The sequence below is a fragment of the Cherax quadricarinatus genome, chromosome 85, assembly GCF_038502225.1.
Source record: "Cherax quadricarinatus isolate ZL_2023a chromosome 85, ASM3850222v1, whole genome shotgun sequence".
In the NCBI taxonomy this organism is placed as follows: domain Eukaryota; kingdom Metazoa; phylum Arthropoda; class Malacostraca; order Decapoda; family Parastacidae; genus Cherax; species Cherax quadricarinatus.
Window position 1 is genome coordinate 11760927 of NC_091376.1, and position 129492 is coordinate 11890418.

Consider the following 129492-nt stretch of genomic DNA (forward strand, 5'->3'; position numbering starts at 1 on the left):
ATATCAAGCTTCCATTGTAATATCAAGTTTCCACTGTAATATCAAGCTTCTACTGTAATATCAAGCTTCCACTATAATATCAAGCTTCCATTGTAATATCAAGTTTCCACTGTAATATCAAGCTTCTGCTGTAATATCAAGCTTCTGCTGTAATATCAGTTATGAATATACCAAGTGTATACACTCCATCATTTCCATTAAATGTATGGTTTGCTCGTACATAAGCATATATGAATCTATAATGTTGCTTTCAATCAATGGTTTATCGGAAATCAGGTTGAAACACAATATATGTCTAGCGTGGAACCCATTCGCTACGTATAAGTGAACCAAGCACTGTTTGGTTCGTATGTGTGAACCAAGAACTGTTTGGTTCGTATGTGTGAACCAAGCACTGTCTGGTTCGAATGTGTGAACCAAGAACTGTTTGGTTCGTATATGTGAACCAAGAACTGTTTGGTTCGTATGTGTGAACCAAGCAGTCTGGTTCGTATGTGTGAACCAAGAACTGTTTGGTTCGTATGTGTAAGCCAAGAACTGTTTGGTTCTTACTGTCTTTATTGTGGTTTAAATTATAAAAAACTCTTCATGGTGAAGCGCTAAACTTATCGGGGTCATACAACACCTGGGAAATGGGAGGTATACATGTTCGATCCAAAGAGTCTTGAATTCCTAGGATCAACAACTCGTCTGCTTTACACACACACACACATAGGAAGTATTTCTTCAGTCATAGAGTAGTTAGGAAGTGGAATAGTCTGGCAAGCGATGTAGTGGAGGCAGGACCCATACATAGTTTTAAGACGAGGTATGACGAAGCTCATGGAGCAGGGAGAGAGAGGACCTAGTAGCGGTCAGTGAAGAGGCGGGGCCAGGAGCTGAGTCTCGACCCCTTTAACCACAATTAGGTGAGTACATATACAGGTGCTGGAAAATATATGAACACCTTGTTATGTAACATTTTTTTTTTCATTTTAGAGTTGGTCCTGGTCCTCCATTTGCACCTAAAATTACAGCACCAACTCGTCGAGGATTTGATTCATATGAACAGTACCCAGGGGAATTTTGAGCCATTCCTCAAGCAAAACACTGCTCTAACTCTTCCAAAGACAACGGTGGAGGAAACTGGTGCTTGACTTATTGTTCTGACCCCACAGATGCTCCATAATACAGTTCGACACTTCAATAAGCAGATTTTCATAATATTTAATCCAACCCCAGCATGTACAAGTATATATACACTCACGAGGCATGCTTTCGTAGCTTTATTTGTACCCTATTAACCCCAGTGTAGAGAATTAACCAGTCCAATTGCGACAATTTTATCAGTTTATTGCGTAAATGTTATTTATCTTGGCGACGGGTATGTAGCAAGTGTATAATACATTGTTGGTGAGAGAACAACAACTGTGGCAGATAACACTGCAAAGACTGGTCATTTCTGACAGCGGCAAACTGAAATTTTCTGGCAAACAGAATTAAGCAATAATAAACAATCATAGAGTGTGATACATTTCTAATTACATAATTTTACCAGGATCTTCATTTATATTCACCCTCGTCAAAAAAAAAAAAAAGCCAGCTGAAGCCCACCTGAGCCAGCTGTAGTCCAGCTTGTAAGTGTTGAATGCACCAATTTTCTAACACTGCTGGTGGGACACACGTGTTTTATCACACGTGTTTGCTGGAAAAGGCTGTTATTGAAAAAGAAACAACTAAAATTAAAGCAAAGATCAGTGCAATCGACCAAGTATAAAATAGCCTCACGATACATAAGTGCGTCTTTTATACATTGACAAAGTAGTTAGGAGGAACAGGTTGAATGACGTCGTATTGAACTTTGCGTAGGAGACAGTTGATGGCCCGCGTATTGGGATGACTTTTGTAAATAACGAGGTGACGTCCAGACTGCTGAGTTTCTTATACCTGGCAGGACGGTCGTTAATGTAATTTTTTAAAGTTGTTGGAAGTCTTCCTTATGTAGAAGTCCTCACAGCCAGGCATGATGTAAACGCCTAACAATGGCGTCCGCTGACATTTTTCTCGTTGGTGGTAGAGGCTGTGTTTGCAACTATGGTGTTAGTTTTGGTTGATGTGTTGGCAAGGTTATTAGTGGTTTTGTTAACCGGGAGGACTATATGTCTGTTAATGGTGGAATCTAATCTGGTGTTACATAGATTTTTCTGCGTTTTCCTTTCACAGCAGGCGATGAAGTGTCTCAGGCGGTGTTGTTCCATAAGACAGTGTAGACTACAGTAGTCGCAGTTTTCTTTATGGAACATGTTGAGGAAGAGGTCCTGTAGTCGCTCAAGAAAAGCCATTTGGTCCTATTGCCATGATGGGGCAGCAAGGCTGTTGTAATTAATAGGTTTTTGGCCAACCCTAAAATCATGTTTATTAGAGTTTAATCTATAGGTCAAGACATCCAGAATAAACTTTTATTGGGGCAATTTTTCGATCTTTATCAAATCATAACAAAGATGTTGATCTTAACTTCATATAGATCTTAACAGCGAAACGTTGTGCTAACAAATGTTTGCTCAATGACGTGTCTTTTCTTCACTATCCATGGCAGTACTTCATTTAGTTACATATTTTTTTAATCATGTAACAAATGGTGCTTATTATCTCGGTGGGAAGCAGCACCTGGCCTGATAAACATCAGTAAGCAAGGTCTGTAGCGAGAGTAAGCTGAAATGAAATTAATCAACAGAAATTCAGTGCCATATATGCATACTTAATTGTTTTTCAACTATAATTATTATAATTTTATTCAAGTGGAACAACTGAGCCAGTAGAGGTCACACGGTGCTTGAGAAATAGGAAATAATCAGGAGTCAGGAAACAGGAAAGTTGTAATTCCTTGCTTCAAGACTTCCTTAATGGGAATTCACTAACTACGTCGTACATATGTTTCCCCAGAAGAAAAAAAACCCGCTACATTTATCTTAACGCATGTCTTTATCTTGTATATTAACGTGTGTGGGAGCACGTAAGAGACCAGTTTAATTTCACACTGAGAGATGGCATTACTAGTCTCCTGCCTCCTCCTGTTCCTGGTCAGTATAAATTCTCAATTTTATCTTGTACAACAGATAGAACGAGTCAATTATCGCTCATTCGAGCCAGCTATTAAGGGGGCTCTCGGGCAATTTCCGCGCGCGCTCAACCAAAAATCGAAAAATTATGGAAGTTGAGTTATATATACCGAAAAATAGCTTAACTCTTTAGCAACACAATGGTACCAGAATGAATGTTCTACGACGTTTCTACAAGAAATTATAGTCATTTATATGAGGTAAGGTGACGGTGATATTGGTAGCGAGTCTGCTCACATTATTATAATCAAGGGGGAAGAGCTAAACCCGGAGGATTATACAGCGCCTGGGGATGGGGATGTGGAAGGCATTCAGGCTTAATTTGAGGAACTGGAGCACAGATCCAATTCCCTAAATCAAGAGCCCCTCACCAACATCAAGGAACCTTCCTTGAGGGGGAGTCTGCTCACAGCCCATATATATTTTGGAAATTTTTCCTTGTTTTTTATCGCTTTTTCTTGCATTATTCTTTCTAATATAATAACTGACTATTTGGCATCATAAAACAGAAGGCGGAGATTATCCCTAGACTATTTTTTTTTACCAATAGGAATATTTTATTACATAATATGGCACAGAAGATTTAAAGCAATTATTTCTTCTGATGGTAGAATCCTTCATGTGGTAGAGACGTTATCCTAGGTAATTTACACCATGTACAATACTTGTACTTATGTGTATCTGTGCCTAAATAAACCTGCTAGGGGGCCCAGGTTTGTAAAGATCAGCTGAACATGGTTGTTGCTATGCGTTAACAGTAAATGGAGACCTGTAACCCTTCTGGAAATGAGTCTGTCCCTAAAGCTGTGGCCTGTCGATTTCCAACACGCTTATTTGGTGGGCAAAAATAGATAAAACGGGATTAATGCCTACACAATCGGTGGTCAAGCATCGTTCATTCGTGGTATGATGGTGGGTTGCTTTCTAAGATCTCTTTGATAATTATTTGTTGTCCAAACTCGCGGATCACGGTAAGTAATGTGAACTCTAAGATAGTTATTGTGGAAAATTGCATTTATCTGAATGTAACTCATTATGTAAATAACAGTAAATGATAACAAAGATTATTATTTATCAGAGTTACATAGACAAGTAGGAATTTGGGACACCTAGGTCGCAAAAATGTCCCCCTTCGATACCTACCACTGTCATATCCACAAGTTGCTCTGGACCTATTAATTATCAAATGAAAAATACATCACCAGGATTACTGGTAAATATATAAATTTGTGGACTGTATATTAAAAATAATAAATGGTTATATATATATACACAATTACATAACAGAAGGAAAATATATCTTAATATCACTCACCAATTTGACTGGAGATTAATGTGTATTATACCCAGAAAACCTGTCTAAATTTATGAAATTACTGGCCAGAATTAAACATAAACAGACTTATCTGAGGTTCCTGGAGCTGTGTTGTCCAGTCGCCTGATACTCAAATTATGCAGGAATGCATGCACATCCAACAATTTCGCCTCCTATTTGAGAGGCGTCAGCCCAATTTTAACCTCTAGAGCACGAAAAATTCTTCCCATTCACTCTAACGTTCTGTTCAATTCAAAATCAAGACAGAGAGTCCCCCCTTTCTGCGCAGGCGCAGCTTCCAGTTTCCCATTTTCGATAACATACTTCTTTTAAAAATACAATATAGGGCATCTATTTACATATAAATTACCGTATTTCCGGAAAATATACAGTATTTTCCACACTGCGGCCAGGCGGAGGTCGTTGCAAAACGACTCAAATTGCTGATTTGGCAACGGTGGAGGACCTGGGTACATATAGGATCTGGCATCCACAAGGCGACATATTACACAAGATTTAATCACCCTTTTCACACTTTGCCGTCCTTGTGGAATCCAGAAAGTTTCCCTAATACAATTTAAGGTATCTTGTACCCCACCATGCATTACATTTTTATGGGCATTTAGAACAATCAAATTTGTTAGATGATGGGTTTTGGGCAGTAAGATAGGGTGTTTAGCATAATCACCCAATTCAGCATTTTGTAACCTACCTCTGCACCTAATTACACTGTTCTCTAAATACAGCCCCAATTTCTCTATTATGGAACCTTTCACAATTTTTCTTTCCACCATCAATTTAATCTCATTTCCATAGATTTCTTCCTGCGCCCTCTTTATCCAATATTCAAGAGGATGTGAAAACTTATATGATATATTCATCTTGTTTAGAAATTTAAACACCAACTTAGTTACATTAATTAGTTTGGGTAAAGAAGAATACCTATTTATATCAATGGCTAAGGGAGGACAAACTATTGGAGCGGTGGTCACAGTAATTTCAACAGGAGCAATATACGCCTTTTGTACAGGCCAATTAGCTTTATTTACCAACCAACTCGGTCTTTTAAACCATGATACAGCATTTACAAATTTAGCATAAGGTAAACCTCGAGACAAGAAATCAGCTGGATTCTCCTCACCAGGTATATGATTAAATGTTAACATATGCTGACCCAAACTATTATACTTCTCTTGCATCTGATTAATTTCAGTGATTCTGTTTTGTACGTACACAATTTTACTGTTTCCATTACGAATCCATTGTAAGAATACCTCATTATCAGACCAAATTACAGTGTCGCTAATATTTATCTCCTGCAACTTATTTCTTATATAATTAGCTAATTTGACACCTACATAAATGGCTGTTAATTCCAACTGAGGTAAGGTATGTGATTTAATTGGAGACACTTTAGCCTTAGACATAACAAGAGAAATAACACTATTACATTGAAGGTAAGCAACTGCTCCATATGCCAATTTTGAAGCATCACAAAAAATGTGGAGCACATTTTTCCCATTTGGATTGATCACCTGGCGTAGGAACTCCAACATTGGAATTTTCTCATAATCACCAATTAATTCATCCCACCTGTTAATGAATTCCTCAGGTAGAATTTCATCTCAAGCATATTTAAGTTTCCATGCTTCCTGTATTAATAATTTCCCTCTTATAGTAAGGGGTGACACTAAACCTAGTGGATCAAAACATTTGGAAACTTCAGCAAGCAAAACTCTCTTAGTTAATTTATTGGGCATACTGTAATTATTAGGTTTTAACATTAACAAATCTCTCTAAGTATCCCAAGTTAAACCCAATACATTACTACATTTTGGCACTTCATCTCCAGGGTAATCTTTACTTATTTTGTCCTTTAATTTGGACAAATTACTACTCCATTCCCTCAGAGGCATATTTGCACTTTGCATTATTTTATTAGCCTCTCCATAAGTCATTAACAGTTCCTCTTCAGTTGACGTCACACCCAGGAAACTGTCCACATAAAATTGTTTACTCATTACTTTACTCAATGGACTTTCCATACGTTTAAGGTGTGCATTTATCGTCGCTTGAAGTAGGAACGGACTGGATGTAGCACCAAATAATACGCTCCTAAAGCGAAAGGTTTTCAGAGGGCTAAGTGGGTCACTAGGATTCTCAGGCCATAAGAAGCGGGTACAATCCCGGTCAGCCTCTTGTAAACCCACTCTTAGGAAAGCTTTACTTATGTCAGCCGTAAAGGCATAATTTTTCATCCTGAAATTTAATAAGATATCTCCTAATTTTTCCGTCAACGACGGACCTGTCATCAAACAGTCATTTAAACTAGGTACATTTTTGTTACTCCTGGCACTACAATTAAACACAATCCTCAAAGGAGTGGTCTTAGAATCCTTCTTCACTCCGTGATGTGGCAAATAGTGACCATAAATTTTGGCTTGCTCAGGAGGTACCTCTTCTATAAATTTATTAATTAACTGGTCAGCAATTATATCATTATAGGCAGTTAACAATTCTGGTGTCTTACTCAGTTCGCGGAGCTGAGCCTTTAATTGTCCATATGCCATTCTGTAATTAGTGGGCAATTCTGGATGGTTCAGTCTCCACGGAAGTCGTACCCAGTATTGTCCAGATTCAAATTTTACATCTCTCAGGTATTGCTCCTGAGTAAAAGAATCATCCGGACTTTCTTCATTTACATTTATTCCAATGCTGTCTAATTCCCACAATTTATGCACTGGCTCAACACCATCCTCTATGGAAGAATTATACTGGGGTACGATTTCATGAGTAAAACACACAGTTATGATATTTGTAGTGTCCTCTAGTCATGAATTATTATTACGAGGAATCCTACCATACATTACATGGCCTCCTGCAGTCTTCAAAAGGGTGACACCACATTTCTTTACCATACCCTTTACAAAGGAGGCATAATAGTCACTACCTATCAAAATATTTATTGGGCCTACAGAATCATCACTTACACCAGAAGGTGCTAAATTCACATTATGTGAGAGTCTTTCTGTAGCTTTACTAAGTCCTACTGTAGATATTTCCTCTGGAAGTCTATCTACAATTACTGCATTAACACCTTTTTTCTCATTGCCTAACCTGACAGTTACATAAACAGTGTCATACAAATGAGCCCTTTTATCCGAGAGAAAACCAGATAATTTTAAAGTTGTGGGATCTCCCATCTGTACTTTCATACCATCAAGACATTTACGTTTTATGAAAGTACGCTGGGATCCCTGGTCCAATAATGCAGTAACATTTTTTGATTTATGCCTTTTATCATCAATTTTTACCTGTAACACAGGTAAGGCTACTTCAGTAAAACCATCATTATTAACATTAGCAGCAATTTTTACATTAGCTACTGTTGTGTCAGGATTGTCAACATTATCAATATTATCAACATTATCATATAGACCCTTACACATGACTATATGGTGTCTTCCTTTGTGACATTGATAACAGAAGTTTAATTTGGCATAACAATCCTTTACATTGTGATTACCCAAACACCTGATACATCTGTCAAGTTCCTCCAATCTTTCAACTATCATTCCATGAATTATATGCATTGCAATTCTTAGAAAAATGAGTACCCTTGCAGAACAGGCAATCTCCCTTTTCTTTGACTGGTTTCCTATTAACTGTGCTACAATTAGGAGGGTACTTATTCTTCTTACCTTGTGGAGAATCATTATTTCTGATTCCTGCTACTTGATATGCACCTATGCAACTCTTTTTAGGAAATGAATTTTGATTATTACTATTGGGATAATTTTTCCCTTTGTGAAACTTGACAGATACCTCAGAGTTATTATGTGTTGCATCTTTAAAATGAGTTAGTTGGCTGGTCTGCAACTGCACAATTAATTCTTGTAGACCTAGTCTTATTTCCTCCAGACCAAAATAACTCTTGTGATATTTGTTCGAGATCCAGTCAAGTATTTTACAGCTGAATTTATTCTGTACTATGGCACTCAATAACCAGTCTGATTCCTTCAGATTATATTTATTACTTAAAGTTTTGAGAGTGCTCTCCAGTTTAACTCTAAACTGCTGTAAACCTTTGTAAGTGTTATCTGGAGATTTTAAATTAATAATGATATTCACTAGATCCAACCTACTTTGTTCTATATTACCATAAGTGACCTTCAACAAGTCAACTGCTTCCTTGTAAGAGTCATCTACATTGGGAAAGGCTTGTATGAGTATGTGAGCATCTCCTCTTACCTGTCCTTTGAGGTAAAATAATTTAGTTACACAGGCTAGGTCACTCCTGTCATGCACAGCTGCTTTAAAAATTGACCAAAATTCCTCCCAATTTTCACCAGGATTAAATACAGGTAAACATAGTTCTGGGAGTTTTGGCAAAGACATATTATTTGTTGGAGAGGACTGATTAACTGCCTGGTTTACACATTTGAATTTATTCAAGGCCTGACTTTTACAAGAAAGAATCTTTTCCTCTAATTCATAATACTGATTAATCATAAGATCTACTTCAGTCTCATCTACACAGTTTACTAACAAATCTCCTTCATATTTGTTGTAATATAATTTGTATGAATCATATCTATTACTTAAAGCATCTAAATACAATTTTAAATCATCAGTATTCACAGTTTCTTGATTCATTAATTCCAAACATTTATTGTATGTTTTTGTTACATGCCTTTTTTTTGAGCTTGCGGTGCTTTCTTTACTCTATATTCCATATGTTTGTCTTCTACATTAATTTCCTCATTTTCAGCCATGATGCAATGTATTAAATTCAACTTTATTAATAACACTGATTACAACTTACAACACTGATACAACTTACCTTTGAATAAATCCTAGCTACTTGAGCTTAGCAATTAAATGTATAATATAAATTTTAAATGTACATTAATACAAACTTGGCTCATCAAAATTAATATTATACAAATTAATAAATCCTTGCCAGAATTTCGCATAGCAAAATTAATATTATATACATTAATATTAGTTACACTTGGCTTATCAATTACACATACACTGATATAAATCTTGGCCAGAATTATCTTATCAAATTAATATTATACAAATACATTAATATAAATCCTAGCCGCTTTGGCTTTGCAAAATTATTATACACATTAATATAATTAGCTACACTTGGCTTATCAATTACACATACACTTATACACATTAATATAATCTTTAGCCACCCTTGAGTTTAGCTTATCCAAATTAATATTGTAATAATTATAATCCACTATAAATTAAGTAAATTTGTGAACTTAACATCCACCTCCTTCTGTTATTTCACATATAATTATTAAGTAATTAACTAATTAATGACTTCACTAATTAGCTCCGGTTCAAGAAGGACCAACGGGTAAATTAAATGTGGAAAATTGCATTTATCTGAATGTAACTAATTATGTACATAACAGTAAATGATAACAAAGATAATTATTATTTATCAATGTTACATAGACAAGTAGGAATTTGGGACACCTAGGTCGCAAAAAATGTCCCCCCTCGATACCTACCACTTTCATAACCACAAGTTGCTCTTGACCTATTAATTAAATGAAATATACATGCACCAGGAGTACTGGTAAATATATAAATTTGTGGACTGTATATTAAAAATAATAAATGGTTATATATATATATATATATATATATATATATATATATATATATATATATATATATATATATATATATATATATATATATATATATACACACAATTACATAACAGAAGGAAAATATATCTTAATATCACTCACCAATTTGACTGGAGATTAATGTGTATCATACTCAGAAAACCTCACTCTAACTAAATCTATGAAAATAATGCTGGCCAGAATTACACACAAATCTAGAGAGCTTATCTGAGGTTCCTGATGCTGTCTTGTCCAGTCTTCTGATATCTCAAGTTATGCAGGAATGCACATCCACCAATTTCGCCTCCTATTTGAGAGGTGTCAGCACAATTTTAACCTCTAGAGCACGAAAAATTCTTCCCATTACTCCAACGTTTGAACAAAATTTAAAATCAAGATGGCGAGTCTCGTTTGCGCAGACGCAGGCTTTCCGTTTTCTATGACATAAATATTATTAAATACAGTATGGCCATCTATTTACATATAAATTACCGTATTTCCGGAAAATATATACAGTATTTTCCACATGAGAGGTCGCTATAACGCTTTTGAAAAATTCATGCGATATTTTCCACAAGTACTGTCAATTCTGTGGCTTATACACTGTCAAAATGGCTGAATATCTGTCTCTTACCGTTGGTCGCATTTTTAAATCTCATGTCAGTCAGAACTTCTTTGAATTTTTTAATATTTTAAATTTGCCCAGCGGGATACTTGTCAGTTTTATGTCACTGCTGTAATTTTATCTTGGCTTATTTAAAAAGTACATCTCTATGTGGTATGTTACAACCCCCTAAGATGCTACCCACAACAGTCAACACCCAGATATGTATTTAGTAATAAGTAAACATGAGCAGATGTAAGGAAACCTGCCCGTATGTCTCACCCTTCCTGGAAATCGAACTCTGGTACCTGCTGTTGTGAGCCAAGCGCTTTTATCACTGAGATACAGGTTACTTTACTTCATTTATACTACTTTTCCTAGCAGTAAATTTGTGTTTTCTTTCAGGCTGTAGTGGTAAGAGTGGAGGCTCCTCTGACCAGCTGTACACCAACCTGTGACAGTTCCTTGATAGGCGAGAACATCACTAATCCAACAAACTGTCGAAATTATTATATTTGTTTAGCAGATGGGGAAGTGTCTGATTTTACAGTAGAATGTCCTAAAGATGAATTGTTTGATGATAATTTAAAGACTTGCGTAACTGAAGCTCAAGCTGTATGTGCTTTATGTGATCCTCCATGCAAATTTTCTTGTCCGGCTACTACTGATGTAGTAGTAACAGTGGCAGACCGCTATAACTGTAGCTCCTACTATATATGTGCACCAAATCATGAACCAGTATTAGTCTCGTGTTCGGAAGATACTCCCTATTTCAACGGGATTGAATGCACTGCTAATGCGTCTGAGTGTTGTGACTCGTGTTTAACATATTGCCCAGATGCCAACATAGAGATCCCTGACCCAACCAACTGCACCAACTTTTATTTTTGTGATGTTAAGGGTTACCCAGACGAGTCAAACTTATATCACTGTGATGTGGGTAATTTTGATGAAATTGAGGGTGTTTGTTCAACAGACGCTCCATGTGGACCATCTTGCACAGATGGAGGAGCTAACAGGACAACTACTACCCCTCCCATAACTACCAAAACAACTACCAGCACCACAACAACTACCAGCACCACAACTTCTACCATAACTACAATCGAACCTCCCAACTGCAGAGAATCCTTCACTTGTTATGAAGTGGGCTACTTCCCCAAATGTACAAACAGGTGTGATTCTCACTACTACGTTTGTACATCTGCTGATATAGGTAATGAAGTGCCAACTACTATGTGTATTAACAATAAAGTGATTGATCCAGACCGTATATTATGTGTCATCCTCTCTCAGTGCCCATACCCACTTCATGAATAAATTGTTATGTGTCCCCCTTGATCAGTGCCCATATCCACCTCATGAGTAAACTGTTATGTGTCCCCTTGATCAGTGCCCAGTCCCACTTCATGAATAAACTGTTATGTATCCCCTTGATCAGTGTCCATACCCACCTTATGAGTAAACTGTTATGTGTCCCCTTGATCAGTGCCCATACCCACTTCATGAGTAAACTGCTATGTGTCCCCCTTGATCATTGCCCATACCCACTTCATGAATAAACTGTTATGTGTCCCCTTGATCAGTGCCCATACCCACCACTTCATGAATAAATTGTTATGTGTCCCCTTGATCAGTGCCCATACCCACAACTTCATGAGTAAACTGTTGTGTCCCCCTTGATCAATGCCCATACCCAACTGAGTAAACTAACATTTTGCGCTAAATCACCTAAAATAAAACCTACCCTTATTACCAATTAAGTTTTAATAAGTTAACCTGTTACTTGCAAAGTGTTTGAAGCAAAAGTTCTCATATCTGAAAATGAACATTTAAACCTTATGTGAAAATACTTTAGACTAAACGTTAGTAATAATCTACAGTATGAATGTATACACTGAAGGCTTGTATTAAGAATTTTATTAGTAAGTTGGTTATTATAATGATGGAAAACTTGTGTGTTTTTTATTCTCCCGTGATATCAAAGCCTGTGTACGCCGAAAAGTGTTTTTTTCTGTATATGTACACTGAGGTGTGTATCTGTGTATGTACACTGAGGTGTGTATCTGTATATGTACACTGAGGTGTGTATCTGTGTATGTACACTGAGGTGTGTATCTGTGTATGTACACTGAGGTGTGTATCTGTGTATGTACACTGAGGTGTGTATCTGTGTATGTACACTGAGGTGTGTATCTGTGTATGTACACTGAGGTGTGTATCTGTGTATGTACACTGAGGTGTGTATCTGTGTATGTACACTGAGGTGTGTATCTGTGTATATACACTGAGGTGTGTATCTGTGTATGTACACTGTGTGTATCTGTGTATGTACACTGAGGTGTGTATCTGTGTATGTACACTGAGGTGTGTATCTGTGTATATACACTGAGGTGTGTATCTGTGTATGTACACTGAGGTGTGTATCTGTGTATGTACACTGAGGTGTGTATCTGTGTATATACACTGAGGTGTGTATCTGTGTATATACACTGAGGTGTGTATCTGTGTATGTACACTGACGTGTGTATCTGTGTATGTACACTGAGGTGTGTATCTGTGTATGTACACTGAGGTGTGTATCTGTGTATGTACAGAAGTGTGTATCTGTGTATGTACAAAGGTGTGTAACTCTCGGTGTGTGTACACTGAGAGGCATGTATCCCCATGGGAGGTTCATGGTTGCAGATACAGCCATTTCAAATCGGGTCCATCTTTTTGAAACACCCTGTATATACATAGAGAGGTGTGTATCAGTGCACATACATCGAGAGATGTCTATCAGTGTATATACACCTTGTTGCTGATAAGATACACACCTACTACATCAAATAGTAATTCAATCACATGAGATCAGCCATTACTTGTGATATCAACAAACACTTGTGATGTCAACAAACACTTGTGAAGTCAACCATCACTTGTGATATCAATCTCCCTGCTGCTGATAACGAGGCATTGGAGGCACGTATATTCCTCTTCACAGCTGTTCACTGCAGGATGATAGTTTAATAGGGTTAAAGCCTATCTACTACACGCGGGTCAATAAGGCTAGGATATATCCTAGACCATGTCACTGTAAAAAAAATATTTATATTAGCTCTATAAAAAATATATAATTCTACGGACATCTACATTCTCATCACAGTACAAAATAGTCTTTGAGTTGGCTGATTATTGCAATCAAAACTAAGCGCTAAACCCACAAGGGTCATACAGCGCTGCATTGATTGAGTTGAGCTTAAACATTGGTTATCATATATATATATATATATATCTATATATATATATATATATATATATATATATATATATATATATATATATATATATATATATATATATATATGTGTGTGTGTGTGTGTGTGTGTGTATAGATGGATACATAATAACAGACACATTCATTGAAGCTTATGGGATACGGGGGATACCTCTCTTGGATCGCTTAGCAACTAAAATTAATCTGGTTATGAAAATTACATGCGCTAGTGTGTGGCTGTCAATGATTCTCCATTTTACAATGTTACAGCAAGAACTATGTTTACTAACATATCTTTCACGTTGCGTAGTACCAGTACCTATCTTCCTCCCTACTACTTGCTGTATATTGCTCCAGTCACAATATTGTGCCTTTTTTGTTCTTATGGACCCCGCAGGTACTGGCTCCCTCACTATTTTCTATTAGTGTGACTTTATAAATGGCTCAAACCGGACCGAAACGTCGTCGTAAGTTCCTCTGGAGTTTACCTGGAGAGAGTTCCGGGGGTCAACGCCCCCGCGGCCCGGTCTGTGACCAGGCCTCCTGGTGGATCAGCGCCTGATCAACCAGGCTGTTGCTGCTGGCTGCACGCAAACCAACGTACGAGCCACAGCCCGGCTGATCAGGAACTGACTTTAGGTGCTTGTCCAGTGCCAGCTTGAAGACTGCCAGGGGTCTGTCTCCTATGTACGGGTTATTGTGTATCTCTCTTTCCTTCTCGCTTCTTATCTCCCATTTTCCCTTTTTGTAAATCTATCCCTTTCTACACTTGTTTCCCCCATTTATTTTCTATGGCCACTTGCATAATTTTCTTCTTTTGCTGCTGCTGTCTTTATCTCTCCACTTTTCTCTCTCATCATGCTGCTACTACCTTCTTTTTCTTCCCTCTCATCCATTTAGTATCTCTTTTCCATAATCATATCTGTTGGATTCTCTGCTGCAATGTCTTATTTAATTATCCCAGGTTTTTCCAGATAACTGGAATCAGTACTGTGTTTCCACTCGCCAGGATATCAATAATTATCTGGAACCATAGGAATACCACAGCCCCCAGAGTTAGAGCTGTGGACACTACAGCCCCAGAACTAGAGCTGTGGACACTATAGCCCCAGAGCTAGAGATGCGGACACTACAGCCCCAAAGCTAGAGCTGTGGACACTACAGCCCTAGAGCTAGAGCTGTGGACACTACAGCCCTAAAGCTAGAGCTGTGGACACTACAGCCCCTGAGCTAGAGTTGTGGACACTATAGCCCCAAGGTAGAGCTGTGGACACTACAGCCCCAGAGCTAGAGCTGTGAACACCACAGCCCCAGTTTCTACAATCGGAATCAAGCGCTCAACCCATAAGGGTCATAGAGCACTAAAACCACAGGGGTCATAGAGCACTAAACCCACAAGGGTCATAGAGCACTAAACCCACAAGGGTCATAGAGTATTAAACCCACAAGGGTCATAGAGCACTAAACCCACAAGGGTCATCGAGCACTAAACCCACAAGGGTCATAGAGCACTAAACCCAGATGGGACAGGGCACTAAACCCACAAGGGTTAGAGCACTAAACCCACAAGGGTTAGAGCACTAAACCCACAAGGGTCATACAGCTCTAAACCCACAAGGGTCATAGAGCTCTAAACCCACAATGGTCAGAGCGCTAAACAGTGTCATACAGCTCTGCATCATCATAGTGAACACCAGAGCTAATTTGAGGGCGCTTGGTGTAAGAGCAATACCCGGATGCCTCATTAACCTTTAAATTCATCAGATTATTTAGGCTATAAAAACGATCAATGAATTTTTTTGTGATTTTATTAGTGTTCTCTTAACTGGAGGATCGCATGTTAGCCTTGAAGTATCATTTATCTGGTAACTATGCATAAGGATATTCAAGACATGCTCATACATACTACCAGATAAATGCTGCATCAAGTTACACCGGCTCACCACGATGAGGTCTGCGATCTTCGAGCCGGGCCAGGGTTAATCGTCCAAAGGTTCTCAGAACCTTTGTTACATGGAACCCTAAACCATGCATCGAAGGTTACTTTGGTTGATTACCAGTGGCAGCTAGGTTACCACCAGAAATCGCTCACCAACAGCCAGGACAAGAGGCCGAAGGTGATATGCTGCCGGCCAGCTCCCGGAGGGAGCGGCACGAGAGTTTAGGGTGAGGGAAACAAGGTTGAAGGGAAACCCCAGCAAACACTACATAACTTACGCTATAACAACCTTGTGTTGACATCAAAATTTGGAAATTACCAATTATGATGTTTAAACAAAGTCGATACAACGAAATACTATGAAGTGTGTATGCTAGGAAGGATGAATCGATATATAGGACACAATGCAATATTACTGGACAAGTCCAGTAATAATGCAGACAGTCCGATATATGAATTGAAGTATATATAGGACAATGCAATAACAGTGGACAAAGTCCAATAAATAATATTGCAAATAGTCCGATATATGAAATCAGGTATATAGGGGACACAATGTAATATTATTGGACACAATCCAATAACATTGCAAACAGTCCGATATATGAATTGGAGTATATATGGAACACAAAGCAATAATACTGGACAAAGTCCAATAATATTACTGACAGTTCGATATATAGTTTATGGACCAAGTCCATAGCATTCAGCTGCTCAACTGAATGCTTTGAGTGAGTACCACTCAGGTAGTGTCCACTCTAAAGCAGTGAACCAAGGTTCATAGGAACAGTGGACGAAGATCCACACTAACAGGGGACTAAGATCCACATGAACAGTGGAGTAAGGTCCACACGAACACAATGGACTAAGATCCACATGAACAGTGGAGTAAGGTCCATACGAACACAGTGGATTAAGATCCACAGTTCAACACAGTGGACTAAGATCCACACTTCAACACAGTGGACTATGGTCTACACCCTAACGCAGTGGACAAAAGTCCACACCCTGAAAGCGGAATAAAATCCACACCCAAACACAGTGGACTAAAGTCCACACCCCTAATACAGTGGACTAAAGTCCAAACCCTAACGCCGTGGACTAAGATCCATACCCATACACAGCGGAATAAAATCCACACCCGAACACAGTGGACTGAAATCCACACCCTAACGCAGTGGACTAAGGTCCACAACCAAACACAGTGGTCTAAGGTCCACACCCAAAGATAGTGGACTAGGGTCCACAGCCAAAGACAGTGGACTAAGGTCCACACCCTAATGCAGTGGACTAAGGTCCACACCCAAACACAGTGGACTATGTTCCACACCCAAACACAGTGGACTAAGGTCCACACCCAAACACAGTGGACTAAGGTCCACACCCACAATGGACTAAGGTTCACACCCAATCGCAGTGGATTAAGGTCCACACCCTAAAGCAGGGGACTAAGTTCCACACCCAGACAGCAGAATAAGGTCCACTCTAATGCAGTGGAATAAGGTCCACTCTAATGCAGTGGATTAAGGTCCACACCCAATCGCAGTGGATTAAGGTCCACACCCAATCGCAGTGGATTAAGGTCCACACCCTAAAGCAGGGGACTAAGTTCCACACCCAGACAGCGGAATAAGGTCCACTAATGCAGTGGAATAAGGTCCACTCTAATGCAGTGGATTAAGGTCCACACCCAATCGCAGCGGACTAAGGTTCACACCCTATCGCAGTGGACTAAGGTTCACACCCAAACAGTGGACTAAGGCCCACACCCAAACACAGTGGACTAAGGTCCACACCTTAACGCAGTGAACTAAGGTGCACACCCAATCGCAGTGGGCTAAGGTCCACACCCTAACGCAGTGGACTAAGGTCCACACCTTAATGCAGTGGACCAAGGTCCACACTCAAATACAGTGGACTAAGGTCCACACCCTAACACCGTGGATTACGGTCCACACCCTAACACAGTAGACTAAAATCCACATTAACGCAGTGGACTAAGGACTACACCCTAACGCAGTGGACTAAGGTCCAGACTAACCCAGTGGACTAAGGTCCACACCCTAACGCAGTGGACTAAGGTCCACACCCAAACAGTGGACTAAGGTCCACACCCTAATGCGGTGGACTGAAATCCACACCCTAACGCAGTGGACTAAAGTCCACAACCAAACAGCGGAATAAGGTTCCATACTAATGCAGTGGACTAAGGTCCACACCCAAAGACAGTGGTCTAAGGTCCACAGCCAAAGACAGTGGAATAAGGTCCACACTAATTCACTGGACTAAGGTCCATACCCTAACGCAGTGGACTAAGGTCCACACCCTAACACAGTGGACTAAGGTCCACACCCTAACACAGTGGACTAAGGTCCACACCCTAACACAGTGGACTAAGGTCCACACCCTAAAGCAGTGGACTAAGGTCCACATCCAAAGACAGTGGACTATGGTCCACACCCAAACACAGTGGACTGTCCACAGTAATGCATTGGACTAAGGTCCATACCCTAACGCAGTGGACTAAGGTCCACACCCAAACACGGTGAAATATGGTCCACACCCAAACACAGTGGACTAAGGTCCACACCCTAACGCAGTGGACTAAGGTCCACACCCAAATGCAGTGGACTAAGGCCCACACCCAAACACAGTGGGCTAAGGTCCACACCCTATCCCAGTGGACTAAGGTCCACACCCTAATGCAGTGGACTAAGGCCCACACCCAAACAGTGGGCTAAGGTCCACACCTTAACGCAGTGGACTAAGGTCCACACCCTAACGCAGTGGACTAAGGTCCACACCCAAACAGTGGACTAAGGCCCATATCCTAACACAGTAGTCTAAGGTCCACACCCTAACGCAGTGGAATAAGGTCCACACCCAAACAGTGGATTAAGGTCGACACCCTATCGCAGTGGCTTAAGGTCCACACCCAAACACAGTGAACTAACGTCGACACCCTAACGCAGTGGACTAAGGTCCACACCCGAAGTGGAGTAAGGTCCACACCCGAACAGTGTTCTAAGGTCCACACTCGAACGCCGTGGACTAAGGTACACACCCAAACAGAGTGGACTAAGATCCACACCTTATCACAGTGGACTAAGGTCCACACCCAAACAGTGGACTAAAGTCCACACCCAAACACAGTGGTCTAAGTTCCACACAGAACACTGGATTAAGTCCACGCCTGCACAGAGAGGACTAAGGCCCGCATTCAAACACACTGGACTATTGTTCACACTTAAGTGTGATCCCAGAAAGTGGGCAATCTAATTCTAATTTCTTGGACCAAAAGCCTCTCACCAATGTCTAGAAATCTGAGACTTAATGACTTAGACTAGGCTCTTTTCCTAGTTTCAAAACCTACAAACTAGGTTCATTCCTAGTGTCACAAATTTGTCTAGGCTCATATAGTTTCACAAATTATCTAGGTACATTCTTAGTTGCATAACTTAGATTAGCTTCATTTCTAGTCTCACAACTTACAGACTAGTTTCATCTCTAACTTTACAATTTGTACTAGCTTTGTCGTTAGTTTCACAGCTGACTAGGTTTAATTCCTAGTTTCACAAATTTCCTTAGATTCATAGCTCACACATTACTCTAGGTCCATTTTCGGCTTTACAAAGACTAGGTCCATTCCTAGGGTCACAACTTAAAGACTATGTTCATAATTTTCAAACTAGATTCATTCCTAGTTTCACAATTTAGATTAACCTTATTCCTAGTTTCACAACAAAATTGGCCCATTAACATTTTTGCAACACTAGACTAGGTTCTTTTCTAATTTCACAGCTGAGACGGTTAATTCAGTTTCACAAATTTGTCTAGGTTCATATAATTCACAAATTAATTTAGCTTCACAACTTAAGACTAGGTTCATTCCTAGTTACACAACTTACACTCAGTTCATTACTAGTTACACAACTTACTAGGTTCACTCCTAGTTAAAGAACAGGTTCACTTAATTTTTACAACTTAAAACTAGATTCTTTCCTAGTTTCATAACTTACACCAGGTTCACAATTTACAGGCCAGGTTCATTAAGTTTCACAATGTACAAGCTAGGCTCATTTCTAGTTTCACAATTTAACTAGGTACATTCCTAGTTTTATAACTTAAAATAAGATCATTTCTAGTTGCACAAGAGTGCATTCCAGTTTCCCAACTTAAACCTCCTCTTTTAATAACTTCAACTAGGTTCATTCCTAGTTTCACTAGTTTGAATACTTGATGAATGCCTTGGACGTAGGTCAATTAGTTCTTGACAATAAATGACAAAAACACAAGGAAACTGATAAAACAATAAAATTACAAACATGAATTAAATAATGCAAATAAATGTAGTCATACCAAATTAACCATCATTTTAAAATCCTTTTATCAGTCAAAAAATTTCTAAAAAAAATTCCAAGAACCCCAGTTAGTGTATACGCCATAATTATTATTATTATAATCAAGGGGAAGCGCTAAACCCGGAGGATTATACAACGCGTGGGGGGGATGTGGAAGGCATTCAGGCTTAATTCGGGGAACTGGAGCACAGATCCAATTTCCTAAATCAAGAGCCCCTCACCAACATCAAGGAACCTTCCTTGAGGGGCCTATATATACGACATAAAAAATTAGAAATTAGAATGTACAAGGTTTTAGCATCAATGACACTACTCGGGAGTTTGTTCCACTCATCCACAAATCTATTAAAAAGCAGTACTTTCCTATATAGTTTCTAAATCTATTTTTTTCCACTTGAATCCACTGCTGTGTCCTGTCTTGGACAGATGTTTTTAGCACATTATTTACATTCTCTTCCTTTATTTACTCATCTAACATATTCAGATGTCACTCCAAACACCAAATATCCATATAAAATGTTTACAATTGTTAAAAATTCTTCCACTGCAGGAATTTCAAGTAAAAAAAGAATTTTAATCAGTTACAAGCTATTGTAAAAATTACAAATATTTCGCATTTTTAATGGAATATAAAAAGTTTATCAAAAGACAATTCTGAGTTCTTTTTAAAATATGCTAAACGATATCTTCTTTCAACAAACTGTCCCTATCCCACCAAGGCAGTTAAAACATCATGCAATATAAAACGTTAAACAGTTTAAAGCATTAGACAATATAAACATTAGATAATATAAAGCATTAGGCGGAATAAAGCATTACGCAGTTAAAACATTAGAAAGTTTAAAAACATTAGGCACTATAAAACATTATACAATTTAAAACAATACACAGCATAAAAATTTGTCAATTTAAAATATTAGGCAGCAAAAAAACATTAGAAGTTTGATACATTAGGCAGTTTAAAACATTAAGCATTATAAAGAACGAAGCATTTTAAAATAATAGGCAATTTAAAAGATTTGGCAGTAATAAACATTAGGAAATATAAAAAAGAAAAAATAAAGCATTAGGAAATATTAAACATTAGGAAATATAAAACATTAGGAAATGTAAAACTTTAGGGAATATGAAATATAAAATATTAAACATTAAAAAACAAAACATTAGGAAATATACACCATTAAGAAATATAAAACATTATGAGATATTAAACATTAGGAAACAAAACATTAGAAAATATAAAACATTAGGAAATATACACCATTAAGAAATATAAAACATTATGAGATATTAAACATTAGGAAACAAAACATTAGAAAATATAAAACATTAGGAAATATAAAACATTAGGAAATATAAAACATTAGGAACCATAAAACATTAGGAAACATACACTTGGAAATATAAAACATTAGGTATTAAACATGAAATATAAACATTAGGAATCATAAAACACTAGGAAATATAAAACATCAGGAAAATAAAGAATTAGAAAATATTAAACATTTGTGAATAAAAAACATTAGGAAATATAAAACTTTAACAAATATTAAACATTAGGGAATGAAAAACATAAGGATATATAAAACTTTAGGGAATATTAAATATAAAATAATAAACTTTAGGAAACATAAAACATTAGGAAATATTAAACATTAGGAAATGTTAAACATTAGGAAATATTACACATTAGGAATAAAAAACACAAGGAAACTGATAAAATAATAAAATTAGAAACATTAGGAAATATAAAACTTTAAGGAATATTAAATATAAATAATAAACATTAGAAAATATAATATAGAGAATATAAAACATTAGAAAAAATAAAACATTAGGAAATATAAAACATTAGGAAATATAAAACACTTGGAAATATTAAACACTACGAAATATAAAACATTAGGTATTAGACATAAAATATAAAAAATTGGGAAATATTAAACATTAATAAGTATTAAATATTTAGAAATATAAATCATTAACAAATATATATTAGGAAATAAAAAACTTTAGGGATATGAAACATTAACAAAAATTTAACATTTGGAAATGTAAAACATTACGAAATATATAAAAGATTATGAAGTATTAAACATTAGGGAATATTAAACATTCTGAAATATAAAACATTCTGAAATATAAAGCATTCTGAAATATAAAGCATTCTGAAATATAAAGCATTCTGAAATATAAAGCATTCTGAAATATTAAGCATTTTGAAATATAAAACATTAGGAAATATTAAACATTCTGAAATATAAAACATTATGAAATATTAAACATTCTGAAATATAAAACATTATGAAATATTAAACATTCTGAAATATAAAACATGAAATATTAAACATTCTGAAATATAAAACATTAAACATTCTGAAATATAAAACATTAGGAAATATTAAACATTCTAAAATATAAAACATTAGGAAATATTAAACATTCTGAAATATAAAACATGAAATATTAAACATTCTGAAATATAAAACATTAGGAAATATTAAACATTCTGAAATATAAAACATTACGAAATATTAAACATTCTGAAATATAAAACATGAAATATTAAACATTCTGAAATATAAAACATTAGGAAATATTAAACATTCTGAAATATAAAACATTACGAAATATTAAACATTCTGAAATATAAAACATTACGAAATATTAAACATTCTGAAATATAAAACATGAAATATTAAACATTCTGAAATATAAAACATTAGGAAATATTAAACATTCTGAAATATAAAACATTACGAAATATTAAACATTCTGAAATATAAAACATGAAATATTAAACATTCTGAAATATAAAACATTAGGAAATATTAAGCATTCTAAAATATAAAACATTAGGAAATATTAAACATTCTGAAATATAAAACATTACGAAATATTAAACATTCTGAAATATAAAACATGAAATATTAAACATTCTGAAATATAAAACATTAGGAAATATTAAACATTCTAAAATATAAAACATTAGGAAATATTAAACATTCTGAAATATAAAACATTAGGAAATATTAAACATTCTGAAATATAAAACATTAGGAAATATTAAACATTCTGAAATATAAAACATTAGGAAATATTAAACATTCTGAAATATAAAACATTAGGAAATATTAAACATTCTAAAATATAAAACATTACGAAATATTAAACATTCTGAAATATAAAACATGAAATATTAAACATTCTGAAATATAAAACATTAGGAAATATTAAACATTCTAAAATATAAAACATTACGAAATATTAAACATTCTGAAATATAAAACATGAAATATTAAACATTCTGAAATATAAAACATTAGGAAATATTAAACATTCTGAAATATAAAACATTAGGAAATATTAAACATTCTGAAATATAAAACATTAGGAAATATTAAACATTCTGAAATATAAAACATTAGAAAATATTGAACATTAGTAAATGTAAAACATAAGTTGAAAGGGAAAATATCTGGCCGATAGTAGCACAAGAACTACCCAGGGTGATAGTAACACTAAGACTACCAGGGTAATAGTAGCCAACCTGAAAACCCTAAGACTGCCTTGGGTGACAGCAGCTCTAGGACTACCTAGTGTTAGTAGCTGAAAGGTGATAGTAATCCAAGGACTACCCAGGGTGATAACCCAGACTACCCAGGAGGTTAGCTCAGACTACCCAGGGTGACAGCCCAAAGACTACTCAGGGTGATAGTCCAAGTACTACCCAGGGTGATACCCCAAGGACTACCCAGGGTGATAGCAGCCCAAGGGCTACTTAGGGTGATAGCAGCCCTAGGCTAATAGCCCAAGGACCACCCAGCTTGATAGCCCAAGGACTACCCAGGCTAATAGCCCAAGGACTACCCAGGCTAATAACCCAAGGACTACCCAGGTTGATAGCTCAAGGACTATCCAGGGTGATAGTCCAGACTGATAGTAGCCCAAGGACTACCCAGGCTAATAACCCAAGGACTACCCAGGTTGATAGCTCAAGGACTACCCAGGGTGATAGTCCAGACTGATAGTAGCCTAAGGACTACCCAGGGTGATAGTCACAGGCTGATAGTAGCCCAAGGACTACCCATGAGTGAAAAGTGAAACAAAAAGCATATTCAACAAAAATTCATTACCAAAAGCATTATAAATCATGTAGAGCAGAAACATTAACAATTTTCATAGAATAAATTGCAGTAGAAATAAGGCTCCATTTCTCTCACCTTGTCATTGCTATGAGTGATGACAGCGCATGACATGATACATAATTAAAAATCCTATATAATAATACAAATCTTGTTAAAAACACATGTTTAATATTCAACAGATAAATCAATGGGAGTGAAGGTTCCCAACACAGCAAGGAACATGTTAAGAAATATTAACTTACTTTATGACAGATTATTGTTGAGCATTGATTACCTTCTGTGTTAATGTTGCTATGAAGTTCCTAATTCAAACTAGGCTTTCTTACAACTAACAGGCTTTACCCAAAGTGAAGTCAATTTTGCTATGAATTTTCTGCTGACATCTCGCTGGGGTTGAGTAGTTCTGGCAAGCTTTTCTGGAGAAAAAAAAAAGTATGGGTAAAAGTGCCCATCTGTTTTACTTATAATTTCAAGACTGTCAGATGATAAAAGCTGTTTTTTTTATATCTGAAAAAGTAGCAATAAGAGTCCTCATGGGTCAATGTCATCAGTAGGCTTGGTTTATTAGGTCTCAAGAATATAGGGCAGCTTGCGTTAATAATAATACTAATACTAGTAATAATAATCATTATTATTATCATCAAATTAAGCGCTAGCGTTAAATAATGGAATTTGATGTTGATAATGCAACAATGTAGTATTGAGAAAAGGATTACTGTAGTTTTGAAAGCCTGTCAACTACACTAATGTTAAGACTGTATGTGACCTGTACACCGTCAGTTTATAATATATTTTAATGCCTAATTCAGTAATACAGTCACAGCTGTTATTACACATACAGGTATACTAATACAGTAATAATAAATTACTGTAACTTCACGTCCTCGACCATTTATGTCAAATAAAAAATAATAACAGCTCGAATATAATTTAAAAAAAATAATTATAAAAAGATTTTACACTACTGCACAAAAAATCGTTTCATGGATAAAGAGGCTGTGGAAAATAAAGCAACAATTATATTTATCAAGAGGCGTTTTTCAACATGTTAAAATTAGTAACTACAGAGTAACATTCACTTTGAAATCTGAAGTATTACTAGGATAATTATAATATATTAACATTATAATATATAGTAATATAATAATGATTATATATAAATATAATAAATACATATAATAATAATTATATAGTAAGACGTAGTTTTGAGGTTATGTCAGTCCCTCAGCTTAGTGTTCTGCTTCACTGCAGCAGTAAGCTTCTTCGACTGTAGAAGCTTACTGTGTAAGCGCAAGGTTTCAGAATAAAGATACCTGTTACACATGTCTTACTTATCAATAATAATAATAATTCAACATTACGGCACTTCATGGTCGTTCATCCACGATAACCAATATTTATAATAAACATTGTGGATAATATGATTCGTTTGAAAAAAAAAATCAATTCAAAATTTTGAGCATATTGATGGAGACAAATCCACTAGACATTAATTCCTGATACTTCCCAACAGCTCATCCTCCAACTTAGTATGCATGTGTATACCAAGAGTATGGTTGGGGGATAACATCAGTATGGGTGGGGGATATCAGTATGGGCGGAGGATACCATTAGTATGCGCGGGGGATACCATCAGTATGGGTGGGGGATACCATTAGTATGGGTGGGGGATACCATTAGTATGGGTGGGGGATACCATTAGTATGCGCTGGGATACCATCAGTATGGGTGGGGGATACCATTAGTATGCGCTGGGATACCATCAGTATGCGCGGGGGATATCAGTACGCCCGGGGGATACCATCACTATAGGTAAGGGATACCATCAGTATGCGCGGGGTATACCATCAGTATGCGCGGGGTATACCATCAGTATGCGCGGGGTATACCATCAGTATGCGCGGGGTATACCATCAGTATGCGCGGGGATGCCATCAGTATGCGCGGGGATACCATCAGTATGCGCGGGGGATACCATCATTATGCGCGAGGGATATCAGTATGGGTGGGGGATACCATCAGTATGGGTGGGGGATACCATCAGTATGGGTGGGGGATACCATCAGTGAGAGCGGGGGATACCATCAGTATGGGTGGGTGATACCATTAGTATGCGCGGGGATACCATCAGTGAGTGGGGAATACCATCAGTACGGGTGGGGGATACCGTTAGTATGCGCGGGGATACCATCAGTGTGCGCGGGGGATATCAGTACGCGCGGGGGATACCATCACTATGGGTGGGGGATACCAGTGAGAGTGGGGGATACCATCAGTATGAGCAGGGATGCTATCAGTATGCACGGGGATGCCATCAGTATGCGTGGGGATACCATCTGTATGCGCGGGATACCATCAGTATGCGCGGGGGATACCATCAGTATGCGCGGGGGATACCATCAGTATGCGCGAGGGATATCATCAGTACGCGCGGGGGATACCATCAGTATGGGTGGGGATACCATCAGTATGCGCGAGGGATACTATCAGTATGCGCGGGGGATACCATCAGTATGCGCAGGGGATGCCATCAGTATGCGCGGGGGATACCATCAGTATGCGCGGGGTATACCATCAGTATGCGTGGGGGATACCGTCAGTATGCGCGGGGGATGCCATCAGTATGGGTGGGGGATACCATCAGTATGGGTGGGGGATACCATCAGTATGGGTGGGGGATACCATCAGTATGGGTGAGGGATACCAACAGTATACGTGAGGATAACAGTACTTGTTAATGGTAAAGTGAGGATCAGTCCAGTTCCTTCTATCACAAATCCCTGACCTTAAGGTTGATGGGGTTTGAATCCTATCCACACGATCATTGCGCAGCGTGCACATGATACACATAAGACACCTACTGTCCCTCTTCACCCATCAGTAACATGTGTACCTGGGTGTGGGTCGCATCCTGGGACAACTGACCTAATTTACCGGTAATACTCTACATAACAAGAGACGTTATATATAGTAATATGACATTAATGTCAGCTGGGCCAGTATACATTGTACTGGAATACTAATTATTATTTTGGTGCCAAATTTTATGCCGCGAGCACATGGCACACTACTTGCCGCCAAATTTTCCCTGGTTGCGAGTGCGCATTACAAGCAATTTGGCGCCATATTCTTATTACACATATTTGGCGCCAAATTTCCGTTTCAAGCGTGCATCACATTTCGCGCCAAATTTCCCTTTGCGTCAAGGGAGCATAACACATTTTGGCGCCAAAATTTCCTGTTCCAAGCGCCCATTACACACTGGCGCCAAATTTGTCAAACGCACCTTACACATTTTGGCGCCAAATCTCCCTAGTCATGTTTTTGCGCCAAATATTCCTTCCTGCCAGGGGGACATTTTGGCGCCAAATTTCCCGTCATGTTTTTGCGCCAAATTTTCCTTCCTTCCAGACGGACATTTTGGCGCCAAATGATGAGGGCCGCACCTTACACAATTGGCGCCGAATTTTTACTTGCGCCAAGTGAACACTACACTTATTGCGCATAAATCCGGCAGATTAACGCATTGCATTCAAAAGGGGGAAGCGCTAAACCCGTTGTCATACTGCACCTGGGGAATGGTAACTGAGAAATGGTGGCTCAGATTCCTTGGATCAAAAGCCTTCCACCGTGGTCAAGGCAGTTCCCGGTGAAGGGGTGACAGTATTGAAGACCACCTCAAAGAAATTCTTTATAAACCACTTAAGTGGTAAAGTGACAAGTAAAACCTGTCGTAAACCACTTACAAGTGGTAGACATAACTTACCATAAACCACCACTTATAAGTGGCAGTTATACAAGTTACACTTACCATAAACCACTTGTAAGTGGAAGTGACAATAAGTTACAAACTTACCATAAACCACTTATAAGTGGTAAGTGACAAGTTACAAACCATAAACGACCACTTATAAATGGTAAAGTCGTTAAAACTTGATATAAACGACCACTTAAGCGAAAGTGGCATGGCACCACAATAAACCACTTACAAGTGGCAAAGTGACATAATAAGTTACAACTTACCATTATGGTTGACACAGCACTTGAACTCTCCAACAGCCGACTGGAAAAAAAAATAAAAATTTGGATAAAATTCACTTATTTGGCATGAGTATTGCTTCAGATATATAAATATACATGCAGGTTATCGTTCAAGAATATTAGCTAGTGTAACTGAGCAGTAAAATGCAAGAAATTGTGATAAAATGCTTACCCTAGGAGCGTACGTCCTCACTCCATCTTGCCTTGTGGTCGAGTGTTGGGTCAGTTTCCGCGGGTTCCTGCACCACCACCAACCTGTGACGTAGGAGGCCTTGAGTGTTCTGATTAGCTGATTAGCAATGACGTAGTAATTAGAAATAGTGACGTAATCATTGCTGATTGGCTGATTGGGTCTGAGCCATCGAGGTCCTGACGTCATAATTGAAAATCAGCGTTTAATTGGCTGATTTTTCCCGCTTCTGCACCAAATCGCATCCTCATTAGTTGTTTCCAGAGCGGGAAAACATTCTCACCTCTCTAGTAAAAAGCTCTTGATCCAAGAAATTAGAGCTGCCTTCCCCTACCTCGAATCAAACCCCATCACCTCCCATTCTCCAGGATCTGTATGATCTCCCCTACAGGTCTAGAGCTTCCCCATGAATGAAGAAATAAATTTTCATTATTTTTTATCTTTGAGGTCCCTTCATTATCATACATAGTGTATATACGATGTATACCTCACCATGTATACCACACAGTGTACATATATTACATAATATACATATTACAACCGTCGTGAGCCTCGCATAGTGGCTAGGCTTTAAACTTAAGAAACTGACAGGCTTATTTAATGATTTACATTATTATTATTATTATTAATATTATTATTATTATTATTATTATTATTATTATTATTATTATTATTATTATTATTATTACTATTATTGTCATTATTAACGACAGTTAATTTCAAAGCCTAGTTCCCTTATAGGTGTTCAACCCTCCCCCAGGATGCCACCCACAACAGTTGAGTAAAACGCAGGTACCTATTTACTGCGAGGTGAACAAGGGAAGCAGGTGGAAGGAGACGGACAATAAAGAGAGGAAATATAACAGAAGAGACAGAAAATAAACGAAGTGAATAAATACATAATACATTGAATGAATTTCCTGGTTTAAGGGCGACCAAAACTTATGACCATCAACTAATGTACTGTACAGCCTCTATACAAATTTATTACTAGTAAAATATTATCAGCAGTCATAATGTACTACTACTACTACTACTACTAACTATAAAATACTACTACAGTAGTAGTAGTTTACAACTAATTGGACGTAGTCTTTGTACTACTGACAGAGTCATTGATGCTGTATGTTAGCTGTTCTTCACTTGTCAAGAACACTTTAATACTTAAAAAACGATATTAATACAAACCCTCAGTGTATATACACTGACATACATACACTGCTCAGTGTATATGCACTGACACATATACTGCTAAGTGTATATGCACTGACACATACACTGCTCAGTGTATATACACTGGCAGACATACACTGTTCAGTGTATATACACTGGCAGACATACACTGCTCAGTGTACATGCACTGACATACACTGCTCAGTGTGTATATAGTCAACTAATACATTTCCTACAGTATAGTGTAAGTTAAATTTGGTGTGTAAATACCGTAGAATTATTATTGCCTGAATTTTTAATAAGAATAGTATAACAAAAAGTAAGCGCTAAACCCGAAAAAAGCAATATACGGAGGTCAGGGACTAGTGTTGGATAGGAGTGTGCTAGATATAAGGTCAGCGAGGGTAGTGTTGAGTGACCTTATTAGTTGTTAATAGGGACTGATTCCGCTAGCTTGTTCGCTCGAAGGAATCATTGGATTACCTGGGCTGGTTGTACTAGTTGGGGACTATTTTGGAGCATATTTCTAGAACTGTCTATCGTTGTCATGGATAATCGGCCCTTGGAACCCATTAAACCTAATTAAATCCTTTTGAGGAACTTGTTAGCCACAACGACCGATCCCCGACCTGCCCAGAGTGCCGAGACACGTTCTCGGAATATAAGGGCCGGTGGCAACTCTATCAACGCCGACCCAGTCTCCTTCCATCGTAAGGCGACGGAAATGGCCGTTGGACCTAAGTCTAGATCAGAGGAGCGACTCAGAAATACCGCTGAGACCTCCCTGAAACCACAATAGAGAGTAGCCATCCTCCACCACTATCTGATACCGAAACTCAATCACCGTTTTGTCTTCGGACGCGTCTTGCAGACAGAACGGGGGAGACTAGATAGACAAATGCGCCAGAGCATTTGCCAATGGTTTCATTTGCCGCACCACACTCCAGTTTCATACTTTTACGCCTCCGTCACAGATGGTTGGTTGGGCTTATCTGGCTTTAAAGAGTTAAAAAAAAAGCACAATACCGTGACTGGAATAATACACAAATATTGGTAGAATTACCGACAATATGTTAGGTAAAAGGGCACAAGTGCAACTAATGTGACATTTTATTGTGGCAACGTTTAGCTCTCAAGGAGCTTTGTTAACAGCTTGACAAAACTTCTGGAGAGCGAAACGTTGTCACAATAAAATGTCACATTAGTTACACTTGCGTCTTTTTATCTAACAATTCACAAATAACCCGCACATAGGAGAGACTTATAATGACGTTTCGGTCTGACTTCGGTCCGAGTCGAACCGAAACGTCATCATAAGTTTCTTTCTCCTATGTACGGGTTACTTGCGTATTTACCTGACTTCGTCACAACAATCAGTATACAAAAGAGCAAGCGTTCCGAAGTATTACTTACCTCCAGTGATGACGCTGTGAAGGCGGCAGCTAGAGAACCTGTGGACCTTCTAATATTGCGAACGCTGAGGTAAATAAATGTCCGTGAGTTCTCCCAGGTACGGCGTTAAAGTCTACTGAACACCAGGGATGGTATGGATCTTCGATGAGCCATCTGTTCGCTGTTGGACGCTATGGAGCAGTGATCATGTAGAGAGAGAGAGGTGCGGGTTCCCTTTGGAGGCGCCCTTCATAAACCTGATGTCGTAGCTTAGTTTTCCCATGCACATGCGCAGAAATGCTGTATATGATAAACCGGACACAGCAACTTGGGTCTGGAATTTGGCTGACGGTAACACTATCATCATCTCTTCAGTGATCTTGATCAGTAGAGGTTCCTGAGCCAAACAGAGCGTGCGTACCCTTAAGAGCCTTTCCATTGGAGATCTGGAGATCTGCTCCATGAAAGCTCTAATCTGGACTAACTCCCTCTACCATATGTGGTCCATGGGTACCGGGAGACATGCGTGTTTGTATCTGATATGTGTTTTGAGAGCTGCTAGCGTGTGTTGTCCTCTCAAGGGAGGTTTCTTGACGCTGGTGAGGGGCTTTTGATCTAGGGAATTGGATCTGTGCTCGGTTCCCTGAATCGAGCCTGAATACCTTCCATCCCCCCTCCCCACATGCGCTGTATAATCCTATGGGTTTAGCGCTCCCCTATGATTATAATAATAATAGAGTGTGATGGGTGAGAAAAGGAGAAACCAAAGCAATATTAACCGCTTTGTGGAGTATCACTATCTCAGAAGATTGCTAGGCGAGTTCCTGAGGCCGACCTTGATATATGAGGTACGTGCTTGATCTTCGTGTCTCGAGGCGACCACTACCACAGATAGTGCCACACTACCACAGATAGTGCCACATTACCGCAGATAGTGTCACACTACCGCAGATAGTGCCACACTACCGCAGATAGTGCCACGCTACCGCAGATAGTGCCACACTACCACAGATAGTGCCACACTACCACAGATAGTGCCACACTACCGCAGATAGTGCCATACTACCACAGATAGTGCCACACTACCACAGATAGTGCCACACTACCGCAGATAGTGCCACACAACCGCAGATTGTGCCACACTACCACAGATGGTATCACACTGCCACAGATAGTGCCACACTACCACAAATGGTATTACACTAGCACAGATAGTGTCACACTACCACAGATAGTGCCACACTACCATAGATGGTATCACACTAGCACAGATAGTGCCACACTACCACAGATAGTGCCACACTACCGCAGATAGTGTCACACTACCGCAGATAGTGCCACACTACCGCAGATTGTGCCACACTACCGCAGATTGTGCCACACTACCACAGATAGCGCCACACTGCCACAGATAGTGCCACACTACCGCAGATAGTGCCATACTACCACAGATAGTGCCACAATACCACAGATAGTGCCACACTACCGCAGATAGTGCCACACTACCGCAGATTGTGCCACACTACCACAGATGGTACCACACTACCACAGATAGTGCCACACTACCACAAATGGTATCACACTAGCACAGATAGTGTCACACTACCACAGATAGTGCCATACTACCATAGATGGTATCACACTAGCACAGATAGTGCCACACTTCCACAGATAGTGCCACACTACCGCAGATTGTGCCACACTACCACAGATGGCATCACACTAGCACAGATAGTGCCACACTAGCACAGATAGTGCCACACTACCGCAGATTGTGCCACACTACCACAGAGAGTGCCACATTACCATAGATGGTATCACACTAGCACAGATAGTGCCACACTACCACAGATAATTCCATACTATCGCAGGTTGTGCCACACTACTACAGATGGCATCACACTAGCACAGATAGTGCCACACGAGCGAAACACCAACGTCAAAGACCTGGGAGTGATTATGTCGGAGGATCTCACCTTCAAGGACCATAACATTGTATCAATCGCATCTGCTAGAAAAATGACAGGATGGATAATGAGAACCTTCAAAACTAGGGAGGCCAAGCCCATGATGACACTCTTCAGGTCACTTGTTCTATCTAGGCTGGAATATTGCTGCACTCTAACAGCACCTTTCAAGGCAGGTGAAATTGCCGACCTAGAAAATGTACAGAGAACTTTCACGGCGCGCATAACGGAGATAAAACACCTCAATTACTGGGAGCGCTTGAGGTTTCTAAACCTGTATTCCCTGGAACGCAGGAGGGAGAGATACATGATTATATACACCTGGAAAATCCTAGAGGGACTAGTACCGAACTTGCACACGAAAATCACTCACTACGAAAGCAAAAGACTTGGCAGACGATGCACCATCCCCCCAATGAAAAGCAGGGGTGTCACTAGCACGTTAAGAGACCATACAATAAGTGTCAGGGGCCCGAGACTGTTCAACTGCCTCCCAGCACACATAAGGGGGATTACCAACAGACCCCTGGCAGTCTTCAAGCTGGCACTGGACAAGCACCTAAAGTCAGTTCCTGATCAGCCGGGCTGTGGCTCGTACGTTGGTTTGCGTGCAACCAGCAGCAACAGCCTGGTTGATCAGGCGCTGATCCACCAGGAGGCCTGGTCACAGACCGGGCCGCGGGGGCGTTGACCCCCGAAACTCTCTCCAGGTAAACTCCAGGTAAACACTACCACATATGGTACCACACTACCACAGATAGTGCCACACTACCACAGATAGTGCCACACTACCACAGATAGTGCCACACTACCGCAGATAGTGCCACACTACCGCAGATTGTGCAAAACTAGGGAGGCCAAGCCCATGATGACACTCTTCAGGTCACTTGTTCTATCTAGGCTGGAATATTGCTGCACACTAACAGCACCTTTCAAGGCAGGTGAAATTGCCGACCTAGAAAATGTACAGAGAACTTTCACGGCGCGCATAACGGAGATAAAACACCTCAATTATTGGGAGCGCTTGAGGTTCCTAAACCTGTATTCCCTGGAACGCAGGAGGGAGAGATACATGATTATATACACCTGGAAAATCCTAGAGGGACTAGTACCGAACTTGCACACGAAAATCACTCACTACGAAAGCAAAAGACTTGGCAGACGATGCACCATCCCCCCAATGAAAAGCAGGGGTGTCACTAGCACGTTAAGAGACCATACAATAAGTGTCAGGGGCCCGAGACTGTTCAACTGCCTCCCAGCACACATAAGGGGGATTACCAACAGACCCCTGGCAGTCTTCAAGCTGGCACTGGACAAGCACCTAAAGTCAGTTCCGGATCAGCCGGGCTGTGGCTCGTACGTTGGTTTGCGTGCAGCCAGCAGCAACAGCCTGGTTGATCAGGCTCTGATCCACCAGGAGGCCTGGTCACAGACTGGGCCGCGGGGGCGTTGACCCCCGGAACTCTCTCCAGGTAAACTCCAGGTAAACACTACCACAGATAATGCCGCACTACAGCAGATTGTGCCACACTACCACAGATAGTGCCACACTACCACAGATAGTACCACACTACCACAGATAGTGCCACACTACCACAGATAGTGCCACACTACCACAGATAGTGCCACACTACCACAGATAGTGCCACACTACCACATATAGTGCCACACTACCACAGATAGTGCCACACTACCACAGATAGTGCCACACTACCACAGATAGTGCCACACTACCACAGATAGTACCACACTACCACAGATAGAACCACACTACCACAGATAGTACCACACTACCACAGATAGAACCACACTACCACAGATAGTACCACACTACCACAGATAGTACCACACTACCACAGATAGAGCCACACTACCACAGATAGTGCCACACTACCACAGATAGTACCACACTACCACAGATAGTGCCACACTACCACATATAGTACCACACTACCACAGATAGTGCCACACTACCACAGATAGTACCACACTACCACAGATAGTGCCACACTACCACAGATAGTACCACACCACCACAGATAGTACCACACTACCACATAATATTATCACAACAGGTATTTCCGTAAGTTAAGCGGCTGTGCGTTAGTCATAATTTAACAATTGGAATCTGTAATATAAAGTACATAAGTATCAATCAATGGACCAGCAGCCATATATTTGTATATTAATCTTATACCAGCAGCTTATACGAGAGAATATTAGTGGTGAAATATAATATGAGTTATTCTTGTATTTTTTTAAAGCTTATCTATTTAGTGCGATTTTTATAATAATGTCGTTGAAAAGATACATAAAAAATGAATAGCACATGAAAATGAATTTATAGTACGTGTTGTTGAATTTGGAATGTGCTTTTTATTTGAAATTGTACAAAATTATTGTAGGTAGAATATATTTGTGAGAAAGATGAGTGTGTGTGTAATTCCTGAGAAATGTTGGGTGCCATTCTTGTCTTGGAAGACACAATTATAATGCAGAATATTTCGGAAATAAAGGAGATTTGAAGTGTTACTTAAATGGTTTATGTAATTTAGATATATATAGGTTAAGATGGTATAGAAATGAGGGGATATGGCTAAAATAATATTATGTAGGGAAGTGTGAGCGTGGATGTGTGTGTTGGTTGTGTTAGTGGCCGGTAGAGGGCAGTAGTGTGGCTGATGAACTACGCCCAGCTGGTGAGACTAAATTATCCTTATTTACCCGTTTTTCTCTCTGGTTTGTGTGTATCAGCGGGGATATTAACCATGTGTGAGTGTTAGGAGTGTATGGAGCGCAGTGTTGGTGGAGATGGCAGGTAATGCGGCCCTGGGGGAGCTGATAATGTGAAGGCGGGGCTCACTAAGATGGCTGAAAAAACTATTTCCAACTTGACGTTAGGAAATTAAATGTCAAGGTGCGAGTTTATGTCGATGTTGTTTGTGTTGCATGTGCACCTGTGTCTTGTGTTGCATGGTAAGTTGGTTATTATACTATAATAAAGTTAAGGGAAGGCAGGAAGAAAGGTAGTAGCTTACTATTCCTGCCCTTCAGACCTCTGGTAGTCACGGGTGAAGGGATTAACACCCACAAGTCTATTTCTCTCCCAGTATATATATCCTGAGCCTCATTTAATCTCTGTTTTAGGAATTACATGTATTCTTATTTGGTGGTGAAGAGGTTAGGTGTATCCTTAATAACCCTAGTGTAGTCGATAGTCTTTAAACCTCCATTAGCCAGCAACTATCCTTGTACTATTGCAGTTATCATCTAAGTGGCATTATCTCTCTAAATTGTTGTTCCTTCGGTTTTGAAGAAATTATCATAGAAATGATAGAGGAAATGGGGGCAGGGTATGTGATTCATGGAACTTCCTGTGTATTACTTAATATCCTTTATTCTGGGTAATATTTCCTGCAGACTATAATATAAAAATTAAAGAATAAAAAGATACAATGCTGTGACCAGAACAATACACAAATAACCCGCACAGGAGAAAGAGACTTGTGACATTTCGGTCCTACTAGGACCATTAACTAGTCACATACTCCTCAAGGAAGGTTCCTTGATGCTGGTGAGGGGCTCTTGATCTAGGGAAATGGATCTGTGCGTCAGTTCCCTGAATTGAGTCTGAATACCTTCTCTCCCCCTCCCCAGAGGCACTGTATAATCCTATGAGTTTAATGCTCCCCCGTGATTATAATTATAATTAGTCACACTGGCTCCCTTACCTTCGTGTGTTAGTGTGTGATTAGCTAATGGTACAGGATGGAATGAAATTTCATCACAAGGTTTTCTCCTGTGTGGGTTGTATCTAAAAATTAAAATTATGAAAATGCGTTGAAAGGCAGTGAGCTGAGTGCTGCACACACAGCTCACACACTGAGGTCCCAGGGTCAGTTCCAAGTACGGCTGGAAAACATTAGGACATGATTCCTTAAGGCACCTGTTTTCCATGTTTCCCTATCAGTAAAATAGGTACCTGGGTGTTAGTCGACTAGTGTGGGTTGCATACTGGGACAAAATTGGCCTACTTTGCCTGAAATGCTGTGCATAACCAGGGGGCTTTCTGTATTGAAGTATGTCATTGATGTCAGCTAGGCCTGTATACCTTGTACATATAAAAATAAAAATTATTATTATGTGGTGATAATGAGACCTGCCTAACATAGGCCAGTAGACCTACTGCACTATGTATTAAGAACTTTTTGGAGAGAGAGAGAGATGATAGTCCCTAGAATGTGTTCATTGGAAATGTTTGTGCTGTGACCTTAATCAATTTAAATGAACTTCTGGAAGATTTGGGCCAGTGGGCTTCCAACAGCACCAGCCTGGTTGAACAGTTAATCAGAAAAGCTTTTTCCTAGACTTGGCTGTAAGAGTAGGAAAATCTGTAAATTGTTCATGGGAATATCCTGACTGCAGCAACATTGTCTGCTGCTTCCCCGCCTTCCATGGCCACAAATAGTCCTGTGTATTGGAAGAGTGAGTTGGTGATTTAGTCAGTTTGTTTCTGTAGTGCCTGTGTCATAAAAGTGGAATATTGCAAGTCGGGGACTACTGTGCTGTACTTGCCTAATTCTACTCTCCTATATGGGGTTTCAGGTGTCTAATCTTAGCTGCTGGTCTTGCCTTTCAGCTTGCTTGCTACAAACACTCTCACTAGCCTTGTGGGCCCAGTTGTACCTATTCTTAAAACTGTATTGAGTCTGCCTCTACCACTTCATTGAAGTTATTCTACTTCCCAACCACCTTGAGACTGACATCCTAACATCCCTGTGACTCTTCTGTTTTTAGCTTCCAGCTGTGCCCCCTGAGTACCTGTTTCCCCCTCTCTAACAGCCTTTCTGTCTGCCCTATCAGTTCCTCTTGAGTATTTTGTATATCTCCCATGGACCTTCTGCACTCCTGGGTCTTTAGATTAAATTCCTTTAGCCTTTCCATATAGCTCATACCCCTTAGCTCTGCAACTAGTCTCGTTGCATACTTCTGCACTTTCTTCAGTTTCTTAACATGGTGCTGCATACTCCAAGATGAGCCTGACATATGTTGCATAAAGCACCCTAAATGACAGATTTCTGAAGGATGCTGATTTGTCAGGCAAGCATTGGCTACAAAGGTTATCCTGTTGAGCCTCTGGTGATATGGTAGGCACGATGCTTACTCGTAGGTCCTCTTTGAATGAGGTCTGCAGAATCTGTCCCCCAAGTCTATACTCTGTCCAGTATTTTGACCCCTTCTCCAGTCTCCAAAACCTTGCATTTGCTTATTCTAAAGCATACTGATGTATATATGAAAGGAGGGGTAAGTTTATTGGTACCACACTTTTATGTGGTTTGAGGCATGGGTTTTGAATGTTACAGCTAGGAAGTGGCTAGAGGCAGTGGTGATGTCATGTAGTGTGAATATCATGCAGAGAATTTGTAGTGTAGAAATTAAAAGGCAGTGAGTCATTAAGGGTACAAGTCAAATGGCTGAGGAGGAGTTGTTGAAGTGGGTTGGGCATGTAGAGTGGAAGGAGAAGGATAGGCTAATGAAAGGGATGTATACGATTTGTTTGGATTTCTAACCTGGAGGGTTAGCTATCTAGGATAACCCAGTAAAGCCAGTGCATCATTGGGGACTGTCTTATTTCCATTGGGGTCCTTCAATATTGTCCCCCAGGATACTACTCACAACAGTCAATTAACACATTTACCAGCTTACTGCTAGGTGAACAGGAACAGTAGGTGTAAGGAAACATGCCCAGTGTCTCCATCTGTGTTGGAGATCAAACCACAGACAGTGTTTGTGAGTGGAGTGTGTTGCCAACCGAGCCATGGGGTGGAAGGTAGGAGGGAAAGAGGTTGCCCCAAGAATGGTTAGTGATGCAGTAAAAGATGCTTGAGTATCCAGCATACTTGTGAGAGTATGTTAAGTAGAAGTGAATGGGAAAGTTTTTTAATGGACATACTGTTGGCAGCCTTTACAAAGGTATTTAGTGAAACTGATTAGCCAAACTGGAGTCCTGGAGGTGGGAAGGGCAGTGCTTATACGAAAGAAGTGGTGATGTTGGACTTGGAGGGTAATCTGAATTGTAATGTCAGTACACTTATGGAAAGACCACAGTTAATGAATGGTGATGAATGAGTTTCTTTTGGTCACTCTTCCTTGACAGGAGACTGCTATTGAGGAGGTAACTCCCTTAACTACTCAGTTGTAGCTTGTATCTTTTCTATATGTACAGTAAGTTCTTACTTAATGTTGTTTCATTAAAATGTTGATGTGAAGAAAAATCGATTCCAGGCCTGGGCCACTGTTTGCATGGAGTTTGAAAGTTCTCTCCATGTCTGCGTGGGTTTTCTCAGAATACTTCAGTTTCTTCCCACATACCAAAGATCTGCATGTTAAGTTAGTTGGTGTCTAGATTGTTCCGGTATGAGTGAGTATGGGTGTGTGTTTGGGAGTGTGCCTTGCGATGGAATGGCATCCTTCCAGGGTTGGTTTTCACCTGGCACCCTGAGCTGCTGGGATAGGCTCTGGCCACCCGTGACCCTGAACTGGAATAAGCAGGTTGAAAGTGTTAAAAATTCATAAAGTATACAATAATCATACAAATACACAACAAATGATGAGGTCTGAAAGCACTCAGAGAGCCCGCCATAATTGTTTGTTTGTATTTGAACTGCATGGTGGTAGGAGGTGCTCCTTATAATTTTCACTTTGCAAACCTTTATTCAACCTTGTTGCAATGAGTGCTAAAGGTGCATTTTGCACCCTTGATGTTATCAGTTAGCCTGTGGTAAGATTGGTTTTGTTATATGTCGTTTCGCTTAGTTGCAGTTCCCAAGAACCTACTGAAATTTTTTTTTTTTCTTTTTGTGGGGGGGGACTACAATTCTCAGATTTCGACCCATGCTATCATGATGCAATTTAACATATTACATTTTCATCAGCCTGCTGGGGAACGTGAGAGATGCAGACGATAAAGTGTGTGGTGGTGGGAGATGGAGCAGTGGGTAAAACCTGTCTGCTCATCTCCTACACGACAAATAAATTTCCTTCTGAGTATGTCCCCACGGTATGTAAGGTTCCTTTAGTTTTTTGTATTGGCTGTATCTTATGATAAATTAAAATGGATAATAATGCTGAAAGGTATTGATACCTAATAGAGCAATGTTGATTTAATGCTTTGCTCTTCACTTTATATGAAGGTGACATATACTATACTGTTAAAAATGCCCCAGACTTAAGAGTGTCTATATTGATATCTTCACATACTGTTTTACTGAACCTAGAATATATCTTCATTCTAGGTATTTGATAACTATGCAGTTACAGTAATGATTGGAGGTGAACCATATACATTAGGCCTTTTTGATACTGCTGGTAAGTATTTTGACTTGAAATCTTATTGTACACTATATGCTGTATGAACCAGTTGAATTCTGTATCTGTTCCATCCTCTAATCTCTGTAGATTCTCTTGCTCTCTCTGTTGCTGTCTTGCTTTGGAATTGCAATACTAATGAAGGGAGAGTAATCATGTACCCTTAGTGTATGGGAAAGGGGGGCAGGATTTGTTTTATAATGTGCACACTTGCCCCACACACCCATTCTCTCAGATCTAGGCCAAAATTTACTGCTCGTGGCTTATCTGAGTGAGCCGAGTTCATGACACAGAACTATGTGAGTGACCCAGGCCTCAGTGACATAGTTCTGCTTGACAGCTACTGAAAAGGTTAATATATATATATAGCTGCATAAATATGGCTTGCATAAAATATTTTATAGTTCACAAATGACACACATTAGGAACGTGCAGTATCCATGACCAGTTGTCTTAAGTTACAGTGAAGACAGATAGGGAATGAATTTCTTTGTAGATACTGCAAGCTAATGCATTAACATGCATAACATGTAAATACTTCTTTTTCTTTTTCATTCTCCCCACCTCTTCTCTCTGCCCCTCTTCTTGCTTACTGCTTTTTCATCTTGGGATGCATTGAAAACATAAGTAATATCAAAATTATGCTTTTATATTTGGAATTTGGTAAAAAAATAATTTGTCACCCTACGTTGGTAGGACATGGCTGGGGCCCAAAAAAAAATTAAAACAATGATACAAAAGCCCCAAATCTACTCATTAAAAAGCATAGAATAAAGGGGGATGGGAGGTGATATAGTTATACAGGTGGAAGACAGAGATTATGAATTGGTTGATATATCTAACGAAGAATGAAGTTGAAACAGTGGCTTTGTTAAATGCAGATTTAGTAATGATACACAATAGTAAGAGTCTTGTAGATGAATGGTTCAGAGAACCGACATGTTGATAAATTAGACACATGTGCAACTCTTGGGTATCTTTATTGAGGAAACGTTTCGCCACAGTGGCTTCATCAGTCCATACAAAGGAGAATCTTGAAGAACAGGAAGAGTCTTGTTTGGCAGTAGTTGGGAGTTGAGGGAAACAAGTTGTCGAGTAACTACATTGAAACTAATGTCTTGGATAGCATTAAAAGTTTGTTTAGCTGTATATGGGAATGGTTAGGTAAGAGTAAATAACCTATCTAGCATGGGCTAGTATGCCTTCAGCAATGTTCCTGATTTATGTTCTTAAGTCTTACACTGTCCTATTTTTGTTTTTCCTATCCCTGTGTCATATTCTGACTGGGATATGGAATTTTTGCAGCCATGGTACTCTTAAGCAGCTAAGCACTTGCTAGGAGCTTAATGCCTAAGACTAATGAGTATTATGGGTTAAAAGGCTAAGGAAGTTTGCAAATTAATTCCAGTGATTTGCATTTTAACATTTATTTTTTAAAGAAGATGGAAAAAACTTGCATTTCTGTTTTTCAGTGGTCTTGTTTTTGCATTTCAGGGCAAGAGGATTATGATAGACTGCGACCCCTTAGTTATCCTCAGACAGACGTGTTTCTAGTCTGTTTTTCAGTGGTGTCTCCATCATCGTTTGAGAATGTCAAGGAAAAGGTTAGTTATAATCTTTGGTGAAAAAAAATTGTTGCTAGCATTGCAGAAGAATTTTATTTTATGGCTGGGTTAAAAATTTTGATATAATATTTCAGTACATTTTTTAAATTGCTAACACATGTGGGCCCAACATGATAAAATAATCATAATTTGCTTCAAAATGCCATACAGTATTTTAACTTGCATGCCATATCCATTTATAAATGTAATAGGTAAAAGAACATGTGTAGCTAATGTGACATTTTATTGTGGCAGTGTTTGTTTCACTCTCCAGGAGCTTGGCAAAGCTCCTGGAAAGCAAAACATTATCAATAAAATGTCACATTAGTTGCATGCGTGTCCTTTTAAGTCGGTAATTCTACCAACATTATTACACCACCATATAGATGTAACATAGCCAGTAACCTACTGCTTTTTTACTGTGTTAGGTTACATTTACATTATATAGGTTTGTCTCGTTTTATGCAGGTTAGCCTCGTATAAATTTGCTATTATATGATGCCTTATTTCTACGAGTAATTTATTTATACAGTGGACCCCCAGTTAACGATATTTTTTCACTCCATAAGTATGTTCAGGTGCCAGTACTGACCGAATTTGTTCCCATAAGGAATATTGTGAAGTAGATTAGTCCATTTCAGACCCCCAAACACACGTACAAACGCACTTACATAAATACACTTACATAATTGGTCGCATTCGGAGGTAATCGTTATGCGGGGGTCCACTGTATATGCAATTTACATTCATCGTGTGCATTCTGTGCAGTTTGCAAAATTTGCTTAGGGTTCATAAGCATTTTTTTTTTTATTATTATTATTATTATTTTTTTTTATTATTGAGGAAAGTACAGTTGCCTTGAGCATGGAGCACATTTATAACATAAATTGAGGGATACCTATTTTTCATGGCTTATGTTCCTCTTTTTCTGGAAAGGCTTTTTATTAACATCCACCTCAGCTGTTGTTGATGTTTTGTAACACAGACTTGATGCTCTAATACTTTCAACTTCCTTATCTAACAAATTGCTTTGTATGGAATGACTTAAATATCTAAAATGTTCCACAATTTCATAATGGCTAATAATAATAATATCCAGGTTATTAGATCTAGTCTCACTAAATACCATACATTTCTTATTACTTTTGTTAAATTCTAAATTTAAATAAATTATTTTTAAAAATTTTACTTGAATTAGCCATGTTCCTCCTTAACACCCTTGCCTATCTCCTTCGGATCCTGAATGTTAAGTTGTTCCAAGGCTCATAACTCTCCTAGTAGTCACATAATTGTAAATTTCACATTTTATAGAATCATTTACATCAGTACAGTAGGGCCCCACTTATATGGCAGGTTAGGTTCCAGGCTACCGCTGTAAAGCGGAAATCGCCGTTAAGTGGAACACCCTTTTTTTCCACTTATAAATGCATACAAATACAGTGGACCCCCGGTTAACGATATTTTTTCACTCAAGAAGTATGTTCAGGTGCCAGTACTGACCGAATTTGTTCCCATAAGGAATATTGTGAAGTACATTAGTCCATTTCAGACCCGCAAACATACACGTACAAACGCACTTACATAAATACACTTACATAATTGGTTGCATTCGGAGGTGATCGTTACGCAGGGTTCCACTGTACTAGATAACAAGTTTACACTAACATATATTAAGTTAGCATTAGAACTAGGCATCAAAAAACAATAAAAAAGTACAATACACACACAGTGCACTCATTACTTACCTTAAAATATTTAGTCTTAATCTAGGGTGAGACAAGTAGTATTTATTGTAAGAAATCAAGTGTGGTATGTAATGCTATGCATACAAGTGGCTTTGGCATGCTGCTCTTACCTGTATTTTTTTGTAACTATGTATGTACAAATTATTAAATAAATAAATAAAAAAAATAGATATGGTAGTCAGCCGGGATACCATACCAGGCCACCCCACCTACACATAATATTCTATTACATTTAAGCATCCCAGAGCGATAAAATGCATATACAGTTTACTCATTACTTACCTTAAAATATTTGTAGTCTTAATCTAGGGTGAGATGAGTAGCATTTATTGTAAAAAATCAAGTGTGGTATGTATGGTAGTCAGCCAAGCTACCATACGAGGCCAACCCACCCACACACATTCTATGATATTTAAGCATCCCAGAGTGATAAAATGTATATACAGTTCACTCATTACTTACCTTAAAATATTTGTAGTTTTAATGTAGGGTCAGGAGTAAGTAAATGAGATAAAACGAATAAATGAGAGAGAGAAAGAATGAGTGCATGAGGGAGGACAGACACAGAGTTATGTAAACAAACCAGGTGAATGTAAGTTTTGTAAACAGTGTACACGTCTGGTTTGTGTACAAGTTACATTGTGTACAGGTTGTCTCTACATTGATACGGTAGAATAAATAAAGAAGAACACTCCCATTCTCATGTAACACCATTTTGAGAAGAAATGACACTCTGAGTGAAGGCAATGGAAATAGGTTACTGTCTTACTTTTTTGGGTTATCCTGGGTTCTCTACACATATGCTGTTATGTATGATAATCTATGTAACTGTATTTGGGTATACCTGAATAAACTTACATACATATAAAAGGAATAATTTTCTACAGTTACCCCCAGTAACACATTTTCTCTTACGTTAGATTAGAGAAAATGTTATTCTTGGTGTCACTTGTACAAGTTATCTGGCTACCACATCTCATATTTATGTTTATTTATTCTATTGTGGGGTGTATTTATCATCTTTATATGTTATGCATAGTGTTTATTATATAATTTTGAAAAAATATCAAAGATGGATTAATGAAAAATGCATATCATCGTAATATACGACATTTAATGAGACTCGATGATTATTATTATCATTACTAATATGACGTCTGGAGACATAAGACGCTCTTACTGATTTTAATGTGTACCTGCATGCCAGCACAGTATGTAAGTTTATTTAAGTACAGGTATACATAAGTATAATTATCAGAGTATATATAAAATATGGTTATAGGAGGGTGGGGGCAGGAGGAAAGAGGAGTGATTGGTGGAATGATGAAGTAAAGGGTGTGATAAAAGAGAAAAAGGTAGCTTATGAGAGGTTTTTACAAAGCAGAAGTGTTATAAGAAGAGCAGAGGATATGGAGAGTAAAAGAAAGGTAAAGAGAGTGGTGAGAGAGTGCAAAAGGAGAGCAGATGATAGAGTGGGAGAGGCACTGTCAAGAAATTTTAATGAAAATAAGAAAAAATTTTGGAGTGAGTTAAACAAGTTAAGAAAGCCTAGGGAAAGTATGGATTTGTCAGTTAAAAACAGAGTAGGGGAGTTAGTAGATGGGGAGATGGAGGTATTAGGTAGATGGCGAGAATATTTTGAGGAACTTTTAAATGTTAAGGAAGAAACAGAGGCAGTAATTTCATGCACTGGTCAGGGAGGTATACCATCTTTTAGGAGTGAAGAAGAGCAGAATGTAAGTGTGGGGGAGGTACGTGAGGCATTATGTAAAATGAAAGGGGGTAAAGCAGCTGGAACTGATGGGATCATGACAGAAATGTTAAAAGCAGGGGGGGATATAGTGTTGGAGGGGTTGGTACTTTTGTTTAATAAATGTATGAAAGAGGGGAAGATACCTAGGGATTGGTGGAGAGCATGTATAGTCCCTTTATATAAAGGGAAAGGGGACAAAAGAGACTGTAAAAATTATAGAGGAATAAGTTTACTGAGTATACCAGGAAAAGTGTACGGTAGGGTTATAATTGAAAGAATTAGAGGCAAGACAGAATGTAGGATTGCGGATGAGCAAGGAAGTTTCAGAGTGGGTAGGGGATATGTAGATCAAGTGTTTACATTGAAGCATATATGTGAACAGTATTTAGATAAAGGTAGGGAAGTTTTTATTGCATTTATGGATTTAGAAAAGGCATATGATAGTGGATAGAGGAGCAATGTGGCAGATGTTGCAAGTATATGGAATAGGTGGTAAGTTATTAAATGCTGTAAAGAGTTTTTATGAGGATAGTGAGGCTCAGGTTAGGGTGTGTAGAAGAGAGGGAGACTACTTCCCGGTAAAAGTAGGTCTTAGACAGGGATGTGTAATGTCACCATGGTTGTTTATTATATTTATAGATGGGGTTGTAAAGGAAGTAAATGCTAGGGTGTTCGGGAGAGGGGTGGGATTAAATTTTGGGGAATCAAATTCAAAATGAGAATTGACAGTTACTTTTTGCTGATGATACTGTGCTTATGGGAGATTCTAAAGAAAAATTGCAAAGGTTAGTGGATGAGTTTGGGAATGTGTGTAAAGGTAGAAAGTTGAAAGTGAACATAGAAAAGAGTAAGGTGATGAGGGTGTCAAATGATTTAGATAAAGAAAAATTGGATATCAAATTGGGGAGGAGTATGGAAGAAGTGAATGTTTTCAGATACTTGGGAGTTGACGTGTCGGCAGATGGATTTATGAAGGATGAGGTTAATCATAGAATTGATGAGGGAAAAAAGGTGAGTGGTGCGTTGAGGTATATGTGGAGTCAAAAAACGTTATCTATGGAGGCAAAGAAGGGAATGTATGAAAGTATAGTAGTACCAACACTCTTATATGAGTGTGAAGCTTGGGTGGTAAATGCAGCACCGAGGAGACGGTTGGAGGCAGTGGAGATGTCCTGTCTAAGGGCAATGTGTGGTGTAAATATTATGCAGAAAATTCGGAGTGTGGAAATGAGAAAAGGTGTGGAGTTAATAAAAGTATTAGTCAGAGGGCAGAAGAGGGGTTGTTGAGGTGGTTTGGTCATTTAGAGAGAATGGATCAAAGTAGAATGACATGGAAAGCATATAAATCTATAGGGGAAGGAAGGCGAGGTAGGGGTCGTCCTCGAAAGGGTTGGAGAGAGGGGGTAAAGGAGGTTTTGTGGGCAAGGGGCTTGGACTTCCAGTAAGCGTGCGTGAGCGTGTTAGATAGGAGTGAATGGAGACGAATGGTACTTGGGACCTGACGATCTGTTGGACTGTGAGCAGGGTAATATTTAGTGAAGGGATTCAGGGAAACCGGTTATTTTCATATAGTCGGACTTGAGTCCTGGAAATGGGAAGTACAGTGCCTGCACTTTAAAGGAGGGGTTTGGGATATTGGCAGTTTGGAGGGATATGTTGTGTATCTTTATACGTGTATGCTTCTAAACTGTTGTATTCTGAGCACCTCTGCAAAAACAGTGATAATGTGCGAGTGTGGTGAAAGTGTTGAATGATGATGAAAGTATTTTCTTTTTGGGGATTTTTTCTTTTTTGGGTCACCCTGCCTCGGTGGGAGACGGCCGACTTGTTGAAAAAAAAAAAATATATAAAATATGAAATAACTTTTAAAAACACTTAAAATTTTGGAGTTTCCAGACATAATGTTGAGACTTAGTGCTTACGGATCTCACAGAGAATGTAAACAAACCGGGTGGGGCGCTGTGACCGTATTAGAAAGTCAGGTGGGGGGAGCCGTATAGCGTGTTTTGGTCATAATTTGAAATGACCGTATTAGCGGAACGCTGTAAAGCGAAACGCCGTAAAGCGGGGCCCTACTGTAATTATATTTTTTATTATGGGTAGGTGATCCAAGCCTGTCAAATCATAATACAGACTTTTCAGTACAAATATGAGTTGAGTTTCTCCCAGTTATATGATTGAGCCATTTGCACTCTTAAACATGAACAAAGTTTTTTTCTAATGTATGTGTACCTTTTTTTTTTTACATATTTTTTTTATTTTTTATTATCACACTGGCCGATTCCCACCAAGGCAGGATGGCCCGAAAAAGAAAAACTTTCACCATCATTCAATCCATCACTGTCTTGCCAGAAGGGTGCTTTACACTACAGTTTTTAAACTGCAACATTAACACCCCTCCTTCAGAGTGCAGGCACTGTACTTCCCATCTCCAGGACTCAAGTCCGGCCTGCCGGTTTCCCTGAACCCCTTCATAAATGTTACTTTGCTCACACTCCAACAGCACGTCAAGTATTAAAAACCATTTGTCTCCATTCACTCCTATCAAACACGCTCACGCATGCCTGCTGGAAGTCCAAGCCCCTCGCACACAAAACCTCCTTTACCCCCCTCTCTCCAACCTTTCGTAGGCCGACCCCTACCCCGCCTTCCTTCCACTACAGACTGATACACTCTTGAAGTCATTCTGTTTCGCTCCATTCTCTCTACATGTCTGAACCACCTCAACAACCCTTCCTCAGCCCTCTGGACAACAGTTTTGGTAATCCCGCACCTCCTCCTAACTTCCAAACTACGAATTCTCTGCATTATATTCACACCACACATTGCCCTCAGACATGACATCTCCACTGCCTCCAGCCTTCTCCTCGCTGCAACATTCATCACCCATGCTTCACACCCATATAAGAGCGTTGGTAAAACTATACTCTCATACATTCCCCTCTTTGCCTCCAAGGACAAAGTTCTTTGTCTCCACAGACTCCTAAGTGCACCACTCACTCTTTTCCCCTCATCAATTCTATGATTCACCTCATCTTTCATAGACCCATCCGCTGACACGTCCACTCCCAAATATCTGAATACATTCACCTCCTCCATACTCTCTCCCTCCATAGTCCCTTCAAAATGGATGCCTTGATAATGGTGAAGAGTACTTCATCCAAGGAATTGGAGGGACCATCTTCCTTGGATCAAGCCTGATTATCTCCCCATTCCCCAGTCCTGTATGACCCAGTGAATATAATAGTGCCTGCACTCTCGAAGAGGGGTGGGAATGTCAGGTTTGGAGGGTCATCTGAACTGTGATGTTGGCACCCTTCTGGCAAGATAGTGATTGAGTGAGAGTGAAATGTTTTCTTATTTGCCGGGTCACCTTGCCTCTGTGGGAGATGGCTGGAGTGTTAAAAGAAAAAAGTGTACGATAATTTTGAACATGTTCTTTTCATTTACTTTACCTGCATCCATAATATTCTGATCAACTCTGATTTAGACATTAATGTTACTATAAGCAGGAATAATTTATGCCTTAATTATTGGCTACCATAGCTTCAAAAAGAACTTTATAATCTGTGAGACTATGCTAAGGAATCTGCTTTATGAATAGAACAAGTGAAGGAATATAAATTATTGTACCAAGAAAAGTAAATTCATAATAAATAAATCAGTGATAATTAACTAATGCATAAATATTTTTTTCAGTGGGTGCCTGAGATCACTCATCACTGCCAGAAAACTCCATTCCTTTTAGTGGGCACACAGATTGACTTGAGAGATGATGCTGCTACAGTTGAAAAGCTGGCCAAGAATAAACAGAAGCCCATCACCTATGAGCAAGGTGACAAGCTGAGCCGTGAGCTTAAGGCTGTAAAGTATGTAGAATGTTCAGCACTTACACAGAAAGGACTCAAGAATGTATTTGATGAAGCAATTCTTGCAGCCTTAGAGCCTCCAGAACCCCAGAAAGGAAGGAGATGTATTGTTCTGTAGGGTAGGACACATCCACAGTAAACCTTGGAGGAGCCCCAGGCATAACATGTGCAAGATTGCCTTTATTGGTCAGTAGAATTTTGTGGAGTTAATTGCCTCTGAAGCTATTTGGATGAGAATTTGCCATTGTTCAAACTACAGGAATGTGTGTGTTTATTATTACAGTACATGGTATGTTCCAGTAGTGAATGAGGGAAGATGCCAAAGTTTGTATTTCTTGGTGAATGAATGAAGCTTCATGCAGCTTTGGGGCTGAACTCCTTGGGGGAACTTAAGCAACCTAAGCACAAGAAATGGCTGCCAGGTAGCATGGGTGGAGAAGTAGCATTGTGCGGCAGAATACATTACTCGCACAACCTCCTTTTCCATCACCACTACAAACCTATTCAATCAATCAATTTGGGTTTAAAGGCATAGACTGTTGGTCATTATGTGCCTGTACCACAAAACTGTTGTGTTCCCACTTGCCCTATCCGTTTTTCTGAATCGGCATCCTACCTGCACCACTTCAGAACCTCGTGGTTCCACCTCCCCCCCCCCCCCATTTAGGTAGTGTGTCCTTTCATTTTTCACAAACTTTTCATGTTAATTTCTATGAAGACCATGAACACAAATATCATCTGATTCCAGTCATCCCTGAATTCTTATTCATTATTCATAAAAAAAATGATCAACAACTTGGTATTAAAGTTCTCTTAGGATTCACTCTTTTTATCTCTTTGCCTTTCTCAAGCTTAATGCATCTCATCCTATTTACTAGTAATGGATTTGTAAGTGTTGATGAATTAAAAAAAAAATAACCAATATTTGTATGAGCTTAACTTCTGATAAATAACTGCCTCAGACTATCATAAGTTTCCTATTCTTACATAAATGCTCATAACTGATATGTATTTAGTAACTATATACTTTATTATAAAATTAGTGCAAACTTTAGGAAAGTGTCACTGGGTTATAGAATATCTTGGTTTTGTGGGTTAAAAAACTAAGATTATCCCCATGACAAGGCCATTGAATAATATTATTATTATTATTATTATTATTATTATATTAATACTACTACTACTATGACTACTACAATACTACTACTACGAAGTGGTGTGCCTGAGTAAGAAAACTAGGTTTGAAGTAGGTAGCATTTATGCAAAGGGTTATCAATTGTTCACATTAAAGCATGTTCTTCCTATTGTTTTGTATTCAACTACAACAGAAGTTGCTTGTAATGAGTCACTCACCTACTCAGTCAAGTGCTGATTATTGTATGGGTGCTACAAGGCAATTGAGAATGTCTGATGTAGTAGAAATAAATATATATTGACTAAGTAGTTGGCTCAATGGTATGAATCATTATTTTTGTACAAAATCTGTAAATCTGAAAGTAGTATTCCCTGATTTTCTAAATTTCTGCTGCTTCAGACAGTTTGGTGATAACCAAATGGTTGGTAGCTACCTTGCTTCATGTGTTAACTAACCCACCACTGGTCTTGGTAGGGAGCTCTTGTTTAAAATAACTGTAGTTGCCATGTTGACCATCGCAAACATAAGACATTGTCTATTAAAGTGTGATAAAATCTGATAATTTTGAGAGGAAGTTTGGTATTTATGGAGGGAGTTACAAATAAACCATTTGGATTGGATTTTTATTTTTATTTCCAAGTGTTAAAACCTTTTATATTTTAAATGGCAGTAATACATTCTTATTCCAGGTTTATCTCTGCACGTCTTCATGGCCGTTGGCAACAACGGTGGTCAGACATCCACCATAACAAATTGCATGCTATTAAACCGCTTTTAGGTTTGTGGCAATCTTCTTACCACCATTGCCGTACTCGGGAGACTGCGCTCTCCCGTCTCTGCATTGGCTATACCCGCCTTACCCATGGGTATCTCATGGAACAACACACTATTCCTCTCAGTGAGGTTTGTCAGGTCCCTATTTCAGTTTTTCTCTTTCTTGTGGATTGCCTGGTTTACCAGCAAGCTCGTAGGATTTACCTCCATCGACGCTACCGCCCTACCACTCTTGTCTTATCTTCCATTCTTGCAGATGGCCCTACCTTTGATTTACGATCACTTTTTGACTTTTGGTCAGAAACTGCTTTATTGTATGAACTTCGACACACTGCCCTTTTCTCCCCTCACCACTGATCCCCTCTCAACCTAGCTGTTCATAGCCCCAGCTCTATTTTCTACCCCCACAGCGCTGCATGACCCCTGTTGGTTTGGCGCTTTCTTTGATTATAGTAGTAATTTCAGGTTTAGTACTTAGTGTGATTATATTATTATTTCAGGGTTAATAATGCATGATATTAGGGTTCCTTATCATATTAATTTGAATATAGGGCTCTGTCAAGTTTAACATGTTAAGAAACAGTTCTGTCAGTAGTTAACCAGGATATTTCACATGGACCACTGTCAATGGAGGTTCCTTAATGCTGATGGACTCTTGATTCAAAGCATTGATCTTTCTCTCCTTCCTTGGATCAAACCTGATTGCTTCCCATCCTCCAGGCACTGTATGACCCCTATGGGTTTACTGCATCTTCCTATAAATTCACATTGAGGTGCCTGTGAAACTTAGTCAGGTGTTCCTGATTGTCAAACATCTTTAACAATCACAAGACTTGAATTTATTTCTGGTCATTTTTCAATGCTTGGGCCCTGTGCTCCTCAAGATCAAGAGAGTGTAGGTAAGACCCTTGTGGAGTGAGCGGGGAAGTGGGGATAGTGGAAGAGCAGGTTGACGAGTGGAAGGGATAGTACCAGGGCTTAGTCCAGTAGCTAAAGCGATCATGGTGTGGTGAGGAGGACTGATAAGGCACATGGGCAGGGTGGACACCAAAATGAGCATATACAAGGGATCTGCGAGAGAATCCAAAAGTGATATAAGGAGGGGTTGAAAAAGTACATCTTTGAAGGTCCTTTTGGAAAGCTCTACTTTCAATGTCAACACTGACTTTTATGACTGAAATGATTTGTAATGCTCACAATGACTGCTAGCTCATAGGTGTATCCTTTCAACTGCTATACTTCTCTTTGCTGATAACTTCCTCAGCCTTGCAGTGCTTTAACCCATATGGTTGGGACATTTTGAATTATTATTATTATCAAAAAAGCGCTAAGCCACAAGGGCTATATAGCGGGACATTTTGAAGAGGAGAGGTGGGTGGTTTGACCATGTAGAGGGTGGAACTGAATAGGATGGTAGTGTGTGTAAATCAAAAGTACATAGAAGGATTAAGGGATAATGGTAGTCCCAGGAAGGGTTAGAAAGGCGCAAAAGTGGTTTTTGAGTACTGGGTACTTAGCATCTAGCAGACTTGTGTGAGAATGTTAGATTCAAGTGATTGGAGATGATTTTTATGGCTTTACGTTCTGTTGGAGTGAAAGTAACGTTAATGAGGGGATTCAAGGGAAACCCAGTTAGCATGTACTGGAGGTGGGGAAATAGTGTCTTGTCATGGGGGGGGGGACATCTGAATTGTTTCCACACTTCTAGCAAGAAAAGTACATGTATTTGAAAGTTTTTTTTTTTTTTTTTTTCAGGAAAGTGGTGTAGCTCTACCTCAGTGAGACAGTGCATTAAAAATATGTAGTAACCAGAATAATACCAGTTACTTCCTAAAGATAGTATTTTTGTGGTGGTGGGGGGAATTAACTTGACGATGGAGATAGTCCTCACTAGGTTGGCTGGTTCCTGCAAGGGACCACTCTACCCAGTCTGAGTTTACTGTACATGAAGATGCATGTACAGGAATACTTGTTGCTGCTTGCCTGAAAGTTGTCTGTTCTTGGAGCTGCAGCCCTTTAGTGGGCAACAGACAGCTTTGGTAGGTGTAAAACTAGGGCCAGTGTTGATCATTTTGGTTTTAGTGCTTAATGATTATATTATGATGGCTGAATAGTACACAAATAACCCACACAGGAGATAGAGAGGAGCTTACGATGACGTTTCGGTCCGACTTGGATCATTTACAAAGTCACTTAACAGAATAGTGGTCTGCTCTTGTCTTTGCTCTACGTTTCCCTTAATTATTCCTGGAGATAGCATATTAGGTCATCCTCGTGCCTCAGTTGCTTCACGTGGATTGAGACTATGGAGCTAGAAACTTAATAAATCTGAGGGATTGGCCATCTCTAAATTACTTATTCAAGGCATCGAGACTGAGCACCACCTATTTACCACTCCATTGCTGTTTCCAGTATTTATCACCACTATATCGATTGAATAAATGTGCAGAGCAGGCAAATGTTTCAATGAGAGAGAGAGAGAGAGAGCTTTTGTAGCCATCTTACTCAAAGCCTTGACTATATCTTATTACTGACATTTGAGTGAACCCATTAGCGCATTATTCTTGCTTAAAATTAATAAACACATTAGCAGATGGATGGCATATAGAAAAAAAAAAGCCAAATTCTTAGACTTTATTGAACATTTAAACAAAATATAACCTACGGTTTTACTAAAAATAATGATACCAGTGTAAATAGTAAATCTTAGCCTAGTGACTTGACCAGTTATGCATTACAACACTAAATATTTCTAACAAGGTGCATCTTAATAGTAATTATCAAATGTAGAGACATACAAATTTTTTTTGTTGCTATTATGGCATGGTTGCTTTAGAGGAATACATTATTGTGAATACTATTCATAAGATACAAAAATTCGAGATTTATTATAAAATATTTTCTTAAATGTAGGAAAAAAAAATTATATGCTATGGCAGTGGTTACAGCTGACATTGTGCCTGTCTCATCACTTGTTAGATGATTACAGCTTTTTAATGGAACTCGCTTTTTCATCTGAAATTAGAAACAATACACTAAAATAACACAGGTAGGATTACTAATAAAACCATGTTAAATGATAGTGGAAAAGAAATATCTGTTCTCATAAAATGCAAAACCTAAGCTAACTAGTGTGATATAAATTCAATCTTCCTGAAGGAAGATTTAATTTATATCAGTTTTGTCCCAGGATGTGACGCACACCAGTCGACTAACACCCAGGTACCTATGTATTTGACTTACGGGTGAACATGGATAAAAGGTGTCTAATGGAAAAGTGTAGCCACGAGGCCCCATGGCCTGGTGGCTAAAGCTCTTACTTCACACAGTGAGGGTCCGGGTTTGATTCCCGGCGATGGTAGAAACATTGGGCGTGTTTCCTTACACTGGTTGTCTGTTCCCCATCAGTAAAATGGGTACCTGAGTGTTAGTCAACTGGTGTGGGTTACATCCTGGGACAAAACTGACCTAATTTGCCTGAAATGCTCTGCATAACAATTTTTTATTATAATAATCTGCATAACAAGTGGCTTTCTGTATAGTAGTATGTCATTGATGTCAACTAGACCTGTTTACCTTGTACTTGTAGCAATAAAGATATCATTAACTGTACCAGGGATTCGACCACTGGACTTCATTATGTGAGCTGAGTGTGCTAGCAATTGAGCTAGCAGAATCTTCATGACTACAGTGGTCTTCAACTCTGAGGCTGAGGGACTGATCACCTCATCTTTTGTATATGCATGGTCCTACTTTCTTCAATTATGTCCATCAATTTGTATTGATAGTGCCACTGGATGGTGAAATGTCTACAATAAAGATACCCAGATGTTGCAAGTGTCTAATTTTTATCTTGTCAGTATTGTATACCATTCATGTACGATTCATATTTCAAAAAAAGATTTTTCTTTTTTATGGTTTATCACCCCACCTAAAAGAGAATTTGGATGCATCACAACAGAGATCCAGTTTTTCAGGTCCCTGTAATGCATGTGAACTTACCAAGTTTCTCTGTAGCGAGAGAAACAGAAGCACGAGCCTCTCCCTCAGAATTGGTAGCCACACAATTGTAGATACCGAGATTTTCATTTGTAACACGCATGATCTGAACCCACCCAGTAATCATGTAAGGTTCAGGACCACCACGAACTTGAACAGCAAATGAAGAGTCATCACCTGGAAGTACATAAACTGTAAGTAGGGCATAAAACAGTTTATTATTATTGCTATGTTTATATTCTTGGCTGTATAGTCCTTGGCTTAGCGCTTCTTTTTGATTATAATAATAATTATATTCTTGGCAAGCACCAGCTCACATGGAGGTCATTCAACACCTAAAGCAGTGAGAACTTATATTCCTTATATTTTGCATTCAATGATACAGCCTTACACTACAGGCAATTGTAGATTCAAAACATGCAGCCTAGTTTCATACTGCCATTCAAATTAGAACTGATTACTATTTACAAGAAATATTGCAAACATTGTGTATGCAATTTGTGCAATATTTCTTGTAAATAATCATCCATACTGAATTACTGAGAGAAATGGGACATTACAAAGCAAAGCCCGTAACTGAGGGGAAATCTGTACCTTGTTATTTAGAAGAAATCTGTACCTCGTTATTTAGAAATAATTGTACCTCGTTGTTTAGAAGAAATCTGTACCTCATTATTTAGAAATAATCTGTACCTTGTTATTTAGAATGCTGATCCCTAGAGCAAGATATAAAACGTTCAAGCTCTGGCTTCCTCTCCACTTAGCAGTATTTACAGAAATGTACAGGCATCATAGTTCAATTATCATCTATCAAATTATTTTACATCCCAACCAGCTGTTCAAATTACAGTATGTACTTCCCTGGAAAACTGATGTCTACCAACCTCCTACTAAAGATATGTAGCTCTACAGTTTCAGTCCCCTCCAGGGAGGTAGGTATCTTGATCCAACTAATTGGACCTATCCTCTACTTGGATCAACCCTGGTTGCTGCCCATTCGCCCATGTGCTCCTTGATACCAATGGGTTGTGCACTTATACATGAATTTAATAATAATTTACAATTTGCATGTACTACAGGAGATTATATATGCACTAATTTGCATTACACTTATTCCCTAAATGTAAAGCTAATTAACTTATCAATATCAAGTGTTTGAGTAGATACCAGGCAATTTGAACGATGATCCGTCTGGGCGGTTCAGTTCCCATGTAATGTCAGGCACAGGGTAACCGACAGCCTCACAATCCAACACCAGAATGCTTCCAAGTGGTCTTATCTTATCTTCTGGCTTGGATTTAATCACAGGGGCTGCATATAAGTTTAGAGCATTACTATTTGTAAAAGTTAATGAAACATCGCCATTCCTAAGAAAAAACTACAAATGCAAATATGCAACAATTCTTGGAAGTCATAACTACATATGCTAAGGATTGATAAAAGTGAGAGTATTTAAGAACTGTACTGCAGATCAATTATAAAAAAAAAGTGCACAGCATGTCTTGGATAGTTTGGGCTGCAACAACAAAGTTGAAATTTCTATAATAGAGTAATGTAACAATGATACAAATGCTTTCTATGCAATGTACTGGATATACAATGAGTATTTAATGCCTGTAAATTAATACACTGTTATTCTTCTAACAGACTCATTATTTTGCTTCTACCTAGGTATTTTATTTTGCTTACCTGTTTTGCAAGGCCCTCTGACAGCAACGCTGAGATCAGGCCTCTCTGCAGTTTCCATTAGCAAGTGACACAGGGTGGTATAAGTGACTCCATCACTGCCACATACTGCCCCAGAGTCCTCACACTCGCATGTGGCTTCACCTGTACCCTATATAATGATAAATATCTTGTGAAGCATATTCACTTACATTTTTTTTTATTTTTTCAACAAGTCGGCCGTCTCCCACCGAGGCAGGGTGACCCAAAAAAGAAAGAAAATCCCCAAAAAGAAAATGCTTTCATCATCATTCAACACTTTCACCACACTCACACATAATCACTGTTTTTGCAGAGGTGCTCAGAATACAACGGTTTAGAAGCATATACGTATAAAGATACACAACATATCCCTCCAAACTGCCAATATCCCAAACCCCTCCTTTAAAGTGCAGGCATTGTACTTCCCATTTCCAGGACTCAAGTCCGACTATATGAAAATAACCGGTTTCCCTGAATCCCTTCTAAATATTACCCTGCTCACACTCCAACAGATCGTCAGGTCCCAAGTACCATTCGTCTCCATTCACTCCTGTCTAACACGCTCACACACACTTGCTGGAAGTCCAAGCCCCTTGCCCACAAAACCTCCTTTACCCCCTCTCTCCAACCCTTTCGAGGACGACCCCTACCTCGCCTTCCTTCCCCTATAGATTTATATGCTTTCCATGTCATTCTACTTTGATCCATTCTCTCTAAATGACCAAACCACCTCAACAACCCCTCTTCTGCCCTCTGACTAATACTTTTATTAACTACACACCTTTTCCTAATTTCCACACTCCGAATTTTCTGCATAATATTTACACCACACATTGCCCTTAGACAGGACATCTCCACTGCCTCCAACCGTCTCCTCGGTGCTGCATTTACCACCCAAGCTTCACACCCATATAAGAGTGTTGGTACTACTATACTTTCATACATTCCCTTCTTTGCCTCCATAGATAACGTTTTTTGACTCCACATATACCTCAATGCACCACTCACCTTTTTTCCCTCATCAATTCTATGATTAACCTCATCCTTCATAAATCCATCCGCCGACACGTCAACTCCCAAGTATCTGAAGACATTCACTTCTTCCATACTCCTCCTCCCCAATTTGATATCCAATTTTTGTTTATCTAAATCATTTGATACCCTCATCACCTTACTCTTTTCTATGTTCACTTTCAACTTTCTACCTTTACACACATTCCCAAACTCATCCACTAACCTTTGCAATTTTTCTTTAGAATCTCCCATAAGCACAGTATCATCAGCAAAAAGTAACTGTGTTAATTCCCATTTTTAATTTGATTCCCCATAATTTAATCCCACCCCTCTCCCGAACACCCTAGCATTTACTTCTTTTACAACCCCATCTATAAATATATTAAACAACCATGGTGACATTACACATCTCTGTCTAAGACCTACTTTTACCGGGAAGTAGTCTCCCTCTCTTCTACACACCTTAACCTGAGCCTCACTATCCTCATAAAAACTCTTTACAGCATTTAGTAATTTACCACCTATTCCATATACACTTGCAACATCTGCCACATTGCTCCCCTATCCACTCTGTCATATGCCTTTTCTAAATCCATAGATGCAATAAAAACTTCCCCCTACCTTTATCTAAATACTGTTCACATATATGCTTCAATGTAAACACTTGATCTACACATCCCCTACCCACTCTGAAACCTCCTTGCTCATCCGCAATCCTACATTCTGTCTTGCCTCTAATTCTTTCAATTATAACCCTACCGTACACTTTTCGTGGTATACTCAATAAACTTATTCCTCTATAATTTTTACAACCTCTTTTGTCCCCTTTCCCTTTATATAAAGGGACTATACATGCTCTCCGCCAATCCCTAGGTACCTTCCCCTCTTTCATACATTTATTAAACAAAAGTATCAACCACTCTAACACTATATCCCCCCCTGCTTTTAACATTTCTGTCATGATCCCATCAGTTCCAGCTGCTTTACCCCCTTTCATTCTACGTAATGCCTTGCGTACCGCCCCCACACTTACATTCTGCTCTTCTTCACTCCTAAAAGATGGTATACCTCCCTGACCAGTGCATGAAATTACCGTCTCTCTTTCTTCCTCAACATTTAAAAGTTCCTCAAAATATTCTCGCCATCTACCTAATACCTCCCTCTCCCCATCTACTAACTCCCCTACTCTGTTTTTAACTGACAAATCCATACTTTCCCTAGGCTTTCTTAACTTGTTTAACTCACTCCAAATTTTTTTCTTATTTTCATTAAAATTTCGTGACAGTGCCTCTCCCACTGTATCATCTGCTCTCCTTTTACACTCTCTCACCACTCTCTTCACCTTTCTTTTACTCTCCATATACTCTGCTCTTCTTATAACACTTCTGCTTTGTAAAAACCTCTCATAAGCTAACTTTTTCTCTTTTATCACACCCTTTACTTCATCATTCCACCAATCACTCCTCTTTCCACCTGCCCCCACCCTCCTATAACCACAAACTTCTGCCCCACATTCTAATACTGCATTTTTAAAACTATTCCAACCCTCTTCACCCCCCCCCCCACTAATCTTTGCACTAGCCCACCTTTCTGCCAACAGTCGCTTATATCTCCCCCGAACTTCCTCCTCCCTAGTTTATACACTTTCACCTCCCTCTTACTTGTTGCCACCTTCCTCTTTTCCCATCTACCTCTTACTCTAACTGTAGCTACAACTAAATAATGATCCGATATATCAGTTGCCCCTCTATAAACATGTACATCCTGGAGCCTACCCATCAACCTTTTATCCACCAATATTTGCTGTATTGTCCTTGTGGCTTAGCGCTTCTTTTTGATTATAATAATAATAATTATCCACCAATACATAATCTAACAAACTTACATATCTAAATAAAATATTTTATAACAAATCTTTACTATACTCCATATACAGGGCACAATATGATCACACAGGGTCATTAAGGCAGTAATAATGAAAACTTGTGTATCTATAACACGTGCCAAATAATTTAGTTATGGCCCTTTTACACTTTTACTAAATTTCATACTTTGAATTCCATTTCTCTTGTACCTGATTTTAATACAGTACCATCACTATGGAATACTGGTAAATTCACTTGTACTAAATATTCCTTCAAAGAGAATGGCTGGGGTGCCTTGATACTAAATGCCTCTTGATCCAAGATATTCACACTACCCCTACCATTTCCCAGGTGCTGTATGACCTGGAGTTTACCTGGAGAGAGTTCCGGGGGTCAACGCCCCCGCGGCCCGGTCTGTGACCAGGCCGCCTGGTGGATCAGAGCCTGATCAACCAGGCTGTTGCTGCTGGCTGCACGCAAACCAACGTACGAGCCACAGCCCGGCTGATCCGGAACTGACTTTAGGTGCTTGTCCAGTGCCAGCTTGAAGACTGCCAGGGGTCTGTTGGTAATCCCCCTTATGTGTGCTGGGAGGCAGTTGAACAGTCTCGGGCCCCTGACACTTATTGTATGGTCTCTTAACGTGCTAGTGACACCCCTGCTTTTCATTGGGGGGATGGTGCATCATCTGCCAAGTCTTTTGCTTTCGTAGTGAGTGATTTTCGTGTGCAAGTTCGGTACTAGTCCCTCTAGGATTTTCCAGGTGTATATAATCATGTATCTCTCCCTCCTGCGTTCCAGGGAATACAGGTTTAGGAACCTCAAGCGCTCCCAATAATTGAGGTGTTTTATCTCCGTTATGCGCGCCGTGAAAGTTCTCTGTACATTTTCTAGGTCGGCAATTTCACCTGCCTTGAAAGGTGCTGTTAGTGTGCAGCAATATTCCAGCCTAGATAGAACAAGTGACCTGAAGAGTGTCATCATGGGCTTGGCCTCCCTAAGGATTTAGCACTTCCCCACTGTTATGGTAGTAATTGCTTATTAAAGCAAACTTGTGTTGATTAGTTTTCATTCTGAAAAAAAATATAACCCTATTCTTCCATCAATATCATAAATAAGACCTTTGTGTGAGGTCAAAATACATTCTGTACTAATTTTTTTTTGTATTGTTTCTTTGGAGGTTAAAACCATACCACGGGCTGGGATAGAACCTGCGATCAGTCTCAAAACTCCAGACCGTCGCATTAGCCACTGAGCCAGCTAGCCACAATAAGATTCATCCAACTAGGTATATTTATACACCATGTAATCCATTTCAGCAGTGAACATGACTTTAAATGGTGTATTTTATCAGCAGTCATCAGCCTTTCTCTCTTCTACCACTACTTACTTCCAAAGATCATAACTCAGCAACTTGTACACTCTATATACTTTTATAACACATTCTCCATAAGCACACCCCTCATGGAAGGTTCCTTGATGTTGGTGAGGGGCTCTTGATTTAGGGAACTGGATCTGTGCTCCAGTTCCCCGAATTAAGCCTGAATGCCTTCCACATCCCCCCTCCCCTGGGCGCTGTATAATCCTACGGGTTTAGCGCTTCCCCCTTGATTATAATAATAATAAATCCATAAGCACTCCTCTGGAAGTGTTCAAGTATAGTATCTAATGTGTCGAAAATGTGCTTCAGATTATTAACACCAGAGTATTAGCCAGCCAGTGTGGATTATTTCTGTAAGGATTCTATGGTTCTTTTTTCGAGAATGTAACTTATGGTTGCTGATTAAAACCTAGGTACCTATTTACTGCTAGGTGAACAAGACAGCAGATGTAGACTTGCCTATATTTTTAAAGTTTGTTGTGAACTGAACTTGATGCCATTATAACCATAACTTTTAAAGGGGTGGATCAGTAAACCAGTGGAAGGCCTCGGTCTGATGACCAAAAGCTCCAGCTGCGGGACATCATATGGTTAAAACCAGCATCAGGAAACACTTGTCCTGTTTCCTGACAAACCTTACCTAACCTAACCTGTGATGCCATTAAATCAAATAACCCATCAAATCTTCACTACCCACTTCTAATCCCTCCCATCAACTTCCTCAATCCCTCGCCCACCTCTCCCCCTACTCACAACCAGTGTGGTGTGTAAGGGTGGGAGGATACAAGACTTCACTGTTCCACGTGAGGAAGGAAAAGAGCACAGCAGCTGGGGCTATCTTACCACAGCTCAACCTCACGCTCCTAACTGGCATGTCTTTTGCCATTTGTTAGCAGGCAAACATAGTAGGTAAGATTAGTGATGAAGAAAACACTGTAACTGTGGTACCAATGACTTCATATGAGGTTGAGAGAACAAGAAATGATGGAGTAAAGTGCTAGCAGTTTAGAAAATAACATTGCAACTGTGAAATACATTACGGTACCGTACCTTGATACACATGCACTAAGGAAGTTCAAGCATAAGTTGCAAAACTATATACTTCAAAGCGCTGTATAGCCCTTGTGGCTTAGCGCTTCTTTTTGATTATAATAATAATATATACTTAGAGTATAAGTTGTAAAACGCTTGTAGAACGCTTAGGTCACTAGGCCTTCTGCAGTTCATTTATTCTTATGGAAATCAAGTGGATGCTGACAGAGGCAGAGGATAAGGATGAAGAATTTTTTTGGATTATTAACCTGGAGGATTAGTAACCCAAGAAAGCCACTACATCTGGCTTATTTCCATTGGAGTCCTTTGGGTCTCTTTCCCAAGACGAGACTCAACTGTCAGCTAACACCCAGGTACGTACCTACTGCTGGATGAACATTAGCAACAGACATCAGGGAACATGCTCAACATTACATGTGCCAAGACTGAACCCAGGTCCTTCGGATGAGAGCCAAAGGCACTATCACTTGTAGAGGAAAAGGGGAAGGATGCTGACTGAGAAAAGGTAAAGGATGCTGACAGAGAATAGATGTTGGCAGAGAAAGAGGGGAAAGATGCTGGCAGAGTGAAAGACTCCAGAAATGTGAAGCGAGTTAACAGTTTACATTAACATCAACAAACAGTGGGAGTCTGTTGGCTTATTAGGTCACATGCTCTGCTCCTTCCCTCCACACACACACACACACACACACACACACACACACACACACACACACACACACACACACACACACACACACACACACACACACACACACTATATCAAGTATCAATATGAGTCCTGAATTAAGGTTGATACTGGCTACATCTCAGTTATTTAACAGTCATCCATTTAAAAGTTAGGTTTTACATAATAGAGATGAAGCACTTAAATGTAAAAAAAAAAAAAGACGTTATACCAAAATAGCAGTTATCAAAGAAAGCAATGTGTGAACATAATGAGCTGACGTCACCACTGGGATGAGAACAACAGTCACGCTAGCTTAGTCACCCCCCATCCCCCCACCCCGTCAACCACCACCCTTCACACCCACTCACTCCCACACCTTAAACCTTCATCCTTCACACTCACACCCTCAGCCATCATACTTCACACCCAATCTTTAACACACCCTCAATCATCAACCTTCACATTCACTCCCACACCCTCAACTATCCCACACCCTTAATTACCATCCTTCAAACCCATCTACTCCCACACCCTCAACTATAATCCCTCACACCCACTCCCACACCCTATCCATCATCTTTCACACCCTCTCAACAACCAGCCGACACACCACTTAATTCACACACCCTCTCCTCTTTCCCTGCTCACCCTCTTTTTCCTTATACAAAAGTTCTAAACTACCCTAATTTAGCCAACTGAACATATCTCATAACAATCATGTGTGATTTCGTCAAGCCAACATGTGTATTCAGTGCCTGAGAACTGTGTGCCTCTCTCATACTGTATGTAGAATACAGGTTAGATTAGATAAAGTTTGTCAGGAAACAGGACAAGTGTTTCCTGACGCGAGTGTTAGTCATATGATGACCCGCAGCTGGAGCTTTTGGTCATCTGACCGAGGTCTTCCGCTGGCTTACCAGTCCACCCCTTTAAAAATTATAGTTGTAATTACAACCATTAATGTGTGTTGAGTACACTTCGTCGTAATGTTAATATGATTAAATTCACTAATAATGTAATCAACTTATAATTCATATATTTTGTAAGCAGTTTATTACTACTTTAACTTGCTTACCTAAAATGTTAGGTGCAGTTCCTGGACCCATCATATCCCTTATCATTTAAATACCCACATAATGCGAATAGGGCGCCTACTTATACAAGGACCGGCAGTCTCCCACCGAGATAAGGTGACCCCAATAAAGAAGAAAAATTTTCACCTACACAATAAGTGTCCGGGGCCCAAGACTGTTCAACAGCCTCCCACCAGCCATAAGGGGTATTACCAATCGACCCTTGGTTGTCTTCAAGAGGGAGCTGAACAGATACTTAAAGTAAGTGCCGGATCAGCCGGGCTGTGGCTCGTACGTTGGACTACGTGCGGCCAGCAGTAACAGCCTCGTTGATCAGGCCCTGATCCACCGGGAGGCCTGGTCGTGGACCGGGCTGCGGGGGCGTTGATCCCCGGAATGCCCTCCAGGTAGACTCCAGATTACTCACTATCACTGTCTTACCAGAGGCGCGCCGGTACTAGTTCAGATGCCCCTCCAAAATGTAAATTTCCCCACCCGTCCTTCAAAGTGCAGGCACTAACACAAGATCAAGATGGCTAGACCGGGATGTTTCTAATAAGACGACTAAATCATGATGCATATAACTAGAAGAAAGCAACTAGAGTTGGTTGTAGGCTGACATCATTCTGGCTTATATATGCAGTTAGGAAATGTGACGCTCATAATGTATTATATTCATAAAATGCGCTTAACCAGACTTCTAAAACAGTAAAGCCCACATACTGCCACAAGTGAACACGTACGTTTGCGCGCGTGCGTGGTTGGTTGCAGGGTTCGAGTCTTAGCTCCACCTCTCAGCTTGCCTCTTTCATCCTCACGGACACTAGCGTACCTGCTCTTAAAGCTAAGTACAGAGTCTGTCTCCACTTCCTCGTTGAAGTCATTCCAATTCTCAACCACTCCGAGACTGAGGACAATAATATCCTGTCACTGTTCACCCTATAAATTCCCCGAGTATTTCGTATGTTACTCTCATATCTCCCCTGGTTCTTCTGTCCCTCCAATGTCGTTAATTTAAATTCCATTAACTCCTCTTACCTCAGGAAAAAGCCTCGTTGCATACTGCACTTACTCTCTTTTTTTTCAAATGTGGGTTCCATACTGGTGCTGAGTAGTCCAAGATGGGCCCGACATTGGCCACACTGTTCAGTTGATGTGAGCCTCAGGAGACATGATATAGTAGGCACTACCTACACTGTGGTCACCTTTGATCTTTCTCAGAGTGAAGTCTAAACTCTTGCTATTTTTGCCCTGTCCACAATCTTTATAACCTTGCATGTATTTGCTGGGGGGTTGAATTCAAGCAACCACATATCCGACCAATCTTGCAGTTTATCTCCACCGAATGTTTACTCTCATTTCCTTGGTCGTGTAAAAGCCAGCTTGCGTCCCCCTTACTCAGTGGTTCCCAAACTGGGGGTAATTTAACCATTTTTGGGGGTAATGGAGGGGTGACAGAAAAAAAGTTATGAATTCTGAAAATCAAGAAAACAATGCGGTACCCGGTATGAGGATTATTGTTAACTTTGTCTTAGTATATAAAGTTGTAAAGTAAACCTATTATAAGTAAGTAATAAAGTTAAACCAAATAACAATAAACATCAAAAACAAATATACAGTATTAGAAAAGAAGAAATATATAGCTAAGTGTGTGGAAACCCAAAAGTATTTTGACAAGTATGCTTCAGGACAAAAGTCACTCAGTAGCCCAGATCGACCTGTCCAGTACGCGTCACTCACTTCCTGAGGCTGCCTCTATTTCACACTGTCAGTTTATCTGTGAGCATCAGCCGAGGTAGACATAAGCTGGTATGTATGTGTACTGCCCTGTGCAGTATATAGTTAGTATTTACCCACTGTTACTGTGAATTTGTAGCTATTATTAATTTTATATATAATGTATGTGTGGTTCTTACGTTTTCAATGGGTTTGCTAGGATTAGCAGAGTATGCGAGGCTGTATACGTTCACGTTTAGCCATATATATCAATAATAACAACATTTTGTGAAAGGGGTAACATGCTTTATGTGGCATGTTAAATTGGGTAACAAGCTGAAAAAGTTTGGGAACCACTGCCCTTACTTCTGGTTCTCATGAGACCTGTATACCATCATACACCAGGATGTGGTGATTAACACTCCTGGACACCTTTCACAAACAAGAAATTAAGCTGTCTCCAGATCTCACAGGGGATAGGTACTTAGTTCCTAATTTCTATGGTCGTGCTGAGAGTACGAGGCTATTTACAAGTTTTTGGAAGCTCTGGCTGTCCACGAGTCAAAGGTTAAAATGAGTTCCTTCCCACTCAAGACAAGTAAAAATAAGACAGCCATTTAAAACAAAATGGTAAGCAGATGTAAGGAGTTATCAGAGGACAAGGCTTTCATAGTCTGTCACTTACGTCGGTGTCAATGAGGATGTTAATGGATGTAATAACTTATCAAGGACAAGATCATAAAGATATGTCACTTACACCAGTATCAGTGCGGGTGCGACACACCAGGTACTGGCCACAGACACCATAATGTGTGGTTGTGGGAGTGTCCTCAGTGGTGGTGTTCTCACAGAGCTGACCCAGGCCCCGAGCACAAACCTCGCAGCATCCGCAAGTATCCAGCACTACACCACCCGGGCACGAGGCTGTAACAGCACATTTCGACCTGCAATCAGTCGTAAGACGAGTTAGTAAATTAGAAATCATTAAAGAATATCATTAATAATTTGGCCTCAAATTGGATGAGAGTTTTAGCTACGATCTCGCACCACAGGGAAGCGCTCAGCGCAAAGAACGTAGAGTCGAGGAATTGGAAGACAGTGAAACCTGATCCAGCGAAGAGGAATGTAGCTCTAATCCCTTGGATCGCCAGCATCAAGGCACTCCCCATCCCCTCCCTTGAAGAATACCCTGTATGCATATTATGTTTAAGGAAAGTGCTGACCATGTCTGGAAAATGGGTAATCTGGCTCGACTAAGGAAGGATTATTATAAACAAAAAGAAGCACTAAACCACAAGGGCTATACAGCGACTAAGGAAGGAGAGGACAAATTTAATACCAAGGGATAGGAGCCCCTCACTAGCATCAAGAGACTTCCCTTGAGGGGCCAAGAACTTAAGCGAAGGGCAAGTCTTCTTACACCTGCTGTTCCTGTTCACCTAGCAGTAAATGGGTAATTGGTACGATATTTACAGATAAATTTATCCATGTTGGTCACTCAGCGATCGATCTTATAAAAACCATATAAACCAATGAAAAAGACAAACGACGGAAGCTCTGAACCCCAGTAAAATGATCTACACAAATATTATTATACCAAGCTCAGTAACAAGCATCAGTCCCCTCAAGGGAGGTTCCTCGACGTTGGTGAGGGGCTCGATCTAGGAAATTAGGTGTACTCCAGTTCCCTGACTTGAGCCTGAATGCCTTCCATATCCCCCCACACAGGCCCTGTATAATCCTACGGGTTTAGCGCTCCATGATTCTAATAATCACGAGGGAGCGCTAAACCCGTAGGTTTATACAGAGTATGTGGTGGGATTACCTGGGGAGGGTTTCGGGGGTCAACGCCCCCGCGGCTCGGTCTAAGACCAGGCCTCGTGGTGGATCAAGGTCTGATCAACCAGGCTGTTGCTGCTGGCCGTGCACTGACGTACGAACCACAGCCCGGCTAGTCAGGTACTGACTTTAGGTGCCTGTCCAGTGCCTTCTTGAAAGACAGCCAGGGGATGGAAGGTATTCAGGCTCAATTCAGGGAATCAGAGCACAGATCCAATTCCCTAGATCATGAGCCCCTCACCAGCGTTAAGGAACCTCCCTTGTGGGGCCAAGCATCGGTTAAATTTATGTCGAACAACTTCCCTAAAAGTTCCCCCGAAATCCCTACAGCACCCCATAAATTATAAAAATTATGATAAACGGAAAGGTCTAGGAGGTGGATAACGTTCTAATCAACTGCACTCCACAAGCTACTCTGGAGGGGGGCGGGGCAAAAAGCACCCACAAATAGGTGGCTATGGATATGTGCATCCTAGCCTTTATAGATTAGTCTCAAAGTGACGATTTTCGTAGAAGAGCAGTTAATAAGACCCTAAGTGCTTGATCACTTCTGGGTGGCACCCTGGGGATGGGCTAATTAAATTCTGTTTCTTCATATTATTTTAAGTTTTACACAGTAATTTTCAAATGTAAATTTTGCATTAGGGCTGAATGTAACCTGTTCAACAGTCAAGAACATTTCTTTTCCTTAAGCTAGATTATTATTATTATAATCAAGGGGGAAGAGCTAAACCCGGAGGATTATACAGCGCCTGGGAGGGGGGATGTGGAAGGTATTCAGGCTTAATTCGGGGAACTGGAGCACAGATCCAATTCCCTAAATCCAGATTATTATTATAATCAAAAAGAAGCGCTAAGCCACAAGGGCTATACAACGCTGCAGGGTAGGGAAGGAAGCAAGGGTATTGGATGGCAGAAGGGAGGAGGGATGATCAGTAGGTTACAGAAAACAGCGGGGCAGGGGATAGTACGGGGGTAGAGGGTAGCAAGAGATTGAAGTAGAAAGGGCTGAAGGTATCAGAATTTGTGAAGTAAGTCAGTTGTTGTCAAAAAGTCAATGAAAGAATCTGGATGAAAGGTGGGTCCATCAGCGAGAAGGGAAGGTAAAGAGAGAGCAGCAGAGCGAAGACGACGACAGAGGTAAATTCTGCGTGCTCGTTGATAAAGTGGGCAGTCCAACAGAATGTGGCTGACTGATAATGGAACTTGGCAATTCTCACAGAGAGGAGCAGGGCGCCTCTCCATGAGATATCCATGAGTAAGACGAGTATGGCCAATGCGAAGACGGGAGAGAGTAGTCTCCCAACCTCGACACTGGTGATAAGAAGATGGCCAGTAACCTATACTCGGTTTAATAGATTGAAGTTTGTTGCCGAGCATAGTAGACCAATGTTGTTGCCAACGGGTGTGAAGTTGGGAAGATATTGCAGCAAAATAGTCCGTAAGTGGAATACCTCTACATGAAACTGGTAGGTCATGTACTGCTGACCGCGCAGCAGTGTCTGCCTGTTCATTGCCCTGTACGTCAACATGACCAGGGACCCAACAAAAAACAATATCTTTATGCTTGGTAAAGATGCAGCGTAGCCAAAGTTGGATACGGAGGACTAAGGGGTGAGGTGTATCAAATTTCTGTATAGCCTGTAAAGCACTAAGGGAGTCTGAGACAACCACAAATGATGACACAGGCATAGATGCAATACGGATAAGTGCTGCAAGGATGGCATACAATTCAGCAGTAAAAATACTAGCCGAAGACAGTAAATGCCCATTTACGATGCTGTCTGGAAACACTGCTGCGAATTCTACGCCGTCAGAAGACTTAGAGCCATCTGTGTACACAGCAATGGCATGAGAATGAGAGTGAAAGTGGTCAAGAAAAAGAGAGCGGGAAGCGACCGTAGACAGTTGGGCTTTCGAGCAAGGGAGAGAGAAAGAACAGACTCGAACAGCTGGAACTTCCCAGGGGGGTAGGGAAAAGTGAGATGCTACATGTACATAGAAAGGTGGTAATTGAAGAGAAGACGAGCGAATGAAGGCAAAGAGAGAAGGGACGGAGTAAACAGGGGCGGCGAACAAATAAAGAATGTCTACTAATATCAGTGACCATTCTATAAATGGAAGGATTGCGGAGATCATGAGAGCGTACATAGTAGTGAAGGCAATGGGCATCACGGCGATCGGATAAGGATGGAACGTTCGCTTCTGCATAGAGGCTTTCGACAGGGGAAGAGCGAAAAGCACCAAGGCATAAACGTAAACCTTGGTGATGAATGGGGTTAAGGCTAGAGAGAGTAGCAGGAGATGCCGCTGAATAGATCTGGTCACCATAATCAAGTTTCGATAAAATAAGGGTGGAATGTAGGCGAAGGAGGGTTCGGCGATCAGCTCCCCATGAAAGATGAGCAAGGGTTTTAAGAAGGTTCAGCCGACTGTGACAAGTTGCCTTCAGAGAGGTAATGTGAGGTTTCCAGGATAACCTACGATCAAAGAGGAGGCCCAGAAACTTGACTGTATCACGTTCAGGGATACGGGAGCCATAGAGGAACAAAGGATGGTGGGAGATTACAGAGCGTCTAGTGAAAGTAATTTGGTGGGTTTTATTGCTGGAAAATTTAAACCCACGTGTGGTGGCCCAATTGAAAACAGGGTCGACTGCATGCTGGAGAGAAACTGTAATAAGGTGACAGTCAGCGCCTGCACAGGCAATAGCGAAGCCATCAACATAGAGTGATGACCAAATATTTGATGGAAGACTAGAGGCCAAATCATCAATAGCAAGGAGAAAAAGTGTTGTGCTCAGAACACATCCCTGGCAGACACATTCAGCTTGGATAAAGTCCGGGGAGAGCACATTATTAACCCGAACACGGAAATGCCTGTCAGTTAAAAAGTTCTTAAGGAAGGATGGTAGATTGCCTCGAAGGCCTAAGGAGTGGGCTTGGGCTAAAATATTATACCTCCAAGTAGTGTCATATGCCTTCTCAAGGTCAAAAAATATGGCAATAACTGAGTGGTTATTCGCAAAGGCATTACAAACATACGTATCCAAGTGTAGTAAGGGGTCTATGGTAGAACGTCCCTTACGAAAGCCATATTGACGAGTGGAGAGACTGTTGTGTGTCTCTAAATACCACACTAAACGTCTATTTACTAGGCGTTCCATCACTTTGCAAACTGCACTGGTAAGAGCAATGGGACGATAGTGGGAAGTTTCATGTCCCGTAGTGCCTGGTTTGCAGAAAGGGAGAAAAATGGCAGATTTCCACAGCTGTGGAAGAACTCCTTGTGACCAAATAAGATTGTAAAGGCGTAATAGGACTGCAAGGGCTGACTGATGTATATGTTGTAGCATACGAATATGTCGTCGGGCCCAGCTGCCGATGATTGGCAAGCTGAGAGTGTTGCCTCCAGTTCTTGAAGTGTAAAAGGCACATTATACTGTTCTTCCCTGAGAGAAGAAAAGTCCAAGGGTGCTAACTCTCTGGCAGACTTTGAGGAAAGAAATGAGGGGCATAGATGGAGTCCCTGAGAAATACGGACCAGATGATTGCCAATTTCATTGGCAACATCTAGTGGGTTTGCTATATCAACACCGGCAACCCGCAGAACAGGAGCTGGGTCAGGAGAATATTTACCACTCAATTTTCGTACTTTTTTCCAGACTGCACTCATAGAGGAAGCAGAGGTGATGGTGGAGACATAATCTCGCCAGCAAGTGCATTTAGCGTCACGGATGACACGGCGAGTGATCGCACGCTTCTGCTTAAAATCAAGAAGTCTCTCTGTTGTTCTATTGTACCGGTACCTGCCCCATGCAGCGCGTTTCTAACGTACTGCATGAGCACAAGCAGGAGACCACCAAGGCACGCATTTCTGAGAATGCCTGCCCGAAGTTTGGGGTATAGAATGAGAAGCTGCGGTTAAAACGGAGGACGAGAAGAGGTGTAAAAGCTCATCGATGGAGGACGAAGAAGGAACCTCTCTAAAAACAGTTAGGTGTGAGTAAAGGTTCCAATTTGCCTGATCAAATTGCCAGCGTGGGATGCGAAGAGGTGGTGAATATGAAGGGGAAGTAAGAATGATTGGGAAATGATCGCTGTCATGTAAGTCCGGAAGAACAGACCAAGTGAAGTCTAATGCGGCGGAGGAAGAGCAGACTGAGAGATCGATGCAAGAGAGAGTGTGAGTCCGAGGATCAAAATGGGTGTGAGTGCCTGTATTTAAAACATGGAGGGGGTGGGTGACAAGAAAAGCCTCTAACTGAATGCCACGGGAATCACAGTGAGATCCCCCCCCAGAGGAAATGGTGGGCATTAAAATCACCAAGTAACAGAATCGGTGGCAGTAATGACGAAACAAGAAAGGCAATATCCGGAATAGATAATGCCCGTGAAGGAGAGAGATATAAAGAGCAGAGCGTATACCACCTATGCAAGTGGATACGGGCTGCTGTGTAATGCAGCGAAGTACGAACAAATAGCTGATGGTACGGAATATCAGTGCGTAGAAGAAGGGCACTTTCATTAAAGGTCCCATCAGGAAAAGGATCTGAAGAATACAATAAATTATAGCCTGAGCTGGGAGAGATAACAGCAGAGTGTAATTTTGGTTCCTGTAAGCAAACACCAACAGGGGAAAACTGGGAGAGTAACATCTGAAGCTCACCCCGATTACCCCTGAGGCCGCGTATATTCCACTGTAAATAGGCCATGATTGGCAATGATAAAGATACCTGAAATCCGCAGGTAAGGGTTCCTACGGACTAGAGGGGTTAGAAAAGTCCACATGCGGAGGCAGTGGAAAATGTTCAAGCAGCGAAGGAACGGTGCGCTGTGAAGAAAGGAGTTGCGCAGATGGAGTAGAGGAGAGAGAAGGAGCGGAGGGTGGATCAGTGTCCATTGATGGTTTGGTCTCTGCAATATATTCAGAGATTGCTTCAAGTGTTTCAGAATTCAGAGACGTCGTATGGGAGACAATATTGGAAATGGTAGGGGGAGGATGAGTAAAGATTGGAACTGTAATGGACTGTACCAAGGTAGGGGGGGGGCAAAAGGGTGGAGGGAACTGGAGAAGCGTGGAAGGGGACAGAAGAGGCAGAAACCTGGGAGGTGGCAGAAGAGGAAGAAACTTGGGAGGGAACAGGGGAGGAAGGTACAGTACGAGGAGGAGGGTGAACCTTTACACTTGTAACAGAGCCAGTGAGAGGGAGGAACCAGGTACAGAGACAGGGAAGGGAAAATGAGGAGGTGGAAGATGGGTAGGAGGTGTCATACGAGATCTCGTCGCTACTGAGGCTTGTGAGAGAGAACACGAAGAAGCGAGATCAGACAGACGAAGTAGGGACGTCTGAGCCGAGGACAGCAAAAGAATTAGCTACAGGAGTGACTATGGGAGAGGTAACCACAGAGGTGGGTGCAGAAGATGGGATACCAGAAGTGGGGGGACGTTTTGAAACACGGAAATAAGAAACACAAGGTAGTCTCCCTTGGAGGCGGAGATGAGAAACTGCCATGGCATAAGGGAGACCTTCTGCCTCTGAGGTAACGGATTTCCCGCTCGTTTAAGTAGACTTGACAACGGCGAGAGTACGAAGGGTGAGCCTCATGACAATTAAGGCAAGAGGGAGGTCGATTGCAAGACATATTAGAATGGTCATCGGTACCACAGACTGGGCATTCGGCGATAGATCTGCAATATTTCGCTGGATGGCCAAATCGCCAGCAATTTCTACACTGTTGCGGTGTAGGCATCACCTTTCGAACTTGTAGCCGATGTCCTGCTACATAAACTGAGGATGGGAGTTCACGGCTGTCAAAAGTTAAACGAGCCACATTGCTAGGGTATCGTCTCTGCCCGCGGGCAGGAAGAACGTAAGTGTCTACCTTGAGGATTGGGAGATCTTGGAGTTCCAGTTGTTCAAGAATGTCAGTGCCACATGTCTGGAAATTTTGTTGAACTATGGTATGGGGCAGATTATTATTATAATCAAAAAGAAGCGCTAAGCCACGGTATGGGGCAGAATGACGGTACCACTACAAGAATTGAGGGAATGATGCTTTTCAATAGTTACAGGAACAGTATCGATATGGGAAAGACGAGAAAGCTCATAAGCCTGGGTAGCATTCTGTACGGTGACGATGCGCGTACCGCTCTTAAGAGCATGAAAAGAAATATCTTTACCAACATGGCGTAGGAGTGCCTTGCCAATACTGTGGTCAGAAAGATAGGCAGTAGAGGAAGTCGGTCGTAAAGTGAAGAATTTAGCCATCGCCCACAGGATGGGTATGGGGTGCATAATAAAGATATTAAACTAATGTGTGTGTATGTGTGTGTGTGTGTGCGCGCATGCACACGCATGTGTATGTGTGGTGTGTGTGTGTGTGTGTGTGTGTGTGTGTGTGTGTGTGTGCGTGCGTGCGTGCGTGCGTGCGTGCGTGCGTGCGTGCGTGCGTGCGTGCGTGCGCGCGCGCGCGAGTGCGCGTGCGACTCGACAATCAATATTTGCACCAATAACTCATTACAGTTGTGACCGGGTGTGGAAGTGTGAATTGTTCATTACTCTATAATTTGTTCATGATTGTAGCCATGTATAAACGTAAGTAACCATTCTACAGAATTCAGTACCTTTGTAACTTGTGAGCTCATTACCTTTGTACCTAGTTCAGCTATCAAAACTTTGGGGGCCCAGTCCCTGGACCCATTACGTACCTCTGTAATCTGTAAATACCTTTGTAACTTGTCATGATTGTGACCAGACCTACCTGGAGTTCATTACCTTTGTAAATTGTGAGTTCATTACCTCTGTAACTTGCTCAGCTATCAAAACTTTGGAGTCCAGTCCCTGGACCAATTATGTACCTCTAATCTTTTGACTACCGCCCACAGGATGGGTATGGGGTGCATAATAAACATATTAAACTAAACTTGTGCAGTCTGAAACTGAGCGTGGAAAGGTAGTGAAGGACGTGTCGATCTTTTCTGAGAAGAACGAGAAGGTGGAGAAGTATCATCAGCAGGTAATTGTCGTTGGCATTTAGGCGTGGGACCAGAGTTGGTCTGACGTGGAACAGGCCGGCGATTCGAAAATTGCCGCACCGTAGAGGGAGAGGCCGGAAGCATAGTCAGAGGAGAGCGAAGGTCAGATAAATCGAAGGAGTCAGTCGAGGCCTCAGTACCTGAAGCGGGTGAGGAAACAGCACCAGCAAGAGGTACAGAGGCATGAGGAGTGTCCGAAGAGTGGTCCAAAGACGAGGCGGGGTCAGAACGGGGTGCGGTATCAAGAAGGGGCCCGGGGGTAGCAGGTTCATGGACTAGGGCTGCCATGGTTAGGTTACTTCTTTCTTTTTGTTTTTAAGAAAAAAAAAAGAAAATAGAAATAAAAAAAAGAATAAAAAAGGGGGGACCGGGGAGGGATAGTTCCTAGGAGGAATGAAAGGGCCAGAAATCTCCCTCCGCGCCCAAAAGGACCTCAGCACCGCAAGTAGCGCAGATGCAGCATGGAACCCGTGCCATACCCTACCCATCATGCCAGTAAACTGGCAATCCGGGATAGCAACCTCACATCTGCCGAGCTACCTCGGTGGACAAAAGAGAGGGCGGCTGGAAATCCGCCACAAAGCATACCTCCTTCGGCCACCACCCCCGGAATCCAAAAGGTGGCTTCCAGAGATACACCAGTCGCCCGAGAGACACCCAAAGCCACCCTCCGGGATACCGGAGAGGGATCAGGACATCCCCAGGCAATCCAGATTCCACGGCAAACTACGCCACCGCCAAGAACCTCAACGGAATGGGATGGACCCCGGTACCCTCTCCCCTACCTAGGAACTAGCGTGCCTGTGGGGAAAAAAAAAACCAAAGGCCAAAAAGGAAGGGCAAAAGGGAGGGGGGGGGGAGGAGGAGGAGGAAAGGAAAAAGGGAAGGATGGGGAGGATGGGATAGGGAATGGGGGATTGGGGGGTAATTAGGTTCGGTCTGAGGAAGTAGACCGACAGGTCTAATTCCTCAGACCAAGAGCCTCTTCACCACGCCAAGGAGCCCCCCTTGAAGAGGCCTAAATCCAGAGCCCCTCACCAACATCAAGGAACCTTCCCTGAGGGGCCTTAAGCTACTAGAGCAGTGGTTCCCAAACTGGGGGTAAATTACCCCCTGGGGGTAATTTGACCATTTTTGGGGGGTAATGGAGGGGTGACAGAAAAAAGTTATGAATTCTGAAAATCAAGAAAACGATGCGGTACCCGGTATGAGGATTATTGTTAACTTTGTCTTAGTATATAAAGTTGTAAAGTAAACCTATTATAAGTAATAAAGTTAAACCAAATAACAATAAACATCAAAAACTAATATACAGTATTAGAAAAGAAGAAATATATAGCTAAGTGTGTGGAAACCCAAAAGTATTTTGACAAGTATGCTTCAGGACAAAAGTCACTCAGTAGCCCAGATCGACCTGTCCAGTACTCGTCACTCACTTCCTGAGGCTGCCTCTATTTCACACTGTCAGTTTATCTGTGAGCATCAGCCGAGGTAGACATAAGCTGGTATGTATGTGTAAGATAAGATAAGATAAGATTTCGTTCGGATTTTTAACCCCGGAGGGTTAGCCACCCAGGATAACCCAAGAAAGTCAGTGCGTCATCGAGGACTAACTTATTTCCATTGGGGTCCTTAATCTTGTCCCCCAGGATGCGACCCACACCAGTCGACTAACACCCAGGTACCTATTTGCTGCTAGGTGAACAGGACAACAGGTGTAAGGAAACGTGTCGAAATGTTTCCACCCGCCGGGAATCGAACCCGGGCCCTCCGTGTGTGAAGCGGGAGCTTTAGCCACCAGGCCACCGGGCCCTGTGCAGTATATAGTTAGTATTTACCCACTGTTACTGTGAATTTGTAGCTATTATTAATTTTATATATAACGTATGTGTGGTTCTTACGTTTTCAATGGTTTTGCTAGGATTAGCAGAGTATGCGAGGCTGTATACGTTCACGTTTAGCCATATATATCAATAACAACATTTTGTGAAAGGGGTAACATACTTTATGTGGCATGTTAAATTGGGTAACACGCTGAAAAAGTTTGGGAACCACTGTACTAGAGATTAGCCAACTTGCAGTGGATATACACGAAGATGTATACAACTTGGTGTATATATCCTGTGGGTGGTGTATACCTTAAAATGTTTACATTGGGTTGGGTTCAGTTATGAGCAGCGGCACAAGTTCTTAGCCTGTGCATTCAGCGATGAAACGGGTATCAGCAGTCAATCCTGCAAGATTGTGATTCATCTAGACTGAACTATAAAAGGACTATAAAGACTAAAGGACCCCAATGGAAATGAGTGGGTCACTTTACTTTTTTGGGTTATCCTAGGTTCTCTACACATGCTGTTATGTATGATAATCTGACTCACGAAATCGTAATGACACGATTGCAAACAAACCATACCACGGGGAAAAAAAAAAAAATACCACGGGCGGGATTGAACCCGCGGTGTCTCAAAACCCCAGACATCTTATATAATATTCTACTATAAAAATTATGCTAAATTTACTATGACGGGACACCACCTGTAAGAAGCCATTGTCTAGCGATTCCTTAAAAATTGGCCAGAAAACTGGCTTCATTGTCGCTTATTATTATTATTATAATCAAAAAGAAGCGCTAAGCCACAAGGGCTATACAGCGCTGCAGGGTAGGGAAGGAAGCAAGGGAATTGGATGGCAGAAGGGAGGGGGGATGATCAGCAGGTTACAGAAAACAGCGGGGCAGGGGATAGTACGGGGGTAGAGGGTAGCAAGAGATACAAGTAGAAAGGGCTGAAAGTATCAGAATTTGTGAAGTAAGTCAGTCGTTGTCAAAAAGTCAATGAGAGAGTCCGGATGAAAGGTGGGTCCATCAGCGAGAAGGGAAGGTAAAGAGAGAGCAGCGGGGCGAAGACGACGACAGAGGTAAATTCTGCGTGCTCGTTGATAAAGTGGGCAGTCCAACAGAATGTGGCTGACTGATAATGGAGCTTGGCAATTCTCACAGAGAGGAGCAAGACGCCTCTCCATGAGATATCCATGAGTAAGACGAGTATGGCCAATGCGAAGACGGGAGAGAGTAGTCTCCCAACCTCGACACTGGTGATAAGAAGACGGCCAGTAACCTATACTCGGTTTAATAGACTGAAGTTTGTTGCCGAGCATAGTAGACCAACGTTGTTGCCAACGGGTGTGAAGGTGGGAAGATATTACAGCAAAATAGTCCGTACATGGAATACCTCTATAAGAAACTGGTAGGTCATGTACTGCTGACCGCGCAGCAGTGTCTGCCTGTTCATTGCCCTGTACGTCAACATGACCAGGGACCCAACAAAAAACAATATCTTTATGCTTAGTAAAGATGCGGCGTAGCCAAAGTTGGATACGGAGGACTAAGGGGTGAGGTGTATCAAATTTTTGTATAGCCTGTAAAGCACTAAGGGAGTCTGAGACAACCACAAATGATGACACAGGCATAGATGCAATACGGATAAGTGCTGTAAGGATGGCATATAATTCAGCAGTAAAAATACTAGCTGAAGATAGTAAATGCCCTTGTACGACGCTGTCCGGAAACACTGCTGCGAATCCTACGCCGTCAGAAGACTTAGAGCCATCTGTGTACACAGCAATGGCATGAGAATGAGAGTGAAAGTGGTCAAGAAAAAGAGAGCGGGAAGCGACCGTAGACAGTTGGGCTTTCGAGCAAGGGAGGGAGAAAGAACAGACTCGAACAGCTGGAACTTCCCAGGGGGGTAGGGAAAAGTGAGATGCTACATGTACATAGAAAGGTGGTAGTTGAAGAGAAGACAAGAGCGAATGAAGGCGAAGAGAGAAGGGACGGAGTAAGCAGGGGCGGCGAACAAATAAAGAATGTCTACTAATATCAGTGACCATTCTATAAATGGAAGGATTGCGGAGATCATGAGAGCGTACATAGTAGCGCAGGCAATGGGCATCACGGCGATCGGATAAGGATGGAACGTTCGCTTCTGCATAGAGGCTTTCGACAGGGGAAGAGCGAAAAGCACCAAGGCATAAACGTAATCCTTGGTGATGAATGGGGTTAAGGCTAGAGAGAGTAGCAGGAGATGCCGCTGAATAGATCTGGTCACCATAATCAAGTTTCGATAAAATAAGGGTGGAATGTAGGTGAAGGAGGGTTCGACGATCAGCTCCCCACGAAAGATGAGCAAGGGTTTTAAGAAGGTTCAGCCGGCTGTGACAAGTTGCCTTCAGAGAGGTAATGTGAGGTTTCCAGGATAACCTACGATCAAAGAGGAGGCCCAGAAACTTGACTGTATCACGTTCAGGGATACGTGAGCCATAGAGGTACAAAGGATGATCAGAGATGACAGAGCGTCTAGTGAAAGTGATTTGGTGGGTTTTAGTGCTGGAAAATTTAAACCCATGTGTGGTGGCCCAATTGGAAACACGGTCGACTGCATGCTGGAGAGAAACTGTAAGGAGGTGACAGTCAGCGCCTGCACAGGCAATAGCGAAGTCATCAACATAGAGTGATGACCAAATATTTGATGGAAGACTAGAGGCCAAATCATTAATAGCAAGGAGAAAAAGTGTTGTGCTCAGAACACATCCCTGGGGGACACCTTCAGCTTGGACAAAGTCCGGGGAGAGCACATTATTAACCCGAACACGGAAATGCCTGTCAGTTAAAAAGTTCTTAAGGAAGGATGGTAGATTGCCTCGAAGGCCTAAGGAGTGGACTTGGGCTAAAATATTATACCTCCAAGTTGTGTCATATGCCTTCTCAAGGTCAAAAAATATGGCAATAACTGAGTGGTTATTCGCAAAGGCATTACGAACATACGTATCCAAGCGCAGTAAGGGGTCTATGGTAGAACGTCCCTTACGAAAGCCATATTGACGAGTGGAGAGACTGTTGTGTGTCTCTAAATACCACACTAAACGTCTATTTACTAGACGTTCCATTACTTTGCAAACTGCACTGGTAAGAGCAATGGGACGATAGTGGGAGGTTTCATGTCCCGTAGTGCCTGGTTTGCGGAAAGGGAGAACAATGGCGGATTTCCACAGCTGTGGAAGAACTCCTTGTGACCAAATAAGATTGTAAAGGCGTAATAGGACTGCAAGGGCTGACTGATGTAAATGTTGTAGCATACGAATATGAATGTCGTCGGGCCCAGCTGCCGATGGTCGACAAGCTGAGAGTGTTGCCTCCAGTTCTTGAAGTGTAAAAGGCACATTATACTGTTCTTCTCTGAGAGAAGAAAAGTCCAAGGGTGCTAACTCTCTGGCAGACTTTGAGGAAAGAAATGAGGGGCATAGATGGAGTCCCTGAGAAATACGGACCAGATGATTGCCAATTTCATTGGCAACATCTAGTGGGTTTGCTATATCAACACCGGCAACCCGCAGAACAGGAGCCGGGTCAGGAGAATATTTACCACTCAGTTTTCGTACTTTTTTCCAGACTGCACTCATAGAGGAAGCAGAGGTGATGGTGGAGACATAATCTCGCCAGCAAGTGCGTTTAGCGTCACGGATGACACGGCGAGCGATCGCACGCTTCTGTTTAAAATCAAGGAGTCGCTCTGTGGTTCTATTGTACCGGTACCTGCCCCATGCAGCGCGCTTCAAACGTACTGCACGAGCACAAGCAGGAGACCACCAAGGCACGCATTTCTGAGAATGCCTGCCCGAAGTTTGGGGTATAGAATGAGAAGCTGCGGTGAAAACGGAGGACGAGAAGAGGTGTAAAAGCTCATCGATGGAGGACGAAGAAGGAACCTCTTTAAAAACAGTCAGGTGTGAGTAAAGGTTCCAATTTGCCCGATTAAATTGCCAGCGTGGGGTGCGAAGAGGTGGCGAATATGAAGGGGAAGTAAGAATGATTGGGAAATGATCACTGTCATGTAAGTCCGGGAGAACAGACCAAGTAAAGTCTAATGCGGCAGAGGAAGAGCAAACTGAGAGATCGATGCAAGAGAGAGTATGAGTCCGAGGATCAAAATGGGTGTGAGTACCTGTATTTAAAACATGGAGGGGGTGGGTGGCAAGAAAAGCCTCTAACTGAATTCCACGGGAATCACAGTGAGACCCTCCCCAGAGGAAATGGTGGGCATTAAAATCACCAAGTAACAGAATCGGTGGCGGTAATGACGAAACAAGGAAGGCAAAATCCGGAATAGATAATGCCCGAGAAGGAGAGAGATATAAAGAACAGAGTGTATACCACCTATGTAAGTGGATACGGGCTGCTGTGTAATGCAGCGAAGTATGAATAAATAGCTGATGGTACGGAATATCAGTGCGGAGAAGAAGGGCACTTTCATTAAAGGTCCCATCAGGAAAAGGATCTGAAGAATACAATAAATTATAGCCTGAGATGTGAGAAATAACAGCAGAGTGTAATTTTGGTTCCTGTAAGCAAACACCAACAGGGGCAAACTGGGAGAGTAACATCTGAAGCTCACCCCGATTACCCCTGAGGCCGCGTATATTCCACTGTAAAAAGGCCATGATTGGCAATGATAAAGATACTTGAAATCCGCAGGTAAGGGTTCCTACGGACTAGAAGGGTTAGAAAAGTCCACATGCGGAGGCAGTGGAAAATGTTCAAGCAGCGAAGGAACGGTGCGCTGTGAAGAAAGGAGTTGCGCAGATGGAGCAGAGGAGAGAGAAAGAGCGGAAGGTGGATCAGTGTCCATTGATGGTTTGGTCTCTGCAATATATTCAGAGATTGCTTCAAGTGTTTCGGAATTCAGAGATGTCGTATGGGAGACAATATTGGGAATGGTAGGGGGAGGATGAGTAAAGATTGGAACTGTATTGGACTGTACCAAGGTAGGGGGGGGCGAAAGGGTGGAGGGAACTGGAGAAGCGTGGCAGGGGACAGAAGAGACAGGAACCTGGGAGGTGGCAGAAGAGGAAGAAACTTGGGAGGGAACAGGGGAGGAAGGTACATTACGAGGAGGAGGGTGAACCTCTGCACTTGTAACTGAGCCAGTGAGAGGGGAAGAACTAGGGACAGAGACAGGGAGGGTAAAATGAGGAGGTGGAAGATGGGTAGGAGGTGTTACCGGACCTTTTTTTGACTTTTGAGAAGTAGAGGGACGATTGGGAAGAGGTGTCGTACGAGGTCTCGTCGATACTGAGGCTTGTAAGAGAGAACTCGAAGAAGCGAGATTAGACTGAGGCGTTGAAGTAGGGACGTCTGAGCCGAGGACAGCAAAAGGATTAGATACAGGAGTGATTATGGGAGAGGTAACCACAGAGGTGGGTGTAGAAGATGGGATACCAGAAGTGGGGGGACGTTTTGAAACACGGGAATAAGAAACACGTGGGAGTCTCCCTTGGAGGCGGAGATGAGAAACTGCCATGGCATAAGGGAGACCTTCTGTCTCTTTGAGGTAACGGATTTCCCGCTCGTTTAAATAGACCTGACAACGGCGAGAGTACGAAGGGTGAGCCTCATGACAGTTAAGGCAAGAGGGAGATCGATTGCAAGACGTATTAGAATGGTCATCGGCACCACAGACTGGGCATTCGGCGATAGATCTGCAATATTTCGCTGGATGGCCAAATCGCCAGCAATTTCTACACTGTTGTGGTGTAGGGATCACCTTTCGAACTTGTAACCGATGTCCTGCTATATAAACGGAGGATGGGAGTTCTCGGCTGTCAAAAGTTAAACGAGCCACATTGCTAGGGTATCGTCTCCGCCCACGGGCAGGAAGAACGTAAGTGTCTACCTTGAGGATTGGGAGATCTTGGAGTTCCAGCTGTTCTAGAATGTCGGTGCCACATGTCTGGAAATTTTGTTGAACTATGGTATGGGGCAGAATAACGGTACCACTACAAGAATTGAGGGAATGATGTTTTTCAAGGGTGACAGGAACAGTATCTATATGGGAAAGACGAGAGAGCTCACGAGCCTGGGTAGCATTCTGTACGGTAATGATGCGCGTACCGCTCTTAAGAGCATGAAAAGAAATATCTTTACCAACATGGCGTAGGAGTGCCTTGCCAATACTATGGTCAGAAAGATAGGCAGTAGAGGAAGTTGGTCGTAAAGTGAAGAATTTAGTCCACTGTTCAGTCTGAAACTGAGCGTGGAAAGGTAGTGAAGGACGTGTCGATCGTTTCTGAGAAGAACGAGAAGGTGAAGGTGGAGAAGTATCATCAGCAGGTAATTGTCGTTGACGTTTAGGCGTGGGACCAGAGTTGGTCCGACGTGGAACGGGTCGGCGATTTGAAAATTGCCGCACCGTAGAGGGAGAGGCCGGAAGCATAGTCAGAGGAGAGCGAAGGTCTGATAAATCGAAGGAGTCAGTCGAGGCCTCAGTACCTGAACCGGGTGAGGAAACAGCACCGGCAATAGGTACAGAGGCATGAGGAATGTCTGAAGAGTGGTCCAAAGACGAGGCGGGGTCAGAACGGGGTGCGGTATCAAGAAGGGGCCCGGGGGTACCAGGTTCATGGACTAGGGCTGCCATGGTTAGGTTACTTCTTTCTTTTTGTTTTTAAGAAAAAAAAAGAAAGAAGAAAAGAAAATAAAAATAAAAAAAAGAAAAAAAAAAGGGGGGACCGGGGAGGGATAGTTCCTAGGAGGAATGAAAGGGCCAGAAATCTCCCTCCGCGCCCAAGAGGACTCGACACCGCTAGTAGCGCAGATGCAGCATGGAACCCGTGCCATACCCTACCCTTCATGCCAGTAAACCAGCAATCTGGGATAGCAACCTCACATCTGCCGAGCTACCTCGGTGGACAAAAGAGAGGGCGGCCGGATATCCGCCACAAAGCATACCTCCTTCAGCCACCACCCCCGGAATCCGAAAGGTGGCTTCCAGAGATACACCCGTCGCCCAAAAGACACCCAAAGCTACTCCGGGATACCGGAGAGGGATCGGGACATCCCTAGGCAATCCAGATTCCACGGCAAACTACGCCACCGCCAAGAAACCTCAACGGAATGGGATGGACCCCGGTGTCCTTTCCCCTACCTAGGAACTAGCGCGCCTGTGGGAGAAATCACGAAGGCTAAAAAGAGGGAGGGCAAAAGGGAGGGGTGAGGAGGAGGAGGAGGAATGGAAAAAGGGGAGGATGGGGAGGATGGGATAGGGGAGGGGAGAATGGGGGGTAATTAGGTTCGGTCTGAGGAAGAAGACCGACAGGGCTAATTCCTCAGACCAAGAGCCTCTTCACCACGCCAAGGAGCCCCCCTTGAAGAGGTCATTGTCGCTTAAATATCCGTTGTGCAATCGCCAAAAAGAAAAAAAAAAAAAAAAAAATAAACAATTGCAACTTGTATAATTACCAATTCAGAGTCATGTACTTGTGTATCTGTTATATATATGTGACTGATGGGTTAGTATTATACCTCTTCAAGAATATCTTATTATTTCACATACTTTTTAAATTACACCGAAGTGGTTGGGCCACTTACCTTTTATATCCTACCTCTCTCCCCCATCCCACCTTTTTCCAATATTTCTATCCTTACCCATCTTACCAAAGCTCTGGTCATAAGAAGACCGTCGCGTTAGCCACTGGACCTAGCTGGTCCAGTGGCTAACGCGACGGTCTGGAGTTTTGACACTGATCGCGGGTTCTATCCCTACCTGTGGTATGGTCTATAATCTATTAGGTATCTATTTACTAATAGGTAATTAGAGGAAGGTGGCGTTAGAAATAAATACGTCCTCCGAGATGCGAGCCGAGCATTATCCCTGCTCCACGAGGAAATTCAAAAGAATTTCATCACGTATTGTCATACAGATCCTTAGGGGTATGGAAAGCATTCAGGTTCAATCCTAGTCAGGGAAGGGGAGATCCAATCTCTGAGCAAGAGCCTCTCAGCCGCATCAAGGAGCTTCCCTTGAAGGGTACGCCACAAGGTATCTACAAGTATTCTCTAAGTCTTACCTATCACATTCTCCACATGTGACGATGCTCTGGGATGCAGCCACAGCTACTAGTAGGGCGGCCGAAACAGCATAGACCACAGTCCTCGCCATGACTATGGTTACTGTGTCCACACTGGGCAGCCTGGCCCAGCCAGTCAGCAGTGGGCACCCACCCCGCACTCTCGTACAACACACATCAACTGAATACTCCAAACATCTTACACACTCCTCTATATTGAAACAACCAAGAATTATTATATTGTGACATTACATAAAAAGGCGAGGATAAGAATAAGCAAATCTTTTAGTATTATCATACGTCAGGCATGGCACATTTTGGTGCAAAAGCAGCTTTGTTAGTCATCAGTTTTAAGAGTAACCACTAAACCCGTCGAGATCATGCTATTATAATAAAAACCTAGCGCTTTACCTACTGTGGTCATACATTATAATCAAGGGGGAAGCGCTAAACCCGGAGGATTATACAGCGCCTAGGGGGGAATGTGGAAGGCATTCAGGGAACTGGAACACAGATCCAATTCCCTAAATCAAGAGCCCCTCACCAACATAAAGGAACTTTCCTTGAGGGGTGTGGTCATACAGCGCGGAGAGATCATACAACCATTAAGGAGTGAGTTATTGTCCTCATTTTGCACCCTATATCCATACTGTGGACGGTAGTCAAAGACATCTATGCACAATTGCTAGGTTTGTTCCAAGGGAAGGACAAGTTAAATTCCTTAGATGACAATCCCCACCAGCATCAAGGAACGTATGCTGCAGCAATGAATTTAGTTTCCGCAAAACTGATAAATTGTAGGGTTAATTAAGCCCCCTAGTTACTATCGTAATCAGGAGGAAACTAAACATATTATAATTAATAAAAGTGCTAAACCTACAAAGGCCATAGAGCGCCGAACTAAACCTATAGCGGTTATACAGAGGAATGGGAGGCTATCAGGTTTGATCTAAGGACAGGTCTATTTACCTGGATCAAGAGCACCAATGCACATCACTCGAGGGGTTGAGCCCCTTAGTTATGCAATGTATTAAGGACATTATTATAATCAAAAAGAAGCGCTAAGCCACAAGGGCTATACAGCGCTGCAGGGCAGGAAGGAAGCGAGGGCATCAGGTGGCAAAAGGGAGGTGGATGAGTAATAGGTTACGGATAACAGCGGAGCAGTGGATGGTGAAAGGGTAAAGGGCAGCAAGAGACTGAGCTAGAAAGGGCCGAGGGGAGTGCGTAAGGTATCATCTGAGTTTGTGGAGTAAATCAGTCGTTGTCAATAAGTCAATGAGAGAGTCAGGATTAAAGGAGGGTCCATCAGCAAGAAGGGAAGGTTTGTAGATGAATGGTTCAGAGAACCGACATGTTGATAAATTAGACACATGTGCAACTCTTGGGTATCTTTATTGAGGAAACGTTTCGCCACACAGTGGCTTCATCAGTCCATACAAAGGAGAATCTTGAAGAATAGGAGGAGAATGAGGTAATCAGTCCCTCAACCTTGGGTCGATGTGGTCAGTCCATCAATCTTGAATAGAATACGGCATACGTGCTGAGAAGGAGCTTATAAACCGTTTGCAGGAGAGGTGAAGCAGTCAGAGGCAGTGTAACACTTATTCATTATTATTATTATTACAATCAAGGGGGAAGCGCTAAACCCGGAGGATTATACAGCGCCTGGGGGGTATGTGGAAGGCATTCAGGCTTAATTTGGGGAACTGGAGCACAGATCCAATTCCCTAAATCAAGAGCCCCTCACCAACATCAAGGAACCTTCCTTGAGGGGAACACTTATTCAATGTTGAAGTAGGTCGTGCCCAAGAATTAGGCAAGCGAAGAATTCCCAAGTATTAAGATCCCAAGAAGATGCAGTGTTTGACAGGTTTGTAGATGAATGGTTCAGAGAACCATTCGCTTGCCTAATTCTTGGGCACGACCTACTTCAACATTGAATAAGTGTTACACTGCCTCTGACTGCTTCACCTCTCCTGCAAACGGTTTATAAGCTCCTTCTCAGCACGTATGCCGTATTCTATTCAAGATTGATGGACTGACCACATCGACCCAAGGTTGAGGGACTGATTACCTCATTCTCCTCCTATTCAAGATTCTCCTTTGTATGGACTGATGAAGCCACTGTGTGGCGAAACGTTTCCTCAAAGATACCCAAGAGTTGCACATGTGTCTAATTTATCAAGAAGGGAAGGTAAAGAGAGAGTAGAACGAAGACTGTGTTGGAGGTACATTCTGCGTACTCGTTGATAGAGAGGGTAGTCTAACAATTGCTAATCGATACTGGAACTTGACACTGCTCACAGAGGTACAGGGTGCCTCTCCATGAGTAAGACTAGTGTGGCCAATGCGAAGACGGGAGAGTGGTCTCCCAACCACGGCACTGATGACAAGACGGCCAGTAACCTATGCTCGGTTTAATAGAATGAAGTTTGTTACCAAGCACAGTTGACCAACGTTGTTGCCAACGGGCGCGAAGGTGGGCAGCTATTTTAGCAAAATAGTCCAGAAATGGAACACCTAAGAAATTGGTAGGTCATGCACTGCTGACCGCGCAGCAGTGTGCCTGTGCATTGCCCTGTACGTCGACATGACCAGGGACCCAACAAAAAGTAATATCTATGCTTCGTAGAGATACGGCGTAGCCGAAGTTGGATACGGAGAACTAGGGGGGGTGAGATGTATCAAATTTTCGTATAGCCTGTAGAGCACTAAGGGAGTCTGAGACTACCACAAGTGATGACACAGGCATAGATGCGATACGAATAAGTGCTGCAAGAATGGCACAGTTCAGCAGTAAAAATGAGCCTCTGCCACTTCCAATATTTGATAAATTTTAAACCCTTCAAGGGAGTCTTCATTGCGTTCAAGTGCTGCTCATACGAGAAGCGGCTACGCTTTCCTCTGATCAAACCTGGTTACCCCTTTCCCCATGAAAATAATTCCAAGAAAGATGCTGTGATCCCAAAAATTTATCCCAATATACAAAGGCAACCAACCCTAACTACCTTCGTACTGTACTGTACAAGCCTTCCCCTATCTCAACAGTGTATTCGTAATGTATGTGCAAGTCTTTACCACATTATATGCGATCTTTGTGCATGTATGCATTATTATAATCGTAGGGAAGCGCTCAACCCGTTGAATTTTACAGAGCATGTATGCATTATGCTTGTGGTTACAACTTTAAGTGTATACACGTTAAGTGTGAATTATACTTCATAATTAGCGGGAAATTACCAATTAAAAGAAAGGGTTTAGTGTCAATCTTCAGAATCTATAAAATAGTTATAAAGTTGCAAAGCGTACTAAAATCGGAATTTTTCCTGAGACTAATGCTTAAGAGTTTGGAGCCAACCCAAGAATTTCCTCAAATGACTTTCCCTTGCCTCAAAGACCATACTTCCTCCTGCAACATTTCCATCAACACCTTCAGGGTATCAGTTTCCTTGAATTTCCAGTTATAACGCTCACTAACAGCTCATCGACTAAAAACCTTTTCAACCCCTCTTACCATTTTTGGGACAACCAGCCAATTACAAGTGAGCAAGTTTATATAAAAATAGGTTAATTAAAACAATAAAGTGGCACTTTCTTTATTTAAAAATGTTCATCTGTATAACCAACTGTGCAATTTAAACAATGCACAAAAAAAATTTAGAAAATACCAAACATCATTCATTCACCTGTCATCTGCTACCTGGGATACAAAGCTCCAGGAAACGGCAAATTAATATTCCCATGCAGAACTTGCATGATGGCTAACACCTTATCTTCTGAACCAGAGCTGACCATGGCAGGCAATAGAGCAGAACAGGATAATAAGCTCTGCAATGAACAAATGATTAGTGCACCCCCATGAAAGTCCCACACAGGTTTGTCAAAAATGCCTAAGTGTATTTACCAAAGTATTTAGATAAAGGTAGGGAAGTTTTTATTGCATTTATGGATTTAGAAAAGGCATATGATAGAGTGGATAGAGGAGCAATGTGGCAGATGTTGCAAGTATATGGAATAGGTGGTAAGTTACTAAATGCTGTAAAGAGCTTTTATGAGGATAGTGAGGCTCAGGTTAGGGTGTGTAGAAGAGAGGGAGAATACTTCCCAGTAAAAGTAGGTCTTAGACAGGGATGTGTAATGTCACCATGGTTGTTTAATATATTTATAGATGGGGTTGTAAAAGAAGTAAATGCTAGGGTGTTCGGGAGAGGGGTGGGATTAAATTATGGGGAATCAAATTCAAAATGGGAATTGACACAGTTACTTTTTGCTGATGATACTGTGCTTATTGGAGATTCTAAAGAAAAATTACAAAGGTTAGTGGATGAGTTTGAGAATGTGTGTAAAGGTAGAAAGTTGAAAGTGAACATAGAAAAGAGTAAGGTGATGAGGGTATCAAATGATTTAGATAAAGAAAAATTGGATATCAAATTGGGGAGGAGGAGTATGGAAGAAGTGAATGTTTTCAGATACTTGGGAGTTGACGTGTCGGCGGATGGATTTATGAAGGATGAGGTTAATCATAGAATTGATGAGGGAAAAAAGGTGAGTGGTGCGTTGAGGTATATGTGGAGTCAAAAAACGTTATCTATGGAGGCAAAGAAGGGAATGTATGAAAGTATAGTAGTACCAACACTCTTATATGGATGTGAAGCTTGGGTGGTAAATGCAGCAGCGAGGAGACGGTTGGAGGCAGTGGAGATGTCCTGTCTAAGGGCAATGTGTGGTGTAAATATTATGCAGAAAATTCGGAGTGTGGAAATTAGGAGGTGTGGAGTTAATAAAAGCATTAGTCAGAGGGCAGAAGAGGGGTTGTTGAGGTGGTTTGGTCATTTAGAGAGAATGGATCAAAGTAGAATGACATGGAAAGCATATAAATCTATAGGGGAAGGAAAGAGGGGTAGGGGTCGTCCTCGAAAGGGTTGGAAAGAGGGGGTAAAGGAGGTTTTGTGGGTGAGGGGCTTGGACTTCCAGCAAGCGTGCATGAGCGTGTTAGATAGGAGTGAATGGAGACGAATGATACTTGGGACCTGACGATCTGTTGGAGTGTGAGCAGGGTAATATTTAGTGAAGGGATTCAGGGAAACCGGTTATTTTCATATAGTCGGACTTAAGTCCTGGAAATGGGAAGTACAATGCCTGCACTTTAAAGGAGGGGTTTGGGATATTGGCAGTTTGGAGGGATATGTTGTGTATCTCTATACGTATATGCTTCTAAACTGTTGTATTCTGAGCACCTCTGCAAAAGCAGTGATAATGTGTGAGTGTGGTGAAAGTGTTGAATGATGAAAGTAATTTCTTTTTGGGGATTTTCTTTCTTTTTTTTTTGGGTCACCCTGCCTCGGTGGGAGACGGCCGACTTGTTGGAGGAGAAAAAAAAAAAAAAAAAAAAAAAAAATCTCTTTCTTCCCACATTCACCTGGAAAGGTTACAAAGCATTTTGACAAATCTAGACTACAATAATTACCTTTTTTTTTTTTTTAACAAGTTGGCCGTCTCCCACCGAAGCAGGGTGACCCAAAAAGAAAATACTTTCATCATTCAACACTCACCTCCCTCACACAATCACTTTTTGCAGAGGTGCTCAGGATACAACAGCTTAGAAGCTTTTTTTTTTTTTTTTTTCCCCCAACAAGTCGGCCGTCTCCCACCGAGGCAGGGTGACCCAAAAAAGAAAGAAAATCCCCAAAAAGAAAATACTTTCATCATCATTCAACACTTTCACCACACTCGCACATTATCACTGTTTTTGCAGAGGTGCTCAGAATACAACAGTCTAGAAGCATATACATATAAAGATACACAACATATCCCTCCAAACTGCCAATATCCCAAACCACTCCTTTAAAGTGCAGGCATTGTACTTCCCATTTCCAGGACTTAAGTCTGGCTATATAAAAACAGGTTTCCCTGAATCCCTTCACTAAATATTACCCTGTTCACACTCCAACAGCTCATCTCCCCTTGAGGGATACCAGGTTCCTACCATCCTTGCAATCTTTGCTTTCCATCTGGGTTTCATTAGTCGATACTATATCTCAAGTAATCACTCAAAACTATCTTGAAGGTATAAAATAAAAATTTCAAATAACTTATCTACTGTTGCATGCTGGCAGCTTGGAGACTTTCTGGAGGTCCCACCATTCTGTAATGCAGTCTGTGTTACTTTAAAGTCAATGCCAATGATTAAACATTATAATAAATTCAAATCAGGTGTTAATCTTCCACATAATTCATTGAGACAGGGATAACAAATTCATCATTATCATGCTAATTATAACATTAGTCAACATTACCATACATACTTGTCATGCCATGTGTACCGGTTCAGACAGCACTGCATGAACTGCCAAGAGTGGTATAGCTCTACACCTGCAAACAAATCTACAATTAGCCAACTGCAAAACTGAAGACTGAACAGAGGGGAATAAAAGATCCCTATGTGAAAATGGCTAGAAGCTTCTGCCTTTGTCAAACAAATGGACAGAAATGACTTACAAATGTGTAGTAGACTACTGAAGATGCAGGAATGGATGGCCTACATAACAGGAGTCTCATAACAGTAATAAGCTCTTACAAGTGAACAAGCCAATAACTAAAAGAAAACGGTTCAAAATTTTTGAAATGCCTATATTCATTTCCAACTTAATTTAACATCTGTTTGCCTGTGACCAGCAATGAAATTGCCAGCACAAGGCAATATTGATCTTTGATCACATTAGCACCAAAAAAGATTATCAACTTTCAGGTGACTCTTGTATCAGTAAGATTTGTACATACATACAGCACATGTATAGTTAAAGGGCATGGCAGCCCTGCAAATTTAAAAGTAATCTAAACACTTATGAAACCAACAAGGTAGTCAGAATTAGGCAACTGCCAATGTTCCCCCCCCTAAAAAGTGCTCCTCCCCAATCGAAAGTTTACGTAGACTTTTCTTGCAACAGCTTCACAATCTCAAAATTTTAAATTATAATTTACTCAATTTTACAGTTTAATATAGTTTGGAATGACTATTATAATAAAAAAAGAAGTGCTAAGTCACAAGGAAGGACTTCAGAAAAATTACTTTGTCACTAGGTATACCGGTGAAGGGTATAGCATTTTCCTACTTTTAGCCCAGCCAGGGCCCCACCCCTCTATACACTTACGGACCAAAACAGTCAAGTTTCACTACTATGTACACGTTAGTTACTTTTGTTCCAGTCATAGCATGGTACCTAATAGTTTTTTGTCAACTAACTTTTCAACTAGGTTGTTGCTGGCCTGCTGGATCACATATCCACCACAGCCTGGTTGAACTAGCACTCTGGTAAGACTAAGCAACACTGGTATATTCTACATGCAGTATATATTAACAGTTAACTTCAAGGATTAAATCTGCAGTACTTCAGGCCATATGTAGTTTAGTTTAATTGCTTTATTAGCTATACAGGCTTCAACATTCCACTCTTGACATTATATTTCTTCTATCTCTAGCTAATCTTACACAAGTCATTTTATACACTTTAATCTAGTACAAAAGTACACAATCACAGTGTTGCCAAAATTGTTAACTACTTGTAGCTTCACCATGCATTGCAAGTCAACCTGTTTGATACTAGTTCAACAGAAAATACTTACTGAATGTATAACTGCCAACAGCAATGAAGAAATTGACCAACACAGGAACAATGCACCTGTAAACAGAAAAATTATTTCAAGTCAAACTTGAATCTTTTGGTATTCCATACATTAAAAACAAATTATCAGAAAAGACTAAGCCAATATACTCTCAGGGAGGTAGAGATTGAAAAATTCATCAAAATAATGAACTAGTACATGCCAAACTATCACTAAACTGCAATTACATTTAATACATACCTATTGTGCAAGACCCAGATTGAGTTTTCCTTACTATTTCCTTCACTGATCAGCATAGTGGCCAGCAATGTACCTGAAAAATTTGCCAACACCGTTTCAAAAAGTCAATTATAAAAAAATCCAGGTCTCAAAATTTTAAACTTTCAAATAGTACTGCACTGACTTAAGAGTGATACAACTGTACATCTGCAAGTTACCCCAATTAGCCACACACAAAACTAGACTAGGAAGGTAAAGAGGTCTTGGACTGGGGAAAATAAATACTTTTATTAGAGACTAAGAATTAGCTACAAACTTTTATTCCTAATGGGCAACATGCAAATTGCTAGCAATCTGATTTAAAAAGCTTTTCCAAGCAACACTGGACAACAGAAATAAAGCCTGCCTTATAAATGTTTATTAGACTACTGGAGATTGTACAGGAAAAGATAGCCTGCAATACTACAAAAGTGTTGCATCAACATTAAGCCTTTCAACTGAACAAGCCAACAACTAAAAATTAAACTAAATGTTTCATAAAATTTTAAAAATATTCCTTTATCCCAAATTTAAGTTAAACATGTACGTTTACCTGTGACCAGCAACATATGAATGACATTGCCAGCGCATATGAAAACACTGATCTTTGATCATTGAGCACCAACAAAGTATGTATTTACTTTCAGGTGACTTCGTGATCAAAAACATTGGAAAAATACAGTTCATGTATAACTAGTGTTTGCTAGCCCTGCAACAGCTTAAAAGTAATGTTAAGCACTTACAAGCTCCCCCATCAAAGAATCTTCCTTGCATCAGCATCACCCAATTTAAAATGTCTTAAAATTTCTTTCAATCAGGCAATCTAATTTTTATTTTATTGGGGAGGGTTGGGGGTAAATTTACTTTGGTACCTGATATCCCCATGACTGGCTTCTCATTTACCTACTTGCAGTCCAGCCTTGGGCCAGACTTTTCTGTCAATTGCCTGATCAACACAGTTTTTGCTGGACTGCTGCAACAACTATCAGCCAGGTTGATCTGGAACTTTGGTAATCAAGAAGCCATGTTCTTATGCACATAATGCTCTAATGTAAACATATTTCAGATACTGCAGGAAGTTCAGATTAACAAAAATTCACTGGCTGGTAACAAATAGCAAACCACAGATGTTTATTATTCTTGGCCATGGCAACCCTGATTTTCACTATTTTAAGTTTCCTTAAACCTCTTGGTGTATTATGGGAGATATCCATTTTAGGATTATCTTACCAAGTTACTCATCCACGAGTAAATTTCCAGTATTATAGGGCATACAGTTTAATTTCTAATAGCCGAGCATTATTATTATAATAAAAAGAAGCGCTACACCACAAGGGCCATACAGCACTGCTAAATTGCTGAGCAGGCTGTAGTGATCAGCCCCAACATCCCTGCCACCTTCTGTAAAGATGAATCCTATAGTTAACCAACCAAATTTATAAAATACCTTTTACCAAGTCTTAAGAGTTGCATTTTGATTTTCTGCACGCCTCTCAACTGTCAATGGTTTAGTAGTTGTGATATATATTACTGTAAATATATAAATTCTCGGCCCTCAAAATTTCACTTTACTAGTAAATGAATTGGTCCAATAGCAGAGGCGGTGCCTTACCGATTCTCCATGTAGAAAAATCAAGGATATTTTGCAATGCTGCAAAAAGACTTTCCTTTTTGTATTTACACCTGGTATGCTTTGGTTTTTGCTCTTGCCAGCTCATCTTGCCTTTGTCAACTCATTTTATAAAAGAATCTGATGCAGGAGTACACCACTTCCATATTTTGTTCCAAAAACTTTTAACCTTCAGTAGTTTCACCCATTATTGAGTCTACTTAAGTCTACACGAGTGGGTGGTGAGAGGTGGACCCGACTAGCTTGTGCTTCTGGGTCTGGTGCCGTGCTCCTTCCTTAAGTGGTGACCAGACCGGGTGGGTCATTGGGCTAATCCAAAGGGGGGGGGGGGGTTGTGGACCTTCTCCACATGGGTCAGTAGGCCTGTTGCAATGTTCCTTCTTTCTTATGTTCTTAAAACACCAAATGCACAACAGCAAAAATTCCTGATATGCAGGAGCAGAAAACTGACAAGTAAATCTTTTTGCCATTATATACATTAAAGTAGATTATCAGAAAAGATTCAGCAAATAGTCAATACATACCATTTGTGCAAGATACATGGCTTGAAATTTCCAAAAGAGTTCCTTCACACAGATCAGCATAATGGCCAGCACAATACCTGGAAAATTAAGTCAGTACTGTACAGTCCAATAATAAAAGGTCAAAATCAAAATGCTTTAAAACAATTGTTTGAGCATTCCATTTAAAAAAAAAATTAAAACCAATTTCAAATGCAATCCAATTCACTATAGTATAAGCCATGCCACTTCCCAGAAATATAAACAAATCAGAACTAAAAAAAAGTGAATTATTCAATTATGACCAAAGCTGTTCCAGTATAGTTGTTGCCAGTCATGCCACTAAGCTGAATAATTTCCCTTAATAAAGTTGCAACAGGAAGGGTTCCTATACTGGAAGGAAGTGAATGTCATACCCATGAAAGGTCTTTTTCAGCACTGCATGGCAAAGTTAAAATTTGTACAAGAGCAAGGGATGTTAAGACACTAAGGCAAAAAATGTACCCAGATAAAAATCAACATTTTTGGCACTATCAAAAATTACTTCAATTTTCTATGAAACTGCTCATATGAGCACTGCATTTATTGAAGGTGCCACAAGATTTAGAAATCTGGCACTTGTGTTTTTATAAGTATCTTCAATAATTTATAATAAAAATGCATTATACATTATAGTTGCTTTTCACAAATTTCTCCAAATATTGATTTTAGATGAACACTGCCTTGTGTCTCTTAAAGCTCAGGTTTATTCCTGTCTGCATTAACTCCTTCCAGTAATGTGACTAAATTAGCTACTACACTATTCTAAATATTGTACATGCACCAGTTGTATATACAGGAGTGTCCTTGCCAAGTATTTAGGTTTGGTCAGATCCCCTCAAAATCTTACATGCAGTATCTGAGAATCTTGATGTTGTAAATGGCAAAGACTAAAGCTGCAAGTGGAAGGAATCATTCAATGTTGAATGTGAACAATAGGCTATTTAAAATCAAATGAAAAGACTGCCACATAAGAAATGCTAATTTCCAAGTGAAACTGTCATCTACTTCTATACCTCCTTTCTGATGCTCCCTTCCCCACCTAAACCGTATGTCCTAGGCCTACTCGTGCTCCTTTGTTACCCAGTTTATAAGGTTTGTTGGGGATTAAGGGCCATTCTGCTCCCATCCCCATTCTCCCCCTGCAGTGTCACAGAAGCTGATGTTATCTGTGCACTAGTCTATTCTCTGAACCATTTATCGACATTATCAGTGTATTTAACAAACAAAGCTACTGTAATACCTATTTTGGAGACTGTAATGGTGAACAATCAAGATTATGCAGCTAATAGGTCTGACAAGTTCTCTTGCCAACCGTGTATTTTTATTTTTTTATTTTTTTTTACTAATCATGGGAAGCGCTAAACCCATAGGGATTATACAGTGCCTATGGGGGGATGGAAGGCATTCGGACTCAATTTGGGGAACTGGAACACAAATCAAGTTTCCCAGATCAAGAGTCCCTCACCAGCATCAAGGAACCTTCCCTGAGGGGCCAACTGTGTAACATCCATTCATTGGGACACAAAAATGTTAAAAGTAACAATTGTGGCAGCATATTAAGCAACCAGCAATGCCAATAAATTTACTGGGAGAGCTTTCACTGTATTTTCTATAGCAGACATTTAAAGCAAACCAGTTTATATACAAACTGTTACAGAGTACATGTCTGCAGAGCTTACCACCTCCAATGTCTTAATTTTTTTTTTTTTTTTTTTTTCAACAAGTCGGCCGTCTCCCACCGGGGCAGGGTGACCCAAAAAAGAAAGAAAATCCCCAAAAAGAAAATACTTTCATCATCATTCAACACTTTCACCACACTCGCACATTATCACTGTTTTTGCAGAGGTGCCCAGAATACAACAGTCTAGAAGCATAAACATATAAAGATACACAACATATCCCTCCAAACTGCCAATATCCCAAACCCCTCCTTTAAAGTGCAGGCATTGTACTTCCCATTTCCAGGACTCAAGTCCGACTATATGAAAATAACCGGTTTCCCTGAATCCCTTCACTAAATATTACCCTGCTCACACTCCAACAGATCGTCAGGTCCCAAGTACCATTCGTCTCCATTCACTCCTATCTAACACGCTCACGCACGCTTGCTGGAAGTCCAAGCCCCTTACCCACAAAACCTCCTTTACCCCCTCTCTCCAACCCTTTCGAGGACGACCCCTACCCCGCCTTCCTTCCCCTATAGATTTATATGCTTTCCATGTCATTCTACTGTGATCCATTCTCTCTAAATGACCAAACCACCTCAACAACCCCTCTTCTGCCCTCTGACTAATACTTTTATTAACTCCACACCTTCTCCTAATTTCCACACTCCGAATTTTCTGCATAATATTTACACCACACATTGCCCTTAAACAGGACATCTCCGCTGCCTCCAACCGTCTCCTCGCTGCTGCATTTACCACCCAAGCTTCACACCCATATAAGAGTGTTGGTACTACTATACTTTCATACATTCCCTTCTTTGCCTCCATAGATAACGTTTTTTGACTCCACATATACCTCAACGCACCACTCACCTTTTTTTCCCTCATCAATTCTATGATTAACCTCATCCTTCATAAATCCATCCGCCGACACGTCAACTCCCAAGTATCTGAAAACATTCACTTCTTCCATACTCCTCCTCCCCAATTTGATATCCAATTTTTCTTTATCTAAATCATTTGACACCCTCATCACCTTACTCTTTTCTATGTTCACTTTCAACTTTCTACCTTTACACACATTCCCAAACTCATCCACTAACCTTTGCAATTTTTCTTTAGAATCTCCCATAAGCACAGTATCATCAGCAAAAAGTAACTGTGTCAATTCCCATTTTGAATTTGATTCCCCATAATTTAATCCCACCCCTCTCCCAAACACCCTAGCATTTACTTCCTTTACAACCCCATCTATAAATATATTAAACAACCATGGTGACATTACACATCCCTGTCTAAGACCTACTTTTACCGGGAAGTAGTCTCCCTCTCTTCTACACACCCTAACCTGAGCCTCACTATCCTCATAAAAACTCTTTACAGCATTTAATAACTTACCACCTATTCCATATACTTGCAACATCTGCCACATTGCTCCTCTATCCACTCTATCATATGCCTTTTCTAAATCCATAAATGCAATAAAAACTTCCCTATCTTTATCTAAATACTGTTCACATATATGCTTCAATGTAAACACCTGATCTACACATCCCCTACCCACTCTAAAACCTCCTTGCTCATCCGCAATCCTACATTCTGTCTTACCTCTAATTCTTTCAATTATAACCCTACCGTACACTTTTCCTGGTATACTCAGTAAGCTTATTCCTCTATAATTTTTACAGTCTCTTTTGTCCCCTTTCCCTTTATATAAAGGGACTATACATGCTCTCTGCCAATCCCTAGGTACCTTCCCCTCTTTCATACATTTATTAAACAAAAGTACCAACCACTCCAACACTATATCCCCCCCTGCTTTTAACATTTCTGTCATGATCCCATCAGTTCCAGCTGCTTTACCCCCTTTCATTTTACGTAATGCCTCACGTACCTCCCCCACACTTACATTCTGCTCTTCTTCACTCCTAAAAGATGGTATACCTCCCTGACCAGTGCATGAAATTACTGCCTCTGTTTCTTCCTTAACATTTAAAAGTTCCTCAAAATATTCTCGCCATCTTCCCAATACCTCCATCTCCCCATCTACTAACTCCCCTACTCTGTTTTTAACTGACAAATCCATATTTTCCCTAGGCTTTCTTAACTTGTTTAACTCACTCCAAAATTTTTTCTTATTTTCATTAAAATTTCTTGACAGTGCCTCTCCCACTCTATCATCTGCTCTCCTTTTGCACTCTCTCACCACTCTCTTTACCTTTCTTTTACTCTCCATATACTCTGCTCTTCTTATAACACTTCTGCTTTGTAAAAACCTCTCATAAGCTACCTTTTTCTCTTTTATCACACCCTTTACTTCATCATTCCACCAATCACTCCTCTTTCCTCCTGCCCCCACCCTCCTATAACCACAAACTTCTGCCCCACATTCTAATACTGCATTTTTAAAACTATTCCAACCCTCTTCAACCCCCCCACTACTCATCTTTGCACTAGCCCACCTTTCTGCCAATAGTCGCTTATATCTCACCCGAACTTCCTCCTCCCTTAGTTTATACACTTTCACCTCCCTCTTACTTGTTGTTGCCACCTTCCTCTTTTCCCATCTACCTCTTACTCTAACTGTAGCTACAACTAAATAATGATCCGATATATCAGTTGCCCCTCTATAAACATGTACATCCTGGAGCCTACCCATCAACCTTTTATCCACCAATACATAATCTAATAAACTACTTTCATTACGTGCTACATCATACCTTGTATATTTATTTATCCTCTTTTTCATAAAATATGTATTACTTATTACCAAATTTCTTTCTACACATAGCTCAATTAAAGGCTCCCCATTTACATTTACCCCTGGCACCCCAAATTTACCTACTACTCCCTCCATAACATTTTTACCCACTTTAGCATTAAAATCCCCAACCACCATTACTCTCACACTTGATTCAAAACTCCCCACGCATTCACTCAACATTTCCCAAAATCTCTCTCTCTCCTCTACACTTCTCTCTTCTCCAGGTGCATACACGCTTATTATAACCCACTTTTCACATCCAATCTTTATTTTACTCCACATAATCCTTGAATTAATACATTTATAGTCCCTCTTTTCCTGCCATAGCTTATCCTTCAACATTATTGCTACTCCTTCTTTAGCTCTAACTCTATTTGAAACCCCTGACCTAATCCCATTTATTCCTCTCCACTGAAACTCTCCTACCCCCTTCAGCTTTGTTTCACTTAAAGCCAGGACATCCAGCTTCTTCTCATTCATAACATCCACAATCATCTCTTTCTTATCATCTGCACAACATCCACGCACATTCAGACTTCCCACTTTGACAATTTTCTTCTTCTTATTCTTTTTAGTAATCTTTACAGGAAAAGGGGTTACTAGCCCATTGTTCCCGGCATTTTAGTTGACTTTTACAACACGCATGGCTTACGGAGGAAAGATTCTTATTCCACTTCCCCATGGATATAAAAGGAAAATTAATAAGACCAAGAACTATTAAGATAAAATCAAAGAAAACTCAGATGAGTGTGTATAAATAAATGTGTACATGTATGTGTAGTGTGACCTAAGTGTAAGTAGAAGTAGCAAGACATGCCTGTAATCTTGCATATTTATGAGACAGACAAAAGACATCAGCAATCCTACCATCATGTAAAACAATCACAGGCTTCGTTTTACACTCACTTGGCAGGACGGTAGTACCTCCCTGGGTGGTTGCTGTCTACCAACCTACTACCTACAATGTCTTAATATCCCTTAAAAATTTAGCATTTGAATGTCATTATACAAGGTGGTAACTCTTCACTCTCTGGCCTGGTTAGTCAATACATACTGTTAAAAACATACAAGGCAAAGTTGCAAGTCTTCTTAATATAGTGCAGTCCATGTTGCACATTTAAGAACACAAGAGCACTACAGCAGGCCTACTGCAGTTCACCCATAGTTACTTCCTCAGTGATGCTACCTAGGAGTTGCACTCTTCCACATTTATTAACAGTGCTTTCCCATACCTTCTAAACACAAGTCTTTCCTTCTTTAACCCACTGCTGAGAGTCCTGTCTTGGTTCGATATTTTCAGCAACTTATTTGTCCCCTCTATTCCAGTCATCCATTTTTATTTATGTCCATTCTTTAATATGGAGACTAAAACTGCAACACTCTAAACGAGGCCTTAAAAATATATTGCTCAAGTACAACCTCAGGATTTATCGTCTATATTAAGTCAAGAACTATTAGCGTCACTGAAAACACCTATGCCCTGTTATGTATTTATTATTATTATTATTATAGTCAAGAGGGAAGCGCTAAACCCGGAGGATTATACAGCGCCTGGGGGGGGAGGGTGATGTGGAAGGCATTCAGGCTTAATTCGGGGAACTGGAGCACAGATCCAATGTTATGTATTTAGATTACTGATAACTTGCTTTTCTTTTCCAGTCAGCTTGATATCTACAACTAGTATACAGGTGTCAGTTCTTTTCTACACAAATAAAACCTTAGATGTGTTCACATTAAACTATCTGCCATTTCTCACAACCTCTCTTACGTTATTCTGTGGTTCTCTCAAATCCTCAGAATATACTCTGCAGCCTATTTTAGTTATCTGCAAACTTTCTTAGGTCACTATTTACTAAAATCCATCCACACAATGAACACAAAACACACGAGGCAATGAGGTTTAGTCCAAAGAGAAGGCATTTTCAAATTGCTTGATCAAGGAACCTCCTATTGGGGGATTATGTTCTAGTCAGCTGCGCACGTACACAAGAGGGAAAGGAAGGAGCACATATAAACAAGTTGCTATGGAAGAGATTGTGCCCAATCCACTAGCTCCGGCCCACATTCTGCCAAACGTGCCATAACTTAGTATGCAATGCTCACAGGTATGTAAAGGAGGTAAAATTATTATTTCACATCTAGGATTGCAAAGTTGCTTACCTTGTATACAGCAAGTAGAGTAGGGTGGTCCAGTCTTTGAAAATAAATTTCTACACTTCCCCCCCCCTATTAAATTTGTTCAACTTCGAGATAAGAATCTGTGGGTGGCCATCTGCTCAAGGCAGGGGTTGTATGTACTAAAGTATCCTGCTCCAAAGCAAAGGATAGACAACTATAATTATCAAAGTCTAAATTTAACTCTTCTCAAGAGCTTGTATGCTAACTGAAGAACTACTCTCCTCTTTGCCAATAACCAACAGGATCATGTGCTGAAGACCCCCCCCCCCCAGACATTTCCATCACAGGGTTGCAGCAAACAAAAAGGGATCTCCCTAATCACAAAGGCAAACCTGTGCACCCGAAAACATACCAACACCTGAGGTAGTCTGATCAAAACGCATTCGAATGACAATCATTTCCCATTCTGGGAGAAGACTGGCAACAACAATTTCTTGCTTTTCACCTGTTCCACTGACACTGTTCATTGGTGGCAATGACAAACTGCCATGAACCATGACAAACTTCAGATTCACCCTTCAACAACTTCTGCAGTGATGCTCTGCATGTTTTGATGAAGGAACAGCCACTTCATGGTTTTAACTCTTTCAACAGTGTAGCAACAGCAACAGAAATCTCAATTCTTAATTCTCCTTACTCATTTCAGCAGAAAAATGCCAGCACCTCTTATTTATTCTCCCGTGGATTCTGACAAACGTCTGAAAGATGCCACTTCAAATATTGAAAGAAACTCCCCTTACTATCCTCTGCCTATTTTCTTCCATCAATTCAAACTGCAGTTGTCCCTTTCTACTTCATCAACTGATCTCACAGCATCATCTTACTAGATCCCATGAGTTAGCAAGAAAGCCCAATCCTCTTCATTCAAGATAGAAAGATAACTGGCATGGACTATGTCCAACAGGTTAGGAAGCCTCCTTTCCCTGTGCCTAGATATAGTAACTCTGAACCAATAACCAGATAAATTACAAGATTCTTCACTACATCCTGCTCATCCAAACTTCAGCTCACTGACCCTTTCATGAAGTTTCAGACAGTTTGTCAACCCCCAAACATTTATGAAAATTTAATAGTCCTACAAATAAAATCTCAAAAAATAAGGGGGTAAAGGAGGGTGTTTGCACAAAAGCAGACGTGCGAGCACATTAGGAGTGGAGACAAACTTTTTGGGAACTGATTAGCAATTTAACATTTTAAAGGGATTCAGGGAAACCGATTAGCTGTATTAGAGCCCTGGAGATGGAAAATATTGTGCCTGCACTCTAAAGAAGGGGTCCAAGACATTTGCTGCTTGGAGGAACATCTAAAAACATCTATACGTGCCTATGGCAAGAATGGAGATTCTTTTTTAGGTCACCCTGCCTCGGCGAGAGGTGGCTAGCGTTACAAAATTTATATGATGAGAAGTATAACTTTCAACGTACCCTATTTTACTGAAACTGTTGATCTCATCAATGGGAAGGATGCATCTGATGAGCATCAACAAGGGCACTGACATTGGGTGGGAGACTGGAGAGTTTTAGTCGCAGGTCACCATGCTCTTCCAGGTTCAGTCTGTTCCTCTGCTTGGTTAGAATTGCACTTACATGGTTAAAACCAGCTTCAACTACGTTTGAACTTGGGAAAGAAAGTAAAAATGGCTACCACTGCACAAAGCCGGGGGTATTTAGCAACAGTATTTACACTTCTCCAATAGTCACTTAAGCTCTTACTTCTGAACAATGCTTTGCTGCCAGATCCATTGTCATATTAAAGAGGTCTTCCTGCAATTGCAAGTAAACATCTGCATTTTGCATTTCCATATCAAATGGTCTAAGAATCCAGTCAGGCACGTGCATTTTTTCCAGGTCCTCAAAGAGTCTTTTAAAGTCTTCCTTTAATTTGTCAAGGTGTTTTGTGTATATCTCCAGGTCAACATCTGAAAGGCTTCCACTTTCTTGCAACTGCTGTAAATTTGAAAAGAATTTAAAATCTTTGTGACAGTGAAGCTTCAAATTGGTCTATTTTGACTGAAGCCCACTAGAATTGTCCTGGCCTGAATAATTGTAACATCTTTACCCTGCAGGCATTTCTGTACTTCATCAAATTCTGAATATAGGTCTGCCAAATAGAACAGAATTCTTACACCTTTTTAATTCTTCACACAGTGATGGGTTTGCACCTGTTAGAAACTGCACAGCCGAGCTGTAAAAGTCAACAAGCCTTTGCAAACTATCACCCCTAGACAGCCACCTTACCTCAGTGTGCAAAAGGAATTGGTTCAGGGTTTCATAATTCTTTTCACATAGTATGGCGAACAATTGAGTCGAGTGGATGCGCTTTAATTTTGTTAATTGATCCAATACACACTTGTATGGCATTATGCAGTTCACCACAGTTACTTTGCAACAAAATGGTGTCTAATTGTTATACACAAGGAACAGTACATACATCAGATACTTTTTCCTTAAGTGGCAAATCCTCTGTAGCAGCTAACCATTGCTAATGTACCATCAGTAGCCACTGCAGTAATATTGCTGAGGGGTATATTGTGCCTCTCTAAATACTCTCCCAAACAATGAAAAATTCTCTCCTGAATCAACTTTAAGATACTTGGCAAACAAAAGTTAATCAATAATGCACTCTACTTCTACTATAATACCTCACATAGGCCACGAGAATATTTGAGTTGCCAAAAGTAGACTCATCGAGTTGGAGAGAAAACCTGGAGTGCTGAAGCTCTGCTGCAAGGGTTTTTTCAACATCCCTGGCCATCTCGTCAATTCGTCGTTGAACTGTATTGTCACTCAATGACAGACTTTAGGATAGGTTGACAGTTTCTTCAAAACAAGACTCAATCACTTCTGCAATTGCTGGAATTAAGATTTCCTCACCAATTTTATGTGATTTTCCTTTCTTTGCTATGGTAAGGGAGATATTGTATGATGCCTTCAGTCCTAATTTATCATCAATATTGGCAGGGGCTTAAAAAAAAAAAAAAAAAAGTCTTAAAATTTGGTCGATTTTTAAACCGTTCTTTCAGTACCTTAAAATAGTCAATGTCTTTATTTGTCTCATCAAAGTGAACCCTCTCAAGGTGGTCTTTCATCTTTGAAGGTTTCATGGCATCATTACTGAATTCAGTCTTCACATAATAGGCACATTGGCATTGTTTCATTTGTAAATGAAGTTACGAATCCAGATTTTAAGTATTCTTGTGAATACTGTCTGCACTTTCTTGGTATTAACAGCTGCCATTGTGGGTGTTACAATGCCAAATTTATAGCAAATGCACAACAATCACTTCTTTGGCACCACTCCTCTCACTATGGGTATTGAGAATGTACTGGTTCTCAAACAGTTTGAGGTGAGGGAGTCCACTCAGTACAGAAAAAACAGGAATACCAAACATACATAAATCAGATACACCATGCAACCATGTCCCTAGACATTTACTGACCCTTGGGGGTTGAAACTGACCACTACGGGAAACCCTACACCCTAGATGCTAGGACTTGGGAACATAAGCAAGCAATCGAGTCGGATGCTCTGATATCGAATATGTAGTCGAGAGTTTAGTGTATATAGTAATACACCAGATAATCAAGCAGTCACCCCTCAATATATCCAATTCAGGTTTAAAATTTAGCCAGTGTTTTTTCTCAAAGAAAAAATTCAGGGGAGGGGAAGAGAATTAGTTTTTTTTTCTTTTGGACCACCCAAGCTGAGTAGGTGCTGACAACCTTTGCTCCAGATTTTGGGGTGAACAGACCAAGCACCATTAGGCTGTACACCAGTTGTGCATTCCTGTAAATGAAACTGAAGTTACTGTACTTTCTTTAATTAGAATATTGCAAAGAACTATGTGAAGTATCAGAAATGGGCTTGTTCATCAAATATCAGAACTACGTCCCTAAAATTTCCACTAATCATCATATGCTAAAAATAACAGTAATAACCTGAGCAAAGGTATTCCATACCTGCAACAGGACTAACAAGAGGCCACCATTAGAAATGAGAGAAATGGAGCCAAAGGAATACTACAAATTATTTCTTTAGATGAAGCACCATTAAGCTTGAATACCAGCTGTGAATTCCTGTAAACGAAAATAGAAGTTACTGTACTTTAATTAAAATACTGCAAAGAACTTCATGCAAAGCATCAGAAATGGGTAATCAAATATCAGAATTACATCCCAAAAATTTCCCACTAGTCATATGCTTTAAATAACAATAATAACCTAAGCAATAGTATTTCATACCTGCAATATTACTTACTAGAGGCCACCATTCCAAACAGCTCAATGGATATTATGACAGCCATCAAGTTTAAAAGATTATATGAACAAATTATCTAAGACAGGATGCCACAAGCAAAGCTCTGCTCAAGTAGCTTGAATTGGATAGTTATAGATATTCACAATGAGACTTTAGGAAGTAGAGGAGATGTGTAAACCAAGAACTGACGTTGAAGTAGACAGGCATCTGGGGATTTAGAAAAGGCATATGATAGGGTGGACAGGGGAGCAATGCGATAGATGTTGCAAGTGTAGGCAAGAGGTAGGCTTCTTAAAGCAGTCAAGACTATGAAGATAGCAAAGCTCAAGTTTGTGTATGCGAGAAAGTTATATTTTCCTGTAAAAATGGACCTTAGACAGGGATGTCACCATGGTTGTTTAATATTAAAGATGGGGTCATAAGATGTGAATGCAAAGGTGTTGGGAAGAGACGTGTGATTAAAAGATAAATATGGAGTGCTAGAGTGGAGAAGTAGTGCCTACACTGGGTATATTTCAGTTCAGAGCAGCATCTAAGCTGTGATGTCTTGTCCCTGGGAAAACAGTGAAGTGATGAAAATTTATTTTTCAGGTCACCCTACCTCAATGGAAGACTACCAGTGTTAAAAAAAAGAGGACTGGCTGAAGATAGTGTTGTACAAGTGTCCAAGTCATCATTGATACATAGTAACAATGCAAATTACCTAGGACAGTCCAAAAAAATTAATGTAGAAATCAGTCATGAATTATAACCTTAAAAACCAAAACAGCTTAGTATTTAAACTGAAAAATAAATGACAGGAAAAAAAATTAAGTGAACAAGTTATTTACATAACGTAAAGAAGGAACACTGCAGCAGGCCTACTGGCCCATGCGAAGCAGGTCAAAGTCTCCCACCGATTCAAGCCAATGCCCCAACCTAGTCAGGTAAGGTCACATTCACTTAAGGAACACGACAGCTGATCTAGTAGCACAAGCTAATCAGGTCCAACTCGCACCTACCCACACCCACTCATGTATTTATCTAACCTATTTTTAAAACTACACGTTTTAGCCTAACTACTCAGGAGTTTGTTCCACTCATCCACAACTATTACCAAACCAGCACTTCCCTATATCCTTCCAGAATCTGAATTTTTCCAACTCAAAACCATTGCTAAGAGTCCTGTCTAGGCTATGTATTTTCAACACGTTATTTACATCCCCTTTATTTATTCCAGTCTTCCAATTATACACCTCAATCATATCCCCTCTAATTCTACACCTTTCTAGAGTGCAGATTCAGGGCCCTCAGTCTATCCTCATAGGGAAGATTTCTGATCCATGGGATCAACTTTGTCATCCTCCTTTGTACGTTTTCCAGAGCATTTATATCCATTCTGTAATACGGTGACCAAAACTGTGCAGCATAATGTAAACGAGGCCTAACCAAGGATATAGAGTTGAACAACCTGAGGACATGAGCATTATAGTCCTAGACGAGTGGGGAAAAAAATGTGATCAACCTCTACAAAGGAGATTTAGTTTAGAATTATAGATAATTATCAATTAGCTAAATAAAATTAAGGCCTAAAGACACATTTCTGCCTTATAAATTTTACTTTACCCACTGCAGCAGTCATACTGGCATAAGCTAGTCAGGTGCAACTCACACCCACCTATATATTTATAGTACATCATGATTTAGCTCTGGTTAGCAGTAACTTAAAGCCAAGACAACAGTGCATTAGTGTTCAAAACGCTAATATAATCCTCTAAGTTTATTCAGGTATGGGTACACAAATAGTCACAAATTATCATACATAGCAGCCTATGTAGATTACCTAATATAACCCAAAAGTCAAAGTGACACTTCTATTGGGGTCCTCCACTATACATTGAGTTTATACGTTATATATCCTTGGTAAGGCCTCAGATTATGCTGTGCCAAGTTCTGGTCTCCATATTACAGAATACTTATAAATGAGCTGGAAAACAAAGAAGGATGACAATAGTTTATATTTCAATTTTTTTTCTTACGTCAAGAAAAGACCTGAATCTGCAATCTGTAGAATATAATTAGATACGATGGTATGTTAATGGACAACAGCAATGAATAAGGATATAACTAAATTTATGAAAAGAATAACAAGAGACAGGACTCTGTAATGAGCAAGTTGGAAATATTTAGTTTGAAAGAATATAGGACTCCGATGGTTCGGTAAAAGTTGAGGATAAGTGGAATAAACTCCCAAGTGGCATCACTGAAGGAAAAACATGGCATAGGTTTAAAATTAGGTTAAAACAGACCAAAATTGGGAGAGTTAAACCGTACCTAGCAGTGGCCAGTAGGCTTGCAGTGCGAATTTAACCTGCCGAACGTGTCAGTAGGCCTATTCGTTCATTCTTATATTCTTTATACCGGCATTAATCTACGGTGTAAGAAATAACTTGAACGAGAGCATGGTCAGTGATGCAACCCAACATGGCCACAATTTTTAAAAATCAAAACACCTCCAGCATTTCTTACAAACCTAAAAAATACCTTCGTAACCATTCCTAGCAATAATATTTCTTGGATAAATAACAAATATATTCATGTATTACAAGTAAATAACCGACTATAACGTGGATGAAGCGTGATAAAAACACACGTACCTTCCCAGGGAAGACCTCGGTGATGGCGGCTGCTGCTGAGTGGAACAAATATTATCAACTACCTCACCAAGAAAACTAATTTATATTACAAATTATATTTATATATATATATAATGTTCTTATATGTATTGTTATGTGCAATTTATAATTAAATTATTGTTAAAATGTTATATAAAGAAGTATATCTGCATAACATTATTTTAATACATTTTCAAACAGCAGTATTAAATATATGTACAAACAATATTATAATTACTTATTATAAAAAAATTACGAAGAAAATATTATATTCGTACGAAAATTGACTGGAAAATATTATATTTTTGAAAATAATGTTAACTTTGTCAAGCTAAAATATTCCTTTAGAAACTTTAATATATATATTTAATTATTTATATAATTATTCTCGGTATTACTAATATTCACTCAAGTATTTTTACTGTTATAATATCCATATGGAAGAGTTAAACCCGTAGGGGTGATGGTTCCTTTAATATTTAGTTTTGATAAGGAAAGGGTGCGTCCACTTCCTCGGATCAAAAGATTTCTCACCCAATTTTGTACTTTATGAGAGAGGAAAAATAAATAAAAATTTAGGTAGGTGGAGCTGGTGTTTGTTATGAGAAACTTCACCTATTTTAGGGTGCAGGAGTCGATTCTCAGCTCCTGGCCCCGCTGAGACTTAGTATTAGTGAAGGTTTAATGTCTAACCTTACTTACCCCTGGAAATACAAGGACGTAAATGGAAATAAATCACTTTGACTTTGTTGGGTTATCCTAGGTAATTTACACTGTGTATGATAATTGTACTTATGTGTACCTGTGCCTAAATAAACTCTCGTACATTAGTGATGAAATTCCCATGTTTTCCTTCTCTAGGAGCTGTGTCATCACACACTGACACTCCTTCTTCCTGCTGCTGCTGCTGCTGCTGCTCACCAGTTAGTCAGGTCCATCACCAGGTTCTTCTAGGCCAACCAAAAGCCTGTTGGTGTTGATTCCAGTGTTGTGTACTCAGTTCAAGATTCACATTTTCATTTATTTTTATACAGTACAAAAATAATGTAGTTTAGATGCAATAAAGCATTGTTAGGTACAAACAAAGCAAACTAATCCTAATACTTAAAGACTACTTATGCATTTCACCACAATTATGTGTACAATAAGAAAGGAAGCTAATGAACAAATGTTAGAAATATGACTTCTTTCCTGTCCAGTAAAGGTTTTTCCCCCTCTCCTGGCTGCATGAGCCCTATCATACCTGTTCTTAAAACTATGTATAGATCCTGTCTCTATCATCCCAATGGAAATAAATCACTGACTTTTTTGGGTTATGCTAGGTTCTCTGCATATATGCTGCTATGTATGATAATCTATGTAGCTGTATTTGTGTATACCTGAATAAACTTACGTATAGCTCAATTTTGAGCAGTCAGTCGCCATAAGAGGAACAACGGAGATCATTCTTAATTCTTTCTGCCAATTATGGCAGAATAAAGCTACCTCTGCACTCCAATTTCTTCTTCTATGGAATCTGACAAACATCTGTGCAAGATGCCACTTCAAATGTCTGTAGAAGCTTCACTTGCTAACTCCTGCTTGTTCCTGAAATTTGCACTTTGCAGCTGTCCCTTTAGTAAGTTTATTCAGGTATACACAAATACAGTTACATAGATTATCACACAAAGCAGCGTATGTGTTGAGAACCTAGCATTACCCCAAAACAAGTCAAAATGACTGAATGGGTTATCCTAGGTTCTCTACACATATGCTGCTATGTATGATAATTCTATGTAACTGTATTTGTGTATACCTGAATAAACTTACTTACTTACTTACTTATTCTATTGGGGTCCTTTCTACTCTCATAAATTTTTCCATGGTGTCTCGCCTTACCAGATCTCATGGAGCCAGCAAGAAAGCCCAGTCCTCTTCATTCAAAATGAAATTCAAAATTTTCCTTTTTTGCATAGTATACAATGTGTAGTTTACATGTAGTGAAATATTGTTAACCACAAAGAAAGCCACTAACAAGGACCCCAATGGAAATAAGTCACTCTGTCTGACTTTTTTGGGTTATCCTAGGTTCTCTACACATGCTGCTATGTATGATAATTCTATGTAACTGTATTTGTGTATACCTGAATAAACTTACTTACTTACTTACTTACTTACTAACAGTGACATGTTTCATTGGGGTTCAAAGGAAATAAGTCACATTGTCTGACTTATTCTGGGTTATCCTAAATTATTTACACTATGTATGATAATTGTTTTTATGTATACCAGTACTTAAATAAATTTAGTTGCATCTATGTCCATTTACGGGGCCAGAAGCTATGGATCGACCCCTGCAACCACACATAGGTGAGAAACTAATGTCTCCCCTGACTCCCGTGAACCCGGGTTCAATAAGGTGTAAACTTTGGTGACTCTTAACAATCTCAACAACAAAAAGAAGAGTCAGCTGTGCACCTGACATCTCTTATTTAAGTGTCTCCTACTTACAGCCACACACACTCTCTCTCTCCTACTTACACCTCACACTTGCTACAAAGAAGGAAAGTGTGTGGTGGTCCTACATATATAGAGGAAAGACATAACTAGCGTGAAGTCTGCCATTACACAGCAATGTTCGGTGCCTTGTCTTCCAACACTACTCAGGGTAATATTTATATACAAAAACTTTATTCATATAAAGTGGACCCCTTAAGGAAGGTTCCTTGATGCTGGTGAGGGGCTCTTGATCTAGGGTACTGGATCTGTGCTCCAGTTCCATGAATTAAGCCTAAATACCTTCCATCCCCCAATAGGCGCTGTATAATCCTACGGGTTTAGCGCTTCCCCTTGATTATAATAATTTGTATAAAGTGGAGCTGTATGACCCTTGTAGGTTTAGCACTTCTTTTTGATTATAATAATAATAATATAAAGTGGAGTATATTACACAGTTGAGGTGACTGACATATAGGTACTTTATAAAAAACCCCTTATTAGGTAAGTAAATTTATTTAGGTACTAAGGACCCCAGTAATAATAATAATATAACAATCATTATTTCTACAAGTACACGATACAACTTATACGGACCACGAGGTAAGATAAGTTTTTGTTCGGATTTTTAGCCCCGGAGGGTTAGCCACCCAGGATAACCCAAGAAAGTCAGTGCGTCATCGAGGACTGTCTTATTTCTATTGGGGTCCTTAATCTTGTCCCCCAAGATGTGACCCACACCAGTCAACTAACACCCACATACCTACTTGCTGCTAGGTGACCGGGACAACAGGTGTAAGGAGATGTATCCAATGTTTCCACCCTGCTGGGAATCAAACCTGGACCCTCAGTGTGTGAAGCGAGAGCTTTGCCAGCCAGGCCACAGGGCCCATGTAACTGACATCAGTGACATACTATATAGAAAGCCCCTGATTATGCAGAGTATTTTTGGCAACTTAGGGTAATTTTGTCCCCAGGATGTGACCCAAACCAGTCAGCTAACACCCAGGTACCAATTTATTGTTAGGTGAACAATGATCGCAGGTGTCTTAAGGAAACACGCCCTAACGAGACTGAGCTGCAGAGGTGCTTGTGGCTTGGTTGGTAGCTTCCTCAGCTTACACTGAGGTGACTCGTGAAATCGTAATGACACGATTGAAAACAAACCATACCATGGGCGGGATTTGAACCTGCGGTCAGAGACTCTCAAAACTCCAGACCGTCGCATTAGCCACTGGACCAGCTAGCCACAATAAGATTCGTTCAACTAGGTATATTTCTACACCATAGGAAGGTTAGCATAGGCACCACTGTGACCACAAATGCAAGTTTTTTACACTGAGGTGTTTGGGATCAGTCTTCAGTGCAGGTGAAATGTTGGGTATGTTCACCTAGCAGTAACTAGGTACCTGAATGCTAGCTGGTTGTTGTGAGTTGCAGCCTGGGGATGGCATTTCTAAGTTCCCAATGGAAATAAGACACAGTCCTTGATGTCCCACTGAATTTATTGTGTCATCCTGGATTATCTCTGGGTTAAAAATCCAAATAAAATCTTATCTTAATCATTGTGATTGAATTAGGAACAGCTGATATTTATGTTTAACATCTTTGTATATTATATTAGCCTTTACTGAAAGCTTTTTTTTTTTCAGATCATAATCGCCCTGAGCTTTATGAAGAGGTTAAGCTTTATACTAATGCTCGGGAAAGAGAAAAGTGAGTGTTTACTAGTAAATAATGTTCTTTTATTTGTTATATATATGTTATTTGGGCAGAAGCCAACAAATGGTAAATATAAAACACGTGGATAGAGTAAGCCCTTTATTTAAAGATATTTCATTTCACTCAACTGTTCAACTGCCTCCCAGAATACATAAGAGGGATTACCAATAGACCCCTGGCTGTCTTCAAGAAGGCGCTGGACAGGCACAGAAAGTCAGTATCTGATCAGCCGAGTTGTGGTTTGTACGTTGGTTAATGTGAGGCCAGCAGTAACAGCCTGATTGATCAGGCCCTGATCCACCACGAGGCCTGGTCATGGGCCAGGCCACGGGGGCATTGATCCCGAAACCCTCTCCAGGTATACACTCTCTGTGGAGCTTTATGAAATATGTACTGTACCTAATAAAGCTCCACCGAGAGTGAAATGTCAATAACTAGAAGGTTTACTCTGTTCATATGTCTTTTATGCTGTATGTTGTTTGATTATTTTGAATAAATATATCAGTGATCATTATTTGTATTTTTTAATGCTAGATTGGTGTGAGATTAGAACTTTTAAAGTACATGATGGAGAAAATTTATTTTTGAAATCACATAAAAGTAATAAAATACATTGATGGTTTTCCAATTTGTTTATTCTCTTTTCTGAAAAGCCCATGATGCTGCACTGCATTTTGGGCATATATTTTATATTTTTTGAAAGTTGATGTAAATAGTGCTCATTAGGTGTTCCCTTGAATGAAGTTCCTTGATGCTTATGAAGGGCTCTTGATCTGGGGAATTGGACTTGTGCTCCAATCTCTTGAATTGTCTGAATGCCCTCCATTCCCCTAAGCTCTGTATAACCCCTACTGGATAGTTCTTCCCAATTAATGTAATAATAATAATAATGTACATTAAGGGTGTCTAGAAAACAAAAAAAAAATATCAGGAAAACTAATGAAAAACTTAGATTAGATAATATAATGAACTTGAGCTGTGGTAAATTTGTAAAGTTAATTAAAGTGCTAGAATTTGTTAGTTCTCGGATTGATAAAATATTTTGTAAAGAAAAATTATCTTGAGATTAAGACATATAACTAGTTTGCTGTTGTAGATGCACTAGCACAAACACTGTGGAATAGAGGTAGATTAGTGCCTAATCCAGCATAGGCTGAATGGGCTCTGTTTTTGAAGCTTTTGTTGGGTTCTGGATATGTGGGCTGGTTTCATTTGTCTAGTTATAGATTCAGGAATTTATAATTTATCTAGGATCATTTGGTTAGAAATTTTCTTGTACCAATTGATTTTTATGTCATTGGGATTCTCCCCATTGTAGATTGGTATAACCCTTGCTCATTTTGTTATACATATGTTTCTGGGAATGTTTTGGCTTCCAGAGAATTCTTAATAAGTGTTGCTTAATAAGTGTTCTTAATAAGTGTCACCATGTAAGGTAATTTCAAGCATTTTTCTTCCTAGATTTGACTCTATGGTTTACTAAAGGCTACTGAGTAGATTTGAAGTTTCAACTGTAAAAGCATACCCTATTCTAAAATTATCTTCCCACCTTGTCTTGATTTTGTGAACTGGCACTAATGCACACCATCCTGACCATGACCTTAGATTTGCTCCTGTAGATACTCTCTTCCCAGTATATTAACAAATGGTTTGATCATCAAATGTAATGGCTAATGGCAGTGTCTGCCTCTTTATTTGCTCTGATCTTGCTCCATCTTCTGGCATTCAACTTGTTCCTTCTCACTTGCAACAATTATCCTGAATACACTGAAACATTTTCCAGTTATCATTTCTGATTTATAGGATTCTTGAAGTTCCTCCTAGCCATGGTATTATGACGTATTTTTTCAAATTAAGTTACATATTATACTGTAATAACATTATATATTATGACATTTTGTTAATAGATCATAAGTGAAGGATTGAATTATAATCTTAATTTTTTTTTCAGGTATGACAACCTTGCTGAGCTCTATGCTGTTATGAATACTCTACAATCTCTGGAGAAGATGTACATTAAGGTTGGTAACTATGGTACCTAGTGTTGTGTTGTAAGACAGGAAACTTAATGAAACATGTTTTAAACATCAGCTAGAAAAGTAATTGTTCCAACCTTAATGTATGATTATGTAGATAAATAACAAAAAGGCACAATACCGTGACTGGAACTATTCACAAATAACTCTTAATGGTCCAAGTCGGTCTGAAATGTCGTTGTAAGCCCCCTCTCCTCTCTGCAGGTTATTTATGTATGATTAATGTAGCTCTGTTGAGGCATTGAAAAAAGGCTATGTTTCACTTTACAGGCCCACCTGTATAGTAATTATATTTTTATTTTATTTCTTAGTCATTATTTTAATGTTAGCAGTAAAATATATTTTCTACAGTCTTTTGATGTTGGTTTTTAGGATGTGGTTCCACCCAAGGAGTACACAGCCTGGTGCAGCAAACTACTTGTTCAATATAAAGCTGCCTTTAAACTGGTACAGTGTGATGAATACCCTACAGTGGAAGCCTTTGTCAAAAAGTACAAGGTTAGTTTTCTAGCTAATTTACATAGAAAACTTTTTTTTATTCTGCTCTACAATTGTCTATAAGTTGTAAGCAATAGTGAGATTGTATCTTACCTCTATACCAACTCATCCTCTCATACTAATTCATCTTTCATGAGACTTGCAACAAATTTCTTGATTTACATTATTTGTTTGCTCATTTCTGGGTTTTTTTGTTTCTCTGATAAGTCTTTGGATTGTCCCACTTCCTATGTTTGTTGCAAGTCCTTTTTTTTTTTATATTTTCACAGCCCTCCAGACTTTCCCTTAAACTATTCTTTAATATTTCTTCATATACGTACCCTTTTTTGGACTAGACTGTTTAATTTCAATTCTGTAAATATTACAGAATTCTTGGTAAAAATTATTTATACTCTTTTTATGATTGTTAATCAGTTTGTCATTATTATTATTAATGATAATTTTATTAATATTTTTAGTCAAATACTGCTTTAAAGAATTGCATTTTTCTTTCTTATGATTTAGTCTTTATTAAGTCATGTTTCAGAGCATAAGTTATTTTCAGTAGAATGTGAATGCTCCTTCTTAATGGGTTTACATACATTTTATTGAATTTTTTTTCTTTCTAGCAAAGACCAGGTCAAGTATTATAATACAATGCAATTTTTATTTCTATATGCAGTACAAATAATGCAGTTTACATTTAATAAAGCATTGGTAGGCACAAAAGAAGGCCATTAATTCTGCACTGCATATTAGGCAAACTAATTATAAGGCTTAAATGTTACTTAAGAACTTGACATAGACTATTAAGTAGGACTTCATATGCAGTTAGTTAACTTCAGTAATAAGTACAATAAGAAAGGTTGCTGATGACAAATGGTTAATTACAAAAGAATTACATGTTATTTGAAACTGATTCCGTGATCTTCAGTTTTGTGGAGTGATTGAATAGAGATGGAGAAGATACAGCAAGTTGGGACAAGATGTTAATGGTATCAATAGTGAGAAACCAATGATTACTTTCAGCAAACACATGACAGTAAATTAATGGTAAGAAATATGGTGAAATACAGACCTTGTGGAAAAAATATTAATGTTAGATATAAAGGTGTAGAAAATGGATTAAAGCATTAAATACATAAGAGAAGCGTATAAAAAAAAATCACTGGGAAAAGTGGTACCTCTGATTTTTGCATAAAAAAATGAATTTGCTACACAGATAACCAACTCTGTAGGTAGTAGGTTGGTAGACAGCAACCACCCAGGGAAGTACTACCGTCCTGCCAGATGACTGTGAAACAAAAACCTGTAACTGTTTTGCATGATGGTAGGATTGCTGGTTTCTTTTTCTGTCTCATAAACACGCTAAGATAACAGGGATATCTTGCTACTCCTACTTACACTTTGGTCACACTTCACAGACACGCACATGCATATATATATATACATACATCTAGGTTTTTCTCCTTTTTCTAAATAGCTCTTGTTCTTTTTTATTTCTTCTATTGTCCATGGGGAAGTGGAAAAGAATCTTTCCTCCGTAAGCCATGCGTGTCGTATGAGGCGACTAAAATGCCGGGAGCAATGGGCTAGTAACCCCTTCTCCTGTATACAATTACTAAAAAAGAGAAGAAGAAAAACTTTATAAAACTGGGTTGCTTAAATGTGCGTGGATGTAGTGCGGATGACAAGAAACAGATGATTGCTGATGTTATGAATGAAAAGAAGTTGGATGTCCTGGCCCTAAGCGAAACAAAGCTGAAGGGGGTAGGAGAGTTTCAGTGGGGGGAAATAAATGGGATTAAATCTGGAGTATCTGAGAGAGTTAGAGCAAAGGAAGGGGTAGCAGTAATGTTAAATGATCAGTTATGGAAGGAGAAAAGAGAATATGAATGTGTAAATTCAAGAATTATGTGGATTAAAGTAAAGGTTGGATGCGAGAAGTGGGTCATAATAAGCGTGTATGCACCTGGAGAAGAGAGGAATGCAGAGGAGAGAGAGAGATTTTGGGAGATGTTAAGTGAATGTATAGGAGCCTTTGAACCAAGTGAGAGAGTAATTGTGGTAGGGGACTTGAATGCTAAAGTAGGAGAAACTTTTAGAGAGGGTGTGGTAGGTAAGTTTGGGGTGCCAGGTGTAAATGATAATGGGAGCCCTTTGATTGAACTTTGTATAGAAAGGGGTTTAGTTATAGGTAATACATATTTTAAGAAAAAGAGGATAAATAAGTATACACGATATGATGTAGGGCGAAATGACAGTAGTTTGTTGGATTATGTATTGGTAGATAAAAGACTGTTGAGTAGACTTCAGGATGTACATGTTTATAGAGGGGCCACAGATATATCAGATCACTTTCTAGTTGTAGCTACACTGAGAGTAAAAGGTAGATGGGATACAAGGAGAATAGAAGCATCAGGGAAGAGAGAGGTGAAGGTTCATAAACTAAAAGAGGAGGCAGTTAGGGTAAGATATAAACAGCTATTGGAGGATAGATGGGCTAATGAGAGCATAGGCAATGGGGTCGAAGAGGTATGGGGTAGGTTTAAAAATGTAGTGTTAGAGTGTTCAGCAGAAGTTTGTGGTTACAGGAAAGTGGGTGCAGGAGGGAAGAGGAGCGATTGGTGGAATGATGATGTAAAGAGAGTAGTAAGGGAGAAAAAGTTAGCATATGAGAAGTTTTTACAAAGTAGAAGTGATGCAAGGAGGGAAGAGTATATGGAGAAAAAGAGAGAAGTTAAGAGAGTGGTGAAGCAATGTAAAAAGAGAGCAAATGAGAGAGTGGGTGAGATGTTATCAACAAATTTTGTTGAAAATAAGAAAAAGTTTTGGAGTGAGATTAACAAGTTAAGAAAGCCTAGAGAACAAATGGATTTGTCAGTTAAAAATAGGAGAGGAGAGTTATTAAATGGAGAGTTAGAGGTATTGGGAAGATGGAAGGAATATTTTGAGGAATTGTTAAATGTTGATGAAGATAGGGAAGCTGTGATTTCGTGTATAGGGCAAGGAGGAATAACATCTTGTAGGAGTGAGGAAGAGCCAGTTGTGAGTGTGGGGGAAGTTCGTGAGGCAGTAGGTAAAATGAAAGGGGGTAAGGCAGCCGGGATTGATGGGATAAAGATAGAAATGTTAAAAGCAGGTGGGGATATAGTTTTGGAGTGGTTGGTGCAATTATTTAATAAATGTATGGAAGAGGGTAAGGTACCTAGGGATTGGCAGAGAGCATGCATAGTTCCTTTGTATAAAGGCAAAGGGGATAAAAGAGAGTGCAAAAATTATAGGGGGATAAGTCTGTTGAGTGTACCTGGTAAAGTGTATGGTAGAGTTATAATTGAAAGAATTAAGAGTAAGACGGAGAATAGGATAGCAGATGAACAAGGAGGCTTTAGGAAAGGTAGGGGGTGTGTGGACCAGGTGTTTACAGTGAAACATATAAGTGAACAGTATTTAGATAAGGCTAAAGAGGTCTTTGTGGCATTTATGGATTTGGAAAAGGCGTATGACAGGGTGGATAGGGGGGCAATGTGGCAGATGTTGCAAGTGTATGGTGTAGGAGGTAGGTTACTGAAAGCACTGAAGAGTTTTTACGAGGATAGTGAGGCTCAAGTTAGAGTATGTAGGAAAGAGGGAAATTTTTTCCCAGTAAAAGTAGGCCTTAGACAAGGATGTGTGATGTCACCGTGGTTGTTTAATATATTTATAGATGGGGTTGTAAGAGAAGTAAATGCGAGGGTCTTGGCAAGAGGCGTGGAGTTAAAAGATAAAGAATCACACACAAAGTGGGAGTTGTCACAGCTGCTCTTTGCTGATGACACTGTGCTCTTGGGAGATTCTGAAGAGAAGTTGCAGAGATTGGTGGATGAATTTGGTAGGGTGTGCAAAAGAAGAAAATTAAAGGTGAATACAAGAAAGAGTAAGGTTATGAGGATAACAAAAAGATTAGGTGATGAAAGATTGAATATCAGATTGGAGGGAGAGAGTATGGAGGAGGTGAACGTATTCAGATATTTGGGAGTGGACGTGTCAGCGGATGGGTCTATGAAAGATGAGGTGAATCATAGAATTGATGAGGGAAAAAGAGTGAGTGGTGCACTTAGGAGTCTGTGGAGACAAAGAACTTTGTCCTTGGAGGCAAAGAGGGGAATGTATGAGAGTATAGTTTTACCAACGCTCTTATATGGGTGTGAAGCGTGGGTGATGAATGTTGCAGCGAGGAGAAGGCTGGAGGCAGTGGAGATGTCATGTCTGAGGGCAATGTGTGGTGTGAATATAATGCAGAGAATTCGTAGTTTGGAAGTTAGGAGGAGGTGCGGGATTACCAAAACTGTTGTCCAGAGGGCTGAGGAAGGGTTGTTGAGGTGGTTCGGACATGTAGAGAGAATGGAGCGAAACAGAATGACTTCAAGAGTGTATCAGTCTGTAGTGGAAGGAAGGCGGGGTAGGGGTCGGCCTAGGAAGGGTTGGAGGGAGGGGGTAAAGGAGGTTTTGTGTGCGAGGGGCTTGGACTTCCAGCAGGCATGCGTGAGCGTGTTTGATAGGAGTGAATGGAGACAAATGGTTTTTAATACTTGACGTGCTGTTGGAGTGTGAGCAAAGTAACATTTATGAAGGGATTCAGGGAAACCGGCAGGCCGGACTTGAGTCCTGGAGATGGGAAGTACAGTGCCTGCACTCTGAAGGAGGGGTGTTAATGTTGCAGTTTAAAAACTGTAGTGTAAAGCACCCTTCTGGCAAGACAGTGATGGAGTGAATGATGGTGAAAGTTTTTCTTTTTCGGGCCACCCTGCCTTGGTGGGAATCGGCCGGTGTGATAATAAAAAAAAAAAATAATAACCAACTCTGTAATTTTTCATTTATGTTCACATTTTCAGCTTGATTGTCCAGCAGCTTTAGATCGTATACGTGAAGATCGTCCAATCACCATTAAGGATGACAAGGGCAATACCAGCAAGTGCATTGCTGATATAGTATCTGTAAGTAGCAAACTTTATTCTTGAAATCAGTAAGCTTTCTGGTACATTGTTTTTCTTTCACTCATACTGGTTTTAAGTCAAAATAAAATAAATAAATTTTAAAGTTTTTATAGTCTTGTATGTAATAAAAAATTGAACACTGCACACAGTATTGTATAAATTTCACACACATGTACAATAAGCTAAATATTAAAGCATAAAAATGGCTAAAATACTTAATACTGAAAGAATTAATAAAGAAAAAAATTATTGAAACAAGTAGCTCAAAATTACCGATAGTTGGAAATTCAGGTTAGATGACGGGAGATATGTAATAGGTTAATAAAAATCGTATCAGAATGGACAAGAAAATTCATTAGATAAATATATACTACATGTTTAAATTTTTTTTATATTAGTAGTTATATTACTCTAAATATAAGTTTGAAATTTAATCTTTTCTTTTGTTCAGTTGTTCATCACTGTCATGGACAAACTGAGGTTAGGTATCAATGCAAATGATGAACTGCAGCCAGACTTGAAGGACCTCCTAGAAAACATGACAAGACTGTCTGTGATACCACAAGTACGTTATCAAATTTGATAAGTGTTTAAAAAGATCACTATCAGAAAAGAGACAAGGCTCAAGATTTGAATTTCTGAGTTTCTTTGCTGGATTAATTTATTATTATTATTTCTCCATGGGAAGTGAAGAAGAATCCTTCCTCCATAAACTGTGTGTGTCGTAAGAGACAACTAAAATTCTGGGAGTAAGGGGCTGGTAGCCCATTCTCATGTATATCTTATTAAATGTAAAAAGAGGAAAAACTTTTGTTATTTTTTGGGTCACTCTGACTTGGTGGGAGACAGCTGGTGTTAAATTTTTTATTATTAGTAGTAGCAATATTCTTTTAACACACGGGACATTTCCTACTGAGGCAGGGTGACCTGAAAAGAAACAATTTCACCATCATTTACATTATCACTGTCTTGCCAGGGGCATACAAATAAGACAATGAAGATGCCCCTTCAAACAGCAGATACCTCTAACCCCTCCTTTAGAGTGTTGTTGCTGCTACTACTAATGATTATAGAGCTATTTTGTAGTTTAAGCAAAAATATTGAGGATAGACACTTGCAGAGGATCCTTTTAATACAGTGTTTTATTAAAATGAACCTTTGTTACCAGTGTCTTTGTTCTCATTTCTCAGCTGTTGTCATTGTTTACCTACAGATGTTGAGCTTTGCACACAGGAGGTAGGTTTTCAGTGTTCTCTTCTCATTTTGACTTTGTGTGGGCTCCTGGACAATTGCCCAAGTTAGCTTCACTTAAATCCAATTTTGTTTCTATCGTATTTGTCAAGGTACTGCTATATTTCATAAGACATAAATTTGGAATATTCATGAGATCAGGATTTTATCTGGAGAAACCTGGTGAAAAGTATCCAGTGAGACTTTACATAAAATTTTGTGTATGATGTTCAAACTAGACAAGACTGGGAGATTAATATATTAACTTTCTCATGTTTTGATTTCCTTATTATTTAATAATTTCTCTTTTATTTGTATATTATAAGCCTTGCTCACATCTCCACAGGATTTTGAAGGCCGAGCAAAAGTTAAGGAATGGATTGGGACTCTGGAAGGTATGACAGCAGATGAGACTTTGTCAGAAACTCAAGTTCGACAGATGATCTTTGATTTGGAATCGGCATACAATGCCTTTAATCGACTCCTGCAGCACACTTAAGTTTTTGTACATTCTTTCAAAAATTATCCTGGTTTCAGTTTTTTCATAATGTAGGAGATTCATATAGGCTATGTGCATTCATTGTTGTTCCTTGATACAAGGTTTTGTTTAATACAGTGTTTGAAATGCCTTATTTGCAATTACTGTACCTGTCTGTAGTTATAGTAGCTGAGTTATACTCATTGTCTCTCATCTGTGTTCTTTAGTTTGTCATGTAATTTTTAAAGGCCTCCAGTGGCTGTAGCACTTACTACATTCTCTTGTATCCCATTCCAGTGTTTTACCGTCAAAAATGGACATTATAAATGAGAAACTTAACCTAACTAAGACCATACTGGTAAAAGCATTCTAAATGTAAAATGGAAAACTACCCAATGTGGAAAATAGGAAAGAAAGATGGACAGTTAGCAATATCTGTGAAAGAAACTTCATGCTACAAAAACTTCTAAGTTTGTATATGCTATCAAATCTAGTGGTAGACACAGAAAACAGAAAGTCCTAATAGTCAGTGGATGTAGCCTGTCTAGCAACACGGCAGATAGAAAAGAATATAAACAGATGAATGAAGATTGCAAGGTATGCTAAAGGAACTATTAAGCAAGCGTGATAAGAAAAAAATAATTGTGATCAAAAGTTTTAATGATAAAGAAGTAGACTGGATAGCCCGTAAGTGGCGTATGGTAGGTATAAACCAATTTTAAAAGAAATTTTCCCCTGAAACTATGAACAAATTGCCAGTCACGACTATGTAGTATTTGCACAGTAAAGAAGCAACTGGAGTGGAGTAGAAACAGATCATTACTAGAGTCTAGGAGCCATCATCAGTAAGACTCGCCAGAAAATCACATAAATAAAATTATAAGAAAGATGGCATATGCATTGTTGGCAAACAAATGGTCTTCATGTTGATGGATAGAAAATTGCTAAAAGAACTGTTCACACTGTATATTAGACTAAAATTGGAATGGAATATGCACTGGTTGTGTCTTATCTGTGCCTTAATGAATGTGGATAATATAGAAAAAGTCCAAGGATCAACTACAAAATGGTTTGCCAAAACTAGAAAAAAGTTACAAAAAAAGGGCAAAATCTTTATAAGTGCCCTCATTGGCTGATAGAGAGAAAGGAGATATAATAGCCAATAACGTATAAAATCGTAAGTAAATGCATTCGAGAAAATACTTTAAGATTTCTTAGCATCATCAACAAGCTCAAGAGGCTACAGTTATAAGCTGAAAAAAAAGTGGTTTAGAAGGGATAATAAAATCTTTTCTCCTAAATGCTGGTAGAATAATAGAATAGAATTAAATTAGTGGTAAATGCTACAATCACTCGAAATTAAAAAAATATGTAATACATAGATTAAATGCTGATGATGAGATGCCATGCCCTTAGCTCTGCTCTTGTAGCTATACATAGGTATTCACACATGCTCTATACAGTGAGTTAAACAAGCCTCTAAAACACGTATTTTAAATTTTTATCTAATATTTTCATGTGAATTAACATGGTATGCAAATTTTTTATTTTGCCAAAAAAGTATCTTTGCAACAACCTTGCTAAAATTAATATAATTTAACATCAGTATTAATTTCATGATCAAACTCATTTTCTTGAATTTGCTGCGACAGGAAATTTATGCTTGGTATGGCAAATCTGTGTCCAGTTAACCAGCAAATTTGCCTAACAAGCATGACATCCATATACAGTATTGTGTATTGTAAAATTTGATTATTTATTATTGCTTATAACCATGTGGGTGATCTCTTCATATGAACACAGGGGTTATTTTGTAATTGTGTCACTTTTATGAGTAAATATACAGAGGAAGGGATTTGAAGATCTGGAATTTTAAATAGACAAAAATTAAGGCAAATGCTTTTCTCCTAAGTTCTCTCCTTTATAGTGATTTTGTACAGTCTTCTTTACAAAAAGCCTGATATTGTATAAAGTAGGGATTTTTCAGCAAAACTGGCCAGTAACTTTGGTAAGTTATCATGTCATGGAACATTTGTTAACACAGTACTAAACTGTACTAAATACACTGTTACAGGATTTTGTTGATCTCGCACTGTCCTGTTGAACAGTAGTTCTTTGCTCTCCAGGTGTTTTCATCAAATTCCTCATTACTTTTTTAGATACTTCTTTCTTTCAACACACCGGCCGTATCCCACCAAGGCAGGGTGGCCCAAAAAGAAAAACGAAAGTTTCTCTTTTTAAATTTAGTAATTTATACAGGAGAAGGGGTTACTAGCCCCTTGCTCCGGCATTTTAGTCGCCTCTTACGACACGCATGGCTTACGGGGGAAGAATTCTGTTCCACTTCCCCATGCAGCTAATAATAATTATAATGATCAGTTTATTTCAAAACTACAGTATATATAAATACTGTATAACAGTATGGAAGCTCTTAGTATGTTGAGCATTTTGGGTTAACTCTTAATGCTGAAAGACTAAATAGTTTTTTTTTTTTTGTGAATCTAGTAGAAGGTCGTGACAGGAAGTAAAAAAGTAATAAAGGCACAGATATGAATATTCCCTAAAATAGTAAAATTATAATTGATAAGTTGGAAATGATCAGCTATTTATGAAATTGTAATAAAATATTAATTTACTATTAAAGATTGTTCAGTAATGATGATGATAGGCAGGACTATAATTTAAAGGGTCCTCCCTATCACCCTTTCTAAGTATTAGTTTAGTGTTTGCTGTTTGTCCATTGATCTACCAATTGACTGTAATGTCTTTGTCTTCATATGGACTAATAAATATGCAAGTACTGTACTACACTATATATTTCTTTCCATACACTCATTCTTCTTCTTATTCTTTTTAGTAATCTTTACAGGAAAAGGGGTTACTAGCCCATTGTTCCCGGCATTTTAGTTGACTTTTACAACACGCATGGCTTACGGAGGAAAGATTCTTATTCCACTTCCCCATGGATATAAAAGGAAAATTAATAAGACCAAGAACTATTAAGATAAAATCAAAGAAAACTCAGATGAGTGTGTATAAATAAATGTGTACATGTATGTGTAGTGTGACCTAAGTGTAAGTAGAAGAAGAAAATTGTCAAAGTGGGAAGTCTGAATGTGCGTGGATGTTGTGCAGATGATAAGAAAGAGATGATTGTGGATGTTATGAATGAGAAGAAGCTGGATGTCCTGGCTTTAAGTGAAACAAAGCTGAAGGGGGTGGGAGAGTTTCAGTGGAGAGGAATAAATGGGATTAGGTCAGGGGTTTCAAATAGAGTTAGAGCTAAAGAAGGAGTAGCAATAATGTTGAAGGATAAGCTATGGCAGGAAAAGAGGGACTATAAATGTATTAATTCAAGGATTATGTGGAGTAAAATAAAGATTGGATGTGAAAAGTGGGTTATAATAAGCGTGTATGCACCTGGAGAAGAGAGAAGTGTAGAGGAGAGAGAGAGATTTTGGGAAATGTTGAGTGAATGCGTGGGGAGTTTTGAATCAAGTGTGAGAGTAATGGTGGTTGGGGATTTTAATGCTAAAGTGGGTAAAAATGTTATGGAGGGAGTAGTAGGTAAATTTGGGGTGCCAGGGGTAAATGTAAATGGGGAGCCTTTAATTGAGCTATGTGTAGAAAGAAATTTGGTAATAAGTAATACATATTTTATGAAAAAGAGGATAAATAAATATACAAGGTATGATGTAGCACGTAATGAAAGTAGTTTATTAGATTATGTATTGGTGGATAAAAGGTTGATGGGTAGGCTCCAGGATGTACATGTTTATAGAGGGGCAACTGATATATCGGATCATTATTTAGTTGTAGCTACAGTTAGAGTAAGAGGTAGATGGGAAAAGAGGAAGGTGGCAACAACAAGTAAGAGGGAAGTGAAAGTGTATAAACTAAGGGAGGAGGAAGTTCGGGTGAGATATAAGCGACTATTGGCAGAAAGGTGGGCTAGTGCAAAGATGAGTAGTGGGGGGGTTGAAGAGGGTTGGAATAGTTTTAAAAATGCAGTATTAGAATGTGGGGCAGAAGTTTGTGGTTATAGGAGGGTGGGGGCAGGAGGAAAGAGGAGTGATTGGTGGAATGATGAAGTAAAGGGTGTGATAAAAGAGAAAAAGGTAGCTTATGAGAGGTTTTTACAAAGCAGAAGTGTTATAAGAAGAGCAGAGTATATGGAGAGTAAAAGAAAGGTAAAGAGAGTGGTGAGAGAGTGCAAAAGGAGAGCAGATGATAGAGTGGGAGAGGCACTGTCAAGAAATTTTAATGAAAATAAGAAAAAATTTTGGAGTGAGTTAAACAAGTTAAGAAAGCCTAGGGAAAATATGGATTTGTCAGTTAAAAACAGAGTAGGGGAGTTAGTAGATGGGGAGATGGAGGTATTGGGTAGATGGCGAGAATATTTTGAGGAACTTTTAAATGTTAAGGAAGAAACAGAGGCAGTAATTTCATGCACTGGTCAGGGAGGTATACCATCTTTTAGGAGTGAAGAAGAGCAGAATGTAAGTGTGGGGGAGGTACGTGAGGCATTACGTAAAATGAAAGGGGGTAAAGCAGCTGGAACTGATGGGATCATGACAGAAATGTTAAAAGCAGGGGGGGATATAGTGTTGGAGTGGTTGGTACTTTTGTTTAATAAATGTATGAAAGAGGGGAAGGTACCTAGGGATTGGCAGAGAGCATGTATAGTCCCTTTATATAAAGGGAAAGGGGACAAAAGAGACTGTAAAAATTATAGAGGAATAAGCTTACTGAGTATACCAGGAAAAGTGTACGGTAGGGTTATAATTGAAAGAATTAGAGGTAAGACAGAATGTAGGATTGCGGATGAGCAAGGAGGTTTTAGAGTGGGTAGGGGATGTGTAGATCAGGTGTTTACATTGAAGCATATATGTGAACAGTATTTAGATAAAGATAGGGAAGTTTTTATTGCATTTATGGATTTAGAAAAGGCATATGATAGAGTGGATAGAGGAGCAATGTGGCAGATGTTGCAAGTATATGGAATTGGTGGTAAGTTATTAAATGCTGTAAAGAGTTTTTATGAGGATAGTGAGGCTCAGGTTAGGGTGTGTAGAAGAGAGGGAGACTACTTCCCGGTAAAAGTAGGTCTTAGACAGGGATGTGTAATGTCACCATGGTTGTTTAATATATTTATAGATGGGGTTGTAAAGGAAGTAAATGCTAGGGTGTTTGGGAGAGGGGTGGGATTAAATTATGGGGAATCAAATTCAAAATGGGAATTGACACAGTTACTTTTTGCTGATGATACTGTGCTTATGGGAGATTCTAAAGAAAAATTGCAAAGGTTAGTGGATGAGTTTGGGAATGTGTGTAAAGGTAGAAAGTTGAAAGTGAACATAGAAAAGAGTAAGGTGATGAGGGTGTCAAATGATTTAGATAAAGAAAAATTGGATATCAAATTGGGGAGGAGGAGTATGGAAGAAGTGAATGTTTTCAGATACTTGGGAGTTGACGTGTCGGCGGATGGATTTATGAAGGATGAGGTTAATCATAGAATTGATGAGGGAAAAAAGGTGAGTGGTGCGTTGAGGTATATGTGGAGTCAAAAAACGTTATCTATGGAGGCAAAGAAGGGAATGTATGAAAGTATAGTAGTACCAACACTCTTATATGGGTGTGAAGCTTGGGTGGTAAATGCAGCAGCGAGGAGACGGTTGGAGGCAGCGGAGATGTCCTGTTTAAGGGCAATGTGTGGTGTAAATATTATGCAGAAAATTCGGAGTGTGGAAATTAGGAGAAGGTGTGGAGTTAATAAAAGTATTAGTCAGAGGGCAGAAGAGGGGTTGTTGAGGTGGTTTGGTCATTTAGAGAGAATGGATCACAGTAGAATGACATGGAAAGCATATAAATCTATAGGGGAAGGAAGGCGGGGTAGGGGTCGTCCTCGAAAGGGTTGGAGAGAGGGGGTAAAGGAGGTTTTGTGGGTAAGGGGCTTGGACTTCCAGCAAGCGTGCGTGAGCGTGTTAGATAGGAGTGAATGGAGACGAATGGTACTTGGGACCTGACGATCTGTTGGAGTGTGAGCAGGGTAATATTTAGTGAAGGGATTCAGGGAAACCGGTTATTTTCATATAGTCGGACTTGAGTCCTGGAAATGGGAAGTACAATGCCTGCACTTTAAAGGAGGGGTTTGGGATATTGGCAGTTTGGAGGGATATGTTGTGTATCTTTATATGTTTATGCTTCTAGACTGTTGTATTCTGAGCACCTCTGCAAAAACAGTGATAATGTGCGAGTGTGGTGAAAGTGTTGAATGATGATGAAAGTATTTTCTTTTTGGGGATTTTCTTTCTTTTTTGGGTCACCCTGCCTCGGTGGGAGACGGCCGACTTGTTGAAAAAAAAAAAAAAAAAAAAAAACACTCATTCTGCCATGTAATAAAATTTCCATGAATTTCTGAGTGAATGACTTAGATGTGTAGTTACAGGAGCAGTGTTGTATGTGTAGTTCTGTCTTCAGTGCTCAAATATTTTCTGCTAAGTGACTTGAGTGAAGAGAGCTTAAAACATCTTTAACAGGGAGAATAAGAGTTTAATTGTAAACAAAATAAATAGTACCAAAAGGATGCTAAAATGCAACTCTTCACAATTAAAGGGAAACTTTTGAAATCTGATACCAGAGAAGGTGGTACATACTTGTACCAGATGTGTTTTACTAACTCTAGTATTAGTATATGTAAAAAGCTAAACATAGTATTATATGTGACAAACTAAACATTGAAGATGGGGCACCTTGAGCATAGCTCTGCTCTTATACCTTTCAAAAGGGGTGCCTTGATGAAAATGAAGGACTCTTTATTCAAGGAAGTGGAACTTCCCTTCCTTGGATAAACTTGATTACCTCCAGGTTTATACCAGTAAGTCTAAATAATCACTAATACTGTAGGTAATTGCATACATACAAAATTAGGTAATCAAACACTCATGCATGCATGCTATTAATTAGGTATTAAGGGTGTATATAAAATTTCCCTTTAATCTTTAATCTTTTCTGATGGAGTTGAAAGTGCCTAATTAAAGCATAGGGTACCTGTAGGCGCTGGAATTTAAATACTTACTTAACACAGCCTTCTCATGATAAATTCTTGTTTTGCACATTCTTAATTTTTTTTTTTTCAACAAACTAGCCATATCCCGCCGAGGTAGGATACGAAAGCTTTTGTTTCTACATTTAGTATTTTATACAGGAGAAGGGGTTACTAGCCCCTTGCTACCCTTAAAATGTGTACAGTTGCAATTAAAATATGATAAAATATTCTTGCATATTAACTATTGCTTTCATATTTGCTAAATAGTATATGCTATTTCTATAAATTGTTTATGGTTGTTGTACCTAGATACTGAATATTTAGTATGATGGAATAAATTATAACAATGTGCTTGTCAAATTCTGGTAAGCATCAGTGGAGAGGGGGTACCAACCTGTATCCAGCATTGTTAAAAATATTTATAATTTTATGATTTTAGGCACATATTAAAATGTTATAAGTCCTCTATTTTTTAAATCCTCCTTACACATTTGAAATTGAGTAAGAGTTTGTATAAGCAACCTATGTTACATATACAGAGAAAGCTGTATGAGTTACAAGAACTGAAAATTTTAAAATATGGGTTTGATATATTCAAGAAGATGGGACATAATAAGCTTCATTTTATTACTGTAACTTGAAACAAGTAATTACACAAGACTCCTCATATTACCCAGCAGGAATGTTGACCACTGAGGGATGTCAGTGGCAGTTATATACAGTCTGCCACCAAAGAGAAGAGCCTGGCTGGAATACAACACCATCATTAATGCTGTTGTATTCCCATGAAACATCTGAATATACTCTGCTGCTGCTTGAAA

At 39.9% G+C, this 129492-nt stretch overlaps 6 protein-coding genes and 3 long non-coding RNA genes across 12 annotated transcripts in view; 4 read left to right on the top strand and 5 right to left on the bottom strand.

Annotated features, from left to right (window-relative positions):
* The window catches only part of LOC128703170 (mucin-6), a 6757-nt gene extending 6515 nt beyond the window's left edge, over positions 1–242 (top strand). Inside the window, exon 2 of the mRNA XM_070103378.1 lies at positions 1–242. This exon is cut by the window's left edge and continues 2085 nt beyond it. The gene's annotated coding sequence lies outside the window, so the exon portion shown is untranslated.
* Positions 243–2901: 2659 nt separating this feature from the next.
* LOC128703169 (uncharacterized) lies at positions 2902–12632 on the top strand. 2 transcript variants are annotated; one of them, XM_053797746.2, is made up of 2 exons: positions 2902–3059; positions 11083–12632. In XM_053797746.2, exons 1-2 carry the CDS (start codon positions 3024–3026, stop codon positions 11995–11997), a joined length of 951 nt encoding a protein of 316 aa, XP_053653721.2. In that variant the 5' UTR covers positions 2902–3023; the 3' UTR covers positions 11998–12632. The 2 variants fall into 2 exon arrangements, with proteins under 2 accessions (XP_053653721.2, XP_053653720.2); XM_053797745.2 differs by lacking the exon at positions 2902–3059 and adding an exon at positions 3143–3298.
* An 11090-nt stretch (positions 12633–23722) lies between these two features.
* On the bottom strand, positions 23723–28687 carry LOC138855202 (uncharacterized). Its single transcript, XR_011394398.1, has 3 exons — positions 28598–28687; positions 28408–28447; positions 23723–24800 (listed from the first exon to the last, which is right to left on the bottom strand). It is a non-coding gene; the product is annotated as an uncharacterized lncRNA (long non-coding RNA).
* A 7084-nt stretch (positions 28688–35771) lies between these two features.
* LOC128703175 (cdc42 homolog) lies at positions 35772–51244 on the top strand. Its single transcript, XM_053797750.2, has 5 exons — positions 35772–35849; positions 40086–40210; positions 40446–40518; positions 42013–42122; positions 49320–51244. Exons 2-5 carry the CDS (start codon positions 40106–40108, stop codon positions 49605–49607), a joined length of 576 nt encoding a protein of 191 aa, XP_053653725.1. The 5' UTR covers positions 35772–35849; positions 40086–40105; the 3' UTR covers positions 49608–51244.
* Positions 51245–54017: 2773 nt separating this feature from the next.
* On the bottom strand, positions 54018–84836 carry LOC128703282 (insulin-like growth factor-binding protein-related protein 1). 3 transcript variants are annotated; one of them, XM_070103380.1, is made up of 6 exons: positions 84654–84833; positions 66634–66820; positions 57087–57234; positions 56565–56708; positions 55401–55574; positions 54018–54413 (listed from the first exon to the last, which is right to left on the bottom strand). In XM_070103380.1, the coding sequence occupies exons 1-6, from the start codon at positions 84743–84745 to the stop codon at positions 54382–54384; spliced, it is 777 nt and encodes a 258-aa protein (XP_069959481.1). In that variant the 5' UTR covers positions 84746–84833; the 3' UTR covers positions 54018–54381. The 3 variants fall into 3 exon arrangements, with proteins under 3 accessions (XP_069959481.1, XP_069959482.1, XP_069959480.1); XM_070103379.1 differs by lacking the exon at positions 54018–54413 and adding an exon at positions 54497–55207 and having other exon boundaries at positions 84654–84834; XM_070103381.1 differs by lacking the exons at positions 54018–54413; positions 56565–56708 and adding an exon at positions 54472–55207 and having other exon boundaries at positions 84654–84836.
* Positions 84837–90010: 5174 nt separating this feature from the next.
* LOC138855217 (uncharacterized) lies at positions 90011–104121 on the bottom strand. Its single transcript, XM_070103382.1, has 6 exons — positions 102743–104121; positions 94692–94768; positions 92520–92592; positions 92280–92335; positions 90962–91028; positions 90011–90801 (listed from the first exon to the last, which is right to left on the bottom strand). Exons 1-6 carry the CDS (start codon positions 102814–102816, stop codon positions 90753–90755), a joined length of 396 nt encoding a protein of 131 aa, XP_069959483.1. The 5' UTR covers positions 102817–104121; the 3' UTR covers positions 90011–90752.
* LOC138855218 (uncharacterized) lies at positions 96247–101294 on the bottom strand. Its single transcript, XR_011394413.1, has 2 exons — positions 100099–101294; positions 96247–96391 (listed from the first exon to the last, which is right to left on the bottom strand). It is a non-coding gene; the product is annotated as an uncharacterized lncRNA (long non-coding RNA).
* Positions 104122–104136: 15 nt separating the features above from the next.
* LOC128703127 (uncharacterized) lies at positions 104137–108253 on the bottom strand. Its single transcript, XR_008409210.2, has 3 exons — positions 108212–108253; positions 105278–105394; positions 104137–105104 (listed from the first exon to the last, which is right to left on the bottom strand). It is a non-coding gene; the product is annotated as an uncharacterized lncRNA (long non-coding RNA).
* Positions 108254–110663: 2410 nt separating this feature from the next.
* Positions 110664–122621, top strand: Vps28 (vacuolar protein sorting 28). The gene is made up of 7 exons (XM_053797742.2): positions 110664–110876; positions 112357–112420; positions 114378–114447; positions 114835–114960; positions 119814–119915; positions 120367–120480; positions 121492–122621. The coding sequence occupies exons 1-7, from the start codon at positions 110843–110845 to the stop codon at positions 121642–121644; spliced, it is 663 nt and encodes a 220-aa protein (XP_053653717.1). The 5' UTR covers positions 110664–110842; the 3' UTR covers positions 121645–122621.
* The last annotated feature ends 6871 nt before the right edge of the window (positions 122622–129492 follow it).

Bases quoted from the DNA above. Each gene is read 5' to 3' on its own strand.
- LOC128703169 (XM_053797745.2), top strand. From the start codon at position 3,254: ATGTTCTACGACGTTTCTACAAGAAATTATAGTCATTTATATGAG. The intron at 3,299-11,082 runs GTAAGGTGACGG...GTTTTCTTTCAG, and splicing joins ATTATAGTCATTTATATGAG to GCTGTAGTGGTAAGAGTGGA.
- LOC128703175 (XM_053797750.2), top strand. From the start codon at position 40,106: ATGCAGACGATAAAGTGTGTGGTGGTGGGAGATGGAGCAGTGGGTAAA. The intron at 40,211-40,445 runs GTATGTAAGGTT...TCTTCATTCTAG, and splicing joins CTTCTGAGTATGTCCCCACG to GTATTTGATAACTATGCAGT. The intron at 42,123-49,319 runs GTTAGTTATAAT...TATTTTTTTCAG, and splicing joins TTGAGAATGTCAAGGAAAAG to TGGGTGCCTGAGATCACTCA.
- LOC128703282 (XM_070103379.1), bottom strand. From the start codon at position 84,745: ATGGCGAGGACTGTGGTCTATGCTGTTTCGGCCGCCCTACTAGTAGCT. The intron at 57,235-66,633 runs GTAAGTGACATA...ATCATTATATAG, and splicing joins GCACCCGCACTGATACTGGT to GGTACAGGTGAAGCCACATG. The intron at 55,575-56,564 runs GTATCTACTCAA...ATGTACTTCCAG, and splicing joins ATCATCGTTCAAATTGCCTG to GTGATGACTCTTCATTTGCT.
- LOC138855217 (XM_070103382.1), bottom strand. From the start codon at position 102,816: ATGTCAGTGCCCTTGTTGATGCTCATCAGATGCATCCTTCCCATTGAT. The intron at 92,336-92,519 runs GTATGTATTAAA...TTCTGTTTACAG, and splicing joins ATCTGGGTCTTGCACAATAG to GTGCATTGTTCCTGTGTTGG. The intron at 90,802-90,961 runs GTATGTATGGTA...ACTGCATTACAG, and splicing joins CGGTACACATGGCATGACAA to AATGGTGGGACCTCCAGAAA.
- Vps28 (XM_053797742.2), top strand. From the start codon at position 110,843: ATGTTCGGTGCCTTGTCTTCCAACACTACTCAGG. The intron at 112,421-114,377 runs GTGAGTGTTTAC...TTTTTTTTTCAG, and splicing joins AATGCTCGGGAAAGAGAAAA to GTATGACAACCTTGCTGAGC. The intron at 120,481-121,491 runs GTACGTTATCAA...ACATCTCCACAG, and splicing joins GACTGTCTGTGATACCACAA to GATTTTGAAGGCCGAGCAAA.